The 144,179-nt window shown below is 40.3% G+C and overlaps 1 protein-coding gene across 3 annotated transcripts; it reads left to right on the plus strand.

Annotated features, from left to right (window-relative positions):
* Nucleotides 1-1,556: 1,556 nt before the first annotated feature.
* PCDH10 (protocadherin 10) lies at nt 1,557-88,227 on the plus strand. Of its 3 annotated transcripts, XM_040330932.1 has the most exons (6): nt 1,557-4,517; nt 6,568-6,626; nt 7,146-7,252; nt 16,520-16,864; nt 76,956-76,996; nt 85,041-88,227. In XM_040330932.1, exons 1-5 carry the CDS (start codon nt 2,016-2,018, stop codon nt 76,967-76,969), a joined length of 3,027 nt encoding a protein of 1,008 aa, XP_040186866.1. In that variant the 5' UTR covers nt 1,557-2,015; the 3' UTR covers nt 76,970-76,996; nt 85,041-88,227. The 3 variants fall into 3 exon arrangements, with proteins under 3 accessions (XP_040186866.1, XP_040186855.1, XP_040186846.1); XM_040330921.1 differs by lacking the exon at nt 76,956-76,996; XM_040330912.1 differs by lacking the exons at nt 76,956-76,996; nt 85,041-88,227 and adding an exon at nt 19,895-20,420.
* The last annotated feature ends 55,952 nt before the right edge of the window (nt 88,228-144,179 follow it).

Here is a 144,179-nt window from a genome sequence, read left to right on the forward strand (position 1 = left end):
CCCCATCCCGGTAATCAGAGGTCCCCATCCCGGTAATCAGAGGTCCCCATCCCGGTAATCAGAGGTCCCCATCCCATCCCGGTAATCAGAGGTCCCCATCCCATCCCGGTAATCAGAGGTCCCCATCCCATCCTGGTAATCAAAGGTCCCCATCCCATCCCGGTAATCAGAGGTCCCCATCCCATCCCGGTAATCAGAGGTCCCCATCCCGGTAATCAGAGGTCCCCATCCCAGTAATCAGAGGTCCCCATCCCATCCCGGTAATCAGAGGTCCCCATCCCATCCAGGTAATCAGAGGTCCCCATCCCGGTAATCAGAGGTCCCCATCCCATCCCGGTAATCAGTGGTCCCCATCCCGGTAATCAGAGGTCCCCATCCCGGTAATCAGAGGTCCCCATCCCAGTAATCAGAGGTCCCCATCCCATCCCGGTAATCAGAGGTCCCCATCCCATCCAGGTAATCAGAGGTCCCCATCCCGGTAATCAGAGGTCCCCATCCCATCCCGGTAATCAGTGGTCCCCATCCCGGTAATGAGAGGTCCCCATCACGGTAATCAGAGGTCCCCATCCTGGTAATCAGAGGTCCCCATCCCGGTAATCAGAGGTCCCCATCCCATTCTGGTAATCAGAGGTCCCCATCCCATCCCGGTAATCAGAGGTCCCCATCCCGGTAATCAGAGGTCCCCATCCTGGTAATCAGAGGTCCCCATCCCGGTAATCAGAGGTCCCCATCCCATCCTGGTAATCAGAGGTCCCCATCCCATCCCGGTAATCAGAGGTCCCCATCCCGGTAATCAGATGTCCCCATCCCGGTAATCAGAGGTCCCCATCCCGGTAATCAGAGGTCCCCATCCCATCCCGGTAATCAGTGGTCCCCATCCCGGTAATGAGAGGTCCCCATCACGGTAATCAGAGGTCCCCATCCTGGTAATCAGAGGTCCCCATCCCGGTAATCAGAGGTCCCCATCCCATTCTGGTAATCAGAGGTCCCCATCCCATCCCGGTAATCAGAGGTCCCCATCCCGGTAATCAGAGGTCCCCATCCTGGTAATCAGAGGTCCCCATCCCGGTAATCAGAGGTCCCCATCCCATCCTGGTAATCAGAGGTCCCCATCCCATCCCGGTAATCAGAGGTCCCCATCCCGGTAATCAGATGTCCCCATCCCGGTAATCAGAGGTCCCCATCCCGGTAATCAGAGGTCCCCATCCCGGTAATCAGAGGTCCCCATCCCATGCCGGTAATCAGAGGTCCCCATCCCGGTAATGAGAGGTCCCCATCCCGGTAATCAGAGGTCCCCATCCCGGTAATGAGAGGTCCCCATCCCATGGCGGTATTTCCAGCCCGCTGTCCCTGGAGGTGAAGGCACGGAGCGCCTGGAAGGAAAGAGTCGCCCGTCTCTCTCTCTCCTTCCCCGCACACTCTCCTTCGGATGACGCCGCTAATAGACTGACGTGCCGGGAGCAGACCACACCTCCCGGTCATCTCCGGCCTCCCATTGGTTGGCAGGAGGAGGGCGCTGCGCAAAAACAGCTAAGCTGAGAGCTGTGCGCTCAGACAGTGCCAGCAGAGATGACAGAAGCTGGAGCAAGGACAGCTCAGTACAGTCCCAACCTAGAGAAATAAGTCACAGCACTCACCAGGATCACTATGGAGTCTATGGAGTTGGGGGACTACAGCAATTAAAAGGGGAGACACCCTTTAAGTTTTTTTTTATTCAAAAAAAAAAAAAAATCTTGATTTTTCCTTTTCTTTTTTGGTCTGAGTGAATTGTTATGAGAGACACCATGTGCGGATCTGTCATGGAAAGGACTATGTGAGGACATTAAGCTCGGGACTGTTGGGATTTATGGTTGTCAGAGGAGAATAAAACAAGGGGGATTGTACTGAATCCTGATGAGGGGATGTCTCACTTCACCTGCTGCACACTGACCACAAGCTGGATGTGGGAGGAATAAAACAAGTGCACTTTTCTTTCTTCATTCATCTATTTCTTTTTCCTTTTCTTGGTCCTGGAGATGATTGTTATCTTGTTGCTGGCGTGCATGGTGGATGGGGTGCTGTGCCAGCTCGCCTACAAGGTTCAGGAGGAAAGGGACCATGGCACATTCGTGGGGAATATCGCTGAGGACCTGGGCTTGGACATTACAAAGCTGGCTACTCGGCGCTTCCAGACGGCGCCCAATTCCAGGAGTCCTTACCTGGAGCTGAACCTGGAGAACGGGGTGCTCTCTGTCAAGGAGAAGATCGATAGGGAACACATCTGTAAGCAGAACCCAAGCTGTCTGCTCCACCTGGAGGTCTTCTTAGAGAACCCTCTGGAGTTCTTCCGTGTGGAGATCGAGGTGCTGGACATCAATGACAACCCACCGGCTTTTCCCGAGCTAGACATCCAGGTGGAGATCTCAGAGAGTGCCACCCCGGGTACCCGCTTCCCCCTGGAGAGCGCCTACGACCCAGACGTGGGCAACAACTCCCTGCGAACCTACGAGCTGACTGGCAACAGCTTCTTTGCCCTGGACGTGCAGACCCAAGGAGATGGCAACAAGTTCGCCGAGCTGGTCCTGAAGAAACAGCTGGACCGGGAGCAGCAAGCCTTACACAGGTACGTCCTGACCGCCATGGATGGTGGCGTCCCGCAGAGGACCGGCACCGTCCTTCTCATTATCAAAGTCCTGGACTCCAACGACAACGTGCCGGTCTTCGAGCAGCCAGTCTACACCGTCTCCCTGCCCGAGAACTCGCCCCCGGGCACCTTGGTCATCCAGCTGAATGCCACCGACCTGGACGAAGGTCAGAACGGGGAGGTGGTGTACTCGTTCAGCAGCCACAACAGCCCCAGGGTGAGGGAGATCTTCAGCGTGGACTCCAGGACGGGTCGGATGGAGGTGACCGGAGAGCTGGACTATGAGGAGAGCAGTATGTACCAGGTGTATGTCCAAGCCAAAGACCTGGGGCCAAACGCTGTGCCAGCTCACTGCAAGGTGCTGGTCAAGGTGCTGGACCTCAATGACAACCCTCCCGAGATCACCTTCAGCACGGTGAAGGAGGCGGTGAGTGAGGGGGCCCCTCCGGGCACGGTGGTGGCGCTTTTTAGCGTCATAGACAAGGACTCTGAGGAGAACGGGCAGATCCACTGTGAGATCTTAGGGGACGTGCCGTTCCGGCTCAAGCTGTCTTATAAGAACTATTACACCGTCGTTACAGATGGCACCCTGGACCGGGAGCTGGTGTCATCTTACACGGTGACGGTGATGGCAAGGGACAAGGGCTCGCCACCGCTCAGCTCTACCAGGTCCATCCAGGTGCAGGTGGCCGATGTCAATGACAATGCCCCTCGTTTCACCCAGGCGGTGTACAACGTCTATGTGACCGAGAACAACGTCCCGGGAGCTTACATCTCAGCGGTCAGTGCCACCGACAAGGATGAAGAAGACAACGCTGACATCTCCTACTACATCCTGGAATGTGACATCCAAGGCATGTCCGTCTTCACCTATGTCTCCATCAACTCGGAGAACGGCTACCTCTATGCCCTGCGCACCTTTGACTACGAGCAGCTCAAGGAATTCAGCTTCATGGTAGAGGCAAGAGATGGGGGAAGCCCTCCACTGGGCAGCAATGCCACCGTCAATATAGTCATTGTAGACCAGAACGACAATGCCCCTTCTATAGTCTCCCCACAAGGTCGCAATGGCACTGCCAAGGAGCTCCTTCCAAGGACTGCCGAGCCTGGCTACCTGTTCACCCGTGTGGTGGCTGTAGACTCCGATGAAGGGGAGAATGCCAGGCTGACCTACAGCATCCTCAGGGGCAATGACATGAGTTTGTTCCGCATGGACTGGAGGACCGGGGAACTAAGGACAGCTAGAAAGATCACCAGTAAAAGAGATCCCCATAGACCCTTTGAGCTGGTGGTAGAGGTTCGGGACCATGGACAGCCGCCACTCTCCTCCACCGCTCTCATTCAGGTCCAGATAGTAGACAGCTCCGTAGAGAGACAAGGAGGGGAGCAGAGGCCCAGCAGCCGCTCGAATGACACAGCCTTAGACCTCACCCTCATCCTCATCATTGCCCTAGGCTCAGTCTCCTTCATCTTCCTCCTGGCCATGATAGTGCTTGCCATCAGGTGTCAGAAGGAGAAGAAACTCAACATCTACAGCTGCCTGGCCAGCGACTGCTGTATGTGCTGCTGCTCTTGTTGCAGCAGGCAAGCCAGAGCCCGCAAGAAAAAGCTCAGCAAGTCAGACATCATGCTGGTGCAGAGCTCCAACGTGCCCAGCGCTACCCAAGTGCCAGTGGAGGAGTCTGGTAGCTTCGGCTCCCACCATCATAACCAGAACTACTGCTACCAGGTCTGCCTGACCCCAGAGTCTGCCAAAACCGACCTCATGTTCCTCAAGCCCTGCAGCCCATCCAGGAGCACAGACACCGAGCACAACCCCTGCGGGGCCATAGTCACCGGCTATGCTGACCAACAGCCTGATATTATCTCCAATGGCAGCATCCTGTCCAGTGAGGTAAGTCACATTCCTATTTATGTCACGTCTATTCATTTCTTCTGCACACATTGCTTTCCCTCTCTTCTGAACAGGTACACACTATACAATTTTTATACAATTTTCTTGTACAACTTTCCTTTAGATTTACCAAAACCAGGGGCGGACTGACAACTCATGGGGCCCCCGGGCAATAGAAGATTATGGGGCCCCTGGGCTTATAGATAGCCACCACGCTAGGAGGCGGGGCAGCCAAAATCTCTGGATTTTCACATCAAAAGCATGTCGGTTTCGGACATATCAGGGACAGATGTAAAAAAACATAGATCTTTACATACTGTCCCTGGTTTTACTGAGCCTGACAACCCTGATGGGGCCCCCTAGTGGCATGGGGCCCTCGGGCAATGCCTGAGTGACTCAATGGTCAGTCCGCCCCGACCAAAACCATGAAATATCATTATTATTATTATACAGGTTTTTAGCGCTAACAGTTTGCGCAGCTCTTTACAACATGAGGGCAGTTACAATACAATTCAATACATAAGGTCACACACTTTCAAATTGTATGCAATTAGGTATTCCCAATGGTTGAAGGTAAATCTAAAGGAAATTGAACAACAAAAAATGTACAATGTGTATCCAGCCTTACAGAACTTTCCCCTCTTGTAACCAGATGCTAGTTATCCCTGGTTATGTGCAAATCCCTTTTACACAGATGAAATCCCTGACATCCCTGTCTAGAGTCCCATCATCTGCTTTCTTAGAAATCCTCTAAATCTGCTTGTTTTATGGCTTGTTCCTGACATACTTTGCCTTTTTTTTATATATGTTGTTGATTTATTCTAGAAACCCCTGCATAGTCATGAAGGCTGCTCCATTTTAAATCCCTGCAGCCTTTACTGCTCTTAAATATGCCCATTTGATGATAATAATCCTATACTAGCAGTAACCATAGCTTGGTATGGCTGGAATCTGCTTGTGGATTGTAGTATATGATTCCTTGTTCCATCAGGATCTGCCATTAGAATTCCCTTAGAAAACTGTTGCAGGCGCAGATCACACTGCTTGAATGTGAATGAGCCCGGTCTGGCATTGAGAAATTAGAGAGCTCTCTGTCTGCGCAGGGACGCCTTAAACTGATCACCATTTCTGAATTCATCTGTATATTGATTTATTGGAAATCTTTATTTTTTTTTACCTTGCTGCTTATAAGTAATGTCTGTAAAAATCCTATGCAGCAGATCACTGACATAAACTGTTATTACTCTGTGGCACGTAAATAGTGCATGAGCCAGGGCTGTCTTAATGAGAGGGCACACCTGGGCACTGCCCAGGGGCCCCATCTGCATGGGGGGCCCCTGCCTTTTCCCCAAAGCAGCTGGTCCTTGAGCCCGGGCTGCCCCTCTACATCCCAGATATCCCTCCAGCACTCTGATCCCTCTATACCCATATATCCCCTACCTCCTTGATTTATGTTTATCTGCACTGTCTCCATTGTAGGGGCCCCAGAGCATTACTTTGCCCAGGGACCCATGATGCTATTAAGACGGCCCTGGCATGAGCATCATAAAAATGTAAGAAAAAAGTTAAAACGTTTATTTAATGTCGGAGAAATGAACGCAATAGAGTTATTCTGATTGTGTAAGCCCATAGCATTGATGCTATATATGGAAAGCTTTCATCTCCTGCAATCATTGATATTGGTACATGGAGACTTGTACAGTATGTCTGCTGTAATCCCCACCCAGTTTGTGAGCACAGTAATAAGTGCATGTGTCCATCATGGGCTCAAGAAATGCCATTACTTCTGGTTATTCCAGAAGGGGAGGGAAATGAAGGTGGGGGGACGGGGGGGACGTTAGGTGATGCAGCTGCCCTTTTATGTTTGTATATATTCTGCCATTGAACCCAGCTCACTGAATAAAGAAGCACTTTCAATATTTTATATGCTGGGGGCCTAGACATCCCTGTATACTCTTTAATCAATCATCCAACCCTGTAGCTCCGAGCTGTTTCATATTCCATATTGCAGTGACATTTAGAGTCCAATTGTGTCTCATTTATTTTTTAGAATAAACATCAACGCACTGAACTCAGTTATCTAGTTGACAGACCACGACGGGTAAACAGGTATGGAATGTACTTGGGCGTGTCATTTTTTTTATTTTTATTTTTTTTATTCCATTTGTGTTATTTCTGCACAGTACCCATTAGTGTGGATAGTAACATGGTATTAATCATTTTGTCAATGAAAAAAAAAAAAAAATCCAATTTATTATATAGGTTTGTCCCCCAGAGCCACAAGGTTAATGAGTCATAGATTCAAGGAGAAATATTTCAGTGCTGCCCCCCCAAAGAACTTCTCCATATTTCTGAGTTGGTGGCATGGAGGTTTAGAAGTGACAGAGAGAATAACAGACAAGCTGTGTGAAATATTACACTTCCTCTGCTGTTTTGCCCTCACCTGCCTTGCTGTTTGTGATATATCCTGTCTGTGTCATCCTGTTGAGGGGGAAAGTAACACTTGTATTGCTAGCATACTGTAGATCTATCCAAGCTATTGAGTGCAGCTCCCTAAATGTCCATAGGATGGCAGAAGAATATCTGATTTGTTCCTTCTTCTCAATGCTGTGCTGTTTGTGTTTGCAGTTCTGCATTCCAGGAAGCAGACATAGTAAGCTCTAAGGATAGTGGGCACGGAGACAGTGAGCAAGGAGACAGCGATCATGACGCCACTAATCGAGGTCAATCCTCTGGTAAGTCTGATGAGAGTACAAATCAAAATTGGTTCTTTATCCCCTCTATTGCAACACTTACACACATCAAGTGTCATAAATACATATGTTATACCTTTCAAAGTTTTGTATACATGCGGAAAAATAAAAATAAAAAATCAACATATATCAGATTCAACACAAATCATCAAATAAAACAGAACACTGGGTATCAAAAAATGCAACCTATAGCAATCTTTTTATGTTTTGACTTTAACTTGCATTGATAAATATTAATATGTTGGTTTCCATGAGCAACAGCATGGCTTTTTTTCTAGTTATGACAAATCAGATGTAATATTGTAAGTAAGCACGCACAAATAAGTGATTTGTGAATTCGATGCATTAATGCTAATGCTAATACCGTAAGATTGATTTGGCATTATCCACATTATCCAGCTAATCTTGGATTAGCCAGTCGTTCTTTAACAGAGTCATATGCAGAGCTGTCAGAGTATACTATGAAGAATTTCACCTGCTCCATGCCCTAATTATTTTGGTGATATGTCTAGGTATCTACATATGCATATCTATCTATCAATCTGTGTGTGCCTATAGAGAGCTACAATAGATAGATAGATAGATAGATAGATAGATAGATGTCAGCTGTATGCACATTTGACACTAGATTTAGCTGGGGCAATGTCAAATAATTAGTGGCTGTCATTTCAACAATAGCGTAACAGGTTTGCTTGTCTTGTGTGCACTCTCGATATGGTGCTTTTGAGGATTATGGCTCCGAATCCTTCTCTCCCATGATCCTGAATGTGTCTGATAATTGCAGCCAGTGTCTATAGAAATGCACTCCCCAGCTGTCCCCTTTCTCGCCTCCCCTTCCACAGAGTGCAGTGTTATACACACTATTACCTCTGGCTAGTAGCAGACACCAGGCTGAGTTTATGAAGCAGACGTTGCTGGAGATATGAGAGCCTGTGTCTTGGCCTTTGCCTTGTGTGCAGTTTGCTGCATTGTATGTGAGCTCCAATGATGGGAAATCCTTTGAATAGAAAAGGCTACACTCCAGGCCCCCTTCTATTTTTACAAGTCATTAATATGCAGGCCTAATGAGAGTTCAGGAGAGCCAAGAATCCCTGGAGGTCGCTGCTCCTTGTGGGACTTCATGCTAAAGTGAACAGAGCGTCTATTTAGTGTCTGGGAAACTGCACACTAACTAAGGCTTGCCAGAAGTTTACATTCAGCACAGAGAATCCTTTATTTGGGCCCTATATGTGGGGCTCTGATTTATTGTTGTCTTGACTTAAAGAGATCTGTCTCGACCTATTTTATTATAAAGCCGGTTATTAATGTAAGCGCTTGAATAGGATTTAGCAGCAGACAGTAGTCGGACTTTGTTGCGTTTTTTTTTTTCTCTCTCAGGTTTTTCAAAGCTGGTAACCCAGCGAAGCTTAAAAGGGGTTAGTTTACCAGAATAATAGTTTGTAATTAAGGAGCGTACAATATTTAATTGGCATCTGTTATGCAGATCAACAATACACAGAGAATATATGCAGACGACTAATTAAAAAAATGTGCAATTAAACTTAAGCAGGCCTGGCTCCCAGATGCCTTAATAGGCAACAAGTCATTATAAAGGTAGTACATGGATAGAGATATTAAAATAACTTAAAATATAAGAAAATGTAATCAGCAGATTAGTGTATGCAAATAGAAACTGCAGACTCATCAGACGAGAAATGAAGTGGAAGAAGACACTAGGGAGGATGTTAACACCCCATTGAAGCTGAATATATGTGTTATTTATTCATGTTAAAACTCCCAGAAGGCAATGCTAATAAACAGCAGAATAACCATTAATAGCCTCTGAACAGATACTTTAGATGTATTCTGTGTTTTTACTCACCTGTAGACAGTGTATAATTATTTGAATCTTACCCAGACAAAAGAACGACACACGTCTTGTAAATAGAGTTGTTACGATGGAAATGAAAGCTTGTGTTTATTGGTATTAGCAGATTTTTTTTTTTTTTATAATATTGCTATTACTAGGAACTATTATGTTCATTGGGAAAGTTTTGATAAGTTGTTGTCTTTATGTTGTCTGGTGTTTTTGATATGTTGTTATGGAAAGGAAAGGAAGGAAAAATGAAGGAAAGGAAAGGACAGAAAATAAAAAAAGGAAAGAAAAATAGAAAGGAAAGGACAGAAAAAAAAAGAAGGAAAGAAAGAAAGAAAAATAGAAAGGAAAGGACAGACAAGAAAAAAAAAGGGAAAGAAAGAAAAATAGAAAGGAAAGGACAGAAAAAAAAGGAAAGAAAAAAGAAAGAAAGAAAGAAAAATAGAAAGGAAAGAACAGACAAGGAAAAAAAAGGAAAGAAAGAAAGAAAAATAGAAAGGAAAGGACAGACAAGAAAAAAAAAGGGAAAGAAAGAAAAATAGAAAGGAAAGGACAGAAAAAAAAAGGAAAGAAAAAAGAAAGAAAGAAAAATAGAAAGGAAAGAACAGACAAGGAAAAAAAAGGAAAGAAAGAAAAATAGAAAGGAAAGGACAGACAAGAAAAAAAGAAAGAAAGAAAGAAAAATAGAAAGGACAGAGAAAAAAGGAAAGAAAAAGAAAGAAAGAAAAATAGAAAGTAAAGGTGCTATAAAAATATTTAGAAAGCCAAGCTGAGATCAGTATATACATAGGGAGATAAAGAAAAACAAAAACAAAGATAAGCCATGCATGTTGCCTGCTCTTTGTTGACTTTAGTTAAAAAGAAAAAGTTAAAAGGTAAAATGAGGCCAAATGGTGAATAATCAGTGAAAGCATTGCCTGTGGTCAGTCATTTGTTGCTTTTTTTTACTGTTGTTTATATAAGCAAATAATTACCTTTAGGCAGCCACTAATGAGCTCTGCATACGTCTTCCCTTTCTGTTCTTTCCCTTTCCGGAATACAAGTGGTTAATACATAACCTATGAAGCATTTGAAGATCAGTAAATGTATAATACCTAACATATTTATAACCTTGAGTAAGCAGAGAGAGCCACAGGTGCTTTGTCTCTGCTCCCTTACAGACTGTTATAGGAAGTACCAGTAACGTGGTATACCAGTTGCGTTAAGTAGGTACAAGTGATATTAGCCTAGCTGCTCTTCTGTTTTATTGCATGCAGTCAACTATATCCATATCCCCAGCTGCGGTTGATGCTGCCCTTGTAAAATATCTGACTTATAGCTTCTACAGAAGCAGTGATGTTTGCTCTATCTTAGCATATATATCAATAGAGAAATATGGTGCATATATTGACGTTGATCTCAGATAATTTGCTCTTCTTGGCAATTTTATGGTCCGTTTAGTGAGTGGACATTAATTTATAACTTGTCTACGGTAGTCTCTCAATATCTCTGGCCACTGGTCTAGATCCCTGGTTGAATATGTTCAACATTGCAGTGGCTTATTAAGCATCATGGTGTGTGATTTTTGAATCAGACATGCTTTCAGACCCACACGGTGTGCTGGAAACTACATTTCAGGAATGTTGAGTATGACTAGAGCTATCTCCTTGTAATAAGAAGGGAATAGAGTTTCAGTTTAAATACCTTCACCGTAATGAAATGATTGAGTTAGACAACTCATTTGGAAATAATTTAGGCTGAGCTTAGCAGCTTGATCGGCCCTGCTCTGCCACGCAGGCTCACGCAAGTGATTTCCATAATGTGGTATCAGAGTTTATGAATTGCAAGGCCATAAAGCCATAATATCAATCATTTATCAATGAGGAAACCAAAACACATTTGATGGCAATCACTAACAGACATGGTTAGTTATCAGTAGGCAGTAAAGTGAATTGCACTGAGGGAAAGATAATTTGGGGGAATTAATTATAAAATAGCAGTTGCTAAGCTACTCCGCTGACTTCCTATGATTATTTAATTCCCTTCTTAACTCCGTAGTCCACATAAGTGTGTGATATAAATTAAAGACAAATAAATGACAATGAACTCATTACTGATTGGTAATTGTTAGTTCTCTTATTAATGAGCTTAGTGAAATGTCAGCACCCAATTTACTTTACACTACTGTGACTTATATCAGTATAGTAGCTGAATCTGGCACCATAAGATTGGTCGAGATTTAAACTACATAGCCTCGTTTATCTTATGCCTATGAGACCATGGTCTGACCTTTTGACTATAGGTCATGACCCCTTGGCATTGCATCAGTGTTGGCATCTGTCTCGGAGGTTGGCTGCACAGCAGTGAAACAATTTGATCAAACAGTATTAGATATTTCAGTTTTCATACAAATATACTATATTGGCATATGTGGGCTAATGGGCTTATTCATTATTACAAGGCAATAAACACTAATGTGTTACTACCCATAGCAATCAATTACAAATCACCTTTTACTAGGTTAGTGCGACTTAGGTTGTGTAGCTATGTCGTGACTAGTTGCTTGTGCATTATGTTATACACATTCTTTGGATCAAGGTAATAAATTAATTAAATGCAGCCTTTTAAGTAGCTAGATTTTAGATTAGTATCTAGACGGCAGCCACCCGATGTATAGCGGATGCATCTCTCAGTCTGTTCCCAAGCCACTTTTCCCACCCTCTCACTACCAGCAGATTCAAGCCCTTTGCCCTTCTCTCAGGGTGCAGGAACAATGCCTCATGAATAGATGTCACTGGTTGCATACAGTTCTATTCAGCAGTAGTTGATTTAAAATCTGTAATTTATTTTAAAGACCCTGTTTCCATTGCTGTTAAACTAATAGAACCTGACAGCTGGTAATCATAATCTATCTATCTATCTATCTATCTATCTATCTATCTATCTATCTATCTATCTATCTATCTATCTATCTATCTTTTCTTTCTTTCTTTTCTTTTTTTCTTTCTTTCTTTCTTTCTTTCTTTCTTTCTTTCTTTCTTTCTTTATTTCTTTCTTTCTTTTTTTCTTTCTTTCTTTCGTTCCTTCTTTCTCTCTCTCTCTCTCTCTCTTTCTCTCTCTCTCTTTCTCTCTCTCTCTCTCTCTCTCTTTCTTTCTTTCCATAATACTTATACAATATATCCTAATTATCTAGAGTACATACTATACCTCTTTGCATCTCTCAGATGTGCCCGCCTAGTTATCTTTTTATTTTAATTGTAACCCTCTGCTCCTAATAATGCATACAGATATTTCTTTCAAGCACATGTCTAAATTGTCAGAAAGCTCTTGAAGCACAGTCAATGATCATTTATAAGAAAGGATTAGATGGGAAAGAAAACCTCTCCAATTATTTTATACCTTCTCTTCTTATTATTTTTATTTGCACCACAAAGTATAAAAGATTGAACTTGTCGGTTTCTGTATAAAACGCTTTATGTTCCTTGTATGCCCCCCCCCCTTCCCACTCCTCTCCGATTCTTTAATCCCAGCTGCAGTTCACGTCTGCATTCTTCAACAGCTCACTGATCAGTAATTTATTTCCAGACTTCTGAATACTTATTATCAATGGAAGGTTAGAATTCAAGGCAGACTTACTATGTGCTACATTGCTTAATTTAAAATAAAAGTCATTACAAAGTGAGATTAATCTGTAATAAAAGCTCTTCCATTTGCTGCCCTTTACCACTTGTTGATGATTCTGCTCTTTTTATTTTTTTTTTATTTTTACATAGTGCATTTATGGCACACGGATGACACAGGACAGTTAACATTATGAATCTAATTATAAAAAGGGGCACCAGTGGAATACTAAGTAGGTATCATGAGAAAACAGCTAGAGAGGCATTGCTTAATGCACAACTAGGGGAGGATTATTTTGTTTCAAGAAGCTAAAATTGTAACTAATGGACTGCAAAAAACGAAAGTCATATGATTTGAACATGCTACAGTACTAATAACATGCACAGCATTGCATTTAAAAGTACAAAAAACTTAATTATTTTGATGCTAAAACATGATTGTGACAACAGTACTGCATGGGATTCCTGGACAGGAATGTAACTGAATTGAAATATATTATTCCTCATGCAAACCTCATAAATATGAAAACGTTGTTGACATAAAGAAGCTTGCAATCTATGTTAGAATACATCAAAATATTTGCGGCATGATAAAATAGATAAATAGAGATAAAAAGCAGCAAGTTAATGCTTAATAAATTGGAAATTTAAATGCAGATTAAAAATAATAAATAAAGGTCTTTCAATCTTTTTCCGCTTTTCCTATTTGGAGCAAACAAAACAATGTTTGTTTGTGGTTCCCCTACCTTGTACTGTGCCTTGTATAATATTTATGTAAAGCTCTGTATACACAGTTGGCATGGGAAGGCGCATTAGCATACATATGGTATTGTGTACACAAGCATTACTGCACAGTCCCGATTTATAAACAACCCCACAGTGCATGTCTCTGTGCAAATCAATCAGCAGCCATAAGCCTTAGCACTCCCAACATCTCATCACTGTTCTTTCAGCTAGCAAATGTTTGAAGCCAGTGACAAATTGAGGTTAGATATGTGAAAAACAAACTCCTGGGTGCATTGTCTGTGTTTCCCTCCAGATACATAGTATATTGCATCAGTATACGCAAACATCATTAGGAAGATAGGACAAATGAGTATGTATCTGCACCACAGTGGAATAATACACTGTCTGTAATCTTTAATAGACACATTGTTCAAATTATATAAGGCAGAATGAAATCAATCATTCATTCAGAATGCAGCTTGTCGCTTAAAATGTCTTAATAGGTTTAAAGGACATGGGGAAGAACAGCTGCCAGGAGCTGCTAAGCACAAGTGTTTGCAGGAAGAGATCTAGAGATCTGTCAATAGTATCAGCATCGACATCTCACCTTACATGAACACTGAGTTTAGCTAATCATGGTCATTTGCAACAGGAACTCACTCAATCACAATAACGGAAGAGGTGCTGCAAAGGTTAGATACATGGCACAAAAAAAAACAACGTATGAACCCTTCCCTAGGTTATTCAGATCCGTAGGATGGTGGCTCCTAGCACTTAGCACTTTGGTCAATGTCAATCTGTAGGAAAGAAACTTACAGGCTATGCATACTTCAGAAATATAAGAAATAAAAAAAGGGAATGAAAGACAGATTATATAAATACAGTACATACCTAAAATATAAGAAAGAAAGAAAGAAAAGAGAATAAGTAAGGCAGGAAGTTGACAGAAAGGAAAGAAAGAAACAAAGAAAGAAAGAAAGAAAATGTAAGGTAGTAAGGAGAAGGAACGGAAAGGAAAGAGAAAAAAAGTAAGACAGCAAAAGGAAAGAAAGAAAGAAAGATTGAGGAAAGAAAGAAAGGAAAGAAAGAAAGAAAGAAAGAAAGAAAGAAAGAAAGAAAGAAAGAAAGAAAGAAAGAAAGAAAGAAAGAAAGAAAGAAAGAAAGAAAGAAAAAAAAGAAAAAAAGGAGAAAAAATAGGTCAGTAAGGAGAAAGAAAGGAAAGGAGAGGAAAGGAAATAAAAGGAAAAAAGAAGAAAAAGAAAGAAAGAAAGGAGAAAATGTAAGGCAGGAAGGAGAAACAAGTTAAAGGGAAGAAAGAATGAAAAGAGAAAATGTAAGGCAGTAAAGAGAAACAAAAAAAAAGAAAGAAGGTAAATAGAATAAGTAAGGCAGTAAGAAGAAAGAAAAAGAAAGAGAGAAAGAAAGAAAGAAAGAAAGAAAGAAAGAAAGAAAGAAAGAAAGAAAAGAGAAAAAGTAAGTCAGTAAAGAAAAAGAATAACATACAGAAGGAAAAGAGAAAAGGTAAGGCAGTAAGGAGAAAAAAAAAGAAAAGGAAAGTCAGGAGAAAAAGAAAGAAAGAAAGAAAAAAAGAAAGAAAACAGAAAAAGTAAGGCATTAAACAGAAAGGGAAAAAAAGAAGGAAAAATAAAGGCAGTAAGGAGAAAAAATTAAAAGGAAAGTAAGGAGAAAAAAAGAAAGAAAGAAAGAAAGAAAGAAAGAAAGAAAGAAAGAAAGAAAGAAAGAAAAGAGAAAAAGTTAGGCAGTAAAGAGAAAGAAAAAAAGAAAGAAGGAAAAGAGAAAAAATAAGGCAGTAACAAGAAAGAAAAAAAATGAGAAAATACAAGAAAGAAAGAGAGTTACTTAAATATATGCTGGTTGCAGTTATAAAAAGATGCTATCAAATGAGACTAAATTGCAAATGAGCAGTTAAACAGCTGCCCGTGGTCATTCCAGTAATTTTGCTATTCTTTATATAATTTAGACAGAAAAAAAAATCAAAATGAGTCTCTTTAACATATTTGCATTTTCCTACAGACATGCTGTATAGACTATTCTGCAGACGTCCTGTCCTTGGTATTTTACACATTGTTCCCCCCATATGGACACACCAGACGTCTGCTGTAAATATGAATAAATCTGCTTTTAGCTTTGACCTCTCTGGTGCACTGAGGCACCGGCCCGGCGAGAACACTTTCAAGAGAGCGTGGCTCTGCTTATCTCTACTGAATTATGCCATCCCATGACACCTTGTTCAAGACAGCAGTGTAAAACAAGCTAATTACAATTTTCAAGCTCTACATGTTATATAACAATACTCGTCATGCAATGAGACATATACACCATGTGATGAATATAACTTGGATGCAGCAGATGCAAAAGCTAATAGCTAATTTTCTTGCTCAAGCCATAAAAAAATATCATCAAAGTAAAGATTATGGGCAATCACATAATGAGAACTCTTTATTCATGTCTATCAATACTCTAGTTGTTGAGTATATGTGTTAAACACTCAGAAACTGCCATTCATTAATTGATTTTCACTGTCACCTTTCTGGAGGCCTAAAGATTGAGTTTTCATCATGTTGTATTTATTCTAGACTTAACCAAGACCTTAAAATGAAAATGCATTTTGGCACACTGTATTCTTCCTTTTATTTACAATTAATTAAGACGCTGCTGCACTGGGCACAAATTAGCATTATCTGATTTGGTGACATACAGTGGAAAATCAGTTAATTAAAGGTTACTACACAGCAATCATGAAGCTGATGTTAAGTACAAAGCCAGTGCTCTTGGAATTCCCATGTTATCCAATTGTACATGTTCCCTACCAGCACTTTGTAATCCATTGTGAAGCCATGACATCCAAAGGGGTTTAATACAATGTAAAGCAATTATTTGTAAAAATTCCCAACGTGCAAGTCTTTTCCCCTTTCAACTTAAAAACATATTGAAAACATACTTACCAGAGGTCCACATTTTTTATTTAATTGTCTATGTAAGAACATTCTAATTGCAAACTTATTCTTGGTTGATGCCATCTAATGCCATGTTTTGTAACTGTTATAGGTGCTGACTTGTTCTCCAACTGCACAGAAGAGTGCAAAGCTTTGGGCCACTCGGATCGCTGCTGGATGCCTTCTTTTGTACCTTCCGGTGATGGCCGCCAGGCGGCAGATTACCGCAGTAACCTTCATGTGCCCGGCATGGACTCAGTTCCGGACACTGAAGTGTTTGAAGCACCCGAGGTGCCTCCAGGAGGGGAGAGATCTTTTTCCACATTCGGCAAAGAGAAGGCATTACAAGGGCTGTCGGGAGTAGGCAATGGGAATGGAGGAGGTAGTACGCAGGAGAGGAAGGAGCTGGATGGCCTACTCTCTGGCACCAGAGCGCCTTACAAGCCACCATATCTGAGTAAGTACCTTGCATGTAATCTCAAATAAAGATCTCTATGCACATTGTATGAAAAAAAACATGCTTACATACATTTTATTCATCACAAGGTACTCATAGGCAATGCCAGATAATAGTCAAACAGTCAAATAATATTTTTACCTTAGTAATTAAATGCACTTTTAGCACTGAGTGGAGAGAACAATGATCTGTTCGTCAAACATTTTCATCATGGAATGTAGGCAGTGCTAAAAAGACAGTGTAATTAAACCTTCTTCCCAAGAATTGGATTTCATGATTGTCATATCTATATATGTAATCGAATATCCAACTGATACCAGCAATGCGTACAGATACTTATGCCCTGTACACACGATCGGTTCGTCTGATGAAAACAGACCGATGGATTTTTTCATCAGATATCCGATTTAGCTGACTTTCATCAGTCTTGCCTACACACCATCGGTTAAAAATCCGATCGTGTGCAACGCGGTGACGTAAAACACAATGACGTGCTGAGAAAAATTATGTTCAATGCTTCTGAGAATGCGTCGACTTGATTCTGAGCATGCATGGATTTCCCCACAGACGATCGTTTTTTTTTATCGTTTTTTTAACCATAAGAAAAATTTAAAACAGGTTCTATTTTTTTTTACCAATGGGAAAATAAACGATGGGGCCCACACACGATTGGTTTGCCTGATGAAAACGGTCCATCGGTCCATTTTCATCAGACGAACCGATCGTCTGATGAAAAGTTAATCAGCCTAGTTGAATAAGTTTACCTAAGTTTACCTAAGTTTTCCTATTCTTTCTTCACCATTGTTAAGGGATAGACCGAACTATTGTATTTATACACACTCCTGGATAGTCTATTTTCTTTTTAATACCTTTACTCAAAGAGCACCTTTAAGTATAGTCTTACCACATAGACTTACGTGTATTGAAAATCTTAAAATGAAGTGCATTGATGTATATAAATATGAGATACATAATTTGGAGAATACAATATCCAAGGAACTGAATCACATTTCCTTAGATATAAGCTGGATTAAGCCACACAATTAGGTTAGTAAAGGTTTTCTAATTAAAGGCAGTCATGCAAACTTGCACTTTATTGACCTATAGGCACTATTGATAACAATGGGGTGGGGGGGGGGGGCATCTTTAACTACTTTCAGCTCAGGCCAATTTTTCTCCTACATGTAAAAATTATATTTTTGCTAGAAAATTACTCTGAACCCCAAACATTAGGTATGCTTTTTTTCTAGCAGGGACCCTAAAGAATAAAATGGTGGTTATTGCAATTCTTTATGTCGCACAGCAATTTAAAAAACAATTTAATACACTTAAATTAATTTTAAAGCAAAAAATTACAATATGTAACATACTTTTTTTGGTAAAATATAAAAATTAATCTTATGCTAAGTAAATTGATGCCAAACACGTCACACTTTAAAATTGCACACACTTGTGGAATGGTGCCAAACCAGATGATGAAAAGATATCAGGATGATGTCTGCAGATATCTTCACTCAAAGTCAAGGACGTTTTTAGACTACCATCTAGGGTGGAAGTAGTTAGTACTCTTAACCTAATTTCTATTTTGGAAGTGTTTTGTTGATCTAATAACACAGGAAGTAGCTTTGTGGCAATCTACAGGGAAAGTTGACCACCATGAACTGTCAAATAGGTTGATAGGGTTTTTATAGTTTATTTAGCCAATTATCAATCACAGCCTGTTCACTGCACTCCAAGAGAGCTGTACCAAGATGGGGACCCAGAAAGTGCATGGCTCCTTGGTGGCACAGTAAAAGACAACTGGGATTGTGTTTTATTGTTACATACCCGTTTCATCCATGTTTCTTAGGGAAATTATTTTAACTAGTGACTAGCTCAGCAGTGCCTTATCAGCATGGCTACTTACAAAATCACTTCCCTGTGCATTTTAAATAAAGTGGATATGTTAAAATGAAACACAACCTGGCCATTAACTGTTGTGCCTCCATCATGACTGCATTATGCATTTCACCCCCTAACTATGCTTTTAAAATGCAAAGTAGTTTAAAAAAGTGGAAACCATAGGTATATTTGGAAGTAGTCAAAGAAGGAAGGTAATAATAAAGTAAGTTGCTTTTGGAATAGAAATGCAACCATTTTGTATGCCGAAAAACGCAACCTGTTAAAAACTAAAAGCAACCTTTTTCAGTTTGTGTCAGGATTGCACTTAATTTACACTAACTGATGAAAGTGTAATGAAGTGCAAGATTGTTAAAGTTCCTACTTTGTCCTTATTTTACAAGCCCCCAGAACCCCAGAAACCAAGGATGCTTTGGTATGCAGATCTTGACTTTCTTGGCAAAAAAAAGCTAAGGGCTAGCCATCAACTCCCCATTGGGTTACAATTAATGGGCAGCCTCAGTGTTGAATAAAAACTTGTGGGGAGTCAAAGGGGCTTAGTCCAGCTTTTATTCTTTGGTAAAGTAAAGCTGGCCATAGAACATTTGAAATGTGGCTGGTTTGGAAGCAAGAAAAATCCAACAATTGAAAATCAAGTGATTTTCTTTCTTTCAACCCATGGTTGAAGAAAATAAATTCATATAATTTATGGCCAGCCTAAGTCAAGGTTTGTGAATCAAAGCGACCTGGATTTTGAATGTTGTGGCGAGTTTATAAAATTATTGAAATGTGCAAATTTGCAACTGAGGGTGCTGTCACTTTATTCACTTCACAATTTAGTGATCTTTTTAGCAAGAAAAGGGTTCCTTTTTATCCAAAACCATACTTTTGTATTAAATACACTGTAATATAAAATGTGTTATAGGCCCTTTATAACATATTGAAAAGTTCATTGTAGCACTTCAGAAAGAATTATCCCATCCTAAATTTTCAATGTTACAAATTTAGAAATTTAGAAATTTAGCACCTTGGAAATAGATAGCTCCCCACTGTTAAGCATTCTTTGTTTCCTTATGTTAATAGTAAGAAACAGCAACCTTTAACTCTGCTAATTTCTTTTCTGATGCGGTTTTCACTTGATGTTTTGTGCAGGCAGTTCTCAATGGTCCCAGAAAAGTGAGATACCTTCTACAAAATCTCAGAAATATTTCATTTTTAGTTCATCTGTGCTGTAATATTTGTGAACTAAGGAGGTCATGCATACAAATCTGTTTGTATATTTAGTATGAATCGCTTTTGTACAATTATTTTTTTATTAAGATTATTAAATTATTTATTCTGATTTTCAATAATAATAAAGCAAGAGAGAGAAAATGCATACCAGACTCTTAATATATCTACAAGATCACTAACATTTCTAATGTAATTATACAAAAATATTGCAGCTTATAACATTCATACTCAAATTTAAAGCGTTACTAAACCCAGGACCCTGCATTTACTATATCTGGTCTAACACAGTACACAAAACATGGAAACGCAATTTTTTTTGTAAATGCATACTGCTAAATACCTTTTCTCATCAGCAGTATATAAGAGTCTTGTGACTTCTTTCAGTGTCCAGCCAAACACGGGTTAAAGCTTGTAGGAGGAGTTTTCTGAATATCTTATGAGGCTGCAAGATCCCTGACCCTCTATATGGACAGTGCTGATTGGCCCTGTGCTGATCACATGCACCCTCTTAAGACAAAAAAAAAAAAAAAACCTCTCTTGCAATACACACCAAACTAAGAGTGTGCAGCCTGACTCCATAGACTCTGTGTTATCAGGAAATTATCAGGGGACAGTGGAAGTAAGGAAGGATCAGAGAAGATAAGAATAACCTTTTACACAATGCGGACAATTAACCCCTTAGGTTCTACAGCGAGTATAACAAGCACGCTTTACTGCATACACACACTGATTTTTCTGTTGTGGGTTTAGTAACACTTTAACATGCTTTTTTTTGTAATTTCTACTGTGTTATGCTATCAAAATTATTTTACCAATAATTTTGCAATCTAAAATCTTGGGTATAAAACAACCAAAAAAAGAATCACAACAACCTAAAATCTGCTTTTCAGGTAGAAATGCAAAATGTGCATTGAATTTGCGGTTACATTATTTCATATCATTATTGCTGATATGCATTATGTCATGCACCAAACCACGCATTGCAAAAACGTGCAAGACACACTGCCACAAAAAAGATGCAGGAGCTTCTTTGGCACGTATCTCGCACATAGAGCAGCCTATTCAGATAAATGTGCTGCCCTATGCTGTAGCCTGCCAAACATGCAAAATGTCTTCCAGCCTTATGTAGCTTCCTTTTGAACAATGAGGACGCTAATCATAGTTACCATCCAATATTATTACATCTGTAGTGCTTTTTTCACTTGGGTCTTTAAGCACTTCTACTGTTTGGGGTGGATGGTGAAATGGCCATCTTGGGCACACCAGGGCCTATTTATAGACAGGAGCCAGTCTACCTACAAGTATGTCTTTTTGGAGTGTGGGAGAAACCTGGGTTACTCAGAGGAAACCCACACAAGCGCAGGGAGAACATGCAAACTCCAAGCAGTTTCCTGACCAGGACTCGAACCAAGGACCCTAGTGCTACAAGTTAGAACTGCTAACAACCAAGGAATGTTTGGAAGGCGGTAGGGTGTGGGCAAATTGGACACTAATCTGGAAGGGTCAGAATTATGTTCTTCAGAACAGCCCAATAATTGGGTGTAATGGGAGAGACAGGAAGGCTACTGCAGATGATTGCAGGCACATTTGATGACACCTGTGCCAGAGTTGCTATAATATTTTCTTGTTTTTATTTTCTTTGAGCACAGGGCTTTCAAAGAATGCCTGCACCAAAACATGTTTGTATATCAGGTGCCACGTATTTTTTTATTTTTTTTAAATACTGGAACAGGCGTAAAGCGAATTCTACAGAAGTGAATAATGCGGACTATTATACAAAAATTAAGCTGTGTCAGGTTACAAGTCAGAGTGCTGTAAATGTCCTAAAATGTGCCAGCCAGCATAGGTCAGACATTATTTATTCTGTGTAGAAGAAATAATCTCAGTAAATCTCAGAAAATAGAGCACAGCGCTGTATGTACATGGGAGACGACACATCAACATTTTTCATAGTACTGCATCTCCCTACAGTCCAAAATCTCCACTGCACCTGTATGTCTCAATATCAAATAAAAAAAAATAGATTAGAATCAGTGTTTATTGAATTAGAGATAAGAACACTTTATGTATGGATTCTTAGTGGCCTTTATTTCATTTTAAAGAGCAATATGTTAAGTGCAGTATTTATAACAGCCAGATATTACGGTCAAAAACCTTTACTTAGTCTGACTACTGTATCCGCTGAAACCTGATCTTGCTATGGATTACTATACACAACTACAATGCCTGCAGCATGGTCACCTGTAGTCTTGGAAAAAAAAACGCTATGCTCCAAATGAGGATTAGGAATGTGGACATCCTACTTGCTTTTAATGTGATAAAAGTTCTGAGTTTTGGGTAGGTGCTATACAACCCTTGCTTTTTAGGCTGAGTTCTAGGCAAGAATATTAATAAGCAGTTGAAATACATATATAGGCAGGGCTGGCTTTAATATTGATTGGACCCTGGGCAAACATTTTCTTGGGCTTTCCCGAATCCCCTTATCAACTATTTGTGGGAAGTGGTGGCTTAAGGAGAAGCTGCCTTAGTCCCCACAACAATGACTGTGCCCGGGGCAGTTGTCCCCTTTGCCCTGTGTTAAAGACAGCCATATATATAGGAAGGAACTATTTTACTTGCTGATGGATCTTCAATTATGTTCAACCATTTTGGTAATCCAGGCAGCTCTGCCACAAAAGTGCAGCCAGATCCTCTTCTGTGGCACAGATCCATCAAGATCCACCCAGCCGGCTGATTAAGGTAGAAGGAAAAACAGCAGCAGTAAACTGGAAAAGCATTACTTCACCCACTCTGCTCCTGTATCTCGTAATATTAACATGTTCCCTGTTCAGCACACACCTATGCACTGCAGCATAGCCCTGATTTGTGCAGAGAATTTTCCCTATCATTTCCAGTCTGAGTGCCAATGTACAGGCAATCAGAGGTGGATCACAAATCAGGTTCCTACAATAGTAAAAATAGATGTAATTTTTTTTTATGAACATATTGATGTTTATTTACTAAAGCTGGAGAGTGCAAAATCAGGCTCACTTCTGCATAGTAACCAATCAGCTTCTAGGTTGTATTGCCAAAGCTTAACTAAACAAGCTGAGGTTAGAAGCTGATTGAGCCTGATTTTGCACTCTTCAGCTTTAGTAAATAAACCCCATAGTAACTGTAATTGGTCTTTTTATCTGAAGTGCCTAAGAAATTGTTATAGTGCCTGTCACACTAAATCTAAAAACCCACTATAGGTGTTTACCTTTGATCAGATGCCAGGGGTAGACTGACAACTCCTGGGGCCCCCTGGGCAATAGAAGATTTTGGGGCCCCCAGGCTTACAGGTGGCCACCACGCCAGGAGGCAGTGCAGAGGCAGGGCAGCTAAAATCTCAGGATTTTCACATCAAAAGCATGTCGGTTTCGGACATATCAGGGACAGATGTAAAAAAAAAAACACATATTTTTACATACATCCCTGGTTTTATTGAGCCTGGAAACCCTGATGGGGCCCCCTAGTGGCATGGGGCCCTCGGGCAGTGCCCAAGAGTCCCAATGGTCAGTCCGCCCCTGTCAGATGCCATATTTATTGTTTGGTGAAGTCAGGATTTGTGTCTTTAACCTCCAATTTTGGAAAGCCTTAAAAAAATATTAATGTAAAAAAAGGTACAGTAATCTGTTTTATGCAAAAAAAAAAAAAAAAAAAAAAAACATTGTCTACTTTTTGCAATTATAGTTTCACAAATATGCACTTTATTGTATATATATTTTTTCAAAAAGAAACCATTTCTTTTGAAATAATTTAGTTGAAATTCATTTTGTTCTCAAAATAAACTTCAGTTACATTTCCCATTTAATGTTAAAAGAAAATCACTTAAAAATCAAAAGCGCTCAAAGAAAAATGTTGATACTATGAATGTAACCATCAACATGTCTTTCAATGAGGTTGAAAAACAATCGAATTTGGAGAAACAGTTGTGTGTATGTTTTTTCAATATGCTACAGACTACCTTGCTAATGCTGCCAAAGCAAAAGCAAATGTCTTTTTGTACATATGTAGGATTTTTTGGGGGATAGATTTTTGGAAGCATTAATATTTCTGTTTCATAATGTTTATGTTGTGTATTTTTTTTTTTTTGGGGGGGGGGGGGGGGATCATGTATATAGTTATTTGTATTGCTTATTTTTTTCACTGCTACTTTGAATAGCAATAATTTGATTGGTATATATTGGTATCATGTATATAGTTATTTGTATTGCTTATTTTTTTCACTGCTACTTTGAATAGCAATAATTTGATTGGTATATATTGGTATCATGTATATAGTTATTTGTATTGCTTATTTTTTTCACTGCTACTTTGAATAGCAATAATTTGATTGGTTGAGCACTGAAGCTATTTACATCACTGTGCATATTTTTACTGTTTAAGAAAATAATAAACATAATTGTCAGATTCACACCTTTTTTGTATAGTTGTGACAGTCAAAGTGTGGCCCATTGCAATTTGCCCTTTTTTTGTCTCTGTCGTTTTTATTTTCTTTTGTGATTTCAGTGTTTTCAAGCCCGCTGACAGTCCTTTTATCTCTCTCCATCAATACACATTGCTCAGGGCTGTCTCGTAAAGCGCTGATTTGGATCTCATCATTCTCTTCCCATAGGATGCTTTTGTACTACACACCCTTTTGTTCTGCTTCTTAGAAGTAAAGCTGTACCATAACTTCTTCCCATTTTTTTTTCACTTTCTACCTCCCTCCTTGGTGCCCTTTTCATCCTTAGACCTTATTGTTCCTTCTATTTCTAAGTTTTTTTTCTTACTCTCACTTAATGTTAATTTATTAGGTTTGACTTGGCAATTTTTTTTTTTTTTTTTTAAATAAGGGATATACTGAGTTTCTCTTCACATCACATCAGTGCACTTGGTCTGAAGTTTACTGTCAACAGATCTGCTGAAGTATTTCTTTTTATGTGTGCTAGCTTACACTGTATTAAAAAAAAAACTGCATGGTGCAGTTTGACTATACCAGCATATAATAAAACACATCAAAAGCACAAAGAAAAGCATATATGCTAACATGTCTTCCTGCACTTTTCATGGGGGAGTTAAGAAGAATGTCTTGGTCGGGTGCTTTTCACCTGAGGTATCCTTGGAAACAGCAAATATAAAAACATCACATCCTAACACTTCAAAATTGCATTCAAATTAACACGATTAGATCACATGTGCACCTCTCCTAAAGTGCGTTATTGGTAACACACACACCTGTTTACATTTTAGTATTTTGTGATCACGTTTATTTGTAAGGATAAGTCTATCCAAAAGGGACATTTTATAGTGGGTACTTCAATCAAAGCGCTGGGTGTGATTTCCCTCTGCTGCCTAGTTCCTTTGTTGTCTACATGATTCACTGCTAAAACATTTTCTAGACTCCAAGAGATGGAGTCACTTGGGTAGGGGAGCTCCAGCAGGGGAGGGAAGGGTAGCTCCAGCACACATCCTGTGATTTATAACTTCAGCTATTTCCCTGTATGATGTGTGGGTGAGGGTGAGTTCCTTCCATCCAATCAGATCTCCCCTCTCTGAGCTGTGCAGTGTATGATATCAGAACTCCACCCTGCCTTCTACTGCTGAGAATGAGCCTTTGATCTGTGTGCTTTAGGAGGCAGTACAGGGAAGATGGTTGAAGATAAACAGGTACAACTTATGTAGGAGGATTTGTTTCATCTAGTCACTTCATTGAGTATGTGTAAAGGGTTTACAACCATTTTTGGTACAGGCAGTGTCTGGTGAGCTAAGTTCAGACACCAATAGGAAAAGTGGGATCTTCCTTAACCTCCCTGGCGGTCTTCCCGAGACTGACTCGGGGTTTGATTTTCCTGCTACGATCGGTAACCCCGAGTCAGTCTCGGGCTCGCCTCGCTGAATCCACAGGCACTTTTTACTTACCTTGTCCCTGGATCCAGCGATGCCACCGCGCTGTGTGAGCGAGCGGGACCTCGCTCGATTCACATAGTGCTTCCGTGTGACGCCGATCTCCGTTCCCTGCGACGTTACGACGCACGGGGACGGAGAACGGCGCCAAATTTAAAAACGTAAACAAACACTTTACATACAGTATACTGTAATCTTATAGATTACAGTACTGTATGTAAAAAAAACACACCCCCCTTGTCCCTAGTGGTCTGTCCTGTGTCATGCATGTCATTTTATATAATAAAAACGTTTCTTTCTCCCTGCAAACTGTAGATTGTCCATAGCAACCAAAAGTGTCCCTTTATGTCAAAAATAGTTTTAGATCAGCTAAGAAACAGCGATAATAAATTATAATCACTTGCAGAATTGTGCGATAGCGATTTGTGGGGAAATTCGTCATAAAAAAAAAAAAATAATGACAGCAACAATTCTGCAACTGAGCAAATTTCAGTGATTTTAATTTGATTACATTATTGAATAATTTTTATTATAATTATATTATTATTTGTTATAATTATTTATAATTATTTATTATATTATAATTTATAATTTTGTTTTTAAAAAAATGTCATACCCGGGATGCCTATTAGAATCTTGTTTGGTCAGATTTAAGTGAGTTATTTCTAAAAATTACAGACCTACAATATAAAACGCCAAATTTCCTTGCAAATAATGGTACCGCTTTCAGCACCTTTTTTCTGACAGAATCATACCGCCAGGGAGGTTAATGCCTGGCAAATGTGCAGGTCTGCAAATTCAAGCACAAAAATGTTACTACTGACATTTAGGGGCAGTTCACACCAGATGCAGTTCCGTACAATTTTGTGTGCATTTTTTCTGCACTAAAAATGTATGCACAGTGTTTTCCATGTATTCCAATGGCTCTAGTTGGCTCTAGTTCACACCATGCAGTCGGTTTCCGGTGCAGAAACTGACTGCATGGTGTCAACTATAGCCAACTAGAGCCATTGGAATACATGGAAAACACTGTGCATACATTTTGTGCAGAAAAAAAGCACACAGAACTGAACGGAACTGTGTGTGGTGTGAACTGGCCCTTAATGGATGATAATAATAAAAAAAAAAAAAACATTTCTGCTCTAATTTTATTAACAGCTCACTAGTTAAAAATGTTATTTTTGTAAAACACATAGGGGTTGATTTACTAAAACTGGTGAATGTAAAATCTGTTGCAGCAGCGCATAGTAGCCAATCAGCTTCTAGCTTCAGCTTGTTCAATTAAACTGATTATAAACGATCACCTTGTAAAACCCATTATGTTTCAAATAGGAATAAAAGGCAAACATAGTATAGATATAAAAAACATTATAAATACCTTTTTTTTATAAGTGAGTACCTTACCTCTGTTCTCAGCTGCATAAGAGCTGGTGGGAGGAGAAGCAGCAGCTTCCCAGTGAAAGGCTATGCGGGGGGGGGGTGCACTGAGTTTCCAGCATAGCTAGAGAATTGACCAAGGTGTGTTCTCTTGCTTAGTGTAGTCAGTTTTTAATAGGAAAGCAGAGAGACTGAGAGGAACACCAGGGATTTCACATAAAGGAAGCAATACAAAGAGAACATGATACTTTCTCTAAGGCCGCGTACACACGGGCAAACATGTACGATGAAACCGGTCCGTTTTCATTGTACATGTCTGCCCGGGGATTTCTGTACGATGGCTGTACTAACCATCGTACAGAAATCCGCACGTAAACAATACGCGGGGCGTGTCCGCGCCGTCGCCGCGACGATGACGCGGCGACGTGGGCGGGCCTGCCAGTTAAATGCTTCCACGCATGCGTCAAAGTCATTCGACGCATGTGAGGGATGGCGGGCGCTCGGACATGTACGGTAGGTCTGTACAGACGACCGAACATGTCCGAGCGGGCAGGATTCCAGCGGACTGTTTTAAAACAAGTCCAGAAATATTTGCCCGCTGGGAAAAGGCCGGCGGGCAAATGTTTGCTGGAATCCTGCACGCTCGGGCCTACACACGACCGAACATGTCTGCTGAAACTGGTCCGCGGACCAGTTTCAGCAGACATGTTCGGTCGTCTGTACGGCCCATTACAAGTACATAGTACAGCAGTCACATATCAGGAATGTTGAGGTAAAAAATGCTTTAGAGTGGATGTAAACCCTCTCCTATACCCAGTGAAGTGAACAGCCTCACATGATACACAGAGATGAAACAAATCCTCCTACATAAGTTTTATGCGTATATCTGCTGTCTTTCCCTTTCTATATTCTTTAGAATGTGCGCATCAGGTTACAAATCTTTCTTCCTCATTCAGCAGTGGGTGGGGAGTCTGGGCTTACTCTGTGTGTAAGGTAATTGGAGGAAAGGGACACACGCTCCCTCCACATAGGCAGAGAAACAAAGGAACACACAGAGCTGCTGTCTGAATAGACAAGCTCTCTGCTAATCTGCCTCTAAGCTCCCTCCCTGACACAAATTTCCAGCTACTTTTATCTCATATGTTGGAGAACTTGTCAGAAGTGACTCATGCTGAAAACAAAGGAAGGGAGAAGCAGAAATACACTGGACTTAGATCTTTGGAGAGAGATAAGTAAACACTGCAGATATTTGTACCCAGGTCAGATTTCATGAATGGGGTTTACAACCACTTTAAGCCTTGACAAAAAAAATCCTGGAAGCTGATTTGTTTCTTTGCAGAGCTGAACCGGATTGTTCTCTCTCCCGTTTCAGTAAATCAACCCCCATAAAGTCAAACTTTAAAACATTTAATATCAATGCTTCATGTGTGTAGCGCATGTTGTGCTGTTTAATAAAAAAGCCCAGCACTAGGTTTACATGGCATCTTTTCCGCTAAGAAAAGTGGGGCTATTTCATAGGACTGGTCAACTAGTCTTTAGGGCCCCCTGATTCCTCCTGTATTGAATTGTATTATAACTGTACTGTCTGCCCTCATGTTGTAAAGCGCTGCGCAAACTGTTGACGCTATATAAATCCTGAATAATAATATTATATTCAATATTGGACTTGTATTTCATTCCGCTCATGTTGAGCACATTGGTTGTTGTACCAAAAATGCCTCTTTTTTTATATCTTGTCAATAAAAAGAGTTTAGAAAAAAAAAGAAAAGCGTGGCTGTGCCCCTCCTTTGAGTCATTTAGCTGACTCATAAACTGAAATCCTGATGTTCAGAGTACAACAGTAATCCAGCAATCTGAATCCCTGGTGCACTGTATTTGTACTTGCCACCGGCAAAACAGAAAATATAGAATATTTATATGCAACATTTCTTATTTATCTGGCTTAAAAAATATATATATATAATCAATTTTAGATTTTACTCTTGAGGTATACAGTTTCTGCCCGTTAGAAAAAAATGAATTTTTAACTCAGGTTGAATTGTATTTGGAAGGAACATAACATTTCCCTACTGGATTTATAAATTTCTGTCTGTTTTCTTTACCTAATAGTTCGTATATAAGTATTTTGCAAGGCACTGTGTTTCTCATTTAGTCATTGCACTGGAATGTTTCACTCTGACCCATGGTGCTGTAAGCATAGAATTTAGTGACTGTTGAGAGAAAACAAGATGCTGACTGGGTCAAGCGACAGTACTAGAGAAAAATGCATATAATGCACGTCTATCCTCTCACTGATGGGCTGGTAGGCACCAAGGAATGTGATAAAACAGACTGTAAAGACCATAAGCAACAACAAATGTTCCTTGTTATGCCCTGTACACAAGATCAGAATTTCCGATGGGATAAAATCTGATGGAATTTTCCGTCGGAATTCCGTTCAAGCTGTCTTGCATACACACTGTCAGACCAAATTCCGACTGCCCAAAACGCGGTGACGTAAAAGACTACAGCGAGCCGAGAAAAATGAAGTTCAATGCTTCCGAGAATGCGTCGACTTGATTCTGAGCATGCATCGTTTTTTCTCTGTCGGAGTTCCACACAGACAATCGGAATTTCTGTCGGAAAAAAATAAAACATGTTCTATTTCTAAACTCTGACGAAAAAAGTCAGATGGGGCCCACACACGGTCGGAATATCCGATGAAAAAATTCTGTCCGTCTTCATTTTTTTATTGGAAATTTTGATTGTGTGTACAAGGCATAATAGTTGCTACTTAAACAAGAGTTGTTACTGTGTCAGGTGAGAATTTGTGAATGTGCTGATAGCTCACTACCGCGTCCTTCTTTCGACCCCCACCTCCCTTCTACCAAGATGTTGTGATGGGTACTGAAGGGTGTCCTGTCACAATATACAATTGTCAAGAGAAAATGAACTCTGACTGTTTTTAGAATGATTCTCAGAATGATTTGAGCTGGATATTTCAGATGCTTCAATGTTACCTAGGAATACTCTACAAAAAAAAAGAAAGAATAACGTTAGTTTTATTAGCCAACATACCAATAGCTGGCTTATCGTGCCACAAATAGAATGTTAATAGAGTGTACCTAGTCAATAAACACATTGAAAGGATGGCTATCATGAGCCTAGAGTCTTTCAAAGTGCACTATCATGAAAAATATTTTATTCCAATAACTATAAGTAATTATTATTGATAGTATTCAATATATAAACCCCCAGTAACAGGGCTTGGGCAAACTACACTATATTGTCACATAGTTAGTCAGGTTGAAAAAAGACACAAGTCCATCCAGTTCAATAAATAAATAAATACAAAATATCGTACAATCCAAAAAACCTATTCTATACCCACAGTTGTCAAAATTATTGTGATGCCTGCCTTTACATGCACATGAACTTTAATGGCATCCCAGTCGTAGTCTGTAAGGTTCAGAATTTTGGTCCATGTTTTGCAGCTAAAACAGCTTCAAATCTTCTGGGAAGGCTGTCCACAAGGTTTAGGAGTGTGTCTATGGGAATGTTTGATCGATTTTCCAGAAGCGCATTTGTGAGGTCAGGCACTGAGATTGGACGAGAAGGCATGGCTCGCAGTCTCCGATCTAATTCATCCCAAAGGTGTTCTATCAGGCTGAGATGAGGACTCTGTGCAGGCCAGTCAAGTTCCTCCACCCTAAACTCGCTCACCCTGTCTTTATGGACCTTGCTTTGTGCACTGGTGTACATTCATGCTGGAACAAGAAGGGGCCATCCCTAAAGGTGTTCCAAAGTTGGGACTGGGAGCATGAAATTGTTCAAAATGTCATGGTATGCTGATGCCTTACTGGAACTAAGGGGCCAAGCCCAACTCCTGAAAAACAACCCCACACTATACCCCCCCCCCCCCTCCACCAAATTAAGTAGACCAGTGCACAAAGTAAGGTCCATAAAGACATGGATGAGCGAGTTTGGGGTGGAGAACTTGACTGACCTCAACCCGATAGAACACCTTTGGAGACTGTGAGCCAGGCCTTCTGGTCTAACATCAGTGCCTGACCTCACAAATGTGCTTCTGGAAGAATGGTCAAATATTCCCATAGACACACTACTAAACCTTGTAGACAGCCTTTCCAGGAGAGTTGAAGCTGTTATAGCTACTAAACCCTACGAACTATGACTGGAATGCCATTAAAGTTCAATACTTTTGAAAATATAGTGTATTACACAGCCATGGTTGCACACAGTGGCCACGCTATATTCCTGTGATTTTAATGTTTAGAAAATATATAGTGATGCAACTACTGAAGCCCATCTGATCTACCCAAGTCCTGTCATTTCTGTCGCATAGCTAGGTCTACATGTAAACATGGTAACAAATAAGGGAATATAAAATAAAAAGGAATTTATTAAAAGACTACTGTTATTACATGTATTGCTTGCACAAAAGATAAATACATTTTTTTGCCGAATACATTTTTTGCAATAGCAGTTCTTGAACACCAGAACTTTTAACATTAGTTAATACAGACAAGAAGGTAGAAATAGAATACTATGTGGCCTGGCTGGAGTACTGTACTTGGCTTTTGCATTGGATTGGTACAATTGCCATATAAACAATGGCATTGAGGTATTGGAAACACTATGCACAGTTGCTGTGCATTTGAAAAAAAAGTGTTCCGTCAGATTAGATGACCCATCCAATCTTGTAACGGAAGTGATGTTCCGTCACAACCATCTTGGTACACCCCGCACTCAGCCGCAGTAAGCCTACAGTCTGAAGTCGCCAAGTGGACATCTTTTTACACCCACCGTAATCTTATATTTCACACTTATTTTTACCACCTTATATCATTTAATTATGTGCAGGCAAAAATGCTGTTTTTTAATTTTCCTTGTACCTGATTGGGTGTTCTTTAGAAAAGCGAAGCTCCCCACATTTTCTAAGCTCTGGGCAAAATTAGTGCAACTGCGCTTGCAAAGCACACAGTCTATTTGCCTTTAGTAAATCAACCTCTGTGTTATTAAGCTGTTTTTTCTTGCTGGAGCAGTACAAGCGGGTTTGTAATGGCTACAATATGTGTAATGCTTTGTACACACGATCGGAATTTCCGATGGAAAAAGTCAGACGGAATTTTTTCATCGGATATTCCGACCGTGTGTGTGCCCCATTGACTTTTTACTGTCGGAATTTAGAAAGAGAACACGTTCTCTTTTTTTTTGGAAATTCCGCTCGTCTGTAGGGAACTTCAACGGAGAAAAAAACACGCCTGCTCAGAATCAAGTCGACACATGCTCGGAAGCATTGAACTTAATTTTTCTCGGCTCGTCGTAGTGTTGTCACCGCGTTCTTGACGGTTAGAATTTGGTGTGACAGTGTGTATGCAAGACAGCTTGAACGGAATTCCGTCTGAAAAAAAAGTCTGAGTTTATCCCGATGGAAAATCTGATCGTGCGTACAAGGCATAAGTACTTCTTTAGTAAGAGCAGGAATGACCTCTGATCCCAAAAATGATTTAATCCGTTAAGGTTGGCGTAGTGTCTGACATTGCAACCTTTAGTTCAGACATAAGATGGAGAACTCCAATAAACCAGAAATAAGGGTATCTTAGGAATCCCAGCCAGTTACAGCCCTGATCGTGGTGGGTTGGAGAGGAGAGATGCCTCTATTGTAAAGAATTGAACCCTGTCTCATTCTGTTTTGAGTGGAGTTTCTATTTAATTGCAGTTTATTGGACTATCAATGTTCCCTTCATTTACAGGTATTGTGTTGTAAGTGTATCAATGCTTCCTATAACACAACTCAAAATTCAACTAAATAGATTGTGACTGCTTCTATCATTAAATGTGAATAATAGCGTCAGTAGGACTTTAATATCTAGGAGTATACAGGTATATTAGGAGCAGTTCATAATTCTAGAGAGACTGCTGAGTGACATTTTCAAGTTGGGAAGATATGTTTGCCCTTTAAGGCAGTTTGGTAATGGCTGCAGAAGGTGTTTCACCTTCTTCTGTACGAGCTGGAAAAAAGATCTGTGAAAGGTTGAACTTGATGGACTTCTATTATTGTCAAACTTTATGACTTAAGCAACCATATAATTTAATTTTCTTATATAATCTATTTGATCTGTATAAATAGGAAATGGCTTCTCTTTGTTGTGTGACTCATGACCCAGACTTATATGTCATCTCCTGCTGATTCGAAACATGTTCTTTCAGAATCACATGTTAGACGACTCTTATGACTACGGCAAACTTAAAAATGAGCTCTTTGTGCTATTGTACATAACAGTGAATGAACAGTCTGTGCCGCCCTTATTAACAAACTCAATAAAAACTTAAGTTTATCTCAAAGCAAAATATTGAATTATGTAAAGTTTATTTCACAGAGCTTTTTTCAGATTTAAATGTAAATGAATTTAGCAACATTATACTTTCCTTAGCCAATTGAGACTGAATTCTGATTTAATATAGCCATGGTTGTGTTAAAACAGTTGCATATATGTATAGTAATGTGAATTGCTTTAAAATAATATAAAGACTGTATCAATCAGTTTCCATGCAAACTGGATTTACTTTAATGCTATTAAAGCAAGTATCCCCTCAATTTATTGTGCCAAGAAGGTGTGCATATCTGTAAAGGTCTCATTACAGATGCTTATACACAAGTATATTGGCCAAAAAGTCTTCTTTTCAGAGATAATTTTACAACAGATTTGACCATCCACAGTCATAGGTGAGTCTTATGCCCCGTACACATGATCAGGCTTTTGCCCGGCCAAACTAACATCAGAATTTCAGATGGAATTCCATCGGAGCATCGTCTGACTTTTTCCATCGAATATGATCAAGAGCTCAATATTTGCACTGATGAAGCCCTTGAACAGTGAACAGAATATTTCATATTTGAATTGTAATTAGTGAATGGAGGGGTTAGCTTCATGGGAGGGATGACCTTAGCTGTAGGTTGTGCAGAAAACTGTTTTGTGTACAGTTGGTACCCAAGATCTAGGGTTCACTAGGTGCAGAGAGGATGATATCATTTTACTCAAGATGCCTATACCTTGTAATTATTTTTCCTATCTACATATCTATTAACTGTCTATTATAAGTTTATGTATAAGATGAATATAGAAGATACTGTAACCCTTATGTCAGTAATGGTTTACCACAAAAGAACATAAATGACAGCAGGTTTGCTATGAAACCAAATGTTTCTTATGTGGTTGCACTATGAGGTTCATTCAGCTGGAGGCCAGACATTGCCTGTACTTGCCTAGCCACAGACACTGAGCAGTAGTTGTTATATACAGCTTTAATCATCCCATAGATTAGTATTTTTTTAAATTCAACCAGTATAGCTGGCTGTGCTGATTGAGCGGGGGGAATTCAACAAAAGTTGATTGGTAGATCCACTTCTGTACAACCAACCTGCCCATAAAGATTTTGATCCATGCATGGGCTGTTTTACAGTGGCACATCAATACCCATAGCAGCCCATGTGGTTGGTATAGGGCCAAGGGGTGGAAGGGGTCCCCGTTAGGGGATGCTGTTGCGGCAATTTAAACATCTACAATCTGTGTGCAAGTGAATATAACTTATATCCTTTATTGTATTATTAAAGATTCGAGAGGTTGCTGTTGACACTGACCCTGCACCTCTGTGACATTTTAAATAATAAAAAATAAATAAACTGATGCCAGGTAAGTCTTATAGGAGGGGACATCAGAATGGTTGTCACAAGTCACAGATCCCTTTTACAGGCTGTGTAGTAACAGAAATTTGTTTAGCTGTCTTAGTGATGTAGATTTATTGCCTTCTACTCATCCTGGTCAGCACTGAAACTAACACAGGTCATACATTATGTAATTTCTTTCCTTCCACCATGGGTAGGAAGAAAGAAAGAAAATTGCTTTATTCTTACATCAATGCAGTCAGTGCTGATGGGGTAATTCCTCCATCAGAGCTATTGTGTTCTGCCGGAGGAGAGCATAGATAGCCTTTCCTGCTCTCAGAACACAATGATTAGTGTTGCCAGCTTTTAGCCAGCTGCACTAATCACTCAAGGAAAACCAGACAGGCTGGTTGTACACAAGTGGATTGATGGACCAACTAGTGTACATCCAGGGTACACATACATGGATCGAAATTCAGCCAGTCCCCACTGAACTGGCTGAATTTCAATCCATGTGTGGCTTGCAAAACCCTGCATGCCTAATACAGTCTTCCTCAGGCTATAAGTGTCCAAGAGTTCCTTATCTGCAAAAGTATAAGGGCTCATGCATTGGGGCGTAATAAAACAAAACCGTTAGTGCTGGATCTTTCTGCCATTTTCTGCTAACAGGATCCTGTGTACAATGTTGTCAGTACACTGTATGCATGTAAACATTTGGTGATGTTAAAAACAAAACAAAAACAAAACCAGAATGTAGTGTATAGCAATAAAAATTGAGTAACCTAAAGATAAAATAAAAATGAAAATAAAAATATAAATAAATTGGTTAGGTCCTATGAATGGGACCACGCCATATACTTCTATCTTTCGAGAAACAAAAAAATAAATAAAAATCTAAATTTTACAAACTGTAGGCAGAAACAGCGGCTTTCACTTGCTTCCAGAGCAGATAAGATAGAGAACCACAATATGAAACCATGCTGGATTTACGTTCCCCAGTGGCTCGCCTCCTAGTTCCTGCCTCCTAGCACCCTTTGTTTGTATTGCACTACATGCTTTACGCACAGGAAATGTTAACGCAAAAGTTAAAGTGGATGCAAACCTGAAATTTAATTTTTTTTTTTTGATGTCACAATGTACAGTATAAGATTTTCTATCATCTGTGCCCAGTCTTGCCAAACAGACTTAATCCAGTTCTGAGCAATCCTCTTTTATTGTTCAGTGAAATAAAACAGACTTACAGAAAAAAACCTTAGTCCGTTCCGCCCCCTTGCTGTGAGTGACAGTTTATTTACATATCTCATGCACTAGCCTGGGGACAGGCATTATTTTTTTAATTCCCACCCCACTCCTTTTCTGAAGTCATGTGGTTACTTTTCTGGATTTTGACTGGATGTTAGTAATCATAGCAGAATTTAGTGTAAGGAATACAAAGGAAAAAATGCATGTTGACAAGGGGAGTGTAGAGGAGGGAGGGTAGTCTACTAACATCACGACTCCACCCACAGAGCTCCAAACAACAGATCCACCCACAGAATCTTCAGTTTTTCAGTTCTTATAACAGACAGAGGGGAGACATTTGACAGGTAAGGATACATGCAGGAGGCATATATATCCTTATAGATCAGCACTATGACAGTAGTTTAGAAAGGATGAGAGTGGGTTTACATCCACTTTAACATCTGTAGAGGGTAAAAATGGCAAAATACTGTTCTTTATTGCAGGACTTCGGAATTTCAAGATCACAGCTCTTGACTTTAATAAACAGAGCTAAACACCTTCATATACAGGGACACATGTAACAGAGCTGGGTACAGAGCCAGAAAAAAAAGAAAAGCAATACAGATCTAAACACAGCATATGTGTGTGTCCGTGTGCATGAGGACTAAAAAAGTTTGTATTAGGGTTCCACAGAAATTGTGTGCAGGACTGCTAAAAATGACTCCTATTACTATACACTTATTACTTTTTTCTTGCGATGGTGTTGGAAGGTGTGGAGAGTCTAGAATTTACATTGAGATACTGACATCTGAGATACTAAAACAAAATGGTAAGCTACTGAAGACAATGTAGTTAGTTACCTTACATGGTCCTTAGTACTGTACTCACTATGTTGCCAAAAAACACAAAAAATTAGGTAACAAGCTCATCCACTATATTTTTGATTGGAGGAATGCACTATAATCGTGCATATTGTCCTAATATCCAAACAACGTTCAGCAAAAGATGGGAAATCTCTGCGGTAGCAGAATAGTTCCATAGGTTGTTCCTCTGAATTAACTAAGCATATACAAAAAAAAAGGAGACAGAGAAGGTGAAAAAAAACACACCTCCTCCCAGAAACAATTCTTCAAGAAGGAACTGCTGGGAATTATAGACTTTATTTAGTAAACCGCAAGATCTGGCTAGCTTGAACTCATATTCATATTGAATGAGAACTCTACAGCCTACATTGCCACTTGATTTGGGATCTAATCTGGATGGATAAGTCATGAAGTGATTGTGGTGTGTATGGCTGATCGGGTGGCCACCCATGTTTATAGTTTAGACTAGTGTTAGGCCCCGTACACACAACCGAGTTTCTCGGCAGAATTCAGCCAGAAACTCGATCGGAGCCATATTCTGCCATGATATCCGGTGGTGTGTACACTTTTGGCCGAGGAAGCCGACGAGGATCTCGTCGGGCCAAATAGAGAACATGTTCTCTATTTCCTCGTTAGTCAATGAGGAAACTTGGCTCTCCGAGATCCTCGGCGGCTTCACAAGGAACTCGACGAGTAAAACGATGTGTTTTGCCCGTCGAGTTCCTCGGACGTGTGTACGGGGCCTTATTTTAATAATATGGTGGAGGGAGGTGTGGTGTTTTTTCCAATTGTTTTCCAATTTTTGTATAAGTAATTTATTGTGGTTTACTAAATAATCACTATGTTGCCAGCTCCTCTGATACCTGTCCTTGATCTAGACATATTTTAAGTTATTAGTACCAAATATAGTCGTGTGATACGGCACACCAAAATGCTTCATATAACTAAATCATACAAAATTTCAAACAAAAGTAACAAAATCCCCAGCGGGCAGGTCATTTAAATACAATTGTGTTGCATCAATAATAATTCAGGGATCCCCTGAAGAACTCACGTGGGTGTGATGCAATTTGTAGGGAAGAGCCAATGACATCCTTGTGACAACCAGAAAGTACACAGGTGCCAGGGAAAGCAACGCTGTGCTCCAACTATTTTTTAAGGTGACAATATCTATGCTATTTAAAATGTGTACAGGATTGGTGCACATGAAAATGTGAGTGGTTTTATGTTTTTACAAATAAAGTAATTGTTTTAACCATAGCACTATGATTTGTGGATATAAGTAGAACACAAGGAATTGGGAGGCACTCCAAATAGAAGACAATTGGAGGGAAGCAGGAATCCTTGTGACTTAAGGCATTATGACCACTGGGGAGGAAGGCTGTTTTTGACCTATGAGTTAACATCCAAGATGAGAGCTTAGAGAGTCCACAGTGTGACTTACATAAAGGATAAACGGAAAAGGTATTTGCAATTTCATATTGGAGCACCATTTTGGGACTTGTTCTGGACTTTTTGTGATCATTACTTCATGGTGTTGGTGAATTATTAGCCATGCAACAGAATTGTATATAAAGTACCTGCATGCTGGAGATTTTTATTTTTAAATTTTTTATGAAATTTTGTATGATTTAGATAAGAAGAGTTTTGGTGTGAAGTAGTGCTGCAATTATATTTGGTACTATATACTGTATATGTTTTCATGTGGGAACATATGATAGTGCTAGCAGACTGCTATTTATTACAATATGCAGGGTGATTATTGCACGGGAGTTACTACATATTAGTTACGCCTGTCTATTTTGAGTAGTAAGTTCGTATGTTAGAGGTAAGGAGTCCTGTGGGAAGCCCTATTATGTTGGGTTTATAATGTTACTTTATAAAAAAAAAAAGTTTACTCTATCTATCTATCTATCTATCTATCTATCTATCTATCTATCTATCTATCTATCTGTCTGTCTGTCTGTCTGTCTGTCTATCTATCTATCTATCTATCTATCTATCTATCTATCTATCTATCTATTTATCTATCTCAATATGTCTCTTTGAGTGACCATAGAAGCACAGAGCTCTCCTTAGGAATGATTGAGGGGACATCTGTCTGCCGTGCATTGTGTTACTGGAACAGTGGATCCACTGTGATACTTAGATGGAAATGACAGCATTGCATGTCTGGTAATACTGACCTTCACTATATTTTATGGATTGGTGCACATTCACATAGAGATTTCCCAACAAACTGTGATGTCCAAAGGCATTTGTAATTATCCTCTAGGGATGTCCCAATCTTCATAAGCACTTCCTGAATTGTGGGGTTCACTTATAAAAATATGGTCATCCTAATCTCTCTTTCTCTCTCTCTCCAATGTTCTACAGAAATACACACGCGTACATTCATTTTAGAGCAGCCCTGCAAAACAGATTCTGAATCTGAATCTGAGAAAGTGGTCTATTCTCCGCAATGCCAAAGTTTTCCTTTAAAATTCTGTATCTTCTTTTGTCTATGGCTCCTTTAAAATCTTATACAAGCCTTATGTCCTATATTTCCTCTGAATCACATTTTGCCCTGTAGCTATTAGCAGCATGACCTCCCCTTCGGGCATGTCTCTCATATGCCTTTGTCATGCATAATATTAAAACCCATAACATATTTAAGAGATCACATTACTGCCTACAATCTGACTCTGGTGGCTTTAAGCATATTAGTAGTAGTAAGCTGTTTACCATTTGCAAAAAAATACCATTCAATTGTTGATATTTGAACCAACTAAAGTAAGAAACAATAAGACAAAAATGAGTGTCGATTTCGGCTAGCACCAGCCTTCAATACACCTATTATGCAGTCACCAAATAATTTTTTTCAAGTTCTCAGTAAAACTATACCCAACAGCCAATAAAACCGAGAAATGATTCTTATTAGCTCTCTACGGATTAATTCTCCCCGGGCACTCTTTCCTTTTATAATCCTGAATACTGTAACCAAATGAACATAAAAATGTCCAGCAGAGGGAGCTCAAGCAGATACATTCTCCCTACAAAATATTATTCATTACATAAATGTTTAAATTAAAATATTTCTGTGTGAAAATAAATAAGTCAAATATAACAGACATTCATTTTGTAACTAGCAAAAATAACACAATGCAACAATGATATGAATTTTACAGGAGGACTCGAGACAAATATAAAATCCCATAATAAATTGGAAATTAAACTGTGTCTGATTTGGAAGAGAAATTTCAATTTCTAAATACCGAGCATCAGTTGCAAGGATCTTGTTTGTAACCTTTAGTTGAGAAAAAAGTACAGTGCATGTAAGCTGAGATTTTCTAGGTTTGTGGATATATGATTTTTTTTTTTAAAGAATGCCATCAATGGCAGCAATAAGTTTAGCTTGATGGTCTTTTTATGTTCATTGTCACAATCTTGTGCGGTTCGCTTATTTTGCGAGTTGGTTCTGCTTATATAACAGTTTCTTCTTAATCCTGTTTGCTTTGCTGAATTCAACAAATACTTTGTGCGCAGCAGAGTTTAAAAGTCATATTTTATCCTCAGTGTTACAGTTTCTACAAGCTTGGACTTTTTGTCCTTAGCCCCCCCCTCTCAATCACTTTGTTTAGTCCTTATTGTGTATGTCTCATTGCCATTATTAGTCAGAGGTATAAACACTGCATTCATCTTTAGCTTTGTCCCTGGCAGAGGAATAATATACGTCCTTTATGATAATAATGATTCCCTTTGTGTGAATATGCTGTATTATGTGTTTCGGATGAACGACACTACCAAAGACAGTGCTGAAAACAAATGTCTGTGAGCCTAATGCTTTATAAAATATAGCTATAGATGTCATGGCACCTTTCACAATTCCAGTATATGTACAATTTCTAAATGAACACTGAAAATGCTATTTTGTTTAGTTGAACAGGCTAAAGTTTTCAACCATTTTATTACTGAAAGCAGAGTGAAGGACAGATGTATTGGAGGCTGGAAGCTGTTATCTGATTCTAACAATTGCTCCCCTTTCACAGGACTTCCCATTGTCCTGGGAAATATAACAGAAAATGAGCACTGGATTGGGAACATAGATTTACTATTATCGGGCTGATGCATTCAATTGGTGAAGTAATAAACCAAAGGTTATATTGTTTCTGATGGCAAGACATCAAGCTCCATTCTTAATTTTATGGAAAAAATCAACAAGATTCCTAATTGGTTGCTTATGTGTCGTTCTATTTTTATTCTAATTGTGTCCTGTTCCAAAGTAATGACCCAAATATGGTAGAGAGTAGACATTTTTGGAACCTTCTTTGTCAATTAGCCCAGTCTATTCCTGTGCTCCCATTTGCTGATTTATAATACATAGTTCTTCTGGTATTTAATGAGGTCATGCTTTTTCCTTTTTTTAAAGGGGTTGTAAAGGTACAATTTTTTCCCCCTAAATAGCTTCCTTTACCTTAGTCCAGTCCCCCTTCACTTACCTCCTACCATCCTTCGATTTTGCTTTTAAATGTCCTTATTTCTTCTGAGAAATCCTCACTTTCTGTTCTTCTGTCTGTAACTCCACACAGTAATGCAAGGCTTTCTCCCTGGTGTGGAGTGTCGTGCTCGCCCCTCCCTTGGACTACTGGAGAGTTTAGTTTACATTATGTCAAGGGCATGTGAAGTGTATTCTATGTACAAGGCATGCCTTTGGTGATAACTGTTATGCCCTGTACACACGATCGGTCCATCCGATGAAAACGGTCTGATGGACCGTTTTCATCGGTTAACTGATGAAGCTGACTGATGGTTAGTCGTGCCTACACACCATCGGTTAAAAAAACGATCGTGTCAGAACACGGTGACATAAAACACAACGACGTGCTGAAAAAAAAACGACGTTCAATGCTTCCAAGCATGCGTGGACTTGATTCTGAGCATGCGTGGATTTTTAAATTTAAAACAAGATTGCTTTTTTTTAACCTATGGATAAATAACCGATGGGGCACACACACGATCGGTTTGGTCCAATGAAAACGGTCCATCAGACCGTTCTCATCGGTTTGACCGATCGTGTGTACGCAGCATCAGAGTTGTCAGCTCACAAATGAGTTTTCAGGCCCCTAAATGGCTGGTGCCACAGTCACATGTAAAGCATTCATGATGAGAAAAATGCAATTTTTTAATTGGTTGTGAAAAACGGTCATGTGTAGGCTCCAGAGCATTATTCGCGGCAAGAAAAATGGCCATCAAAATTTAGAACCTGCTCTATTTTTTCACATCGTCATTTTTCTCGTCATGAAAAACGTGTGTAGGCTTTAACAACAGGGAAAAAACGTGCATGCTCAGAAGCAAGTTATGAGAAGGGACATTTGCATAATCAGCCCAAAGGGTGGCGCCATTCGAATGGAACTTCCCCTTTATAATGCCGTTGTACGTGTTGTAAGTCACATCTTGCTTTGCTCGAGCATTTTTTTATCACAATCGTGTGTGTATGCAAGGCAGGCTTGAGAGGAATCACGTCGAGAAAAACGTTTCGTGTGTACTCGGCATTAGATGGTCCCATCTTTGGCTACAAAAATAAAATAAAAAATAGGAGGATTTTGGTCTAGCTTAAGGCACCACCCTTATAAAGGTCACCTTGGCTGGCATTAGAATGGTGGGAGTCCACACATTCAACGTTTTCTTGTAATAGCTTATTTTTAATTAAAATCTAAACAAGAAAAAATCAGGTGCCATTCTTAAACCTTGTGGGTTTTCTCACTTCTCTATAATTTAAACTTATGTTTTTGATTTTTTTTTCTAGGGTGGGAGGTATGTTATTAAGGTGGCCTGCTTGTATTTACGTGATTGTCCAAACACACACAAAAAAATAATTAATTATAAAAAAATACATAACTTTTATTGTACAGTAATTAAAAAATCTTAAAATATACATAATTGGATTTATATATACGAAACCAAGAATTACTGTCCAGTGCAATGGTTCATTTCTGCATTTTGCGTGTATTATTATATATAGAATTTATTGTGTGTAATTGGACAATCACGTAAATACCAGCAGGCCACCCTTAGAACATCCGCTTTGTTTCTCTTCATATTACTTTTCACTATTTACTTGGCTTGGTGACCTCCTGATATATTGTCTTCATGACTCCCAGTATGTGCTAAGGCACCCCCAGGATTTACTTAAAGGGGTTGTAAAGCCTCATGGTTTTTCACCTTAATGCATTCTATAGCGAGGGGTGGAAGCATTTCGGAGCATTTTCACTTATCACACCTAGGGCAACTCATCCACCTGAATGGGCTGCCCTGCATGCAAAAAATCACCCCAAAAGATGCTTCAGATTTTTTTTTTTAGAGCGGAGCTTGGTGCGTTTTTTACTGCAATTTTTGGTGCAGCGCATTTCTGAAATGCAAGGAAACATACTGATGTGAATGGAGCCTCATTGTTCTTTTGTAGACGCACCAATTTCACTTTCAGGCCCCATTCACATCTAGTATAGTGGGAACAAGTGTTTTTTGTCTTGTTTTTCCTTTGACACGCAGAGGGCAACCTGTTGATTTCAATTGTTTTCACTACATGTGGCTCATGGGACATTTTGGCATTTTGTGGGTTGCCTATTTTTGCAGGATTTTCCACCCCTTTTTTTACATGACATAATATGTGTGTGCTTTTGTATTTGGTGTGCTGTTAACAATTAATGACGCTGAAAGCGCAACTAGTAATTTTAGGTTTATAAAGATGGCCATACACTGTACAATCTCTTTTAGATCTGCCATCAATGATGTAGTGCAAGGGCCTGCCTGATTGGATATAGAGTGATTGGTTAGATAGGTGTTTCCACCTATTATATAAATCTGGTAAATCTAAAGGCAATCTATATCAGATTGTATAGTGTATCGCCATCTTTATACACCTAAAATTACTAGTTGCGCTTTCATTGCCATAAATTGTTAACAGCACACCAAACACAGAAGCAAACACACATTTTGCCATGTGAAAAAGGTGTTTGATCCCTGTGGTCATGTCAAACTATGTATAGAAAATGATCCAGAAATATAGAAGGTAGCCTATGTCATAGAAGGGTCTACTGTTGTGTGGTCACACGATCTTTGCCCGTTCTTTGGCATCTACAGGGAAAGAACCTTGGGAGGGGCTTCTTCTGATGCTCTTCTGATGTTTGATCTCTACAGTGTGAGCCCTGATTGGTGTTGTGCCAGTCATATTACTAAAAACAACAACAGTTTTAGAAGAGCCATTTAAATTTGGTTATAAATATCAAATAACTGTTTTACAGCTCCCAATAAATCTTTATTGAGCACCAAATGTGTATTTTATGTGCAGTAATATGGTGTATGTGGAGTCAAAGATGATTGTCACTAGCTTTCATTTTGTTCTGGCATCTGCATCCAAGGTTCTTTACTTTACAGGTATAAGCAATTACATTAGATATATTTGATCATGGCTTATATTAAACTAAGCTTTTTTGTGTGTTTTTTTGTGAATTAGTGAATATAATCAATCAGCATTCTATATGCCACCCCAATAGTGTTTAGCAATAGTAGAATATGGAGGAAGAGGGAGAGAGGGGAATATCATTTACCACTGTGTATACACCCACATTTGTGACTCTATAGTGATGTGGGCTGCACATATAATACAAAGGAGGAAATGAAGAGCTTACACTCGAAGGGGACTAAAATTAAGCATGTTCCATAAGTGATACCAGCTGGTCTACACAATTTCAACCTGCAGTGGGGACACAGAGAAGGTGGGAGGGACAACTGAAGGCAGAATGAACCAGGTATATTTCACTCTACACAAAACAAATGCTTTAGTGGCTTTGTGAGTATGAACACCAAAGGTCTGGGTTTAATGAGTCTTTACATTGTTACTAATAGCTTTATAATTCATCTCCCTACCTACTGAAAAAGGGTTTCAAGTGTAAGGGACTGACTTAATTGGAAGCTTGGTCATGTGGTAGTGGACAAGGCAAAGCAATACAGGATAAATGTTCCAATAATTGACACAGACTGTTTATGAGCATCAGAGGTATAACATATCCCATTGGTGAATTAAATACACTTGAAAGGTACCCGATTTACTATGAATCTTGCTTGGTATATCTCTACACAGTATACATGGTAGCTGTATGTCAAAACACAGTTGTATCGGTGAAACGCAGACTATGCTAACCTTTTTCCATTCATTTTTCTTTCTGATAACTAATGTCTTGATTTCCATTCCATTTTTAAGCCTATTGCTTTTAAAAATACCATAGCTTTTAGCCAGGTTTTATTTCCAGTCCACCTCGAGTAGGTTTGAAAGTTAAACAGGGTCTGCAGGCTAAATAACTTGCAGTTTCTACAAGCAAAATATATTTAAGCCAATGAACCATGCTAGCATTTGGCAGGTAAAAATACATATCTCAACTGTACAGTACTTTATTTTAAAGACACTAGACAGACTTGTATATTAGTAACATTGATAGCAATTACCATTAAATGTGACAATGATAACACAGACAATAATGTCTCCATATTTGAATATATATATATATATATATATATATATATATATATATATATATATATATATATATATATATATATATATATATATATATATATATATACATATATATATATATATATATATATATATATATATATATATATATATATATATATATAGATAGATAGATAGATAGATAGATAGATAGATAGATAGATAGATAGATATCTATATATCTATATATATAGATATATATCCATATCTATCTAGATATAGATAGATATAGATATATATATATATATATATATATATATATATATATATATATATATATATATATATATATATATATTTCTATATATAGATTAGAAAACACTATTAAATGTATTTATGTCTAATGTTAATGCTAGTTTCATGATCGTGCTCATTAGTAACACCCAATCAGATTTTGAGCATATGTTTTCAATATTTGTCCCCCTTTCTATGTTTTCTTTTATGGTCTAGTTGTTGGACAGGTGTTTTACATTCCTCCAACCTACACAAAAATTAGTTTTAGATTTTTTACTCTGTGAATATTGTTTACACATTTCCATAGTGGGGGAAACAGATGGCAGCTATTCTATCAATTTGACTGTAATGATATATGCACCTTATTGCTGTTTACATGTGCAGATGGACAAATATAACACTCTTTTTTGTTTTTTAAATATAACTGTATGCTCATGGCCAAGTATTCTCAATCATTGGCAAGTCAAGAGCGCAGTCCCCCATCTGCAATAGCTGCATGATCACACGTGTGTGTAATATGATTACCTTGGAGGTAGAAGAATTACCCCATAGTTTTCTCCAAGATTGACAGACTTGTGATCTAACATATCTAGGGGTACATTTATAAAGCAGTAAATGTCACATTCATCATAAAATCACTGTGGGTGAATATTTCTAATTTATGTGTTTTAATTTAAAGTGGTTCTAAAGGTAGGGAATTTTTTAAAGTTTTTTTCCCCCTATCTATACTTACCTCAGTGGATGCAGCATCAGGCCGATAGGAAAATAAATGGCTGCACATCCAGGAATTCTGATTGCTTTTATTTTATTGTTCAACGTGATAACACCAAAGACACCAACACAAGGTCACATAGACGTGTTTCACACAAACATCTTGTGCTTAATTATTGCCTCAGGTTATCAACATACACCTGGAGCAGCAGCTCTTTTTCTTTGTATATTAGCATCAAGCTGATGCTGCAGCTGTCCCCTGGCGTCTCTGCACTGAGAACCGAGCCACAAACACTGTAGATGGCTCGGTTCTCACTCTCCCCCGAGCAGAGCGATGCTAGCATGGCTTTAGCTCTAGTTCTCAGCGCTCATTGGAGCAGTGGAGGGGTGAGGAGCGGCCATCTTAGTGGCTCGCTGAGATGCTGAGACTGCCATCAATCAGGGTAGCTGGCGGATCTTGGAAGTTGTGATGACACGCTGCCCCGACTGATGGCAGCGATGTCACCGAGAGGGGACTTCAGACCGCTTTCTGCTGAAAACGGGTCACAGGAGTGCAAAACGAATTGCACTCCTGTGACCCTTAGTAGGAGCCCAGCCTAAAAAGCTCAGGCTGGACTTCTCCTTCAATGCATTCGCTGCAATGTCCCCTATCTTGGTCCAGCAGCACTGCTCTCTCTTTCTCTCCTCACAGGTTTCAGTGAGAGCAGCTGGAGCCATTGGTTCCTGCTGCTGTCAATCAAATCATGTGAGAAGGGAATGGAGGTGAGGCTGAGTGATGATGTGTGTGTCTATAACTGCACACAGCATGGCTCGGGAGAAAGATTACAGATGTGCCCCCATAGGAAGCTGCTTCCTATGGTTGTGCGCAAAGAAGAGGAGGAGCCGAGAGCACCAGCGGGGACCTGAGAAGAGCAAGTTTAGGGCTGTTCTGTGCCATACCATTGCACAAAGCAGGTAAGTATACCATGTTTATTATTTTAACTAAAACAGAAATGAAGCTTTGTAATCATTTTATTTAGAATGATTAACTACCTGCTGTTGTTGAAAGAATGTCAAGTTCACTGCTTTACCGAATATGCCCTTATGCTCCATTCACACTTTTGCAGTTCAGTAACCAGTAACCAAGAGCTGTGGTAATATATATTAAGTGTCTAGGTGCAGTGCGGGGAAATACATTTTAAATGGCACTTCAGCATTTGTAATACAGTTACATGTATTGTGATATTCTGTATTGCAAAAAGTGGGCGCGTTTAATTTTAGGTGCAATCAAGTCAAATAAATGGTCTGCCAGCAATGCATGATAATGCAACGCACCAGACAGCAACAGTATGAATGGGCATGTATAGTGTTAATGAGGGCCATTGACTAACTGTTGACAGATTATGTCCTATCTATTCATTTGTAAGGGGGATTTATTGATATATCATGTAACATATTTCTTTGTCTTTAATTGTACACAAGTGTATTACTTTTATATACAGAAATTCTGACTCCCCATCTGACAATTTGCTGCCATATTAGTAAAACGATTGGACTGGTTTAATAAAGGGGTAGCATATGCTTATTTTGCTTAGTTAATAGGGTAAAGCTGTGTTTACTTAAATAACATTTAAGGAAAACAATATATATAGCAATGCTTACATTTGAATGGATAATTAAAGTGAATATGGCTTTATCTTATTCCCTAAGCTAGGTAAACATTCACTTTTCAAAGTGAACAGGATACAGTATTTTAATAAATGAATCCCCATATAGACAAAGGTAAATCGGCTTAAACGTTTAAATTCCAGTTTGTCTGATTCATGGATAATCATGAATTTTGGGTTCTAGCCAAACTGGCAGAAGTATATTTAAGAGGATCAATGAATTGCAGCTCATGTGTACATTATAAAATTAGCAGATTGCGAATGAATGTGGTCATTCTATTAATCATTAATAAACATTTCTAGATATATTTAATTTGCTTTAGTGTTGAGCAGAATGTATACATGTATGCATTATTTAACCACTTCAGCCCCAGGAAGGATTTCCCCCCTTCCTAACCAGCGCATTTTTTGTGATACGGCACAGTGTCGCTTTAACTGACAATTGCGCAAATCGTGTGATGTTGCATCCAAACAAAATTAACGTCCTTTTTTCCCCATAGATAGAGATTTCTTTTGATGGTATTTTATCACGCTATAATGCACTATAAACCAAAAAACAGCAAAAATGTTGAGAAAACAGCAATATTTTTTACTTTTTGCTATAATAAACATCCCCCAAAAATATATAAAAAAAACAAATTTCTTCCTCAGTTTAGGCCGATATGTATTCTTCTACATATTTTTGGTAAAAAAAAAATCACAATAAGCATATATATTGATTGTTTTTTGCGCAAAAGTTATAGCGTCTACAAAATTAGGGATAGATTTATGGCATTTTTATTATTGATTTTTTTTTATTGGTAATGGTGGTGATCTGCGATTTTTATCGTGACATTGCGGCGGACAGATCGGACACGTTTGACACTATTTTGGGACCATTGACATTTATACAGCGATCAGTGCTATAAAAATGCACTTATTACTGTGTAAATGTCATTGGCAGGGAAGGAATTAAACACTAGGGGGTGATCAAGGGGTTAAATGTGTTCCCTCAGTGTGTTCTAACTGTAGGGGGGTGGGCTCACTAGAACATGACAGAGATCACTGGGAGCAGTAGATCCCTGTCAAGTTGCTAGGCAGAACAGGGAAATCTCCCTATTCTGCCTCTCCGTGTCACGATCGCGGACCACCGGCAGACATCAAGTCCACGGGACCCACGGGCAAGCTCCTGCGTTGCGCTGAGTGCACCGTCGGCAAAACACATGTGCGCCTGCAAACCTTGCAATTTAAAGGGGGCGTATAGGTATGCCCATTTGCGCAGCCGTGCAATTCTACCAACGTATATTGATGTGTGCTGGACGGCAATTGGTTAAATACTTGTTTATTACATAAATATGAATAGATTATATTTTGTCTGTATTAATTATACTCATGATCAGAACAGACAGAAGTTACTTTATCACATTACTGTGATTCCTTACAAATGCCTTTATTCATTGTAAGCAATAGGTCCGGAAAGCCTTACGTTCGCCCTGCAGTATAAACATGCTAACAGAATAGGAAATTTCAGCTCACATTGAATACAATCCATTAAACTCTAAATAAACTATTTCTGACAGGACTTGTCAAAATACAGTTCACAGAAAGCAATCCCATCAATTAGCAGCTGAGCCAGCCCAGCTTTAAGAGTGAACTTAATGAAATATAACTAGCCTTTCTATAGAAGTACATGTGTATTGTTGGTTATAACAAGTGCACCCAAGGCAATGTTGTTCAATATAGTGGAAGAAAATTTGTAGAGAAGCATCACTGTCTACAACTCTTCATTGCATTATTCCACAGTTTTTAAGTCTTTTGTTGCTGCTACAGTATGTGTAAAGTAGTAGTAATATTGTTGAAATTAGACAAGATAATGCCATGGGCAAGTATAGACTGCAGAGGAAGACTCTGTGTAGGAATTTAATTTAATTTAGGAAGCAGCTTCCTATGGGGGCACATCTGTAAGCTTGCTCCCGGGCCGTGCTGTGTGCAGTTATAGACACACACATCATTGCTCAGCCTCACCTTCATTCCCTTCTCACATGATTTGATTGATAGCAGCAGGAACCAATGGCTCCAGCTGCTCTCACTGAAACCTGTGAGGAGAGAAAGAGAGAGCAGTGCTGCTGGACTCAGCCATGTGCTGAATCAAGATAGGGGACATTGCAGTGAATGCATTGAAGCAAAAGTCCAGCCTGAGCTATTTAGGCTGGGCTCCTCCTATGGGTCACAGGAGTGCAATTCGTTTTGCACTCCTGTGACCCGTTTTCAGTGGAGAGCAGTCTGAAGTGCACTCTCCACTGACGTCACTGCCATCAGTCGAGGCAGCATGTCATCCTGACTTCCAAGTTTGGATCAACCAGCTGCCTTGATTGATGGCAGTCTCAGCATCTCTGCGAGCCGCTGAGACAGCCGCTCCCCGCCCCTCCACGGCTCAGCACTCCAATGAGCGCAGAGAAGTAAAGCAGAAGTGTTTCTGACTGATAGTCAGCATTACTTTGCTCGGGGAGGAGGTGTTTGGTGGCTCGGTTCTCAGCGGAGAGACACCGGGGGACAGATGCAGCATCAGTCTGATGCTACATCCACAGAGGTAAGTATGACTAGCACAAAAACAAACTTCTCGTTTAATGCATCTTGTACAGCTATTTGTTTTGTGTCTAGTGTATGCCATCTTGCCAGAATGCAATATATTGCTGGTGTACAACACCATGTGGGCAAAAGCCTGTGAATCTGACAATCACACCTACAATACACAAGTATGAATAGCCTGGCAAATATTGCATTCAAGTACAGTATCTCCAGTAATAATGTACACATACAATTGAGTCTATCAAACCTTGTGGCAAGTTTTGAGAAGGCCTTGTTTTATATTTTAGCATGACTTTTTTCCATGCACAAACTCGGGTCAAAGAATATATGGTTTGATGTGAAGAATCTCAAGTAGTATGCACAGAACTATGGCATAAACTTTTGGATGAATAGGCACATTTTTTTACAAACACATGCTGAAAGCTTGTGGAAAGCCTTCCCAGAAGAATCAAGGCTGCTATAAGCAAATGGAAGGAATAGAGGAAAATCTATTCCACCTTGATAGCACAACTGTAGCTTCCATTCCAGTCTGTCCTGTGTTTGGCAGCTAATGCCCTTCTACCCTCACCACTGTTTGACTATCTTGATTACAAGGAGACAAATACATAATTACTGGTAGGTCTGATTGGCAATGCTGTTTCTTGGCAATGAGCGCTGCCATTCAGTACAGCAGGGGGAGGGGTCGTCTACAATTACACACACAAATGTACTCAAAATAGAAAACAATAATTCAGAACTAGAGGGGCTGTGTGAGCTTTCTGCCAGCTGTAAATTAATCACACTACCCCTTCAGCGCTCAATGAACATTTACTATTATTCAATACTAGATCTGGACTTTGTTTTGTTTTTTTCCTTATATTATATATTTGCTTATATATAAATATGTTTTTATTTTCTAACCACAGCACAGATCTGGATGGTACAAAGGGTTGTGTGCCCCTGGTTCCCTGGGAGATGTAGAATTTTTTTAAGTTGCTGTGTTATTTTTTTAATAATGCTCACAGTTTTGGAATGGGAAATTCAACAAACTAATATAGATGTGATGGTCAGGAATCTATACCCTTTTGGCCATACAGCTCTCCAAAGGTTACAGTATTGTTTTTACATCATCTAGATACCTACATATTCCGATCAGCGCATGGTCTCTTTGTCCCCTCTCTTCTGCTGCTTAAAGCTTGAGACTCCTATGCAGACGTAAGGGCTATTCAAGCAATGTTTACACTTCTGTTGAAATCACAGATTTAGGTTAAATAATAATAAATCTACATTTCTGCACATATGCTCATTCCAGTGGCGGCTGGTGCTCAAAATTTTTGGGGGGGCGCAAAGGAAAAACAAATTGCAGTCTCACTGTGCCCAAACGCAGCCACTGTTACATGCCATCAAATGCAGCCACTGTGCCATCAATTCGCACCACTGTGCCATGCCATTAAACGCAGTCACTGTGCCATGCCATCAAATGCAGTCACTGTGCCATCAATTCGCACCACTGTGCCATGCCATTAAACGCAGTCACTGTGCCATCCATTGTCACTACTGTGCCATGCCATTAAACGCAGTCACTGTGCCATACATTGTCACCACTGTGCCATGCCATTAAACGCAGCCACTGTGCCATCCATTGTCACCACTGTGCCATCCATTGTCACCACTGTGCCATACATTGTCACCACTGTGCCATGCCATTAAAAGCAGCCACTGTGCCATACATTGTCACCACTGTGCCATCCATTGTCACCACTGTGCCATTCATTGTCACCACTGTGCCATGCCATTAAACGCAGCCACTGTGCCATACATTGTCACCACTGTGCCATGCCATTAAACGCAGCCACTGTGCCATCCATTGTCACCACTGTGCCATCCATTGTCACCACTGTGCCATCCATTGTCACCACTGTGCCATACATTGTCACCACTGTGCCATGCCATTAAACGCAGCCACTGTGCCATCCATTGTCACCACTGTGCCATCCATTGTCACCACTGTGCCATACATTGTCACCACTGTGCCATGCCATTAAAAGCAGCCACTGTGCCATCCATTGTCACCACTGTGCCATGCCATTAAACGCAGCCACTGTGCCATACATTGTCACCACTGTGCCATGCCATTAAACGCAGCCCCTGTGCCATACATTGTCACCACTGTGCCATGCCATTAAACGCAGTCACTGTGCCATCCATTGTCACCACTGTGCCATGCCATTAAACGCAGCCACTGTGCCATACATTGTCACCACTGTGCCATGCCATTAAACGCAGCCCCTGTGCCATACATTGTCACCACTGTGCCATCCATTGTCACCACTGTGCCATGCCATTAAACGCAGCCACTGTGCCCTTTAATGGTCGCCGCTGTGCCAATTGTCCCCACTGTGCCGTGTGCCCTGTAAATTGCGTTCTTCCCCCCCCCCCGCCCGGCACTTACCTTTACTGGAGTCAGGCATCCACGTCCCACGATGTCTTCTCCCGCCCTCGATGACTGACAGGCGTCTCAGCCAATCAGGTTACAGGTAGCCAGAACCGGCCAACCTGATTGGCTGAGGCGCCTGTCATCTTATTCAAGGGGCGTACAGTCTGTGCGCTCCGAGAATAAGATTCCGGGACCCGGGGGCTGTATTGGGAAAGCCTATCAGAGCCGTTGGCTTTGATAGACATTTCCCTACAGCCAACCAGCTGGCGTTATTCAGATGGCCGGACATTGAGCGCCGACCATCTGAATAACAGCGGCAGCGGCGAAAATAACATAGATTCCTGCAATGCATGAATCTATGTTATTTGACTCAGTGGCGGTGAGAGCCAGAGGGGGCGGCGCTCCAGCGCCCTCTATGGACGAACCGCCACTGGCTCATTCTCCATTTGCAGAAATGTAACAGATTTTACAGTAACTATATACAGTAGGCTTAAAATATGAAATTAAATCATAATGCAATTATAGGTTTTAATGAATGCAATTAAATCACCATTAAAAGATAATGGTATTTATTATTAAATTATTATAAAATGTATAACTTTCTTAGCTTGGCCTACCTTGCTTGCCTTAGCTGTTTAACTATAAAATGTTGCATATAAAGCTTGTAAAACAGGCGAAAGGAAAACGTGTGACAATAAGTTATGTACTGACAATTTAAATAATACCTTGGGTGCATTCATGGAAAGTGTTGTCCTAAAAAGGTGTACGATAATCACAGTATATAAAATGATGCATACACAGTATAGTAATTTAACCTTCATTTGTCATAATTGTTAGAATGTTTTGTTCTTTTTTTTTTTTTTTTGTAGAAAACCATATATTGAAAAAGCAAGGGGCACAGAGTTAATTGTTGCTGATCTGCCTAGGCGGAGGAGGATGGCTCCCCTTACATTTTTTAGCAGACTGGATCAGATCAGAGGTAGGCAGGTGTAAGCGGACACATATCTTTTTACACCCGCCGGTCCATAGGGGTGAATTGACAGATCGGACAGATCAGGTCTGCTTGAAAAACGTACAGGCGGACCTTATTGGACCCTTCGTGTGAAAGTAGCCTTAATCTGTAGATACATTTAAGTTTTTAAGCCTAAATATTATCTACAACCTTACCATGTGTTTTTAATACCTAGTATGTATTGTTAAATTTCTCCTAAATTTTGAGTGTACATTGTACATTTCATTATTGCTTGCACATTACTTTACAACCTGTAATTATACATTGCATTCTATAATTTAAATCTCTTCAGTTAGGAATAAGTCTAGATGTTAATTTTTTTTTCTGCTTTGCTGATCCCTTTAGCAGAATCAACCACTTCAAAATTATGTCATCGGCTGTATAGTTGGTTCTCAAACTTAAGCATTAAAATCTATAATGCATATTAAATTATACATTAACATTAAGGTCAACTTTCACAACTCTCACAGAAGGTTCAAAAGCTTTTTTGGTTGTAGCACATATTCATCAGCATTTTTTGTCTGTGATGAGATCCAGAAATTTATAGAAGTAACCTCCAACTTGCTGTTCAAGTTCACTAAAAGGAGCACACACACTGTAGCCAGTTACACATTAGGAAATACAAATGGTGGAATGCAGTTTTTTGAGGCTATGGTAAAATGATTTAGTATTTATTAAATAAAAGCACCTGGCAAGTGCATATTTAATCTTTGGTGTCTACTTTGCTAATTGGTCTTCAGATAATAAGTGCACTATAGAAAAATGTAACATGGGATGAAAAAGTTGTAAATCAATACATGTCTAGAAGTCCACAGTTTTGATAAGTTTAATGTCTTTGTAAAATTCCCTTGAACTCTTGGCAGAAATTTTTATTACACGTGTGTAAAGTTGCTTCCTTAAAGGGTTTGTAAAGGTCTGTTTTTTATTTTCTAAATAGGTTCCTTTAAGATAGTGCATTGTTGGTTCACTTACCTTTTTCTTCCATTTCCCTTCTAAATGTTTTTTTTCTTTGTTTCCTTTGTCTGAATTTCTCACTTCCTGTTCCTTCTCAGTAAGGTGTTCAGTAAGCTGTTCTAAATGACTTTCCACCGCTCCGATGATGGTGGAAAGCTTACTGAGGAGAAACAGGAAGTGAGAAATTCAAACAAAGAAAAAAAAACATTTAGAATGGAAATCGAAGGAAAAGGTAAGTAAACCAACAATGCACTAGCTTAAAGGAACCAATTTAAAAAATAAAAGATGGACCTTTACAACCCCTTTAACTTTAAAGATTGTTTCCATGTACACTTAAGTTAGCACTGGGGAATGAAGATTTCAATCTTTTATAAAAAAGATTTGCTGATTGTATACAGAAATTAGCAGTGCATGATGGGCATTTTAGTCTCAAAGAAGGGTGACGAATACTAGCAGGAATTGACATCACTACTTCTGATATTTCCTGCTCACTGTGCATGAGCATAGCAGATTCATCCTGTTTACAGTAAACACTTTACTGGGTTTCAAAAGGGGAGTTTAGTCAAAATTAAGCAAGTATAAAAATAAAATAAATACTTGTTTTTACTGTACTGTAGTTCAGCTTTAACGTATACAGTATATAAAGCCCAAACTATTTTTTTTCTAATTTGCATAGAGTAGGGTTAAAGCTGCTGTAGACTCAGCAGGAAGTGAGAGCATATAGTTCAAATGTGAGGGGAAAACCCCTTTTAGACTGTTGTCATGGGAAGATTACATGGTGATAAATTCAAATTTTAGATTCACCATCATTTGTATTTCTGGTGAGAAAGGACACAGACAGAAAATAAACATCTGAAGCCTCGTACACACGACCGAGGAACTCGATAGGCAAAACACATCATTTTCCTCATCGAGTTCCTTGTTAGGCTTGTCGAGGAACTCGACAAGCTTGCTTTGCGTACACACTGTCAAGACAAAATCTCCTCGTTCTCAAATGCGGTGACATACAACACATACAACGGCAGGGGAAGTTCGATTCCACTGGCTAAACTCTTGGGGCTGGTTTTGCTAATCTCATGTGTTTGCGTGTTAAGTAAAAGTTTGTTAAGAGACGATTTGCACTTTTCAGTCTGTTACAGCTTGAAAAATGTGTTATCTCCATTACAAATGCTACTTTATTCTGAGCAAGCGAAGTGCCATACTTTATTCTGAGCAAGCGCGGGTTTCTTAGCATACACACGCTCGAGTTTCTCGTCGGAAACCAGCCCGACCAGGAACTCGACAGGCCAATTTGAGCCTACCGTCGAGGAAATAGAGAACTTGCTCTCTTTTTGGCTCGTCGAGTTTCTCGACAGTTTCCTCGACGAAAATGTACACACGACCGGTTTCCTCGGCAAAAAAATATCGCCCAGCAAGTTTCTTGCTGGTTTTTGCCGAGAAACATGGTCGTGTGTACGAGGCCTGATAGTGGTTCTACATAATAATAATAAAAAAAGACAAGGAACAGCAAATAAACATCTGATAGTGGCCCCTCACTGTTCTATCCAAAGCTAAACATTAAGTGCCTTTAGTTATATGTTAAGCTGCTAGATCTTTATGAACATTTAATGATATATTAATTCAGTTTGGCTCTGTTGCATGACTAATGATATTTTGGAGAAAAAAAAAGGTTTTGATTCGGCTTTGTTTGTGTATATGGCCATGCAGACTTATAAGGCATTTGTAGAAAGGATACATCGAGTTCCAGTAAAATTGAAATAATTTCACCATGAAATTACATTAATCATGATATAACTTGCTTTCTGGAATTCTTGTTCAGAATTCTTATGCATGGAGGCTTTCACTGAGCTTGGATTATTTTTATGTTATTTGGTGATGCCAGTAGAGATTGTAGCTCTGTTCTCCAAGACTTGTCCAGGGCCTAAAGCTGGCTGTACACTAATAGATTTATGAACAAACGTGCGTACAAACATTCATATAAATATTCTCATTAGTGCATTCAGTGACTTAGAGAATGTCATTCAAATGTGCTTGACATTTTCATTTGTTTTTAACATTTGATTTTAGAATGAATGTAATTTCCTAAATTAAAACCACGTTCAACAAGAAAAAAAATGTTCCATCCTGCACATTTAGATTTTCTTATCACTGCAGTCAAAAGTGTACGACAACTTGACCTCACTAATGATTCAAATATCAAAGGAACCTTCCTAATTTTGAAATTTTTTAAACAAAATTCTCCTGGTGAATGGCCAGCTTACAGCATATTTTAGTCTTGTTTATAGGGATAAGAAGTAAGATCAGTAAAATGTGTATATTTATTTCAATGCAGAATGAACCTCCTGTGTGGTGGAGTTGGCATCATTGTTGAAGTAGGAAACAAGCCATTGTCAATTTCTTTTCATTTCTTGTTGAAGTGTGGAGTTTTGCAGATGGTGGAAACAATGTAAAATTCTAACCTAACATCCCCACAGTGTTTGTTTGGACTGAGAAAGGCAAGTCACGATATATTTTTTTTTTTTTTTAACTAAAAGAGTAGTAAAAGCAATTCATTTTGTTTTTAGACATATGCATTTATTTTTAACTGGCAAAGGAGTGCCCATTAGCTATCTGTATCATATATCCTATCTAAGGCAAAGAAATATTTTTCACCTAGTGTAACATTAAAGTAAAAAAGGGGCAGGGATAAATAGACCTAAAAGTTTCCCCATTGTAATGTTACCATGAAGTGATGTGTAAATACTCTATGACAGTGGTTCTCAACCTGGGGGTCGGGACCCCCTCGGGGGTCAAATGACAATTTGCCAGGGGTCACCGGATCTTAGGCAGTCTCTGGAGCCTGTGGCCGCCCATTCAGTTCACGGCATGTCTGGGGGGCAGAGACTTGAGGTCAGCTGACTGGTGAGAAATGTGAAGTGGAAGGGGCTGGAGGAGACCCTATATTCTGATTTCGGCATAGGTGTCACTGCTGCGAGACACCACAGAGCTGGAGACACATTAGGTAACACCAGGGCTGGACTGGGACAGAAATTTGGCCCTGGACTTCATCCAGACTGGCCCACTTTGACAGGTCTCTCCCATGGCGACCGGACAACTCCTGCACCCCCCCCCCCCGGCCACCCAAGCCCCCTCTCCCCCTTCACTAGCCATTCTACTTTATTAGAGTAGAATGGCTGGTACTGGTACTCTTATAGGCAGTACCAGTGGGGAAGCTAGACATTATTTCACCCGGGGCAAAGAATCAGTTTGGTGCCCCCCTTATGGGACAAGATTAGGCAGAAGTGAGAAACTCCCAGGCCATAGCTGTTGAGTCAGCTGTCTGTCCCCTCCCCCACTGCTCCTCTGTCGTCATCCCTGCTTCTCTGGTTCTCCCCTTGCTTCTTTGTTTCCCCCAGGTGAGCGCTGCGGGGAGGGAGAGACAGAGGAGCGGAGGGATGCGGCATTCCGCTGTCACTGAAGCCGGCCCACTGAGCTATCGGCCCACCGGGAAACTCCCTGTAGTCCCAATGGCCAGTCCATCCCTGGGTAACACTACCTGGGATTAGAGTTGCCATTTAGAGTCTCCACTACAGTTCTCAGATGATTAGCAGGTGATCTTGATCAAGAGCATCCAAGTTGGCTGATCAGAACTCCCCCAGCACTGCCACTCACCCCCCGCCCCAAAAGGAGTAAGAGAATGAATAAAAATAGAGAATACATGGAAGGGAGAGGAAAAGAGGGAGAAAAAGAACAGGAAATATGTCTAGAGAGAGGGATGGGGAACAAAAAAACAAGAAATTAAGATAGAGAGATAAAAGGGAAAGAAAGGAGAACATAGATGGAGTGGTACATCCTAAAGGGTACCAGAAGGTGTTTTAATACTGTACAAGTGGAAGGGACGCAGGGAGCCCTAAATGTCCATGGGTTAGGGGCAAATTACTTGTCTTGCCTTGGTTGCTGACAACCTGGGCTGCAAAAATTCTACTGTTAGGGGTCCCCACAACCTGGGAAATTTTATCAAGGGGTCACAACACTATTAAGGTTGAGAACCACTGCTCTATGACATATGAGTCAATACTTCATCAGGAGTGGAACATCAGTTTAAAATGTCCTTTTTAATTGCTATTATTACTATTTAAAAAAACATGCACATTAGTATTTTACAGTATTAAACACAGCGGAGTAGTAATATTTTCACTAAAGTGTAAAAAAAAAAAAAAGCTATAATCTTTGCAATGCATGCACATTTCTCTGTATTTATCCCTCCCATTCCCATTATTAGTTGGCTAAATAATACGCAGGAAATGGAGGTTTACAGCATTGCCACTGACCAGCAATGCAAGGTGAAGATGCTTGGTTAACAGCATTGCCATTGACCATTAATGCAAGGGGGATTAACAGCACTGCTACTGACTACTTGTAAAGGGGATGGAGGGGTAGGGGTGTTAAACGGAACTGCCATTGACTGCCAGTGAAAGGATAAAAGTAGAACTATAGGCAAATCTTTTTTTTTTTATTCTGGATAGAGCAAAAGAGGTTTATAGCCCCAATCAGATTTTTTTTTGCGATCTATGTTCCATTTCAGTGATTTCCCTTCACTTCCAGCCAAACAGGTTGTGAGAGTAAATCCCTGCAAATTAAGGGAATTCCTTGGGGATCCCCAGGTCACCAGAACTAGTATCCCCATTGGAAGATGTCCGCAACCCAAATTTGGGGATTTTATTTTACTTTTAATTTCAATGATAATGGTAAACAGGACAAATAGAGGAGGGGGGATCTCCCTAATGGGGGCACAGACAGGAATAACAACTGACAGGTGTTCTAATCTTTCTCCACTGTATCCAAAACTAAAAAAAATAAGTTTTGCCTTTAGTTATACTTTAATAGTTCTGCCTCTAACAGAAATACTCAGAGTTATTATTGCCCCAATGACACCAGTGCTGAGGATTATTATTGCATACACTGACACCATTGCTGGGGGGCTATTATCATTTCCACTGACACTAAAGCTACAGATTAATATTCACTTTGACGAAACAAAATAACTGCTCCAGGTGAAATCTGCTAGGCTGCATGTAAAAAAGTGTCAGGTGGGGTGCACACCCTGTCACTGCTGCAGAGAACATAGATGAAAAAAAAATGAGATGGCCGCACTCCCAATATGACCCACGCACAGAGGCTCAGAGGAACATACAGGGATTACGTAAGAATAACAAAAGGTAGAAATCTGCAACAAAGGTTGTTATAATCCTTGCAATATACAGAGATCTCCCTAAGGGGAATGTTTTTTTCTCTGCAAGAGTGAAGTTACTCTTTAAGTTTTCTCACCCTCAACTCCCTTTTATTTCTCTGTTGCATTGTTGTCTCTCGGTTACTTGGTAATAGCTTTGTTTTTTTTCTTTGTAGATATTTTATTTGCACCATTTTACCCTTTTCATTAATAAACTATTTTTTGAAAAAAACAAATCCTTGTGCTACTGTAGTATAATCCTCTGATCATATCTGTCTGTGGTGACACTGTGTGTACAGATGTTAATTCTAAAATCATAATTGTCATTGCTGTTGTTGTGAAGAGTTCTAAATCTGGTGGCAGTTTAAAAGGGTTAATTGCTTAGTTAACCCAGTGACAATCACTCTCAGTCTGTTGGCACTTACAGTAGATTGTGGTCCCGTAAGTTGGAATATCTGTGTGCAGGGTGTGGCTGATAGGGTCATTGTTGCTTAAGTGACAGCGCGGTGTGGTTGACCAGTCTTTTGTCATGAGTTGGTGAAAAGGGCAGTGGTTGGATACCACGTTTCGTCACAAAGTATCTCTAAGTCTGGCTGGTCACCCATGTGACACAGGTCTCCGTTAGTAAAGTGACTTCTATTTTCTGACTTACTCTATCATAGATAGATGATTTAAATAGATAGCTGAGCCAGATTATTGCATTTAATTTCAATGTATGTGTGTTTTGATGTTTTTTATGTAACAATATCTTTTTAACCACTTGCTGCCTGCCCACCGTCAAATGACGGGTAGGCGGTGTGGCTCTCATTCTGGGTGGACTTCATATGATGGCCTCACAGAATGACCACCCTCGCATGCTCTCGCAGATCTTTAACCATGTAATTGTCTGTGTCCAATCACAGCCGGTCACATGTAAACACGAAGATGCCTTTACTAATTTACAATTTTACTGACAGAAAAACTTTTTTTTTTTCAAAATTTTCGATATTTTTAGAAAAAAATAAAAACCCAGAAGTGATCAAATACCACCAAATGAAAAAACTTTTTGTGTGCAGAAAATTATTAAAATTTCACATAATTACAGTGTAGCATGACCGCGCAATTGTCATTCAAAGTGTGACAGCCCTGAAAGCTGAAAAATGGCCTGCACAGTAAATGCCCTGTATTGAGGTGGTTAAAATGAGTAATTATTCTCAGACCTTTCAGTACCACCCATTGGTTGGTTACATTACAAAAAATTAAGTAACAGCCTTAGAGTAGGGAACTATGACTGTTGGGCTGGGGCATGTAGTCCAGTGGCCATGGGTAACATCACATGCAAACAAAAGTGTATCATTCCCCTACACGTGCCCCAAAATGCCATTCCAGAATGCCAAAAAATACAGACTGATATTTCCAGGGCTGAAGGCCCATGAGCATATAGGAACTCCACCATGGTAAAACAAGTTCTTATGCCATACAGTATCATGTGGGTACCATTTGGGTGCTATAAGAGGGGCCTATGCCATTGCTAAATTACACATGCAGTAGTAAACACCAAAGTTACAATGAAAAAAGATCATTATTAACAACTGACAAAATAGGAATAGGGCTATTGGTAATTACTATAGGAACTGTACTGCATCAATATGGAAAATGACTATAGTTTGGAAGCCAAGCCGTAAAGAACTTTGAATTGTTTTGATATTTTTTATTTATAAAGTGGTGTGGAAAGGGAAGAGATCCTGTTAATTGAAAGGCTAAGCTCACTTTCAGGAGCATGTTACATGTTATACCCATAATTAGGATGTAACATGCTCCTAGTGACCCACCTTCCGCCACCAGCGTTCTCCGCTTTGTGACAGCAAGAGGGGGATCTTCTCTTAGTTCTTTTATAGTCCATTATTTCTTCCTGCCATTGAGGAACTACCTGCTCATATCAGAGGTACTGAGTGTCTGCAGGATCCACACATTGCACCTGCGATCTGCATATGTAAAAAAATAAAACATGTTAATTTTTTACCAGCAAAAACATGTGCATTTGTTATTTGTTTTTTTACAAAAGGTGAACTTTTCCTCTAAATTACAATTTCTAAACAATTTTATATTTTTTAATGATTTATATGCTTTGATTAACATGTAAAGGTCTCAGGCCTGATAAAGGTGTACCTGTTAGTATTCTTATAGGCCTCTAGCTTTGGAGATACCATATATTATACAGATTACTGCGTGCTAGATTGGGTGTTCAAATTTCTTCATAAAATAAAATAAATTAGTTCATATTCTGCAATTCCATATTTAAATTTCCTTAATTTATGCTTGTACGTCTTTGCTCGCTTTGGCTCCGAGGAAGAGGGTTCTCCCTCAAGACGCGTAGGCTGCTCTGCGATGCTGTCTGGTACTCCATAAATTCTGGTCTAGGTTGCAGACTCTAGAGATACAGTTCACTTTGCTGTTGCATTGACAAACATTTTTTATCACGTCTTTATGTGAGTATGATCATTGCTGTTACACCTTTTAATACATTTTATTTTTGGTAATGCACAAGGTTGGTGTGCCCTCTTTTCTTTTCTATATGTTCCTGTTAAAGGTGTATTATTATATTCCTCTAGCTTTGTAGATACCATATATCATACAGATTATCTTGTGCTAGATTGGGTGTTAAAATTTCTTCATAGAATAAAATAAATGAGTTCATACTCTGCAATTCCATATTTAAACTTCCTTAGTTTATGTTTGTATGTCTCTGCCATAAGTGATCACACATTTTGGACTACAGATCCCACTTTGTGCTTTAGGATTAAAGAATTAGCACCTCATCTCATTTCCCCATAATAATATTCAGTCAGCTGATGTGAAACAATCAAGTCTTATTAAGTTCGGTCTCACAGGACTACTAAGTACAACTTGAAAATATAATATTTATTTAACCTAAGGTCCGCTTTTGTGAAGCCCTGCACACTAGAGCAGGCCATAGACTTTATAGAATGAGTGAATGTGTGAGCACAAATAAATGTTATTATTACGCACAGCTAAAACTACATATGAAAGTTCCTGTTCAGGCCATGGGAGGAGAGAAAAGAAAACATTTCACACATTTTCCACACCATTTCTATTTCTGTCATAGGAAAATGCCTGAATCTTTCATAGAAGTGTCACCTCACACATTACATAGTTGGTAACTAGTTGGTAACTAGAGTTGACCATAAGTGGCCAGGTACGTGCATAGCCGTGGTTACTAGTACAGGTAGGGTTTGAAAAATATGATGAGCACTAGCGTCACTAGCAAATACAACAAGAATGTTATCATATAATTGTGGCAAGATATGGCTTTGCATGGCCAGCTTTAAAGGAAACCTATGCCCAGGCTATGGACATTCAAATAGTTACATATTCTCAACAAATAGTAAATTAGTTTTGAAACAAGTCCTATTTTCACTGTAATGCTGACCTTCAATCTGGCCCTGTTCTGCACCAAACTATGCCCAATTGTACTCCCTTTTCTGCTGACTAAATCATTCAACCCACTTCTTGTGAGTCTAGGCTGTCATGAACCAAGGTACTGCCTCACCAATTGGCACTTGTCACACATCATTATGTCTGTGTTGTTTGGTGTAGGAGCAAACACTGTCACTGCTGGACCTTTGATGTGTCCATACCAGCTATGAATACCCTTATAAAAAGCATGTATACTATTTACCTACTTAAGGAACGAATCACGAACATTTACGTTGGTAGAATGGCTCAGAGAGGCAAATTGACCTAAATATACATCACTATAAATTTGCCGCTGTTTGGGCTTGCTCGTGCCACCAGTGGCACACGCGTGACCCTGCTGCGAGCTCCGTGGACCCTCGGGCTCGAAGTCCGCCGGTGTCCCGCTATCGTTTGTCACGGAGCTGCAGAACGGGGGATGCCTGTGTAAACAAGCATCTCTCTGTTCTGCCTAGAGATAGGACACTGATCGTCTGCTCCCTCTCATCGGGAGCAGCAATCAATGTCTTGTCACAGTAAGCCACGCCCCATAACAGTTAGAATCACTCCCTGGCATACACTTAACCCCTTCCTAGCCCTCTAGTGGTTAACCCTTCACTGTCAGTCATATTTACAAAGTAATCAGTGCATTTTTATAGCACTGATCACTGTATAAATGTAAATGGTACCAAAATAGCGCCAAAAGTGTCCGATGTGTCTGCCATAATGTCGCAGTCACGATAAAAATCGCTGATCGCCACCATTTCTAGTAAAAAAAAAAATATATAAAAAATGCTATAATTCTTTCCCATATTTTGTAGATGCTATAACTTTTGCGCAAACCAATCAATAAACGCTTTTTTCCAGAAAAAAATTAGAAGCATACGTATCTGCCTAAACCGAGGAAAAAATCGTTTTTTTATATATTTTTGGGGGATATTTATTGTAGCAAAAAGTAAAAAATATTGCTTTTTTTTTAAATTGTCGCCGTGATCAAATACCACCAAAAGCTCTATTTGTGTGAAAACATAATGTACATTTTGTTTGGGAGCCACGTCGCACGACCACGCAATTTTCAGTTAAAATGACACAGTCCCGAATTGCAAAAAGTGCTCTGGTCCTTGGGCAGCCAAATGGTCCAGGCTGAAGTGTGCAAGGGGCCTCAACGAGGACGAGAAAGGGGTCTATTAAACCTAGATTTCAATTTTATGCTCATTTATTCATTGTGAAGAATATGTAAATGCCTGAATGTTCATAACCTGGCTACAGGTTCACCAAAAGTTTTACGTTAAGATAGACTTCTAAGCCAATAAAAAGGAAGCTGAGCAGTTGTTGCGATATCTAAGATGTACCTTCTCCTTTCAAATGAACAGGTAGCCATTTATTTTCACAGATGAAACAAATGTCATCATTCTAGTAGTTAAATATTTAATGGTATAAATTGATAAATATTGTTGTGTGTTGCTAGATTTATATCATAGATAAAACAATTTGGAAAAATTGAATGAACAAAATTGTACTGCTATAGTTTTCAGGAATCTGCAACAAATAACCTTTACTTGGCTATATAAGAGCAGAAGAATTGCTATAATACTGTCAAACAATAAAATAGCTGAAAACCATATATAAGAGGTTACATGTGAAGCATTAAATTGGAACATAAAATCTTTAATTTCTAGTATATTTCTCTAAGTTAATGTAATATTCCTACATATTATTTCACCTTTGTCTGTAAAAAGTTATGACTATCTATAAAAATGTAAATGCTCAAGTCCAATAAGACAATAGATTTCACAAATAGTAGTCACAAAATCCAGCTAAATCTGTAGGAGGCAATAAAGATAGCCAATTAAAAGCAGGTATACAAAGACATACTCTATGCAGAAAACAGATGTAGCTGGTAAGAAACCCCTTGATTTACTCAAATCGGACCACATGGAAATATTTTATGCCATTCCCATAGCAGAACAATCCATACCCTTGCCAACACTGGGCATTTCCCTCAACCAAAATATTTAGCTAACTTCCAATACTGGAACCTCGAAGCACACAAATGTTGGTGCCTACAGTAATACCCTTCTCCTTAGCTTGCTTTTTTTACACATCTTACTTCAAGCTTCAAGCTGTCAGATCTGAGAATAAGCCTTCCTGCAAGCATTTTAGAGAGCAGTATGCATATGAAAATATATATATGCAAACCAACCACACCTATTAAGATTTAACCAGCCTTAGGCTAATGTATGGATCGCACATCAAACCATTTGCTGGGTGATTCTTCAGACAGGACCACTAATTTTTTTCAGTTACTTGTTCAAAAATTTCTAATGTGTTCAATGATATAAAGTGCAACTTTACATGTGCATATTAGAAGTTTAACTTTTAATGATATGCTGGGAAATGTTTTATATGTTACTGTTATGCACTTCATTGTGATATCCATGTGCTGATTGGGGTTCAATAATTGATTAATTTCCATATACAGAGTTCTTTTTTGCCATGTTAAGTAGTGTGCCTAAGGGCCTGTGTCAATGAACTCTTGGCTTGGTCTGATGGCATCAGTTTGATTGCATTTTGAGAGTTTTCTAAGATAATTCAGAATTTATTGGCAAGTGCATAAGACCTGAAATTTACCTAGCTTTTTATGACCTTCACTTGACCTGCTTCAAGTAAGTTTCCAGTCCCATAGACTTTCATGAGAATGCAGAACCCATTTGACACAAGCAAAATGTCAACTACACAGGTTCTAACTGTATTAAACTGCATTGTTGCCATATAAATATTAATCTAATCCTTGAAACTTTATAAAATAAAAGTTGGGGAATGAAGACATGGATGTTGTTGTTTGTGGGGTAGTACAGACGGTTCATATAAAAAAAAAAACTCTCACAAAAGAGACTGTGTACTCTTTCTCAAAATTCCTAGGGAGGTAATATTTATACATGTTTTCATACAAGACGACTTCTGAGCATTGCCTTAATAAGGATCACTTGTTATTAATATGGGCTATGCTTTTTGTGAGACTCCTTACTGAGTAGCAGGTTTTGCAGTTTATTTTTTTCAGAAAACCATATTCCTATGGATTTTCCAATACATCTTATTCATGTCCTGATAGTTAGTTATAACTAATAATCATTTTTTTATTCATGCATGGTTAGATTGTCACACATTGCTTTGGAAAAGAAACATTGTATAATGCAACAGTTATGCTCTTTAAGGGTTGATTTGTCTGGAGGAAAGAAGGCAAAAGGGAGACGCAGTTGAAGCCAGGGATGCCCTGATACCAGTTTTTTGAGACCGAGTGCAAGTACCTATAATTTTCCTCAAGTACTTGCTGATACCAATTACCGATACCTATTTTTTTTTTTTAACACTGTACTTTTTTTAAATCACCTTCATTGCTTTTACAAGGGATGAACAACATCCTGCATAATAGCATGGGCCATTAAAGGTCATCTTCAGGGAGTTAGCCTATAGTTATAGGCTAAAGGCTTGGTCACTATACCTAATCTGCTATGAACAATGTTTATTGCAAGTATAATATGTGAGTTCGTAATAAGTCCAGAAGCTGCTGGTGCCGCCGGGTGTCAGATGAAAGATATCCCGGGACACATATCCCTACGCGCAGCGATGGGGGTCTCCTCTCCAGCTCCTCCGCTTCATGGTCAGAACACCTAATCTCTGCCCCATGGCCCTAAAGACCATGCAGTGAATTGAATGGGTGGCCGGCTGGATGCAAGGAGGAGCAGCCCAGTCACCTCAGCTGTCTGGGACATACAGGTGACGGGTCGGCCTGCACCTACCTAGCAATACCACTGTCCGCCCCCAACGTGATACCATTTCCAGTATAAATCTCAGGTATTGGAGCATTTTCGTGAGTACTGATACTTGCCAAAATGCTTAGGCCCTGTACACACGACCGAGTTTCTCGGCAGAATTCAGCCAGAAACTCGATCGGACCTGAATTCTGCCGAGAAACCCGGGCGGGTGTACACTTTTGGCCGAGGAAGCCGACGAGGATCTCGGCGAGGAAATAGAGAATATGTTCTCTATTTCCTCGTTGTTCAATGGGAAATTTTGGCTCGCCGAGATCCTCAGCAGCTTCACAAGGAACTCGACGAGCACGATGTGTTTTGCCCGTCGAGTTCCTCGGACGTGTGTACGAGGCCAAAGTATCGGCCCCGATACCATATCGGTATCAGTGCAACCCTAGTTGAAACCTTTAAATACATCAGGGGGTGAATAGGCTTCAGGAGGGCAGTTTTTTCAATATGAAACCAAAATCAAGAACTTTCAGCAGAGGTAGTGAGCCAGTCAACAGTTAATGGCATCAAACATGCTTGGGACAAACATAGATCTATACTCAGACAAAACAAGCTTTCAATTATTTTTTATTAAAGTTTCATAATAACAAGTTACAAAAGGATTTTATTCCAACATCAAATTAGAGTCAGTAGAAGAGTAAAGCCGCATACACACGATCGGTTCATCAGACGAACCGATCGTGTGTGGGACCCATCGGTTTGTTATACTTCGGTGAAAAAACTAGGAACTTGTTTTAAAATGATCTGATGGTTAAAAAACCAAAAGAAAAAAACGATCGTCTGTGGGAACGTTCTTAGGTTTGGTTGGGTTTATACTGGAATGCTACTAAAAAATTAGCTGTCGATGACATATTTTTAAAGGGAAATTTGTTTCATTTTTTATCAGCACAGGAAGGGGCTACTATTTCATAACACTATTGAACCATTTATTATTGGACCATTTGGTGCAGTGCCCTTTATATAAACATTTTGTTAAATTTGGATGAATTATTAGTCAGGATTATTCTGGAACTTCACTACAATTGGGTTGATTTACTAAAACTGGAGAGTGCAAAATCTGATGCAGCTCTGTTTATCAAAGCTTAAATGAACAAGCTGAAGTTAGAAGCTGATTGGCTGCCATGTACAGCTGCACCAGATTTTGCACTCTCCAGTTTTAGTAAATCAACCCCAATGTGTTAAAATCACTCAGTGTGGTTTCTGATCATGTGATAACCAAAACAGCCAATTATGGTGATCAAATGAAGACTGAAGGTGTGTAGGTAAACAAAAGTATCCAGTCATAAGATGTCAGTGGACCTCTGTTTAAAAGTTTAATTTTCAGATGTATTAACAAAATTAAAAAAAAAATTGTACATTTGTCAGCTGATAATAAAATAATCTGAGCAATGTGTGCAATAAAACAATATACCAAATAACGCCTTATATGTCCTTAAAATTAATAGAGGTAGACAAATTAGTCATAGAGTGATTGTCAAGGTCCGGTCATCCAAGGCTGAATGATCTTGAAAGATTTAAATAAAGATCTCTCATCCCATTTACCAATTTTGTTTGAAAATTAAATCCTAAACGCCTCCTGTCATCTTTTATCTTCTCCATCCCACAAAACATTTTCCTTTCTACAATTGGATTGTACAATTTCCAGAAATGTACTATAGTTACAGCAGTGTAGTAGTGTGGGATTCTACAAACATGTCACAATTTTACAGAAGTCAGGGTATTACAGTATTACACTCAAAACAAACATTTATTATATTACCAATTCTAAGATGTGATGGCTGTATTAGTTTTATGTTTTTTGCTTACTTTCCTTTATTTAAATCTGATGATCCAGCCAGTATGTCTGTTACTATTCAACAGAGCAAGCACTCCTCCAAATGTAGTAGTTAGAGTTTTAAGGCAAACCATTTACCACTTACATGGGTGCTTACAATGATCAGATTTTATTTATTCATGTAAAACTTTTATCCCAAAAGGAACAAAGCTCTTGCTGTAGCTGCCATGTAACTGCAGTGTGAGCTGGAGTTTGGCTTCAATTTGTTAGTGTATCTTAATCTGCTAGTTAATCTAACACTCTCTTCTCCAGAGACTGACAATGCTGCTGTCCAAATGTGTCCCTGTGCTCCTTCATTCAGGGTGGAGGAAAATGAATACTAGTTATAATTAAAAGAGGTGTGTACTGGCCAGATCACCAGATCACCAGAAGAAAACAGAGGAGAAAAAGTCAACGCATATAACGATTGTTAAGCTGCAATGTATTACATGTTTGGTTTTGGGTTTAATAACTTACTGCCAAGTCACATACCTGCATAGGTGTGCACAGCCTATTGCATTAGGGTGTGTACCCAAAGCTCAAACACACACTAACGATCGCTCACTATGTTTATTCAGAAAGGGAAGGGGTCAGTAAATTACATATTTACCAGCCCCTTCCCCCATTCATCCTAAAACATCCCGCAGCATCAGCCACTGGGAGAGGAGAGGAGGGATGCCAGCAGCGGCATGGCTGGGACAGTAGGGGGAATCTATGCCTCACAGGGTGATTAGGGTGTGCCTGGGCACACCTGGCACACCTATGCATACCTGGTACATCATTTGACTTCAAGTGGTTGTGCCGAGTGATGCCTGCAGCTGCAGGCATCACCCCAATACCATTTTCACCCCTATCCAGCCACTCTGTTGTTATTACAAGCAGTAAGAGGGGCCCCCTCCTCTCCTGTCGCCTTCAGCGGTCCCACGGTGAGACCCGAGCTACTAGCTGACATGTCCGCTGGCTAGTCAGAGACCAAAAGACAAACAGTCTTAATGTTTTGAATCCTTTCAAGTGCAAATGAGGGGTTTGGGGGTCTTATAGACCCATATCCCTGCATAAAGTGTACCTGTCAAATGTCTATTTCTGTTACAAGGATGTTTAAATTCCTTGTGACAGCAATAACAGTGATCGAAAAAAAAAGAAAAATTAAAGCAACAGAGTAAAAATAAAAAAATAAAAAAAAATTAACAATTAAAAAAAAAAGGCAAATGCCTGCGATGGTCCCGAACACACACATACCGTAATCGTCTCACACACATGAGTTATCCTTGTGAACGTCAGATCATGGCCAGTAATTCCAGAACTAGACCTCCTCTGTACATCTAAAGTGGTAACCTGTAAAGGCTTTTAAAACGTCAACCATGGATAGTAAAATGTACGCTGTTTGTCGCTGTTGTGCGGGTGTGCGCAATTTTAAAGCGTGACATCATACATCATACATCATACCTACTTACTCAGCATGACATAATCTTTTATATTTTACCAAAATACATTTTGGGTTTACCAAAAAATTGGGTTATGTATTGTTTTCTTTTTTTTTTGCATTCAAATTTTAAAAAGTATGGGCCAGATTCAGGTACCTGCGCTGCGGCGTAACGTATCTCGTTTATGTTACACCGCCGCAAGTTTTCAGCGCAAGGGCTTGATTCACAAAGCACTTGCCTGTAAACTTGCGGCGGTATAACGTAAATGCGTTCGGCGCAAGCCCGCCTAATTCAAATGGGGCGTGTACCATTTAAATTAGGCGCCTTCCCGCGCCGAACATTCTGCGCATGCTCTGTTAGGAAATTTCCCGCCGTGCTTTGCGCGAAATTACGGCGCCCCGACATGTTTTTTGAACGGCGACGTGCATTACGTCCTTTCGTATTCCCGGACAACTTACGCAAAAAAAAAAAAAAATTTATTTGACGCGGGAACGACGGCCATACTTTAACATGGCTGGTCTAAATCTAAGCCATGAAATAGCAGGCGTAAGTTTGCGATGGGAAAAAAAGACTAGCAACGACGTAAGAGAATGCGACGAACGCGTGTACCTTCGTGGATCGCCGTAAACAGCTAATTTGCATACCCGATGCGGAAAACGACGCAAACTCCACCCAGCGGTCGCCGAAGTATTGCATCCTAAGATCCGAAGGCGTACGAAGCCGTGCGCCTGTCGGATCTTAGCCAAACACTGTCGTAACTTTGTTTGTGAATTACAAATAAAGATACGACGCAGCAAATTTGAAACTTTTTCTGTGAATCTGGCCCTATATTTTTTCTCAAAAATTTCATTTGAAAAACTGCTGCGCAAATGCCATGTGACATTAAACAATTGCAAAACCCACCAATTTATTTTCTAGGGCTTCTGCTTTAGAAAAATATATAATATTTGGGGGTTCAGCAAAAAAAACAAAAAAAAAACAAAACGATTTTTCACATGTAAACAAAATATGCCATATAATGCCTGGTCTTCAAATTGTTATTTCCACATTAAATGCTAAATATAAAAAAATAGAATGGAAGTTTTTTGTGTTTTTTTGTTTTTTTATGCACAAGATGGTAGATTAATATGTAAAATCTGTCCATGCACTCCTTAGGCATTTATGATTGCAGCTTTAGTACCCAGAGTGTTCCTAAAGTTTTCATTGACAACAGTCCCAAGGCTTCTAAGAGGTGACAACATGCACAAGTCTTTAAATCTTTGTTTATTGCTAAAAGACTGCACCAAGCAATACATTGTCAACTGAATCATTCGCCCTGTTTAAAATATAACTGAAGGCAAAACTTTTTTTTTCTGCCCTAGGGAGATTCACCTGTTCTGTTTGTCCTGGTTACTGCTATCACTGAAAGTAAGAGAAAGTCCAACATTTTGAGTGGTCACCAGAACAAAGGAAGTTTTCCAATGGGGGTGGGGTGACCCTGGTAGCTACCAGGGATTGTTTTCACTTTAGAGGGATTTTTTTCTAACTTAGGCCCCTTTCACAACGGGGCAGGAGGTGTGGTGGTGGTATAGCGCCGATATTTTTAACGGCGCTATACCGTCTGAATTGCGGTGGTATCCGGCCGCTAGCGGTGCGGTTTTAACCCACGCTAGCGGTCGAAAAAGGGTTAATACCGCAGGCGCATTGCCGCCTGAAAAACTCATCAGTGTGAAAGGGGTCTAGCTATTGTGGCTATGGGACAGGAAGTTAAATCTCCACAATGTGACCCAGATGGCAAAACACCTGACGGGCTATAACCATCCCTAAATAATAAATCCTTCAGTTCATCTATCTATCTATCTATCTATCTATCTATCTATCTATCTATCTATCTATCTATCTATCTATCTATCGTTGTATCTATCTACTTATCTATAGTTTGCAACCTAGAGCAAAAACCTAGAGCAAAAACAATGGATGTACTGCCCAGTAACATGTACATTTTTGTTATTAATTTCCCCAAAGTTGGTTAAAAAATAAAAGTGGAAACCTGATTGGTTGCTCCGAGCACCATATCAATGTTTCTTCTGCTTTAGATTGTAGAAATCATGCCTACAGTATTTTAGTAACACCACACAGAAAGGTCTTACATTTGATTTCCATGTAAGGAAATCCTCACTAATGAACCATGCCAGGATTAAATTTGTGTTGTGGTTAGAAGGGTACAGAGGATTTTCTGCTCTCTTTGAAGCTTGGCTATCTAAGGGAATTTGTTTCGATGCAGCTTCTATGCAGTGGTCGTAGACATTATTGCACATTAAAGTCTGGATTTTTAAACGGATTATTGCTATGAAAGTTCCCTGGTTCTGTCACAACATGAATTTGATGGCTTAGGCAGCATGGAGTCTTCATCTATTTCACACATTTTAAAGCAAAATGGATTTTCTGACACGTGCATAAAACTATTTAGAGGAAAATAAATGTCGAAAACAAAAATCTGAGCAGTGGTGATTTCTCACTTTCCACATAATACAATAGGCTTTATTGCTGAAATGCGACAGAAGCAATGCAGAAAAATGAATGATATGTTAACTGTTTCTGTTTCAACAAGAGAGTCAATCATTTTATTTGATGAGTTAGCAACATAAAACATTTTTTTTTTTGCATGAATTGAGAGAGAAAGAGCGAGAGAGAGCGAGAGAGAGAGAGAGAGAGAGAGAGAGAGAGAGAGAGAGAGAGAGAGTAGGTACATAATGTTTTGGAAATTTTCCAAAATAAGTAAATAAGCTTGAAAATACAAGCATAAAATGATATAAGGAAAACAAATATTTTATAATTAAAGGTTTTTCAGTGAACCGTGGAAAGTGATCATCTACAAAAGCTGTAGCTGTTGACCTTGGAGAAACAGACACTCACTGGCTCCGATTTGTTGCACTATACTATTTTGTGATATGATATTTATTGAGTAAAAACCATTTGGACGAAATTGATGATCCTTGGTGTGCTGCCGAATATCTACTTATCACACAGGTTCCAGTATCCAGCTGGCGGCCGCTACAACACCCAGTACCTTAAAGAGCTCATTCCAGGAACGTATGCAATGGGAATATGGACTGTGTCTACAGACACTCACCTTTCCCAGCAACCAGCACTGTCCTCACCCAGCCATTTTTTTCCCAGGGATTTGGTTCCCGGCATCAGCATATTAACTGTCGGCAGCCAGCTGTGACTGCATACAGCTTTGCAGATGGCTGTTTACTGTGCATGCATGAGCTGTACTGAATGGTCCCACAGCTTCCTGGGACTTTGATGTGTCCCAGAAGGCTGCAGGGGTAGGAATGGGGCCAAAATGATACTAGGATTGCTGACCGGAAGTGGGTGCGGTACCTGTCAAAACCAGGTACCTGCCCCTCAAAAAATAATGATGTGCTAAAAGTAAGGGAAAGGGGTGGGGGAGCCATTCTTCTCCTTTTGGTTGAAGTTCAGCTTTAAGCGTAATATTATTTAAAGCATGTATTATTTGTGATAAATATGCTTGTTCCAATTATTATTTTTGTTCAGCACATATTTGTCAGCTCTGGTTTGGATAAAGTAGTGAGGATTTACAACCCCTGCTCGGCTTTATTGCAGTCTCAGTCCCCATTAGGTAGGTTCACTTCAATAGTAAGATAGTTCTTGAAAATACTGTCACAGGGACTGTAAGTCATGATTTTTCAAATTTTTGAGTTGTCACCAGATTAAAAATAGTAGAGAAAGCAATCTTGTTCCGATGATAACTGTGTAAGAGGGGATTTACACTTAAAGAGTGTCATATCTACAGGATATGTGTTTTAACCATTCTCTATGATCAAAAAAATTTTGACTTTACAGTTTTGAATGCATGGTTAGATTTCATAGGTGAGGAAACACAGCGGCTAACTTTTAGGCATTAGATTTAGTGTTACTGATAGGGTAGGGTTCAATGTCAAAGATTAGGAGTTCAAGGAAATGTGTTGAAGTTCTATAAATAATTATTTGTTTAGAGGAATCAGGACTTTTTTTCTTTAAATGAATTTGAAATATTACAAATTAGCATAACACAGAAGGTAGAACTTTAGGTTTCTTTCTACATATCTGGAACTAAAATATAATTGAATAAATCATTATATCTTCACCTAAAATGTTATGGGATAGGGTAAATTTGCTCTTGGTGATGCCTCCCCTTTTTGGTTGTGTTTATTGAAAGACGCCCCCCACAAAGTAATAACACAGTGCTTAAGACCACTGGTCTCTTCCACACTTCTAATGCTCTATTGTTCACAATACAGTTAGACAACTTAAGAAGAACATTCATGCTGCATGAACAAAAATGCAAAGAGTAAAACATATTACTGAACAGGTGATAATAACCTAAGTGAAATAAAGCTGCTTAAAATATCACAAAAAAAATTGTGCAAAAACATACATAATAAAAATTGTAGCGCTAAATAAATGAAGTTCAAAGTAAATCATTAAAAAATAGTCCATATAGAGCTTGAGCACTAAAGTGCATAGTGACAGATGAGAAAAAAAAAGTTAATTGAAATAATATCCAAAAATGTTTTATTGTTTGGATGAATATTCACCTGGTGCACCTCCATCGTGATAATACACAGGATGTGAGCTTACCAGATCTCTAGACTCCACGTTACAGGAGTCTAGACAATCGTTTTTCAATAATGATCCTACACTCAAAGCAAATCCCTGAGTAGTTAGACCGGAGAGGAAGATAACATGGCTGGCCAACTAAACCCCTCATGTTCCTCAGAGGTGACCAATAAGGAAGAAAAAGGGGGTTCACATACTGTAAAACTGTAAAACACTTTTATTTTGAGAAAATGTTACTAAACACTTACAGCAATCCAGTGAATAGTCAGCGATTAAAATGGTAGTTCCCAGGATAAAAACGACCTGTATACAATTGGTGTGGTTAGTTCATACATAGACTATGTCCTACAAGTTTCGTCATATGTGACATCATCAGGGACATGAAAAAAATGTATCCTTATACGAAACAAAACATATCCCTCAGGTTAACAATTTTATTCCGCAGAATAAAAACTTTTTTTTTGCAAATCACTGTTGCACCCCAATTATTGTGACAGGAAAATCACCTCAAATTTTCTTTATGTCTGTTGCATATCTTTTGAGCTCTTACTTTTTTTGGCAACAGTCATACATGATGATGGTACTTGGCAAAACTCAGCCATGTGATCCAACATCACAGAACACTCCACTGGGTCCAGAAAGATGAAAGATAATAGACAGATCATCACAAAACAGCTCTAATCTAAGAGGATTCCTTTGGCATAGCTAAACCCCTGTTACTATTGATTATATATCCTTTTGCAAGGTTGCATGTCACTGCGACTTGAGTTCATGCATTTAAAAAATATATATATATTTAGATGCTTCAAGCTGATTTTTTAAACACATGCAACCCTGTCAGCTCTTCAGAAGTGCTTTAAACCACATAACCTTTAAAGAAAAGATTAATTCAAACACATGTATTACAGATCAACAGAGGGTAGAACTTGGTATACATGTGTTTAACAGGCACTTTATTTGTAATTAGTGAAATACAAAAAGATTTCAATTTATTGTATTATGAAAGTAACAGATAATAAAACTAAAGATCCTGGCACATGCATACACATGCTCACATATGTTTATGTTAGAGGTCAGATAAGACAAAAGTTTCAGGGATATTAGCATTAGTTCTATTATTGCCACAGCACTGCATTTACCTAAATGTATTTGTTATAGTTTTGTTATTGGTTGAGTAAAAGAAAAGTGGTCTCAGTTATATCAGTGATCTACTGTAAAATGGGTAATGTTGTCAATGTTTAAAATCTAGATAAACACATTGTGGTTCATTAACCAAATAAGCAGAAAAATCACTAATACCCAGTTATGCACAAGACTTGCACACAACTGGATGACTGAAGTAAGCACATCTGCTTTGGGCAAAGTGAACAATCTACTTCTTTAGTAAATGAACCTCGATGTGTACAATAGAAGGTACAACATGTGATCTTAGTTTATAATAACCACTTTAGGACTGATTTATTAAACTGCTTGAAATAAATGTTTTTGATGACTATACTAGCCAGCTTTATTCATTTGTTTCCTAGGTGCCAAAACATAATAAAATGATGGAATGTGACTGTCATAGGTAATACAAACAATTTTCATATCTTTTCTTATCTCATTGAATGAATAAAGCAAAACAAGAGGAACTTAACCCTTTTCCTAAAAATTATAACAGAGGCGTTTTATTCTTTGCAAACCTTATTAGTGGCTGTAATTTAAAAAAAGCAGATGAATCTCCCTTTACTGAAGAGGGAGGCACTGGTGATGTAGCCTTCCCAGAATGCATATTTGAGTCTCATCAACATCACCAGTGCCTTACCTAACCAGAAAGTGAAAAAACAATAATTATAAGTTAAAGCAAAAAAGGTTTGCTTGACTAATAAACATAAGATAACTCCATATCAGCATGCAGCTATGATTTTAAGGGAAAGGGGTCAAAGTTCCACTTTAACTACAACAGCTAGAAACAGCTACTGATGATCACTCAGAATAGCTGGTCATGATAGTCTAGGTTTGATTCTCATCCATGTTGGAAGCTTCATAGTGTAGCCTTCGGGGGAAATGAAAGCTTCATAGTATTGATGTAGAGGTTAATAGGGGAAACCCCAGCATCTAGCAGGGGGCATGCTACCTGACACTCTCTATTGAGTAGCTGAGGCATATGTTAGTCTTTGACAGAGTAAAGTTTCGACATACCTTCTGCTGGATTGGTGAGTATTCATTGTCTTATTTTACAGACTAACGTCAGTCAGTATTATTTTATTGTGTTAGTTATAGGGTCTCCTTAAATTGAGCATGCTGGTGTACCAATTGGATGTAAGTTGGCTAAAGTAAGAATGAGTGTTGTTATAATTTCTTTTTTTTTTTACTCATCTAACATCACATATCATGTGACCACGAAGCCAATGAATCTGCTTGACATTTTCACCTTTCCAATGCCACATCATGGCTTTGTACCAAAATGTATTTTCATTTATTTCACTTAGTTTCAAAGACAAGTAGAAAATATATATTATTTTATTTGAATGTAAGTATATTTGTTGAAATATGTCATGTTCATTTGAAATTCCAATAATTGTCTAGTAAAACTATAATACTTGCATCATTATATATAATTTCAAAAGTAAATGTGCTTTTTTCTATATGTCTTGAACAGATAGGAACATTATCATATGTTCCACAATTACAGTGAAGCTATTTTATTCTGGACAATAGGGAACTGGCATATGACAAACAAACTATTCAACCCTAGCTAAAAATGTGTAATTGAATTCTGTCTTGTAGATTTGCAACCTAGTTACATACATCACAATTTGTACTATACTTTTTCACTGAGCATTTAATTATTGAAAACATTTTGCTTTAAGACATCGAAATCTACTGTTATATATTTCTTGTACTGATAACTGTATATGTTTTTTATGTAAATTATGAATTGACAGAGACCTTGATGATTTATCCATTATGATTTATGAGCAATAATATAGAGTACTGTTTTGTCTATGTTAAATTGATAAAAATGCCATCACCACTCTCTTAAAATAGGCATTAAATTATGATAAAAAAAAACAGTTATACTTACGTACGTGGATGCAGCATTGATTTAATGCTACATCTGTCCCTGCCACTTCTAAGACTGAAAACCGAGCAATCAAAGACCACTGATGACTTGGTTCTCAGTTTTTAATGAGCAGAGAGCTAATGACTATTAATAACCAGATCTCTGACCTGCCCAATCCAGCGCTCACTGGAGTGCCAGGCTGTGAAGAGGGCAGGAGTGCTTGGCTCAGGTTCTCAACAACTTGCTTAGAGCCTGAGCCAGCAGCCAGTCCAGGCATGTGAGTAGATCCCAACTGTAAAATCCAGATCGATTCAAAGAGCCCGGAATGGCTAAGTGACATCAGCTGACAGCTGAAAATGGGTCATGGGGGTGCAGAACCAACTGCACTCCTGTGATTTATAGGAGAAGTAGGGCCAAAAGAGCTTTGGCCCTACTTCTCCTTTAATACGCAATGTACAGATTAGTACCTTATTTACTCTATTGTATTATAGTATCTGTGTGTGGCCCTCTTTTGTTTTAATACATTTGCTCTACACACCTAGTACATAAAGATCTGGATGACAGTGATACACCATTTAATGTTATTTTATTAGTAAGTACAAATCTGGAATCTCAGTATTCATCCCACACAACCATATCTTAATTTTGGCTGATATTTCCTGGAACATCTGTGACCTTAACAAAAATCGTACATAGAGTGAATTGATTTTCTTATCTGATCCCATTTATTCCCCAATTATTGTTCTGTAGAGAAAGGTTGTCTATCGAAAACCTAGCAATGATGCTTATCTTACACAATTTTGTATATTTTTGTGCTCATTTAGTAAAATATAGCTCATTTGCTGATCAAGTCATAAATGTATGAGTTAACCACCCTGTAAGATTTCTAAACCTATACTGATGCTTTATCCCAAGAAATTATTTCACAGTAAAAATGTAACCTTGCTTTTTTTTCATACATTTTTATTGAGTGAACATAAGAATATCATATAACATTCCATTGTAACATTTAAATGCATTACTGTACCTTACTGTAACCTTGGCTTTAGCTAAACGGCTGCCTTCATACCACAATCCAAAAAAAGCAATGGTCTATGTGTGGCCCATTTAAAAATTAGCTCTAAATTATCTTCCAACTTTGATTTTCTGAGAGAAGAAAACAGTTTTCAATGAGTTGTCACATTCTGCTGCTCTTTGTACAATGTTATGAGAGCCCACCAGTATACAGACAGATTTTCCCAAATAATGCACTTTCCAGATTTTGTCTCTTTTATGTGTTTAGTCAGCGTTAATGAACAGGATGGATTTTTGTATAATTGTTTATAGCCATATCTAATTCCTATGCATTTCCACAAGCCTAGTATTTTGGTAGAATTTTTATTTATTTTCTTATGAAACTTACTTGGTAATCAGTTTGCATAAACACAATCTTAATTAGCGTAACATAACCTTGGAAAATAGTGCATGAGGAACACAAATTCAATTTTTGAAAATGTATCTGCAGCACTCAGTATCCTAATGCTGGCCATTATAAAATGCTAAATTTGTATACGAACGACTAATTTATCCTGGTAACTTCATGCTGATAAGTTGAATAAAATGAATGTATAGTATTTCACTTCTGCTTCAGCCCTTAGCCCTTGATACAAACATTTATTTGATTAAGTACTTACACAGATTTGTCTCTTAATTCCTTAATGTCACCATTAACTGAACACAATTATTTTAGGTTGTTACACTTACAACTAACCCCAGTTAGCTTTTTTTAGAGTCATAATAGTTTTTAGTAACCCTTATAGATATTAGTAAGATAATTTGCTGAGCATAAAATACATATCAAAACTTCAGATTGCCTTAATTTATACAATATATAAGAGATATACAACATAGGGTTCAAATTATCTATCTATCTATCTATCTATCTATCTATCTATCTATCTATCTATCTATCTATCTATCTATCTATCTATCTCTCAACATGCATTTAGCTTGTAGTATGTAATATCCAAATGGTGCTATTTTATTATCACGTAAATAGCAGCATACCTAATTTAATAATCCTTATGCCGCTTACACACGATCGGTCAAACCGATGAGAACGGTCTGATGGACCATTTTCATCGGACCAAACCGATCGTGTGGGGGCCCCATCGGTTATTTATCCATAGGTTAAAAAAAGCAATCTTGTTTTAAATTTAACCCATGGATACCTAACCGATAGAATAAAAACGATCATTTGTAGGCACGTCCATCGGTTAAAAATCCATGCATGCTCAGAATCAAGTCGACACATGCTTGGAAGCATTTAACTTTGTTTTTTTCAGCACGTCGTTGTGTTTTATGTCACTGCGTTCTGACACGATCGTTTTTTTAACCGATGGTGTGTAGGCACGACTGACCATCAGTCAGCTTCATCGGTTAACCGATGAAAACGGTCCATCAGACCGTTTTCATCGGATGGACCGATCGTGTGTACAGGGCATACTTATTAAAGTATGTAAAGTAAAATGCTATTTTATATAGGATGGGGAATGATTAAAACCCATCTTCTACCATCTGTGTCGCGTTGGGAATATTTCCCTGCACTTATGGTCCTGTAGACACAATAAGAGAAAATCTCTCCAAAGTAAGGCCTCCTAAACAGTTTAGATTGTATCTTGCTTTCAGTTACAGTTACAGTGGCCACCAAGACAAATAGAGGATCAAGCTTCCTAGCAAGGACCCAGACAGCAATAAAAAATTTACAAGGGTTCTAACTATTTACTTTTAAAAATTAAAACCTATTTAGAAACGTAAAAAAAATGGCTTTGATGCATATTAAGTACATTTAAATTTTAGCTAAACCATGTGCACATTTTTGGGGCACAGTAGCTCTTGTCATTATGTCTTAATATGTTCAGCATAATGCACATTACCTTGCAAACTGCCTCCTTCCAGAGATATTATGTCACTCCAAGCTTCCACTTCTCCCAGTCTTCTTTGGGGTTTAGAGTCTTTGTTCTTCCTGATTTGTTGGGCAAGGGTGACCTAATTTCTTGACATGTGGGAGTTACCTCAGCATCCAAGGCATGTTTAGACTGTACTCAAAAATGGCAGGCTGACAGTCAAAGTAAAAGCATTTATGTCAGAAGAAACACACAGAGGCTGAGTTACTAAAATAGTTGAGAATCGTCATTCAAGAAAAATAATGAATATTCATTTCTGTTATCCAGTGATTTCAAAAACAAATTCCTGATTACTTATTTCACGCACAAATGATTGGGTAACTGAAGTAAATATTTTTTTTTCACAAAATCACAAAAAGAAGGACTTATTTGTCCTCAAAGAATATATTAATTACTTTGTTATCTTAAGTATTGACAACATTATGACTAAATACTGTAAGGAGATTCATAGCAGAAAGGTAAAAATTGCTGTAGTCCATAGGAGAGGTGTGAGAGGGGAAGTGGTTAATTTAACTAAAGCGGACCTTCAGTTATTTTTTTTTATCTTTGCATCTTTTAAATCTTCTGCCCTTGTTGTTTTAACTTTGGATAGTAAAACATTTTTTTCTCCCAGTAAATACCTTATACAGCCCACTTCCTGTTTCTTGTCTGATCATTAGCCCAGGCTTATGACATCATGCATAGCTCTCTCTCTCACTCTCATGAGAATTTTCTAGGAAGGGAGGGTGGACGAGTCATAAGAGGGCCAATGACAGTTGCAGGGCTGTAGAACTGGAGGTGTGCCTATGTGTGTCTGTGTAAATCCAGGAAGTGAACAGGCAGCAGCTTTACCTGCCCACAGTTAAAATGGTTGCAACCAGACTCAGTGGAGGGAAATTCCTGCAGCATATTTGGCAAGTACAGAATCACAGTATATATAAAATAATATGCAAAGTGGTTAGAGGGAAGCTTCAGAAGGGCAAAGATGTTTTTATTACAAATTATGTGAACAGACTGAAGTTCCTCTTTAGTTTCACTTTAACCATAAATACCACAGACTAGACTTTTTTTTTTTTTGGAACATATGTAATGATCATATTTAAATATGACTGGCTACTGTCAAGTAAAACAGACATTTCCCTTTTCAGACAATCAAAAAGTGATGAGCAAACTATGATTTTTTTTTTTTAGCAAGATTTTTACTTTAAGTTATTTTCAAAACAAACGTCATATTTAGCTTTATGTGTCCAAGATACTGTTATATTTCTGCTGAATATGAATAGCAATTTGTATAATAAACCATAACATGATATACTAATAAGACTGACCCACATATAAAAAATATATATATGTCTAGAAGCCATAAAGACCCTTTAGCATTTTATTTTAAAATATTTAGAATAATGCTGGCTCTCTCCCTCCTGGGTGCCTTATTAGTGAATATAAGTCTATCAAGATGAAAAAACAAAATCAAGATAATTACTGAAAATGTTTGCAATTTTGACTGGAGGAAAACTACACAATACAACTCATTATTCCTCTGTCCTTGTGACTCTGGACTTTACCAAATTCTATTACCTACACATATTCCTAAAATGTATGTAATTCTAATTTACAATAGTAAAAGTACTCCCTCTGGTGTGTATATAAAGTAGTTAATATGATATTCACACCTTCCACAGTGAGTATAACAAGCATGCTTTACTGCATTATGTATTACTGTTAAATCCGCACTTAGGAAATATTCCTGGGCTGCTGCCTCCCCTAGAGGTCCCTGACAAGAGGGATCTGAATTGTGTAAAGGATGTGTGGTAATGGGGTAAGTGGCACTGCCCTCCAATTAGATAGTAATATGGTTAGAGATATGGTTAAATCCTTCCGTAGGTTAACTTGTAATAATAATGTTGTTAAATAAGATCCACTTCCAAGTGACTATATCCAAGTTCACTATCAGTTTGGATATAGTCACTTAAGAGGAAGTTAATCTTATTTAATGACATTATTACAAGTTAACCTACGGAAGGATTTAACCATATCTCTACCCATATTACTATCTAATTGGAAGGTATTGGGGTAAGCGCCACTTACCCCAATACCACACATCCTTTACATGCTTTACTGCATATTCACACTGATTTTATGGTTGTGGGTTTAATAACACTTTAAGCCTAGTTTACACTTGCAATTGGGAGGGCTTAAAAAGTAGACAATTGAATCACAGTTTTAACCCCCCCCCCAATTGGTTCTAAAGGCTGAAGGTTTTTTTCCCTTGATGCATTCTCTTCATTATGGTAAGAAAAAAATCCTTCAGAGTGCAGCTCCCCCTCCAGCCCCCACTTATACTTACCTGAGTGCGATCCCGATCCGGAGGTGTGCCTGAGAACAGCAGCTCTCTCTGCTCTCTCCCTGACTCCCACTGTTGTCAATCACAGCCACTGAGGATGGAGCAGTTCAGGGATGAGCTGCGCTCTGTGTTTCAATGGACACACAGAGCTGGCTCGGGAGAGCACAAGTGCCCCCATAGCAGGCGGCTTGCTATGGGGGGGAGCCACAATGCTTTCCCTCATGACCATGGAAAAACATGATACCACCAGTTAGGTTTGGTGGGTGGTACCCTTTGCTAAAAGTGAACCATTCAAATAAATGTGGCCACCCTGCAACCATCCTGAAATGAACAAGGTGGTGTGGGCTTACATGGTTAAAACAGGTGCTGAGGAGGCAACGCGTCACCTCCCAAACACCCTCTGAAAGGAAATCCACTGTGCCTCATTTTTTAGAGGGGCGGTAAGGGATGTTGCAAGCATAATTAAGCCCTTTGGAAAATACTTGAAATACCCTTATTCCCCCAAAAATCGAATTTTTAAATCCAAGTATTAGTTTGTATGACAAACAAACTCAGCATGCCTAGCTAAAAGATTGTCCTTTCTTCTTCTAGATTCACACACATCACAATTTGTACTATACCTTTTCACTGTTCGTTTAATTATTTAAAAACATTTGCATTAATAAATCTAAATCTGCTGGTGGTCAATGCTGATAAATATACCCGGTGCATGTTTTAAATGACAAGGAATGATTAACCACCTATAATTGTGTGGTGAATGTCACATTATTTCCTTTATAAATATACTTCTTTGTGTCTGGATTATTGTATCCAATAAAAAGTCTACTGCAAAACTTTTGATATTTTTGTGTATTAGCAAAAAAATTCACTTGGGGCTGAATAACTACAGTAAAGCCCAATAAACAATATTCCCCATGTTACTTTTGAAAAAATATAGGAATTTCTTCTTTAATAAATTTACTCATAAGTGCCAAACACCTCATCATGTACATGTAACATATTGGGATTGATTTACTAAAGATGTTGAAAATATTCACATAGCTTAAAGAATAAAGCAAAATTGATTTCACTTCAGTCATCTAAAAACGAACGAGGTAAAATCTATTTTTTATTTTTCTATTTACAATGTTGGATATCCACAGTAAACACAGCCTCTGTGTATGCACTAAACTCTAGTGAATAATCACTTTGCTATGACAAGTCAGCATTATCTATTCCTTTAGTAAATCAAATTTAACTTGTGTGCACATTAGAATACTGCATTCTAACCTTTATCTTGTTTGTTGTTTTCCCACAGCACGAAAAAGGATATGCTAGTCAATTCTACTGGACTGAAGCAGCATGATTTGCACAAGTTGACCAACAAAAACATCAACTTAATAGAATCATTATCTTGGCCATCTAGTGTGGAATCCCAGAAGGATTATAAGTCTGCTGCTGAATACATGTCCAATATAAGGACCTTTCTGCTCTCAGCAGGCCTGAGAAATGAGTTGAAATGTGAAGGAGAACTGTTGAAACTGTGGAGGCGACGGACTTTGCCTCACTTATCAGTGTGTGCCTGTTTACAGCACTATATATCTTTCTTTCTCCAAAACATCACTGAGCCCTTTAGATGTTTATAGTCACCACAAGAAGCCAATCGTACAGATAGAACCTGCATTACAAATGCAATATCACTGTTTTAAACTTGACTGTTTTATATTATTTTTGTGTGATCAAGTGTTTCCCAGATTATCCAAACTTTACAAGAAAGATTGTGATCATGTTTTTTTTCACCCATGGGTCATTAAAAAAGAAAAAAAATATTGTTTATCCACTGACCCATGGAATCTCAGAAGACATTATGTAGTTTATACACCGTGTTGCAAAGTGTTTACTGTACTATTTCAAAGCTTCTAAATAAATATAAAATATATATATTATATAATTTTCTGAAAAAGTGGTACAATTTAGTTGATTTATAAATGATTTACAACGCCCATGTAATGAAAACATAAGAAAATTATTCAGGTCCTAAATTATTTATTGTTAATATAATTATTAAATAGTGTTTCATAATTATAGATCTGGACCAATTCCTGTTCTCCATGTCAAAAGAAGCTGTAGGCTACATCAATTTGTATGGAACTCTAAATACCAAAGATGCAGCTTTCAAGATTGAGCACTATGACCTACTAAGGCATATTTTGATCTTCCTTATTTTATCCTGTGGATTTTAATTTTACAAGTATGTTTTATAAAAAAAAACTTAAAATAGGATTTGATCTGTAAATGTTGTTAAAAACAACACTGGTTAATGTGTACAGTTTGAACTTGTAAAATATGTATCTGAAGATTACTATTTTGAAAAACTAGCCCCAAATCATATAACTTACACGTATCTTTCTCTAGCATAGTTTTGTGGAAACTTGAAATATATACATATATATATATCTTCTAATCTTGCCTAGAAATGTTTTTTAATAGACAAATCATGAAACATAGTGTTTTCAAACTCATTTTTTACACAGCAAGATTTAAAGCTAGGACCATTTCACATATTAAACACTTCAATATTATCGGTGTGTATGATAATATTTTTTCATGGCAAAATTGTAATATATCTATATATATAGATATATATATATATGAAGAGTAATATGTTTTATTAAAGACAAGTGGCTCATAAGGACAATCATTTTAAATTTAATTTTTACTTCCATGTCAAAAGGTTCAGATATCATCAAAATATTAAAATGTTATTATTTTTATTTTATTTTTTCACATTCTAGTGTGTTTGTTGTAATTTTTGCCAGCGTTTACTTTTTATTTGTGTCAGAACAGTTGTCATTTGCTAGATGTCAAACCAAACGCAATGTATTTTAAAAGGCAATAGCTTCAATTTAGTTATTTGTTTGGATTTTTTTTGTGTGAATTCAATAAGTGAGCAAGCGGCTCAGGCTTTTAAAACCAGCATCTTTCTTTTGTTTATTCAGCTTTAGAACATTAGGCATAATTTAATTTGGCTATACTTATATACAAACATTATTTTGTGGTTATTCCTTAGAAATGGGATAGGTGGTGTGCAATGTATAGCGAGTGAATGACCATTTCATCCACCAACGTTGATACTGCAATCCAATGAGTAAAATAATAAACAACCAACATAATCACTAAGTAAATGATTACTTATACAGGTTTAATGTAGAAAGTGTTAACTGATAATGTGCAGGGTATGTTTATAGGTGACATAAAGAGAATTATGAAATATCCTTTGATCCATAGACTTGTATTAACTTATTTTTGCAGTAGAGTATGGTGAATTAATTTGCTGATTGTATTAAGTAATCCATATTAGTTATTTTCAACTCTGCTGTACCATGCTTGGCCACTTTAAATTTAGCCAGTGCATCAACTAAAAAAAGCAGCAATTGTTGGACTACTCATTGAAGAAACATGTTGTAGTTGATATGTGTTGGTTTTCATTAAACTAAATTATTTTGTTAAATAGACAGTAATATTTTACTAATATGTATCTTACAATACCCTCTGTGCTTATGGACATCCTTTCATTCTGTACCTCTAAGATGATCTAGATAATGTATTTTTAAACAAATATGTGACCAAAAAACTGTAAGATAGTAGGGGCCAGCTTTATGTGATTCTTCATGTTATACATAATGATGGAATCTCTACTTAATTAACTACCTTAAATTGTATTACTGCTGTAGACAGCTCTAGAACATAATCATCTACCTTAATGAAGTGTGGCACACTCTGGTACCCCTGCCTCCATGTAAGCCATTCCAAAAAATATATATTTCATAAGAACATTGTGGACAATAAGTTATCAAACATAGTAAGCTGGTTATAAAGATGTCTATGTCAGTTTTGGGCAAACCATCTAAACACATTTATTTTAAAGATCTTGCTTAGAATAGGTTTGTTTTCCATGAATTTGGGTTAAGTGGCTAAACTGAAATGATTTGAAATGGCGTATTTTGGATGAATATGTAGCTGCGCATGACCATTTATATATCATTTACATATCACAGCACATAGAACCAACTTTTAAATGGTCTGCAGTCAGCCTGTCTCTCATTCTAATCAATTTTCTAAAAATTATTTATAGTCACTCAAAAAACACCAGCTGTAATGTGGTAGACATGATTGTCTGGTTATAATTTCTAGTGTAGCACATTGTCTCACTTGTTATCATACAACAGAGGCATAAAAACTCATTCCTATTCTAGAAATGTTACCACTAGAATAATAGTATCCAGCTGCAAAAAAGGTATCACCAGTATGACTGTATAGGTTCTATGTAAATAATTAGAAGTACATTTTTGTGGTTGGTCAGGTGGGTTGCATTTGTTTTCTTCATGTCATCACTTCAAACAATATATTTTCATTTTAATAGTTGGACCAAAGGCATCTGTCAAGCAAGGTTCCTTATCAACATGTTGTGTTAATCAGAATTACTTATTAAAGGGAAATCATAATTTTTTGGTCAAATTTTTTTTTTTTTACTTTTTTAGGGTTTTTTAACATAATATTATAATTTTCTTTACTATATACCATATATAAAGTCATTATTTAAAAAAAAAATACACGATGAACCCAAGACACATGATTCGCAGAGCTTTAGGGGTTTTCTAAAGAGAGCACAGCAGAAGCTGTTGGCATTCAGACTCCCTCTTTGTAATTGAAAATCTATATATTTTTTTGTTTTTTAATGTATAGCTGCTAAGGTTGTTACTAGGAGCCTAGAGCTATACCTGGTATGTTATATTTCATATTAATTGGACTAAAAATAGATAACAAATATATCTTTAAAAATGCAATTTTAGTTCTGAACATAATTAAAAAAAGAAAATATATAAAAATATTATATGTTTCCTTTAAAAAACAACAAGAACTCTGTAATTCTACCCAAAGTACATGGTAACACCAGTGACATAATTGCATAGCGGTATAGAGGAATTTCTGCAAAGAGAGGATTGCATTTTCTTGTTTGGTCTACAGGGAACAACAATGCACTTTATTAGAATATATATATATATATATATAGTACGTTGATTTGTCAGAATAGGTGCTGAAAGTCCACTTCTGGAAGTTCTATATAATAACAGTATTTTGCCTTTCCATCTAGTCTTTTTTTTTCTGTGTAACTTTTTTTACATTCTGTTATTTAAAAAAAAAATAGAGTTCCAATGTAAGCAGAAGCTTGAAGAAAATGAAAGAGTATTTAAACCTCAAAACAATGATTTATTGTGTTGCAGCTTACCAGTTCTCAGATGTATTGGCTGCATTTGTTTTCTATTTTCAGACTTTTTACCTCTATTCTCACCTGTCAATCCTGTGAATAACACAGTTCCTGTACCTTCATGACTACACTCATTTCTCCACTGTATCTTTGGAAGCATCCATTGTTGTCACACAGGATGGACTTCAAACATGTCTGCCTTTGTTCCTCTTTAGGAATGAGGTTCAGGTTTGAACCAAATCCTGTGGGTTTTACATTGCCTGGGTTCCTCTGGGAGAATTTGTTTTTAAAACCATAGTGCAGTAGCCAACAAACTTAAGCTGACCATACATGGATTGAAAATGTAGCTAGTTCAGCAGGGACCAGCTGAATTTGGATCATTTTATGGCCACTGTGGTTGAACAGAAAAAGATCTACTGATTTATATTCAACTGCCCTGTTGTAAAAAAAAATATTGGAGACTGTATTTTATTTCTGTTTGGTGGTTCTTTGAAAATCAGTAATTTGCTGCATTTTTGTTCTTATTACCAGGGTATTTTTTGTCATAATTTTATTTTGTGATAACTGTAAGGTCAGCTGTCAGTTTTAGCTGCTGTCTCATCTGTAACATTTTTTTTCTTTGCAATAGGGCTTTTGTTTTAGGAAGGTGGTATGCTGGGATTTTCAATCATTTTAGGAGTATGTAATTTTTTTATGTTAATATGGCCTTTATTTTAGGTTACATTTCTTTTATTTCAGCAAGGCATTTTAGGATTTTGTTTCAGGAGGTACTATTTAGGGGATATCATTGATGTTAGCAGCATAAGGGTTGATTTACTAAAGTAAGTGTTTACTTTGAGAGGGGATTGTCCCCAGATCCTAATGCCTGAATGGGGCGAAGCTCTGCTGACTTCCATCATCCAATCATGTGCAAGCAAAATGCTATTTATTTTTTCCTTGTATGTGATTAGGTATTCTTGTGAAAATGTGCATTCACCACAACTACTAAGCTCTGGGGATAATTATTTTGCAACCGAAACAACTCATTTACTTTTAGTAAACCAACTCCCCCAAAAATAGTTTTTAAATGTATGTTAAGAGGGTTTTTTTTTAGGTTAAAAAAAATTTCTGCAAGGCTTCCCTTTTACAAATGTGGGCTTTTATTTTAGGCAAAATATTTCGTTTTTTTTATTACTTTTGGGGTTTTTGTTCTTTAGTTTTTGTAAATATGGCTTTTTCATTTTCAAAACACTGCATTAACTTACTACTGCCCATGTGCTCTTGGAGCTAGCATTTATTCACAGCATACCACTGCATCATTTTAGTTCCCATAGTAAAAGTAAAAGTTTGGCATTTTCAGGTTAGGCCTATTATCCCTGACTAAAATTGTCCTGTTGTTGGCCAAATTTATAGTGCCAAATCATCTGTATTCTCTTAACTCCTATTGTAAAACACATGCCTGCGGTCTTCTTTCTAGTGCATTTCAGCTAATCCTACTTCAATAACAATGTCCTTTTTTTTAGAAAATGTCACACTGTTGAATCATCTGTGCTCGCCTAATTATTAATGAGAGGTTGATAGATATTGGCCTGCAACAGGAAAATGTTGCATCAGCAATAACAGAGACAGCTTCAGATAATTACTAGCCAATGTTCTGTCTGTCAATCAAAGCAAGCTTATTGCAGCTTGCTAAAAAATAAAATGTGTTGCTGCCAAATCTACCTGAATTTTTTTTTTTTTTCAAACTGAAAGGAAAAAAGATTGGGCTGCTGTATGTAAGCCAAGCTAATTGTAGCTACAAGTCTATTCCAGAGTCCAATATGTGCTGCCTGTCTACTTTCTACGGTCTACTAAATTCTGCTTTGTCCCAAAACACTGCATACAGCATCAAGGCATCCCCATGTCCATGCATGTTATTTAAAGGATTTGTGAATTTTCAGGGTTTCCCCTGAGCCACATCAAATTAGGCCCTCTCTGCAGTATGTTTTTTTGTTTTTGTTTTTTAAATTTTTTTGTGCATTAGTACATACTGTTATTAGCAGTGCCCAGGTTCTCAGGCTTTTTCCCAGTAGTTTGCTATTGTCCCTAAAAACTGACAGAATTTGCTAACAGAATTCACCTTCTAAAATCTGACACTAGGATTCACCACTAAGTTCGTTTTCATTAAATTGTTAAAAGTCTTCAACAAATCCTTTGCAAATTGAACCAGGGCAGATTTGCTTATCCCTATTCATTTAAAGCTTATAGGAATTGACAAGGACAGCACATTTCTGCCTGTATCAAAAGGTATTTTCTGTGCTTTACCCTACAAAGTGAAAATAATTTAACATCTAAGGACTGGTGAGCTACAATAATTTTCTTTTTCAGTTTATGTATACCATAAGCTTTGGTTACGCCCCTTTTTAGGAATATATCTACATGTGCATATGATGCAAGCACATAAGTAGTATTTTCAATATTTAAATTCAGGCATATAGAAATTGGGGGTCATTTTTCTTAAAGTATATTTCTGGATTATTATTACAGTGTAGGTTTGTATGTGCATAAACCCAATCATATGGCCTTTCCTCTTTTTTAATCTACACAGCTGTGTTACAGATCTTTAGCACTTTTTTTCATGCTACTTTTTGCTACATGCTAATTTATGTTTTTGAGTTTTGTATTTTTATTTTCTTTTGTTTTTTAATTGTTTTATTTGAACTATTTATGACTTTATTGCTTTTGGGTACAGTGTTCAATTTCTTTTTCTGTATCTGTAATGGAAGAAAAACTTAAATCTATACCAGCAGCAGCAGCAGAAAAAAAATAAGAATTTTAGAATGAACAATATAATCATTACAGAAATACAGGTATTATCAATAATTAATTTCCTTTATTCAAAAAGCTTTAAAGAGATACTCCACTTTTGTGAAAAAATAAAGCAAATAAAAAAAAAAGGATATAGTGTATGCAATTGTTACATCATGTAATTTAATGTTAGTAAACATTACCTTTTCAATACACAGCAGCTTAAATTTTTTGTAAAATTCAATACAATATGGCAATTTGGAGGTGTATCCTCTGTTGGTGTACATAAAAGCCCAGTAAATGTCATTTTCTGCTTGTGTGATTGCCTGATTTTCCAAGATGTCTGCACTAAAATGCAAGTCAAAAATGTAGGCACCCTTTGCAATAGAAATTTTAGTTTTGGTGAGATACTTCCTAAGGGTTAACCACTTCCAAAGAGATGCAGACACTTCAACTTTTCCCCTCAGAGCACAGAGAGTGCACCAGCTGAATATAACAAATCAGACCCTCCCAATCAGAGTCCGTATTCAATGGACATATTGGAACAAACAGCTTTTCCCTCAGAACGGAAAAAGGTAGGATTCTTAAGCAACATTTGTTAAAATACTGTATGTAAATTGATCACCCAGGAGTGATTGCTTTTTTTTCTCAACAAAGGTGGAGTTACTCTTTAAAATCATTTTTTTTACAGAACGAAAAGTAAAAAAAGGCTTTGAAACCACAGTTCTGCTTTCTTACTAATCACACATTTCTCTTGTGGTTATAATCATAAATATTACAGGGCCAGACAATGTGAGAATAGTATGTCCTGAACTCCTGGTGTTCATTTTATAAAACAAAGTTTTACATTTAAAAGAATACTTTTCATTGCATTGCAAGATTTCTTGCCTAAATCTACTGTATATATAAACTTCCTGCAGATACATTTTTCCGAGGGTTACTATCAGTTTTTTTTTTTAACAACCAAAAATTGCTTTTTTCTTGCCTTTTTTTCTACACATTAACTAATCATAGTATTTAGGCTTGTCAACTGATTACTATATCCAGCTCTGTTGTCTTGTATTTATGTGTCCTGTGCAATTACTTGTTAAACAATGTCTTAGTTATTTGCAAATTATACCTAAAACTAGTGAAATCATTCAAACATTAATTAGCCATTTTGCAATAAAGAAAAAAAAAACAATATAATTTAGATCTATTGACTTAAGTTATCTTTCCTTATAATTTTCCTCATTTTTAATTGATGACAAATTTCAGAATTATAGGATATATATACACATTTTACAGTTTGTTTTGTAAATGTTTTAAACTTCATAAAAATTATCCTGTGGTCAGTGGGTTCTGTGTTATCTTTATGTGACAAACAACCTGTAGTAAATTGGTTTGCATAGTATTTTTGCTACGGAAAATAATTAAACTTGTGTTTAGTTTTTCACTTTGATCTTGCAAGTGATTTTAGATAAAAAAAAATGAATATAAAACTTAGCAGAATTTTCAAACAATATTTACAGAAGATGTTTTTGCTAATCATTCTAGCCTGAGTCATTTCCATGATATACAGCTAGTGCCCAAAGCCGGAAATACACAGTTAGAAATATATTTCATCAGAACATTCCTTCTTTCCATTACTGTATCAACTAATTTCATTTGAAAATCCCTAAAATGTCATCCAGACCGGCTATTTAAATGGAATCCCAGATGTATTAAACAGGTTTCATTACAATATATAGGATTTTTCCCAAATGAAAACTGCATTCTTGATAATAATTTTGTTGATTCTAAAAGTTTTTCATCCTGCTTTTACAAGTTTGTTTTATCACTGTAGTCGAAAACAAACACAAACATTCCAAAAATGAAATTTCACTGGTATATGGTCAGCTTTAGTCCCCACTCCTTGAGTATTAGATATATCCTCATATGGGGCCAGATTCACGTAGGGGAGCGGTGGCGTAACGTATCGTAGATACGTTACACCGCCGCAAGTTTTCATCGCAAGTGCCTGATTCACAAAGCACTTGCGATGAAAACTACGCTGGCAGCCTCCGGCGCAAGGCGGGCCAATTCAAATGGGCGTGTGCCATTTAAATTAGGCACGCTCCCATGCCGGACCTACTGCGCATGCTCCGTTTCGCAATTCCCGTTGTGCTTTGCGCGCCGTGACGTAATTTTTTCGAACGGCGACGTGCGTAGCGTACTTCCGTATTCCCGGACGTGTTACGCAAACAACGTTAAATTTTAAATTTCGACGCGGGAACGATGGCCATACTTTAGACAGCAATACGTTTGCTGACTAAAGTTAGAGCACCCAAAACGACGACTAAATTTGCGACGGGAAACTAGACTAGCGGCGACGTAGCGAACGTGAAAATGGTCGTGGATCGCCGTAACTCCTAATTTGCATACCCGACGCTGGTTTTACGATGCAAACTCCCCCCAGCGGCGGCCGCGGTACTGCATCCTAAGATCCGACAGTGTAAAACAATTACACCTGTCGGATCTTATGGATATCTATGCGTAACTGATTCTATGAATCAGTCGCATAGATAGAAACAGAGATACGACGGCGTATCAGGAGATACGCCGTCGTATCCCTTTTGTGAATCTGGCCCTAGGTTCTTTGCAGCTGACATCTAACTGAGGTGGGGGTCAGGTCTCAAAATATTGATTAGATTGAAGATATTTAGAAGCATAGGGGGCACGCATCAGATGAGCTCTGTGACTGTGGTGTCCTTTTGACACAGCTGATCACAGATCACGGAAAGGGCCAATCACAGCTGCCCTTTACATGTGATCTGCATTTCTTTCCTCACATGCCGTGTAAGGAAAGGAAAGTGGATAACCAGCAAGTCTGACAGTGCACAGTGAGTACCTTGTTCACACTGATAATCAGGGTACTGATCATCAGTGTCCTGATTGTCAGTGCAGCCCCATCTGAGCCAATCAGTGCTGCTTATCAGTGCCCATCAGTGCTGCCTTTCAGTGCCCATCAGTGCTGCCTATCAGTGCCCATCAGTGCTGCCTCATCAGCTCAGTCTCATCAGTGCCTCCTCATCAGTGCCCATCAGTGCCACCTCACCAGTGCCCATCAGTGCCACCTCACGAGTGCCCATCAGTGAAGCGTCATCAGTGCACATCAGTGCAGTCTTATCAGTGGAGCCTCATAACTAAGAAAACATTTTTTTGTTTCAAAATGTTCGTTTTTTTATTCATCAAAAATAAAAAAAAACAGTGGTGAAAAATAAAGCTCTATCTGTCTCAAAACAATTACACAAATGTCACATGGGTACAGCGTTGCATGACAGCGTAATTGTCATTCAAAGTGTGAAATCTCTTAAAGCTGAAAATTGGCCTGGACAGGAAGGGGGTGAAAGTGCCTTGTTTTGAAGTAGTTAAAGTGTGTCTAAACCCAATAACAAAAGCAGAATATATTGCAGCTAACCAGTTCTTGGACATGGTGGCTGCTCCCCCCCCTATATTGACCTGGAGATCCTATCCCATTTCTTGTGCTAGGGTCAAATGCTCACTCACTGTACTGTATTTATGGAGGGGGGGCATTGTCACCCTATGGTCCTTGCTGCTGATTTTGACTACCTTCCTTTCTTCCTATCTCCATAACATAGGGAGAAGTGATCTATAATTCACAAAAGCAAATTGGTCAGTGATATCAACACTGCTTGAGATTTTGGTGCAGCAGAAGCGAACAGCATAGGAAGATACAATTTCACTGGAATTATGGCATGATCAACCCGTATTGTTTTGCATTTATTGTTTTGTATAGCAGATACTGTATACCACAATGCTTTCAATTGTTTAATGAACAGACCAGAAGAGGGATAACATTAATTCCCTTGCTAGAGTTTACATACATTTTAATTTATTTCCTCTTCCAATCAATATTTGCTTGATCAAAGAACATATATATGTACAGTCAAATCTAATATGATCAGCTTTGTTGCCATGCTAAGTGATTTACATAAAAGTGAAAATGGTATTCCATATTTTGGCTATGCTACCTCTCTAATATAAATGTAGTTTGCTAGAATTGAGAAACTAAATAAATTAAGTGGTCTGCTGTTTCTCGAAACTGGGCATGTTTAAGCTTCAGCTCTCCCCGTTGATGTGTTTAACTTCACTATATGCTATGTTTATTGGTCTGTTTCCTGACAGCGGTGCTTGCAATGATTTTAAAACAGGACCATCAGATGCTGCATATTAACTATATCCTTGTTCAAAACACATTACAAGTAATGAGTTACATTGATTTTCATCTGCAGTCAAGCAAAATGGTCTTCTTAACTGAAACAAATGCTAGAAATTGCAACTGTGCTCATAAAAAATAATGGTAGCTAGTGAGGCCACATAATATGTAAAGATAATTAAGGCTGTTTTATGCAGCTACATCAGTTTAAATGTGGATAGACAGCTACATCATTATAAATGTGGTCATATTACACATCATCCCCAATAGACAGGACAACTAAAAGAATGTACTGTATGTGTGATGAGAAAATGGATATAAAAACTAAAAAAATCCCAACTGACTGTTTCAAATTCAACATGGAAATGAGTTGTATTGAAAATGAAATAGAATTTCAGGTGCAATGTAAATACATTTTAGGTAGGTTGACTTCTCACCATTTGGAACACCACTATGATCTATTTTAAAAGCTCTTAAAACATATCCTTAAAGTGGTTCTAAAGGCTCAAGGGGCCAAATCCTCAAAAGGGATACGCAGGCGGAACTGCTGTTCCGCCTGCGTATCCCTGTGCCTATCTTTGGAACTGATCCTCAGAAGCAGTTTTCGAAAGATAGGCAGAAGATCCGACATCTGTAAGAGACTTACATTGTCGGATCTTAGGATGCAGTACCGCATCCGCCGCTGGGGGCATTTTGTGTCGAAATGCCGCTTTGCGTATGCAAATGAGGACTTACGGAGATCCACAAAGCTTTTCAGCTTTGTGTTTTCTGCGTAAGTTTACGTTTGCATACGTAAAATTAGTTCTGCTTTTACAAAGTGTAAACTAGTAACACCTTGTAAAAACAGACCTTTTTTTCGATCGCCGCGATTTTTTTAAAATTTTGATTTTTTTTTCCCGGCGCGTAACTTTTTTTTTACCCGACGCAACTTTATTGTCCCTTTGCAATCCACAAAGCCCGGCGTAACGTAATTGTGCGCGCTGCCCGTCGGGAAAATGACGTCACAAGCATGCGCAGTACGGCCGGCGCGGGAGCGCGCCTCATTTAAATTGTCATCGCCCCCTGCAGAAGAGGACCGCCTTGCGCCGGAGACATTTAAGTTACACGGCCTGAAATTTCTAGGTAAGTGCTTTGTGGATCGGGCACTTAGGTAGAAATTTTAAGTCAGTGTAACTTAAATGGGAAAAGTTAAGTTAGGCAGGATTTTTGAGGATTTGGCCCTTGGTTTTTTACCTTCATGTAAATAAACACATGGAGCCTCGGGTGGGGTGCCCCCATAGCAAGCTGCTAGCTCTGGGGGCACTTGGCACTTTTCCTGCTGTGCTAGATCTACATTTTCTGTCAATCTCTGTTAGCTTAGATTTGTCATATGATACGGTATGGAACCAACCATGGCTTGGCAAATACTGAGTAGATATTAGGATAATAGAGAGGTGGTTACAATGGTGGTGCAGCTCCTTCCAGGCCGAAAATATTAAATGAGTTTAACCTACTGATGCAATATCTAGTCAAAATATATTTGACTATATTTAGTCAAAATGTATTTTTAATCATGATGTAAAACACGACGTGAAAAAAAAATCTGATGTGTACGTTGTGCTGCTGGATCTCACTTTTCTTGAAATCTTAACCCTCTGATATCTCCCTACCTCTGACACTGTAGTCTTCAGTTGTGGCAGGGAGTATTAAATCAGAGGGAACTTTGACAGGCACTAATCAAGACTATGCCCTCTCTTTCCATCATTCATAGAAGCCACATTACAGCTTCTATGAATAAAACTGGGTCTATAAATGGAGGATGGACAGATGATTGAAAGGTTTACCGCCTATATTTATAGATCGTGTTTCATTTATAGAAGCTGTAGTACAATTTCTATTATTGTAATAGCAGAGTGGAAAGGACAGGCATAGTTGGGCCCCCACTGCACTGAAGGATTATGGTGGCAGGTGTAGTGTGGGGGAAATTCAGAAGATGAAAATTTCAAGGAAAGCAGGAGAAGGCAGCACAAGGGGTACATTGGATCAATAGTAAGTAATGTCCCTTGTGCTGATATTTCATTTTTTTTTTTGACTAAACTCCTTTTTATTCTGAAGGCCAACCAGTGCAACAATTGTTGCACTGGTTGGCCTTCAGCTGCAAGCATAATAAAATTAGGTTGGTGCATTTATTATTTAAACACCTTGTAAGATATATACTCAGGTTATTACAAACCCAGATGAAAAGAATTTAAAATGCTTTCACACTTCAGTACTTAATTTTTATTGGCAGTAAGATATAACAGCTTCCTATAGCATTTAGTCACTGCGGTGTAATATACAGTATGCTACATCCGCTATATTGCCAAACCTTCAAGTGACTGAATAGCCGATATATGAATTAAAAAGAAAGGTGGACAAGTGTCCTTTACCAATGAGAATACAGGATAATTGTGTAATAGTTATATAACATGTTTGTCTAAAAATTAGGTCATCATACTGGCAAGAATACATGTTTTTAACAAAATTTTGGCCTCACTGACCACTAAGATATTATATATCTTTCTTTTTAAATTTCTTTATTTTTCAACATTTTTTCCAACATTTACACAAAACATGTGGAATGACAATAATCTTAACATAAGAGATCGATATAAAGGCAATTACTTAAACATAACTTCTTTTCCATTCTTCTCAACACACAGAATAATAGGAAAAGAAGACACTAAACTTCAAAAATAAGGTAAAAGTTCCAACTACTGAGGCCCCTTATCTCCCATCTTCCCCTCCTTCCCTTCAAAGCAGAAAATTAAGCAGTGGGACAGTACATCCCAGTACAGTACAGTACAGTACATCCCAACCTCCAGTCATAGAAAGAGAAAGAAGAGGGAGGAGGACAGATGAGAATGACCTTCATAAGACACCATCACCCTTCTCAGTGTCCTGCCGTGGCGTGACGCTTACCCACGGCAAAACATTTTATCATTGGTCCTCTCCAACTTCTATACCTCTAATACCTTCCCCCCTATCTTCCATTGTTCAACCCCCCTCCCCTCCCCCCCAAACAAACCAACATACAAACAAACAAAAAAAAATCCAAATAGCTCCTCCCCCCCTCCCTCTCCCCCCTAGTCCCCCTTTGTTAGTCCCTCACCCTCCTCAGACTAAATTAGGTCATTCCACGGTGACCATATTTTAAGATATCTTTCTCTTTTTTTCCTACTTGTCCATATCAGATCTTCCATTCTATTCACTTATTCCACCTTCCTAATCCACATATTCAGAGTGGGAGGTTGTACTTGTTTCCACTTAAGCGGTATACGCGCTTTAGCATCATTTAATAGATGATGTATTAATGGGTTCCCATTTATTCCCCCCGGGATATTTGACAGATGCAGGAGAAAGAAGGCTGGATCATCTGGTATAACCGTCTCACTAAATTTTTGAACAATCTTCCGAACTTCACCCCAGTACCCTTTAATTCTTAAGCAAGTCCAGAAAATATGCACCATCGTTCCTTGTTCTACCTGACATCTCCAGCACTCACTCTTTATATTTGGGAAGTACCTATGCAGCCTCTCTGGAGTCCTATACCATTGTGAAATTATTTTATAGTTATTTTCTTGCATCTTAGTGCAAGTTGCTGTCGTAAATATAGCTTATATCATCTTATTTTTTTGAGTTTCTGCAAAGGTCCTACCCAAATCCATTTCCCATTTCTGAATAAAGGGCAACTGAAAATTTTCAGGAGGGTTATTCAGTATCGCTTACATTTTAGATATTGTATGCATACTTGGCTCATTTCTCGTACACTGTTCCTCAAATATTGTTAATTTACGTTACAAGTAATACGGTACTACTTTAGTCTTTAAAAAATATATTAATTGTGCTGCTTGCCAAAATTCTAACTTATAAAGACCATTTTTATCCACCAAATCCTGTAGTGTTATCCAGTTGCCCCCACTTCTGAAATGTGAAGTTTGATATATTCCTTTCTCAATTAGTGCCATAAAAAGTCCTTTCTGTATGCCTGGTATAAATCTTGGGTTGCCCAATATAGGTGTCAGAGGTGAGTTATACATGGATATTTGTTCCTTTAGAAGAAGCTCATAACAGATCCGTAGTGTGGTACCTATTGTTGGGTGTTTTTTTATGTCAACTGTAACTTCTCTATAACACCAGGGAGCTCTACTTAGTAGTTCTCTACACTGTACTTGCTCTAGATTTGGCCAAATCTTTGTTTTCTTATGTCGGCACCAATCTAACACTCGGCCTAAATGGACTGCCTGATAGTATTTAAAAATGTCTGGAATGGCCAGACCCCCATATTGCTTTGGCAGAGGTGGCAATGTCCTCTTTATTCTCGGTTGCTTACCTGCCCATATGAACTTTATAAATATTATTTGTAGATTCCGAAAGAAGATTTTTGGTAATGTAATCGGAATAGCCTAAAGAAGATATAAAATCTTCAGTAATATGTTCATTTTAATTATATTACTTCTTCCGAACCAAGAAAACATACCCTTATTCCATCTCTCTAATAATCCACATATTTTATTTAATAATGGTACAAATTTCAGTTTGTACATTTTCGTTGGGCTTGTTGCTATATTTGTCCCTAGGTATTTCAAACTTTGGTCTGTCCATTTAAACTTATAAGTTAAAGTTATTGCTTTTGACATTTATTTTAGAATTGCTACCATCAAGGCCTCTGATTTGCTACAGTTTATTTTAAAATATGAAAGTCTGCCGTATATTCCCATTTCTTTGATCAAATTCAGTAATGACACTACAGGGTTTGTTATTGAAAAAAAGCATATCATCCGCATATGCTGATATTTTATGTTGTGTACCCCCTATTTCAATTTCTTTAATATCTTTGTTGAGAAGTATCCTACATAGAAAGGGTTCAATGCAAATATCAGGGGAGAGAGTGGACAACCTTGTCTTGTCCCATTTGTTATCTTAAAGGGAGGCAAAACTACCCCGTTTGCTTTAACCTGTGCCGTAGGATTTTTATACATACTTGCAATCCACCCCGTCATCTTATCTCCTAGTTTTATATGTCGCAAGACTGAGACTCCCACCCTACCCGATCGAAAGCCTTTTCTGCATCAGTCCCAAGGAAAACGCATATAAAACCTGCTTGGTCTTGATGGATCAGAGAGGGGAGATACTTTTGTAGTCTAAGAGCCAATATTTTGCTAAATATTTTAATTTCAATTTTCTTTATTAAGAGTTTAAGATGGCAAATTACATCAAATCAACAATGCAATAGGCTGACTCATCGTCAATTATAGGTATCACAAAAAAGAAGTATACAACCTCTATGTATTGGAAAGCTTTAAAAACAGTTAAACAGTGGGATCCACTAATAGTTGTAATGCTGACAGTTCACATTGATGGGAGGTTTTCGCATACCATTTTTAAGTAACGTGGTAAGGTCCACAGTCAGAGAAATTCTCAGTGGGCAAAAGGAGTCAGAAAGAAAGAAAACAAGACCAAACAAAACAGAACAAAGCAGAACAGAACAAGTAACAAACAAAGAATAACCATCCTCGCCAGAGCGTATCCCGGACCCAGTTCCTTTGTCAACCCCACCACTACGGGTTGAAGATCAACATATTCCTTTAGTTCTAGCAAACCATTCTAACCACGGCTTCCACAATGTATTCACTCTGTGAAGATATCCCTGTGCAGAGGCGTACATCAGCTCATATGTGGCATGAGTGTGTGTAGAGGATATGACCTCCTGAATTGTTGGAGGCAGTTGTTGCTTCCAATGGCGAGCTAGCACTAACTTAGCGCTCAGTAGGATATGGGTAACCACTGTCCTGAAGGCAACCGGGAGGTTGTCAATAGTTAAGGATAGAAGGGCAAGTCCCGGCTCCATTGGGATGTCCAGTTTTAACACACGATAGAATAAATGAAACACTCCGGTCCAGTACCTGGACAAGGCGGGACAGGACCATAATGTGTGAAAGAGAGTACCCACCTCTCCGCAGTTTCTCCAGCATAAGGCCAAAGAGCCGGGAGCGAATTTAGCAATTCTAAACGGGGTCAGATACCATCTAAGCGATATCTTATGGGTCAATTCCCACAGGTTGACACACTTGGTGGCCGCATATGAAATTTTGTAAGCTCTGCACCATTGTTCGGAGGTAAACTCAGCCCCCAGCTCCCTCTCCCATGCAACCATTGATGAGGACTTGGAAAACACATCTTTGTTGTTTAGCAGTAGATAAAACATGGAGATGCCCTTGGTTTTAACAGTGGTAGTATAATAAAATCTTTTAACGAACCAGGGTAAAGAAATGACTGCCACCTTGTTTGATCTAAAGATGTGGGAGAGTTGCAAGTAAGTGTATATGTCTGTAGGGGTCAGGTTAAACTCCACCTGAAGGGACCAAAAGGTTTTCAGGGCGGGGCCCACCAATAAGTCAGTAATATCTTTGATACCCTTGTCCACCCATCCCCCAATCCTTAAGTCCGGTATAAGACAGGTCAAGCATTGCACTGGGAGGGGAAGGGAGACGTTGGCTGCAGAGCCAAAGGGGGAGTTAACCAGTAAATCCCAAGCACTAAGAGATGCTAACACAGTAGGGGATAGATCCTTTTGTGATGGAATGTTAAAGCAATGTGCTAGAAGATGATAGTATAAGTCATGGCCAGGTATCTGGGACCTCTCTAGTTCCACCCACCGTTTTTGCCCTGATGTGGGAAACCAGTCTTTAATTTGAGCTAAGAGATTGGCTGTGTAATAATCTCTCAAGAGCACCATCCCCACCCCCCTGGACTTAACCAGTTTAGAGAACGCGCACCTTGCCCTCTTGCCCTTCCAGAGGTACCTGTTTACAATAGATTGAGCTGTTTTGAAAAAGAAGTTGGGTACTGGTATTGGTAGCGTCCTAAAGAGGTAAATTAATTGGGGGAGAACAATCATTTTGAACGCTGCTAGTCTACCTGACCATGAGAGTTCCACCTTCGATAATTCTTGGAGTTTAGATCGTAGTTTGTCAAGGAAAGGGGCATAGTTAGCTCCATATAGTTTAGCCGAGGAGGGTGTGAGGGTGATGCCTAGATAATTAATCCCATTGTGGTCCCAAATATATGGATAAGTGGCAGCCAGCTTCCTTTCTACGTCCCGCTTGACATTCAGACCTAGGATATATGATTTGGTGTCATTTACTTTATAGTACGAAAGGCGACTAAACATCTGCAGCACCTGGTGCACCGAAGCCAGGGAATTCTCCACATCTGTGAGCATTAATATAACATCATCGGCAAATAGACTTATAACATGAGAAGATCTAAGGGACTTAAACCCAGTTATTTGGGGGTGGTTGCGGATTTGACACGCCAAGGGCTCCATTACCAAATTAAAAATCAACGGGGAAAGCGGGCATCCCTGGCGCGTCCCGTTCGCAATGTCAAAGGGGTTTGATAGGGCACCGGAGGTATAGACCTGCGCCGTAGGGCAAGTGTACAAGGCCATGACAGCTGAGAGTATGGGACCCGAGAATCCAAAAGCTGTCAGTACCCTGGCCAGGTATCCCCAATGCATGCGGTCGAACGCCTTCTCCGCATCCAATGCTAGGAGCAGAGAAGGCGTCCCCGATCCATTAGCACCGTGTATGATGTTGACTAGTCGTCTCGTGGCGTCAGAAGTCTGGCGTCCCTTTGTAAAGCCCGACTGATCGGGGTGGATCAGGTTCGGGAGAACCTCTGTTAGCCTTCGAGCAATAAGCTTTGCGTACAGCTTCAGATCCATGTTGAGGAGGGAGATTGGCCTGAAATTTTGAGGGGCAGATGGGTCTTTCCCTGGCTTGGGTATAGTGATTATTAGAGCCTGTAGCATTTCTCGGGAGAATGAGGAAGAGGCAACCGCACCGTTGAACAGACTGACCAGATGGGGCGACAGAATTGATTTAAACTCTTTATAATACTCGCCCACAAACCCGTCAGGGCCAGGGGACTTATTGGAAGGGATCGAGTCTATAGCTAAGTGGACTTCTGACAGGCTAAAAGGTGCATTAAGGTCCTGAAGCTGGAGTGGATTTAGTTGGGGCAATTGTAGATTAGATAGGAACTCGTTAATCTTCTCAGGGTCAGGTTGTGGAGTGAGAGGATCTCTGTTTAAATTATAAAGGGTCTCATAGTAGGCACTAAAAGAGTCCGCAATATCTTTCGGGTGATAGCATTTGGACTTGGTTACCGGGTGAATAAGAAAAGGAATCCTAGTTTTATACCTGTGTCCTCGCAGGCGATGAGCAAGGAGTTTCCCCGCTCTATCACCACTGGCATAGAACGCTGATTTAAGTCTCCTGGTGGATTTCTCAAAATCCCCCATGAGGCTCAGTCTGAGATCAAATCTAAGGTTCGACAGCTGTTGAGATATCGAAGGCGAGGGATCCTTTTTATTTTGGGATTCTAAATCTCTGATTTTGTCAGTAAGTTCTTTCATGTGCCGCTGCCTCTGCCTCTTCACCCCAGCACCTACTTTTATCAGAATGCCTCGCATAAAGGCTTTGTGCGCATTCCACAAGATAGAGCAATCGCTAACCGAGTCCACATTAGTAGCAAAGTATTCTTTCAAGTGTGATTCTATGATATCTCTAGTGTCCTTCCTTTGTATAAGAGATGGGTTGGCTCTCCAAACCGGCCTAGCGCCAGCCGTGAGTGCGTCAGACAGGGTAAGGGACACTGACGCATGGTCCGACCATGTGATCGTATTGATGTTAGTCCCGGTGACCTTAACAAGAGTGCCATAGTCTATCAAAAAGAGGTCGATCCTAGAGTAGGATCCATGGGGCATCGAAAAGAAACTAAAGTCCTTCTCTTCAGCGTGAAAGCATCGCCAGGCGTCGAAGAGGCCGAATTGGTGCAGAGTACCCTGAAGCGATGGGCTCACTCTAGAAGATGAGGCAGTAGAGTCCACTGATTTGTCAGGGACCAGATTAAAGTCTCCGCATAGGACCAGAGCTCCCTTCCTGATACCCTCTAGCTTCTTCAGTAATCTGTTAAGAAATCTTATCTGGTGGGAGTTGGGGGTGTAGACATTAACAATTGTGTATGTGGAAGAATTGATATCACAGATTAGAATGTGATATCTGCCCTCAATATCTTTTATTTCTTCATGAAGCGTGAATGAAACTGTGTCCCTGATGGCAGTAAGGACCCCCTTCCTTTTCACTCCCGCACTCGCAGTAAAGACATAGGGAAATTGTCTGTTAGAACATTTAGGCTGTGCATCCGCACAGAAGTGAGTCTCCTGTGCACACAGGATATCACACTTGTATTGCAAGGCTTCAGACCATAGCGATTTTCTTTTGGCCGGGTGATTGAGGCCGTTGGCATTTATAGATAAAAACTTCACACCCATTGGACTAATGCAGTGATGATGTGGAATGTGCTCGATAAAGGGTTACTCACAAACATCCTTGGTCTCATCGACACGTAAGGTCTCATGTTGTCAAGGCCTTGAGGCCACTCACTCGTTGACACATTGCAGCGGGTATGGTGGATCATGCTTCTCCATTGGATCAGTATTGCGACGTCTTCCACTATGCAGGGAAGAAATCCGGGGCTCGGTCCGGCGAGGGAGAAAAGGTCAAATCTAAAAGAAACTAATAAAAAGAGAAAAAAAAACAGCCGCAAAAGGAGAGGGCAAAACCTTAAAGTCATGCGGTATAAAAGCAACAAAATAGGCAACGTCAGGTCAGAACCGCTCAGAACTGAGCAGTAAACACAGAGAAAGTTTTCTCGGGTGCAGCTCTCTGCTGCTCAAATTTCAGTGAGGGATAAGTCCGTGGACAGGAGAGACAGGCTCCCTCATAGGGACCCAGATTAGCTCCTTCGGGTCAGAATTAAGCATGTGTCTTGGCGTTCTTTGCTGTGACTTTCTGCCACCCCGATTCCACCTGTCGAGGCCCACGGGGGAGATTGGTGTCGGCTTCTACATCCGGAATGATATGCCACTCTTTAAGCAAGGCCAGGCCTTTTTCCAACGAAGACACCACATGGGTTTTCCCTTCTCTGGTAATGGAGATGTTGGTAGGGAACCCCCATCTGTATGTAATCTGGTGATTCCTCAGAGCTTTAGTGATGGTGGCTAAGCTCCTCCTCTTTTTTAACGTATATTGCGACAAGTCCGCATAGAATTGCAGATGTTGATACTGGGGAGGGATGCGGTCCTTGGTGCGCATAGCCGACATGAGCTGCTCCTTTACATGAAAGAAATGCATCCTCAAGATCACATCTCTCTGCGTTTGGTCCGGGAGATAAGACGGTTTGGGAAGGCGGTGGATCCTGTCAATGGTTACCTCTATGGCTGTGAGGTCAGGGAGAATAGCGGTGAACATTGTGGCAGCATAAGCCCTTAGATCCCCCTGCAGGACTGATTCGGGGACCCCCCTTATTTTCATATTATTCCTCCTGCTTCTATCCTCCATGTCCGCCATCTTTGCTTTCATGGTTTCCATATCATCCTCATCCCTTTCTTGGGCATCTACTAAGTCATTAATTGTGGATGCAAATTCTCCCATTTTTGATTCAATGTGATCCACCCTGGATCCCACCTCCTGAATATCAGTGTGGAACTGTTTCATACAGGACGCCATGTCAGCTTGCAGAGTGCTGCGCAACGATAATAGCATGTCCTTCAGGACAGTGTCCATAATAGGTTGATTGGTGGTAGGGAACTTCTCTATCCTCTCCGGGAGTTCCCTTGTATCATCTCCCGAATCCACCTCAGGCCCTGCCCCCGGACTACAGCCCGGACCATCCATCCTGAACCTGGCTTTAGCAGGACTAGCTGATTGAGGAGTGTTAGGGTATGAGAGAGGACTCACCGGGCATCCGCTGTGCTCTCTGAGTGATGTGGAGGCAGGGAGAGGGGAAGCATGTGCGCTGTGTGCTGGGGAGGAGAACGAGCCGGCGCCATCTTGCCTGCCTCCATGCTGGCTCGGCGGGAAGAACTCCGTAAGCTTTTGCGGCCGCCGTTCTTCCTTTCTCTTCCTCGTCATTGTTCCCCTAGTCTCTCGGGTGTCGGGCGCCAGGTGTGAAGTAGAAAAAGCCCGATATTAGAGCCGTTCTGTGCCGCTGAGGGTCCCGTTCGTGCGGAGCTCCTGTCTCAGGCTGCCATCAGCTTCCGCGGCTGTTTGCTAAATATTTTAAGGTCCATATTCAGCAATAAGATCGGCCTATAGCTACCACATTGCTTCGGGTCTTTACCCTCCTTTGAAATTACTGCTATTATAGCCTTCAGTGTTTCAGAATGAAAAAGTGAGTTTTCCCCCATTTCGTTAAACATTTTTACCAAAAAAGGCACTAAATCAGGACAGAGTGACTTATAATACTGAGCTGTGAAACCGTCTGGGCCTGGTGCTTTCCCATTTTGCAATAAATTTATTGCATTTCTTACTTCTTCCGATGTAATTGGTGATTCTAGATCCTCACTGATTGTTATTGGGAGGCACGGCATACCACTTGATACTAAATATTCCTCCATCTCTACTTGATCTGGTGCCCCCAGATCCAAATTATAAAATAAGGAGTAGAAATCACCAAAAGTTTATGCGATTTGACCTGGTAATTGGACCTCTATTCCATCCTTTTTCCTAACTGAAGGTATGTATGTCCTCGTTTGTATTTCCCTCAGTGCTCTGGCCAACTGTCATTTATTCCCTGACTCGTAACTACATTTACGGCCTATCTGCAGTGCCATTTTTGCTCTATATTGTAGTAATTTTGTTACTTGAGTTCTTATTTTAAATAATTCTTGTTCTTGTTCTTGTTCTTGTTCAGTTGTCTGGGCATGTTTGTGTCTTGCCTCTAAGATGTGGATCTTTGCTAACAATTCTGGTAATTTGGCCTCTCTCGCCTTCTTGATTCTTGAACCATGCTTAATCAATATATCGCGAATAACAGCTTTATGTTTTTCCCAAATTATCCCCTTTGTGCTTTCTAAATTATAATTTGTTTGGAAAAAAAAGTTAGTTCTTTCTGAATGTCCTCCAGCACCTCAGGATCTTGGAGGAGACTCTCATTAAGTTTCCAGGTCATTGGTGTTGGGCTTTTCCTCTCTACTAATTTGTATTTAAAAAAAATTGGTGCATGGTCATACCAAGTAATTGTACCGATTGAGGTTTCTTTAACCGAATGTAGTTGTTTATGTGGAACTAAAAAGATATCAATTTGTGAGCATAACCTATGAGGGTTGGAGAAATAAGAGTCTTTTTCCTTCGGGTGTTGTAACCTCCATATATCTACTACCTTTGCTTCCAACAGAGACTTTGAAATTCCTTTTCTTACTTTAGGTAATATTGATGATGTCCCCCCAGAGGTGTCCTCACTAGGTATCAGTGGCACATTCGCATCTCCCCCCAAAATTAGGTGCCCCTCTGAAAACTCCATGAGTTTACCCAACATTTAAAAAATATCTTGTTGAACATTCGGGGCATAATAAGTTGCCAATGTTGTTATGACCCCTCCGATTGTCCCTTTGATAAACAGGTATCTTCCTCCTGCATCTGCCAAAGTCTCCCTGTAATCCCACACTATCTTATTGAAGATCATAAAAGGCACCGGACAGCTGGAGAAGAACCGGGGTTCGCCGAGTCAACAGCGGAAGAGGGGAGAAGATGGAAGAAGCCCACCGGAGAGCGGAGAAGCCCCCCCCCGGAGAGCGGAAGAAGAAACCCCCCCCGGAGAGTGGAAGAAGACCCCCGGAGAGTGGAAGAAGACCCCCGGAGAGCGGAAGAAGAAGCCCCCCCTGGAAATAGAGCTAATAAAGAAGACAGGGGGGGCATCCGGAGCAGAATAATAAATTATTTTAAAAAGCCTTGTGTTGTGTGTTTACTAACTTTTACTTTTTGCCTCCAGGTGAATGGATAGGGGTACGATGTACCCCATATCCATTCACTTAGGGTGGGGGGCCGGTATCTGGGGGCCCCCTTATTTGAGGGGACTCCCAGATTCCGATAAGCACCCCGCCCGCAGACCCCGACAACCAACGGCAAGGGTTGTCGGGAAGAGGTCCTGTCCTCATCAACATGGGGACAGGGTGCTCTGGGGTGGGGGGGCCCGCAGTGCGCCCCCCTGCCCCAGAGCACCCAACCCCCCATGTTGAGGGCATGCGGCCTGGCACGGCTCAGGAGGGGGGGGGGGCGCTCGCTCGTCCCCACTCCCTTCCTGACTGGCTTGGTAGCGTGCTTTGGATACGGGTCTGGTATGGATTGTAGGGGGACCCCCTACGTCAATTTTTCGGCGTGGGGGGGTCTCCTTACAACCCATACCAGACCTAAGGGCCTGGTATGCTCCTGGGGGGGGAACCCATGCCGGTTTTTTCTTTGAAAATTGGCATGGAGTTCTCCCTCTCAGGAATGCATGCTGAGCGACGCTGTCATTTTTTTTAATAATTATTTGTTTTCCCGGCGCGTCTTTTTTTTTTCACCCGTCGCAACTTTAGTGTCCCGTCGAAATTCTCAAAGCCGCCCGGCGTTAATTACGTTTGCGCGCTGCACGTCGGGAAAATGACGTCACACGCATGCGCAGTACGGCCGGCGCGGGAGCGCGCCTCATTTAAATTTTAAACGCCCCCAGGAGAGGAGGACCGCCTTACGACGGCGGCACTTAAGTTACACGGCCTGAAATTTCTAGGTAAGTGCTTTGACGATCGGGCACTTAGGTAGAAATTTTAAGTCAGTGTAACTTAACTGCTGAAATTTAAGTTACGCAGGATTTTTGAGAATTTGGCCCATAGTTCTTAGCTAAGGCATAACTCCATCCTTCATAGAACCTGCATGCAAACTTCTTCCTTTCAACACCAACAGACAGAGATATTGCTTACCTAGCCACATTTAAAGAAGGTGGGTATTCCTGAGTTTTGAGTGGATGCTTTATAAAAAGAGGACCACGTGTGGGTCAGTGGAGAAAAAAAAAAAAAAAAGATAAATGATCATTATATATAGTGGGGAGGCTAGATTTTATATCTCTATTTTTTTTGTTTGTTAAATATGATTTCTATGTAGTGACTGGTAAGTGGACATTCCTTTCCATGTTTACCTTTTTGAAGAGGTAACCAGACTCATGGGGAAACGTTGCACACAGAGGCAGAGGAGCAGCTGATGAAATTCATAAAGATCTTATTATTTTTTTTACAACAGTGGAAAAGCAGGAACCAAAACATGGAGTAGTAAATACCGTTGGCTGTGCATTATTCTAATCTGGGTTTAATCTTAAACTTAGTAGTTCATTGCTGTCATCTCTCTGTGGTACTTGTAATTTTTTGTGAGTAAGGCCTCGTACAGACGACCGAACATGTCTGCTGAAACTGGTCCGCTGACCAGTTTCAGCAGACATGTTCGGTCGTGTGTACGGCCGACCGGACAGGTTTCCAGCGGACATTTGTCCACCCGACCGTTTTCAATCGGACACATGTTTCTTAGCATGCTAAGAAACATGTCCGCTGGAATCCTGTGCGTCGAACATGTTCGGTCGTCTGTACAGACTCACCGTACATGTCCGAGCGGCCGACATCCCTCGCATGCGTCGAATCACTTTGACGCATGCGTGGAAGCATTGACCTTCCAGCGTCGCGCACGTCGCTGCGTCATCGTCGCGGCGATGGCGCGGACATGTCACCGCGCTGTCTGTCCGTGCGGATTTCTGTCTGATGGTGTGTACAACCATCAGACAGAAATCTCCGAGGGGACATGTCCGCTGAAAACGGTCCGGCAGACCGTTTTCAGCGGACTGTACCCTCGTCTGTACGAGGCCTAAGATGTCATGGTATGCTCTTGATGTACAGAACATCCCAGGAAATTATATTTTCTACTTAAGTGATTGGCTGACTTTTTTCTACCAGACACCTGCACTAGGATAAAGGTCAAATTTTACATATCCTCTGCAATACAATAATACATTTCACTGAGATACTCTAAAGGGGTTAAATACTGTACATCAAAAGGGATGCAGACCCTGCACCTTTTCTCATTTGAACACAAAATTGTAAACCAGCTAACTATATGAAGCAGTCCTTCCCATTCAGAATCAATATCCAAAGGACATACTGGAACATTTTTTGAAAAAAGGTAGGAATCTGCAACAAAATTTGTTAAAATTCCTGTATTGCACATTGATCACTCAGGGGGGAATGTTTTTTTTTCTCAACAAAAGTGGAGTTACTCTTTACATATCACCTACAGTGCCTTGAAAATGTATTCATACCACTTGAAATTTTCAAAAATTTGTCATGTTACAACCAAAAACTCAAATGTATTTTATTGAGATTTTATGTGATAGACCACAATAATTGTGAAGTGGAAGGAAAATGATAAATGGTTTTCATTTTTTTGTTTTACAAATAAATATGTGAAAAGTGTGGCGTGCATTTGTATTCAGCCCCTTTACTCTGATACCCCTAACCAAGATCTAGTGGAACCCATTGCCTTCAGAAGTGACCTAATCAGTAAATAAGAGTCCACCTGTGTGTAATTTAATCTCAGTAAAAATACATCTGTTTTCTGAAGCCCTTAGAGGTTTGTTAGAGAACCTTAGTGAACAAACAGCATCATGAAGGCCAAGGAACACACCAGACAAGTCAGGGATACAGTTGTAGAGAAGTTTAAAGAAGAGTTAAGTTATAAAAAAATATCCCAAGCTTTGAACATCTCATGGAGCACTGTTCAATACATCATCTGAAAATAGAAAGAGTATGGCACAACTGCAAATCTAGCAAGACATGGCCGTCCACCTAAACTGACAGACCAGGCCAAGAGAGCATTAATCAAAGAAACAGCCAAGAAGCCTGTGGTAACTCAGGAGGAGCTGCAGAGATCCACAGCTCAGGAGGGAAAATCTGTCCACAGTACAACTATTAGTCGGGCAAGCCACAAATCTGGCCTTTATGGAAGAATGGCAAGAAGAAAGCCATTGTTGAATGAAAGCCATAAGAAGTCCCATTTTCAGTTTGTGAGAAGCCATGTGGGGGACACAGAAAACATGTGGAAGAAGGTGCTCTGGTCAGATGAGACCAAAATGTAACTTTTTGGCCAAAAAGCAAAATACTATGTGTGTCAGACAACTAACACTGCACATCACCCTGAACACACCATTCCCGCCTTAAAACATGGTGGTGGCATCATGTTGTGTGGATGCTTTTCTTCAGCAGAGACAGGGAAGCTGATCAGAGTTACTGGAAAGATGGATGGAGCCAAATACAGGGCAATCTTAGAAGAAAACCTGTTAGAGTCTGCAAAAGACTTGAGACGGGGGGAGGTTCACTTTCCGGCAGGGCAACAACCCTAAACATACAGCCTGAGCTACAATGAAATGGTTTTAAACAAAGCATATGTATGTGGTAGAATGGTCCAGTCAAAGTCCAGACCTAAATCCATCTGAGAATCTGTGTCAAGACTTGAAAATTGCTGTTCACAAATGCTCTCTGTCCAATCTGACAGAGCTTGAGCTATTTTGCAGAGAAGAGGAATGGGGAAAAATTTCACTCTCTAGATATGCAAAGCTGGTAGAGACATACCCAAAAAGACTTGCAGCTGTAATTGCAGTGAAAGGTGGTTCTACAAAGTATTGACTCAGGGGGACTGAACACAAATGCATGCAAAACGTTTTACACATTTTTTTTGTAAAACATTTTGAAAACCATTTATCGTTTTCCTTCCATTTCACAATTATGTGCCACTTTGTGTTGGTCTATCACATAAATCCCAATAAAATACTTTAATTTTTATTGGTTGTAACATGACAAAATGTTGAAAATTTTAAGTGGTATGAATAATGTTTCAAGTCATTGTATACCCTGAAAGCTGTGCCTAAAAATTTCAAAGGATAGTCAGCAGTGTTCTGTAGTTTTTCTGCAGTTGATCTTTCACCCAGGGCCAATTTACCATGCCTTGTCCCATGCTGTTTTTTGTTTTCAGGTTGCAGTCATGGCAGAACAGCAGGACTACTCTTCCTGTTATCAGACCCACTATCCTGCTGACTGATAGCATAATCATCAAGAAACAATGGGAGATGTCTTCAGATTTTCAGTATAATTCAATAAAAAGTAGGAAGAATCTTTCACTGTAGGTCCTCTTGTACAGCATCCTTTGCAGCAAGCTCTAAAAAGAATAGCGACCAGTAAAGGGGACAGTGATCAAATCCCACACATTTTGCCTTTACACACATATAAATGAAATGGTATCCCAGTCTCAGTCCGTAGAGTTCAATACTGAGTTAGCCCACCTTTGCAGCTATAACAGCTTCAACTCTTTTGGGAAGACTGTCCACAAGGTTTAGGAGTGTGTCTATGGGAATGTTTGACCAGTCGTCCAGAAGCACATTTGTGAGGTCAGGCACTGATGTGGATGAGAAGGCCTGGCCCGTAGTTCCTGCACCGATCTGCAGTCCATGTCTTTATGGACTTTGCTTTGTGCACTGGTCCAAATAATTCGGTGGAGGAAGGTTTATAGTGTTGTTTTTGCCATTAAAGTTCATGTGCCTGTAAAGGCAGGCATCCCAATGCTTTTGACAATATAGTGTATGAGTAAAACAAAGACATCAAATAAGAAAACCAAAAAATATCCAGCACTTTCAACACACATAGCCGGATTCAGAGAGATTTCGGCGGGCGTAGCGTATCTAAGATACACTACGCCGCCGTAAGTTAGAGCAGCAGGTCCTGTATTCACGAAGAAGTTGCGCTCTAACTTACGGCGGCGTAGTGTAACTGGGCTGGCGTAAGCCCGCCTAATTCAAATGTATAAGATGTGGGCGTGCTGTATGTAAATTCATTGTGACCCCACGTAAATTACATTAAATTTTACTAACGGCGCATGCGCCGTCCGTGGATGTATCCCAGTGCGCATGCTCCAAATTACGCCGCGAAGACTCATTGGTTTCGACGTGAACGTAACTTACGCCCAGCCCCATTCACAGATGACTTACGCAAACTACGTAAAACGTGAAAAATTTGACGCGGTCCCGACGTCCATACTTAACATTGGCTGCGCCATCTTTTTGGTGGTATATCTTTACGCCTGAAAACGCCTTACGTAAACGGCGTATCTTTACTGCGATGGACGGGCGTACGTTCGTGAATAGGCGTATCTAGCTGATTTACATATTCTAGGCGTAAATCAGCGTACACGCCCCTAGCGGCCAGCGTAAATAGGCAGCTAAGATACGACGGCGTAGGAGACTTACACCGGGCGTATCTTAGCAATATTTAAGTGTATCTCAGTTTGAGAATACGCTTAAATATACGCCGGCGGGGATTCGGACATACGACGGCGTATCTACTGATACGCCCGTCGTAAGTCTTCATGAATCTGGCCCACAGTATTCAATGTTATAAATCACCTAGTGATAAGGTGACATTAGAAATCCACCCTCGCAATAAATAAATACGCAAAGTTCAAACAAAAAAAGTTCAAACTAAATGTCTCTTTTAACTAATGCCACGAACACACGATCATTTTTCGGCATGAAAAAAAACATTGTTTTTCAGCATGTCCAAAAAACAGTGGGGGTAATCCACAAAGATCCGGCGTAACTTAATTTTTTCCATTTAAGTTACACTGCCTTAAAATTTCTACCTAAGTCCCCGATCCACAAAGCACTTACCTAGAAATTTTTGGCTGTGTAACTTAAATTCCGCTGGCGCAAGGCGTTCCTCTTTTCATGGGGGCGATTCCCATTTAAATTAGGCGCGCTCCTGCGCCGGCCGTACTGCGCATGCTCATGATGTCATTTTCCCGATGTGCATAGCGCAAAATTACATTACGCCGAGCTTTGTGGATCGCGACGGGTCAATAAAGTGGTGTTAAAAAAAAAAAAAGATACGGCGAAAAAAAAAAAATTCAAAACAAAAAAAAAATTGCGTCGCTGGACAGAAGGGTCTGCTTTTACATGGTGTAAACAGTTTACACTTTGTAAAAGCAGCCCTAATTTTGCGTTTGCAAACTAAAACTTACGGAGGAAAAAACGAAGCTGAAAAGCTTTGTGGATCTCCGTAAGTGCTAATTTGCATACCCGAGGCGGCATTTCGACACAAAATGCTCCCAGCGGCGGATGCGGTACTGCATCCTAAGATCCGGCAGTGTAAGTCCCTTACACATGCCGGATCTTCTGCCTAACTATGGAAAACTGATTCTGTGGATCAGTTCCATAGTTAGAAACAGGGATACGACGGCGTAACCCTTTTGAGGATCTGGCCCAATGGTTTTCCAACTTCATCATTAAAAACGACGTTGCCCACACACCATTGTTTTTAAAAAAATGATGAAAAAAGCGCAGGGACGTACAACAAGTACAACGGCACTCTAAAGGGGAAGTTCTATTCGCCTTTGGGCTTCTTTAGTTGATTCCGTGTTAGTAAAAGACAATTCACGCTTTTCTGTCTGTTACAGCATGATGAATGTGCTTACTCCATTATGAACAGTAGTTTTACCTGAACGAGCGCTCCCATCTCATAACTTGCTTCTGAGCATGCGCGGGTTTAAAACGTTGTTTTAGCCCACACACGATAATTTTTTACTACCCGAAAAACAAAGGGCCAAATCCTCAAAAAGCTGTGCAAATTTAGTTTTACATAACTTATGTCATTTAAGTTACGGCGCCCTAAGTTGGTGTCGTAAGTGCCGTATCCACAGCGCATTTGCGCACAAAATTGCGCTTACGTAACTTAAATTCCGAGGCGTAAGGCAGGGTTTTTGCAAGTGGGAAGGAAGTGGGCGTGCTTCATTGTAATGAGCCGTGACCCCATGCAAATGAAGGGTCGGCTGTACTGCGCATGCGCGCACGAATCTGCTTCTCACTGGGCATGTGCAGAACTGAGCTCAGCGCAATCAGTGAGATAGGTAAAAGGCCAAGCGTACTTAGTTTGAGGATCGCCCTGTGTGTAAATAGCCCCAGTCAAACACACTTCCCTTGCAAAAGTATTTCCCTGTGTTCCCTTCCTTGAGCAAGTTGCTTCTGCTCAGAACGTTTGTCAGTGTTTGTTGGTGAGTTGTGTTTGTGAGAAAAGTTGTTGAGGAGTTGTAGAGTATATTTGGTGTTTGTTTTTGATAAGTGTTTTTGTTTTTTGTCTTTTTTTTTTTCCCTTTTTTGCCTGTTTGTTTTTTAATTTATAGTAGCTGTCTGCTTGTGTTTTTATTTTATTTTTGCAGTGAGTTTGTTTGTTTGTTTGTTTGTTTGTTGTGTGTGTATTGTTGCTTTTTTTTGGGGTGAGTTTCTTGTTGCTGGGTGGTGTCTGTGATGGCCCCCAAGCGCAGGAAGCTTAATTTTTCCCTGGCAGAGAAGCAAATTCTTGCTCAGGGCATCATCAAATATTGGCGTTTTCTCCATGGCCCTGAGAGCCAGAACACCACCCCGGCCAGGAGGAAGGAGATCCTTAAAAAGATCACCAATCGGATCAATGCGGCGGGGGGGGGGGGAGACCAGGACCATCGCTGGCATACAAAAAACATTCTTCATACACATGCATAACATGAACATGCCCTGACATTGTACTCTTTAATGGTAGAGTGGGGATAAGTACAAGGGGGCAGGGTTTAGACATGGCTTGACCAAAAGTTGAAACCGTAAGTATAGTCTAGGATCAAAATGAAACAGCTTTATTAAGATATTTATAGTACATACTGTATATTTAATTGTTGAAGCATGTCCTCACAAGCACTACAAGGTGTATGTCTGCAATTCAACATTATTTTTATTGTAGATATGTTTTGGGACATACCAGGTTTTATTTAATGGAAATGAAAGGGGTTTAGTTTATAGTAGTTTATAAATAAAGGAAAATTATTTGAATATTTAAGAGGTATCCCATACCTTGGGCAGGTGCCCTCCCTTTACACACATAACACAAATAAAGAATGGAAATTATAATTAATAGATGGGTGCTTCAGAGACTTATGCCGCGTACACATGACCATTTTTCGGGTTGTGAATTTTTTTTTTAATGTCATTAAACACGATCGTGTGTGGGCTCCAGAGCATTTTTCACGATGTAAAAAATGTACATAAAAAATTTAGAACATGCTCTAATTTTTCACAACGTTTTTAACGTTGTAAAAATGGTCGGGTGTTGGCTTTAACAACGTGAAAAAATGCGCATGCTTAGAAGCAAGTTATGAGATGGGAGCGCTCATTCTGGTAAAACTAGTGTTCGTAATGGAGTAAACACATTCATCACGCTGTAACAGACTGAAAAGCGTGAATCGTCTTTTACTACGAAATCAGCAAAATGCAGCCCAAAGGGTGGCGCCATTCGAATAGAACTTCCCCTTTATAGTGCCGTCGTACGTGTTGTACGTCACCGCGCTTTGCTAGAGCATTTTTTTTTCATGATCGTGTGTAGGCAAGGCCGTTTTAACAATCGGGTTGAAAAAAACGTTGTTTTTTCTAGACCATTAAAAATTTTATTTTTTACAACCCGAAAAACGGTCGTGTGTACGTGGCATAATACCCTTGAAAGTGCTAAACAGTTTATTGCATTTATATAAGACATATCAAAAAAGAGGAGTCATACTCAACACACATACCATTAAAACATGACAATTTTTGTCACGTATCCCACCAACACTTCCCCTCCTACTAATAACTATGCGACGTAGTAAAAACAGGGCCATATACAGTATCAATATAATACTTAGAATACAAATAATAAACCCCCAAATCAAAGGCCCCAAGTGCCAATATTACTCACCAATATGTGCACTTCTTAAGGCTGGCCAAACATTAATCATTTTGGTTTTCAACCAAATGATCCCATTTTCCCATCCACACATTTGAGATAGATGGGGGAATTACTCCTACTGTGCTATTGAGTTTTGATGGTGGGGAAACTTCTGTCACAATACAATGCTCAGTGCTGCTGGCTATACTGTAACCAGGGGCATTGATTGTTTGGGAATAATCCGACTGACTGGTTGGAGACAAGTTGATCACAGTGGCGGCCCAACTATTAGGAGCACCCCAGTGCTGCCCTCTCTACCACGCCACATCCTATATGATTAATTGATAGATTCATGCAGATCGGTGGATTCATTTTCTTACCAACCTGGTTGCCCCCCCAGCCTGGGTCCTGTGTCTTTGCCTGGCGGCCATCTTGGTGCACCCCAGCAACAGTGACACCCAGCATCCCCCCCCCCTTTTTTCCCCTCATTAAGTTCAGCAGTCTTTGATCCAGGGCTTGAGCCGATCGCCTTTAGGGATCAGGAAGGAATTTTTTTTCCCTGCCGCAGCACATTGGCCAGCTTGCCCAGGGCTTTTTTTGCCTTCCTCTGGACCAAGGATTGCTGAGAGCGAGGATTCTGCGAATCCTCTCTCACCGAACACCCGCACCCCCGCCCACGGTGACTGGCAACAATGGTTAAATTGCGATACTCTGCGGAAACCATTTGGGGTCTGAGACAATTCGCAACAATATTACCTGCCGTCACCAAAAAAGCCTTAAAATCAGATCAACTTTTGAGAATCGATCGACGATCGATCATCAAAAATTTCAACCATTCAACACAGCTCAAGCACATATCATGTGCGTTGCTTAACACTAGATCAGCAGTTAAACACCGATCAGAAATCCATGATTTCTTACTACAAAACGATCTAGACTGCCTCTTCATTACAGAAAGTTGGCTGTCAGACGATTGCAACACCATTCTCGGAGAACTGGTACCAGCAAATTATCGTATCCTAACGGAAAATAGAATAGGGCAAAGAGGAGGAGGCCTGGCGGTGATTCATAAGGCCGGGTACACACGGACAAACATGTATGGTGAAAGCGGTCCGTCGGACCGTTTTCACCATACATGTCTGCCAGAGGGCTTCTGTACGATGGTTGTACACACCATCGTACAGAAGTCCGCGCGTAAACAATACGCGGGGCGTGTCCGCGGTGTCGCCGCGTCGATGACGCGGTGTCGCCGCGACAATGACGCGGCGACGTGGGCGGCCCGCCTTTAAAATGCTTCCACGCATGCGTCGAAGTCATTCGACGCATGCGAGGCACGGCGGGCGGCTGGACATGTACGGTAGGTCTGTACTGACGACCGTACATGTCCGAGCGGGCTGAATTCCAGCGGGCTGTTTTAAAACAAGTCCAGGAATATTTGCCCGCTGGAAAAAGGCCCGGCGGGCAAATGTTTGCTGGAATTCGGCCCGCTCGCGCCCACACACGACCAAACATGTCTGCTGAAACTGGCCTGCGGGCCAGTTTCAGCAGACATGTTTGCTCGTGAGTATGGGGCCTTAGTCTCATATTGCAATCGCTAAACCGGTCCTTCAAAATCCTCTACCTTTTATGGAAACCCTTACGCTTCAACTTCAAGCTCACTCTCAGGAGACCGTTCACATTCTCCTCTGCTATAGGCCCCCTGGGCCCAAATCGCATTTGATTTCAGCATTAACGGAGTTCATATCCACTTACTCCCTTAACAGCAATCATCTTTTGCTGCTCGGGGATTTCAATTTGTGGGCCAACTCCTCACAGGATCCCATCGCGGAGGCCTGCATCAACCACCTGGAAGGGTTAGGACTTCAGCAACTTATATGCGGACCCACGCATGCTTCAGGTCACACTCTCGACCTAATTTTCAGACAAAATCTGAAAATAAACATTCTGGGTATTGAACCTTTGCCATGGACAGACCACCATGCAATTAGCTTCATAATTCCCAGAATTCCACTAGTCATGAAAGTACCCAAGCCGGTGACAATACACTGGGCTAGATCTCAGAGGAAGCTCCACTCGGAACTCTTCAGATCTACCCTGGGAAACCGAATTGGGGCTATTCCTCCTCAGCTAGCAGCCTCAGATACATTGGATGCCATAAATGCAGCTCTGTTACAGTCAGCCGACTTAGCAGCACCAAAGCGCAAAGTCCGCAGCCGGGCAAAAAAGTCCAGCTGGTTCAATAACCAGCTGTCGCTATTGAAGCAAGAGCGCAGAAGGGCGGAAGCCGCCTGGATTAGAAGTCCTTCAGAAGACCGCCTCAACTTCTACAAAGCAGTAACTACACGATATCACAAGGAAATTTTCAAAGCCAAAAAACGTCACTTTTCCACGGTGATTAACAGCGCAATGAATCGCCCACGTGAACTCTTCAGGATGGTCACCCAGACCATGAATCCGGGATGTCTTGAAGTCCCCACTTCAGACACCCAAGAGTTCTGCAATGAACTATCGGATTTCTTCATCAACAAAATTGAAAAAATTCGGGTAAGTATTCGGCAAAACAATACTCCACTCAGTCCCCTCTTCAATCAAAACACCGACGGAACGTCTCTACAATCAACTAAGTTCACTTTGGAACCCATCTCCATTGATACCACAAAAAAATTCATTGGTGCGCTGCGCAACAGCACAGCACCCAATGACATCATTCCCACCAAGCTACTGAAGGAATGTGCCGACATCCTGGCGCCTCCGATCACACAGCTTATAAATCAGTCATTTAAGGAAGGCATAGTGCCTTCCCTGCTGAAAGAGGGCACAATCCTGCCGATCTTGAAAAAACCTAATTTGGATCCTATGGACCCAACTCACCGCCGTCCCATAACAGGTCTAAATGCTCTGTCCAAGATAATGGAGAAAGTGGTGGTAAATCAGCTGCAACAGCATCTGGATACCCACAACCTACTCGATCCATTTCAATCCGGGTTCCGTCCCGGACACGGGACAGAAACGGCCTTACTGAAAATATGGGATGATGCGCTCGAGGCCGCAGACGAAGGAGAATCGTGTCTCCTGGTTCTGCTGGACCTAAGCGCAGCCTTTGACACAGTAGACCATAAATTGCTACTGAGACGACTAACAGAAGTCGCCGGAGTCTCAGAAGATGCCTTACCATGGTTCTCCTCTTTTCTCGGAAACCGTTCACAAACAGTGAAACTGGGATCTTTCACGTCAGAAAAACGCACGGTGCCATGTGGGGTCCCCCAAGGATCCCCCCTATCACCGGTGCTGTTTAATATCTATCTTCGTCCTCTCTTTGATATTATCAGTAGCCAAGAACTACTCTATCACTCTTATGCAGACGACACGCAGTTGTATTTTCGCATCTGCCAAAAAAAGGATCATCATCTCAGATTAGAGAAATGTCTCTCTTCAATAGAAAACTGGATGACTAAGAGTTATCTCAAACTCAATAGCGCTAAAACAGAACTCTTTATGTTCAATGCCAGTCGGAAGAGACAACCGACAACAAACTGGACACCTTCGCCCATCCTGGGTCAGACCATCTCCCCTAGCTCCAAAGTCAAAAGTCTAGGAGTCACGTTTGACACCTTCATGACAATGGACGCACAAATAGGGTCAGTAGTCAGCGGGACGCACCATTTGATGCGCCTACTACGCAGACTTATTCCATTTATTCCCAAAGAAGACATAGCAGTCGTGGTGGGAACAATCGTGAATTCCAGACTGGACTATGCAAATGCCCTTTACCTCGGGCTCCCCAAGTACCAAATCGCTCGTCTTCAAGTCGTACAGAATACGGCCGCTAGACTTGTGACTGGGAAAAAATCTTGGGAATCAATCTCACCTTCGCTGAGATCCCTTCACTGGTTGCCAGTGAAAGACAGAATTGCATTCAAAGCACTCTGCCTGACACATAAGTGCATCCATGGGAAGGCTCCTAGATATCTATGCGACAAGATCAAAACGCACAATTGCAACCGCATTCTGTGATCCACCGACCAAAATCTGGTCAAGGTTCCTAAAACCAAATACAAGTCCAAAGGAGAAAGAAGGTTTGCTTTCCAGGGCCCCAGGCTTTGGAATGCTTTACCAACCAGCATTCGGTTGGAGCAAAACCACCTGTCTTTCAGAAGGCAGATCAAAACCCTGCTTTTCTGAAGGCATGAGACACAAACAACTAGCGCCCAGAAGCGATTCAGTTCGCATGTGCCGCGCTATATAAATTTTTCATTCATTCATTCATTCATAGATTCATGCATAGCATCATAAATGGAACAATACAGAAATTCATAGAAAGAAGATGCTATACAATAATTTTTCTACTGATACGCCGGCGTACTTTCAAATTTCCCGCATCGTATCTTTGTTTTGAATCCTCAAAACAACATACGACGGCATCTGGGTTAGATCCGACAGGCGTACGGCTTCGTACGCCTTCAAATCTAAGATGCAATTCTTCGGCGTCATTTGGGTGGTCGTTTTCCGCGTCGAGTATGCAAATTAGCTATTTCCGACGATCCACGAACGTACGAGCGGCCGTCGCATTCTTTTACGTCGTCTTTAGTCGGCTTTTTCCGGCGTATAGTTAAAGCTGCTGTTTCGTGGCGTATAGTTAGACTTGCTGGGCCAGATTCACAAAGGTTAGCGGATCTTTAGATCCGTGTAACCTATGTGAATTAAGATCCGCCCTCGCAAGTTTGTGAGGAAAGTGTCAAATTCACAACACACTTACCTCCAAACTTGCGACGGCGGATCCTAACTCCCCCGGCGGAATTCTAATTCCGCGGCTGGGGGAGTGTACTATTTAAATCAGGCGCGCTCCCGCGCCGATTTAAATACGCATGCGCCGTCCGGGGAATTTCCCGGCGTGCATTGCTCCCACTGACGTCGCTAGGACGTCAGTGGTTTCGATGCGTACGCAAACTACGTAGTTCCGTATTCGAGAACGACTTACGGAAACTACGTAAAAAAATACAAATCGACGCGGGAACGACGGCCATACTTAACAATACTTACCCCTGCTTTTAGCATGGGTAAGTATACGACGGGTACCGCGCTACGGAAACGACGTAAGAACACAGCGTCGGGTCCGCGTACGTTCGTGAATTTCGCGTATCTCGCTGATTTACATATTATTCAGTGTAAATCAGCGGGAACGCCCCCGGCGCCATTTTTAAATCAAAAAAAAGATCCGACAGTGTAACACAGTGTGACACTGTCGGATCTTAGCCCTATCTATGCGTATCTGATTCTATGAATCAGGTGCATAGATAGGACTAGTAAAAATCCGAGATACGATGGTGTATCTGAGATACACCGTCGTATCTCTTTTGTGAATCTGGCCCGCTATGTTAAGTATGGCCGTCGTTCCCGCGTTTAATTTGAATTTTTTTTTGTTTGCGTAAGTCGTCTGTGAATCACGGGATGGACGAAATTTACGTCCAAGTCTAAACAATGACGTCCTTGCGACGTCATTTCACGCAATGCACGACGGGAAATTTAGGGACGGCGCATGCGCAGTTCATTTGGCGCGGGGACACGCTTCATTTAAATGAAACACGCCCCCTACCCGCCCAACTTGAATTCCGCGCCATTACGCCACTTGAGATACACTACGCCGCCGTAACTTACAACGCAAAATCTTTATGGATTCGAACCAAAGCCAGGTAAGGTACGGTGGCGTAGCGTATCTCAGATACGATGCGCCGGGGCAGATCTTTGTGGATCTGCCCCTATCAGTACAGTTTGTGAACTTTATTATATTTATTAGTGCTCCATAAGGGTAGCATTGGTTCTGAGGGCCTTTGAATTGGAGGATTATTATTTGTATTCTAATTGTATTTTTTATTCAGTATATGATCACTGTTTCTTACCCAAATATGTACTGTATTTGCTGGCGTATAAGACTACCTTTTACACTTAAAACAACTGGCCAAAAAGCAGGGGTCGTCTTATACGCCGGGTCAGCTGCTCAGATGCCTGCTGGATGTGTGGTAATACTGTATGTAGCTTCGGCTACATACAGTATATACTGTTTAGCCAATCCTGGTGAGCAATTAATTCAAATTAATACAGAGCCTGCTAGTATTGGAGTAACAACCTCTGCCATAACAGTAGCCTGCTCATATTGGCTTTGAGAGTCAGAGAGCTGTGGGCTGATGATGTTACAGCCTCTGCCAATCCAAACAGGCTTTGTATTCATTAATAGAATACATCGCTTGCCGTGATTGGTTCCAGCTCCAGCAATAAGGAAGAAGAATATGGCTCCAGCTCTAGCTCCAGCAAGAATGAAGAAGAATATGGCTCCAGAAGGAAAAAATATGAAGCGTCGGCAGCCTTGGAAGGGGGGTCGTCTTATACGGTGAGTTCAGGCAAAAGTTCTTAAAAAACTATAAGATTAGGGGGTTGTCTTATACGCCCGGTTGCCTTATACACCGGCAAATACGGGTAGATCTTTATAGTAGAGGGAGGGTGAGTGTTGGTGAGGTACATGATGTTACATTTTTAACAGTGTGGGTGTTGAATGTGATTCCTCTTTTTCTTTTTGTCTTATACATTCAATAAACTATTTGGTACTTTTTTTATATAATCTTTATTTATTTATAAATAATTTTTTCTTACATAACAACAAATAGGACAGGAAACATACAATGCTGTCCAATCGTGTATCCAGGCAATATACAATACAACAGGCCCGATTGGCCATCCAACAGATAGGATAAAAGGGACAGAGGCGTCAATTGTTAGGTTCGAGGTACATATGAATCTAAACATACTTAAGGTGTCCCCAATCACTTTGTTAGGTGCAAAGGACTAAGAATGAGTGGATGACACCAAGTCAGACAGGTAAATAAAAACAACAAGAATAAGAAAAGGAAAAGTACAAAACAAAAAAGGTGTACTCATGTTCATTGCGAAAACATATCTGCAAAATATTGGTCAAATGTACTCATAGGATCAAAGAAAAAGGCTAATAAGAACACAATTACTTAATTCCTCCTGTCGGGGACTGGGAAGAAGGGAGTGAATTTTGCGGCTGTCCCATCAACATAATGAATCCAAGTGGCCCAAACACCATACCATTTGTCATACTCGTCCTTAAATTTTGCCATCCATTCCTCTGCGGCCTTAATATTATTCACCAACCGAACCCAGTCCGAACGGGACGGAACTCAGCTAGTCTTCCAAAAAACAGGAATTAACCTCCTAGCTGCATTTAAGAGGTGAGGAAACACAGATTTTCGATAGAGTCCGAGGGGAATGGTGGGAACGTGCAGGAGAAAGCCCATTGGGGAGTCCATATCTAGGATAGTTTTAATTTGGGATCTAATATCCTGCCAAAAAGGGCGCAATTTAGGACACTCACACCATATATGGAGGAAAGAAATTCTATGGCCACAGCCCTGCCAACAGGCATCTGAGGACATCAGGTAGATTTGTTTAAGTCTAGTAGGGACCCCTAACCACCTAATTAATACTTTAAACCCATTTTCCTGCATTTTCGTATCAACAGAGCTGGAATGAGTAAGGTGGAATAATTGGTCAAGCTGGGTGTCAGTGAATTTATACTGCAGGTCTCTCTCCCACTCCCGTATATAGGTGGGCCTCCCAGGGGGACCTTGTCCCTGAAGTAATCCATAAAGAATAGATATAGAATGGGTGATGGGGCTGGAGGACATGAACAGCTTCTCAAAAGGGGTGGCAGATGTAGGAGACCGTATGGCACGTGGTAAACTCCGCGCAAAGTGTTGAAGCTGCCCATACCTCCAACCATCCATCAGGAATCCTCCATACTGGGCCTTAAGCTCTTCTAAGGGGAGTAGTCCCTGATCCTGAAAGAATCTGCCACATCGCAGCTAACCATCCGCCATTCAGGAATGGAGGAAAGACGGGTGTTCCCCTGGCAAAAACCAGGGGAAGCCCCCTAGGGGTGCCAGAGGGGAGAAAGGGGGGGCAAGATTTCCCGACTTATTCATAGTATCCCACAATTTTAAGGCATGAATGGTCGTCTGGGAGACATGAATCGACAGACCCCTCTGTGTCTGGGGAAGCCAAGGAGCATGGAACAGATTACGGCCAGCCATAGACTTTTCTAAAGTGACCCAGGCCTTAGTAGTTACCCCATGGTGCCAATCTAAAATCCGCTGAAGGGCGATAGCCTCATAATACTTGTGTATATCAGGGACACCCAGACCCCCTAACCGTTTGTGTCTCTGTAGAGTATGGAGGGCCAGACGAGGGCTTCGGCCCTGCCAGATATATCTAAGAAACGCACTGTTGAGGCTCAAGAAAAAAGACCCAGGCAGGGAAATAGGTACCATTTGGAGAAAAAACAAAATGCGAGGTAGCACGTTCATCTTTAACACACTGACTCGGCCCATCCACGAAAATGCCTCTCTATCCCACAGGCGCAGATCTGACTTAATAGCTGAGAGCAATTGGATATAATTACTGGTATACAGTTGGGAATAGAGGGGGGTAAGATAGACCCCCAGGTATTTCATGTGAGTAGTACACCACGTGAAGGGGAAGGAGGATTGCAACCGTGTACGCAGGTTCGGGGGAACATTTAATGATAAAATCTCAGACTTAGTGAAATTTATTTTGAAATTAGAGAGGGAACCGAAAGTTTGCAATTCGGTCATAATACTGGGGAGGGAGATCAGATGGTCTGATTCAAAACAGAGGACATCATCCGCATATGCGGAGAGTTTATGTTCATGGGAGCCGACACAGAAACCCTTAATGTTAGGGTTAGAGCGAATCCTATTAAGCAGGGGTTCCAGGGTGAGGGCAAAAATAAGAGGGGACAAGGGTCCTGGTCCCATTCCCAATAGGGAAAGCGTCAGAAAGAACTCCATTGACCTTAACTCGGGCCTCGGGACTGCTGTACAAAGAGGAAACCCATGAGAGCATTTTAGGGCCAAGCCGCAGTCTAGACAACACCGCACGAAGGTATGTCAAATTCACCCTGTCAAACGCGTTTTCAGCATCAGTGGAGAGTAGAAGACAGGGTGGATGGTCAGTCCGCGTCTGTACCCATTGAATCAACTGAATGGCCCAGTTTGAGTTATCCCTCGCTTCCCATCCGGCAATAAACCCTGTTTGGTCAGGATGGGTGAAGAAAGGAAGAATGGGCTGCAGATGATTCACTAGGATTTTTGCTAAAATTTTGATGTCGGTGTTCAAGAGCGATATTGGCCTATAACTACTAGGAACGGCGTGATCCTTCCCCTCCTTGGGCAGCACCGATATATAGGCCAACAGGCCCTCCTTGGACATAGGAGCGCCTGAAGCTAGTGCGTTAAAATAGGTGCACATACAGTACGTCCCGAGAGCAGGGGGAGGATAGCATGGTAATAGGCATTTGTGTAGCCATCAGGGCCTGGGCTCTTCCCTGTCAGCAGGTCTTTTACCACTGTTTCTAACTCCTCCGTAGTGATCAGGGTTTTAAGGGATTTACTGGTTTGGAGGGAAAGTTGGGGGGCTTGGGCTTCAGTCAGATACTCTAGAATGCGGTCCTGTTTCTACACCGCTGTCAGGCCAGGGAGTGTGGTAGGCAAGTGATATAATTGGGCGTAATAGTCTCTAAAAGTGGCTGCAATTTTAGAGGAGTAAACCACCGGGGGACCAGTCCCAGCCTGAAGTTTATGCACATGATCCGAGTCGAGCTGCCTCCTCAGAGCCCTAGCAAGTAAACGCCCACATTTGTTACCGTACTCGTAAAATTTGTGCGATACGCGGCACAAACAGTTACGTATACGGGTATCCAGCAAGGTAGCAAGCTCCAGGCAAAGGGCCTCAAGGTCTGTCGCTAGCTCCGGCATTAAACGCTGCTTGTGTTCGAGTTCCGCCAGTTGTATTTTCCGCAAAAGGGATTGAAGGTCCCCCTCCCGCACCTTTTTCAACCGCGCTCCTTGGGATATGAGCTCCCCCCGAATTACCGCCTTGTGGCCCTCCCAAATTGACGCCTCCCCCACCTCCGCCGATGAATTTTCGGAAAAATAATGAGTGATGGTTTCCGAGAAGCTCTTAAAAGCTATATCATCATCCAGGATATTCTCGTTTAGATGCCAGGTCCAAGACTTGGCATCAGAGGCAAGTGGATGTATAGAAAGGGACACTGGGGCATGATCTGACATGGTAATGGAACCGATCGACGCACTGGACAAGGAATCCAGGGCAAATTGGTCCATCAGCAGCAGATCTATCTGGGTGTAGAGGGCATGGGTCGCGGAATAGTAGCTAAAGTCTTTCTCCCTCGGGTGGAGCACTCTCCAGCAGTCCACAAGATGATGGGCTTGTAAAATCTTCCTAAAGTGCTTGAGGAAAGCAAATGAGTGGGCAGAGCGTCCTGCAGATGTATCCATCGCAGGGTCTGGGCTAACATTGAAACCCCCCCCCCCAAAAAAATCAGTTGACCCTCCCTAAAATGGGAAAGGGAGTCCAGAAGGGAATCTAAGAAGGTGATCTGGCCAGAATTTGATGCATACATGGTTGCAAAAGTACATTTACGGCCCATGATGCTCCTCTTAATGTAAATAAATCTGCCATTCGGGTCAGTTAACTGGTCGGACATGACAAAGGGGTAGTTTTTATGCACGGCTATAGCAACCCCACTCGACTTAGATTGGGGTGAGTTGCTAAAGAACCACTGGGAGTAGAGGTGTGTGGGTAGGCGGGGGACCGAGTCAGTGCGAAAGTGTGTCTCATGAAAAAAAAAGACATGTGCTCCCAGGCGTTTAGTCTCGAGCCACAACTTACTGCGTTTGTTAGGCGATCCCAGCCAGGGGTGTATTTAGGTTTTGTGCTGCCCTAGGCCTGACTAAACTTGTACACCCCTAATTTTAGATATGACCCACCCCTTCCTGTCAAGGCCACACCCCTTGCTGTTTAAGACCCATCCTAAAATTTTCGAGTTGAGACACTAGTTCTAGAGAGCCTGGGGGGGGGGCATTGGATTCCTTTAATTTGCATAGATTTCCTCTCAATTCCTGTTTGGCTATGGGGCAGGAAGTGAAGGGAAATCTCTGCAATGGGACAGGGATGGTAAAAAATAAACTGACAGGGTCTATAACCCTCCCTTACTCTATCCAAAATGAAAAAAAAAAAGTGTTGCCTATAGTTCACATTTAGATAGAAGATATAACCATGCCAATGGTGCAGCAGAAATCATAGAGCACAGTGAGGAAGGTTTGTAATCCCGGATGATAGGACAGTCAAAATTAGAAGTGCCCCCCCTAAAGTTGTGGAATTCCAGCCACCCGCAATACCGGAAGCAATGCGGCCGCTTTATGGGGGCACTAGACTAATTTTGCCTTTCAGCCCTATCTGCCCCATAAGACTGGCGCTACACTAACAGTTTAGCGCAAGTCAGCGGGGACTCTTACTGTGCTGCCCCCCTGCAAAGTGATGCCCTAGGCCTGGGCCTTGTTGGCCTAGGCCAGGATACATCGCTGATCCCAGGAAACCACCTTCAGAGAAGCCATTGGGTAGATGATCGAGGAGAAATCCCCAGCCAGGAGGGGAGAGAGACCTGCAGGAGTTAGAACCGAGAGGTAATGAGTACTGAAAAAAACGTGACAAGAAAAAAAAACATAAGAACAAGGTAAACAAAAACATAACATATAGCAACGTCCACAAGGGAGTCACTTTGAAAGCCTCCCAACGCATCCAGATCCGGTTAATCGGGGACCCCCACCCAGCCGGCCGGCCAACAGGGGGGAGGGTCAGCGAGTAACACGGAGTCCCAAACTCAGGACATGACTCCGAAGAGTCGACCTATCTGGGGGAAGAAGTACAGCATGAAGTGCGAGTCCGTCTAGAAAGAGTGAACCCACCCCATAGCATCAGATGAGCACAGCAACCATTGAGATGCATCAGCCCAATACAAAAAATACCACAGCAGTAAAAAATAGCTTAATCAGAACAGAATATAACAGCGCCTCCAGAAGGAGCGTAATGAACCCAGCAAACAGTACCAGTCCAACCATGACCCAAGGGGCCCTTCAGGTTACCCTCTGAGAAGGGGAGCGCAGAGGGGGAATCGGGGCATCCTGGGGAGAGTCCACTCGAGACCGACGCCTGTTCCGGCCTCTACAACGGGCAGTACGCCAAGGTTGTGACTGCAAAGGCAGGGGAATCTCCGGAGCGGTCTTCCAATCTGGAACATTGATGGCTGGGAGGCCCAGTTGTTGCAAAAACTGTGGCAGGTCATCCATGGTGCGCAGGACAACTTGACGGCCATCTTTGGTGACTGATAGTTGGAAAGGGAAACCCCACCTGTAAGGCAGCTGAGCATCTTGAAGGGCTGCAAGTAGCGGCTTCAGGGCCCGGCGTTGCATCAGGGTACGCCTGGAGAGATCAGGGAAAAAGGACAGTAGCGCCCCATCAAAGTCCACATGGCACACACCTCTGACATGAGCCATTATACTCTCCTTCAGGGAATACTTGTGTAACTTACAGATAATGTCCCGTGGCTTGCCTGGGTCATCTGAAGGTGGGCGAAGTGCCCTATGGGCCCGACCTATCTCGATATAGTCAGGTGCGTCTCAGCCGAGAACCTGTTTAAAGAGACCTTGCAAGGAGGGCACTATATCTCTGGGGCCAATAGCCTCAGGCATGCTACGTATGTTAACCCTGCGGCTCCTATTCTCAAAATCATCCATTTGATCGATCAGTGCATCAATCCGGCGGTCCTGTCTCTTACAGTGTTCATGGAAAGATTGCAGGGCCAGTGAAACCACATCCCATTGCGCCTCCAAATCTTCCACTCTACCCCCAATGTGAGCTGTGTCTGCTTGTAGCGCCTCAATATCTTGTCTGAGGGCATTCTCTACCCTGCCAGCAAACAGTTCTAGATCTGCTTTCGTGGGGAGAGCCAGGATGTGGGCTCTAAGGTCTGCATCACCCACCATCTCACCCAGTGGCACTACAGGAGGCATGGAGCTGACCAAGCTGGCAGGGGAGGTGGGGGGAGGAAGCGAGGGAGAAGGAGAAGGTGGCTGCAGTGAAGGGATAGGGGAAACCGTGTGCGCGGCCTTGTACTTGCCAGCCGGCGCCATCTTGGGAGTCCCGAGAGCGGCGTGTCCCCGCTCCATAAAATAGAGGTCCAGCAATTCGGATCAGTGCCGGGAAGATGCGTGTGGTATTTATTAACTCTACACAGTTTATTCTTATTGAATGTTGAATTCCTGTACATTATATGCACTTATTTGGCTCCATGCACACTGAAGCTGATAAACTGCAGTTTATTGGCGTTTTGGCTTTTTTTTTTTTAAAGCCCATTAACTGAACTTAATGTTAGCCTATGTGCCCATGCACACCTGGGCGTTTTTTTAGTGATAATGAGCTTTGGAGTCTATTGGTTTTTTTCTGAATGCCCGAAATTTGCGTTCAAAGTGCCGTTTTTCGGGGGGGGGGTTGCAAAAACGCTAAAAAAAGGTTGAAAGGCTTCCTGCAAAGCTACTGGCGTTTTTTATAGCTTTTTTTAGCTTCAGTGTGCATGGAGCCTTTTAGTTAATCTAAGGTTCCATGGCTTCTGGATTGAAGCTGAATATAGAAGCAAACACTGTTTTTTTTTAAGGAGTTATTAGTTTTTATCTATTTATTTATTTATTGTTGGAGTTCTGCTTCAATGTTCTAACCACTAAAGTTCTTCTCCTCCAGATTTCCAGGACCACAACTACTGTATAATTATATCAAGATACTAAAACAGGTCAATATTATTGGGCTAAACTACTATATAAGTTACAGTGAGCAATAGACAATAAAGCTTTAGCTCTACAAATAGTTACAGCTAGGTTCTTTTGCATCATTTCACAAATACACAGAGACATATTTCATCGCTAGCAAAGATACCAAGTAAACTTGAGTGACCCATAAAATCCTTTAATGTATCTTTGCTTTATCTTAGTCTGAATTTAAAATGTTATTTTCACTTAGGTTTTTCATTGGCCCTTTCAAGGTTATGCAATACATTGTTGAAGTTTAATTATTAAAGTCAACACACTTGAACTGGGATTTTGAACAGAAAACATTCAGTGAAGTCTAAATTATCACTGGAAGAATTTCAGATTTTAGATGAAAGAAGAACTAGGTATGGCATCTGAATATTCTAGGCTGCATACTTTATTATATACACTCCAGTTGTTGCAGGTTCTGTCTCCTATTTTACCATCAAAAAACAGGGCATTTTACCTATCATACTTTTGTTTACATGCTTTAAATGCGATTAGTATATGGTGCTGTCAAACAAGTGCAACGTTTGTTCATCCATTTCTACTGTAGTTAACAAAGTTATATTTACATCATTTATGCACTTCAGTAAAACCCTGTAAGGTTCCACAAAATATACAGTAGACATTCATCCTACCGAAACCTTTAATTTTTCCTGTTGTTCATCCTGTGCATCAAGATTCCTTGCTCTGTGAATCCTTATGGTCCAGTCACCTCTAGGCAGGGGCTTAGATAAGGGTGGGTCAGGGGTGTTTAAACCGCCCCAGAGCATCCTGGCAAAATACCCAGACAGTGTCCCTGCTGTTTAGCCTCAGCATCAGCACAGTAAAAGCAATCAGAGTTTCAGAGTGCAGAAGCCAGCCCGCCTTCTATTGTGCCCCATCCCCTCAGTTTAATAAGGGGTCCCCCTGAAAAGCATGAAACTACTGCCAGGTCACAGATGCTGGCAATTGACAGTGCACGGTTGAGGGAACACCTAGACGCCTCCTCGAGGTATCATATGACACAGCTGAAGGGAGACTGGGGATGCAGAAGTTTTCCTACTTCTGTGTAGTGCTGAATCTGAGGTCTAGGAAGTAGGGAGGCATCAACTTTCTGTTTTGAGAAGGAGGAAGTGAGAATGCCATCCTGGGGGAGTTTCTTTTGGTGGGGGTTAAGGAAAGGGGGTGGGTTTGCTTTTGGAGAAGGGAGGAGTTTCTTGTAGAGAAGTTTACAGGGGGTGGTTAATGGCAGGGATTTGCTTCTGGGATGGAGTTTGATTGGATGAAGGAAGATTTTCTTCATAATTAGGAATCTTTGCTGGGGGGAGAGGGTGTTGACTGATGGCAATATTTTTGTTTTGGGGGGTATTTGGGTAAATCCTGACTTTAAAGTTAGGATCATTCCACAGCCTGGACCTGCTGAGCGATGTCAGCTGACAGCAGGCTAAAGCTGGCTGTCGGCTGAAAATGGGTCACAAAAGTGCAGAATGAACTGCACTGCTCCCCAGTAGAAGTACAACCAAGCGGTAGGCCATCCCTACAGAATGCATGTACAGATGACATCACCGGCTGCTTTCCATGCGAATATCTCCTAAACACCACGGCCCGGATTCACGTAGAATGGCGTATCTTTGTGCGGGCATAACGTATCCTATTTACGTTACGCCTCCACAACTTTTACAGGCAAGTTCCGTATTCTTAAACGAAAGTTGCGGTGGCGTAGCGTAAATAGGCCGGCGTAAGCCCGCCTAATTCAAATGTGGTTGATGTGGGCATGTGTTATGTTAATTTTATGTGACCCCACGTAAATGATGCTTTTTACGAACGGCGCATGCGCCGTTTGTGAAAGTATCCCAGTGTGCATGCTCCAAATTAACCCGCAAGAAGCCAATGCTTTTGACGTGAACGTAAATGACGCCCAGCCCTATTCGCGAACGACTTACGCAAAGTACAACCAAGCGGTAGGCCATCCCTACAGAATGCATGTACAGATGACATCACCGGCTGCTTTCCATGCGAATATCTCCTAAACACCACGGCCCGGATTCACGTAGAATGGCGTATCTTTGTGCGGGCGTAACGTATCCTATTTACGTTACGCCTCCACAACTTTTACAGGCAAGTTCCGTATTCTTAAACGAAAGTTGCGGTGGCGTAGCGTAAATAGGCCGGCGTAAGCCCGCCTAATTCAAATGTGGTTGATGTGGGCATGTGTTATGTTAATTTTATGTGACCCCACGTAAATGATGCTTTTTACGAACGGCGCATGCGCCGTTCGTGAAAGTATCCCAGTGTGCATGCTCCAAATTAACCCGCAAGAACCAATGCTTTTGACGTGAACGTAAATGACACCCAGCCCTATTCGCGAACGACTTACGCAAACAAAGTAACATTTTCAAAATTCGACGCGGGAACGACGTCCATACTTAACATTGGTACGCCACATCTACGCCTCATATAGCAGGGGTAACTTTACACTGGGAAAAGCCTAACGTAAACAGCGTATCTGTACTGCGTCGGTCGGGCGTACGTTTGTGAATTTGCATATCTAGCTGATTTACATATTTCTAGGCGTAAATCAGCATACACGCCCCTAGCGACCTGCGTAAATATGCAGTTAACCTGCCTGGCGGTATCCCCGAGCGTGACTCGGGGTGGTTTTTTCATGCTGCGATCGATATCCCCGAGTCACGCTCGGGGTAACTGTGCAGAGTGTGCAGCGGCGCGGCTTACCTGCTCGCAGCATCCACAGACAAGTTACTCACCTTGTCTCTGGATCCTGCAATGTCTCCCCGCTGTGTGAGTGAGCGGGTCCTCCTCGCTCGATTCACTGTGTACCCGTGTGCCGCCGATCTCCGTTCCCTGCGACGTTACAACGCATGGGGGCGGAGAACGGCGCCAAATACAAAAAAGTAAATAAACACAATACACACAGTATACTGTAATCTTATAGATTACAGTACTGTATGTAAAAAACACACACCCCCCTTGTCCCTAGTGGTCTGCCCAGTGCCCTACATGTACTTTTATATAATAAAAACTGTTCTTTCTGCCTGAAAAATGTAGATTGTCCAAAAGTGTCCCTTTATTTAAAAAATGGTTTTAGAGCAGCTAGACAACAGCGATAATAAATTATAATCACTTGCAGAATTGTGCGATAGCGATTTGTGGGGAAATACGTCATAAATAAATAAAAGTAATGACAGCGACAATTCTGCAACTGAACAAATTTCAGCGATTTTGAGTTGATTAAATTATTGAATAATTTTTATTATAATTATATTATTATTTGTTATAATTATTTATAATTATTTATTATATTATAATTTATAATTTTGTTTTTAAAAAAAAATCATACCCGGGATGCCTACAAGACTCTTGTTTGGTCAGATTTAAGTGAGTTATTCCTAAAAATTACAGACCTACAGTATAAAACGCCAATTTTCCTTGCAAAATAATTGTACCGCTTTTGGTAAGTAATTCCAGACAGAATCATACCGCCAGGGAGGTTAAGATCCGACGGCGTAAGAGACTTATGCCGGTCGGATCTAATACAAATCTATGCGTAACTGATTCTAAGAATCAGGCGCATAGATACAACTACTCAGACTCGGAGATACGACGGCGTATCTGGAGATACGCCGTCGTATCTCCTTTGAGAATCTGGGCCCACAATTTTAGGAGATATTCACTGTACCTACAGTTAAGCGTTATTATAGGCTTACTTGTAGGTACAAGTTAAAAAGCTGGGTTTACTACAGTTTAAGACTAAATAAAAGAACCACACTGACCAGGTGCAAAGGGCACCATCCTGTGGTAGGCAGTGCACAATATATTTTGTTGTCATCTGTTAAAACATTTCATAAAATTTCTTAGGACCCAGTTTTTTAAGGTTTAAATAAATCACTGAATTTACTGCCTAACACTTTTTTTTTCCATTTTAGAGTAATGGATGGTTATAGCCCCTGTTAATTTTTTGTTGCCATCTGTTCATTTCCCTTAATTTCCTGCCCCATAGCCAAACAGGAAGTGAGAGGAAATCTCTGCAGATTAAGGGAATCCCTCCCCCCAAGGCCCTCAGAACTAGTGTCCCCACCGGTCATGTGGTGCGCACAAAGTGGATATGTGTGTTATGTGTTGTTGCTAAGAAATACATTCAAATAAAAGTAGCTGCAATTTAGCTTCAAAATGCTAGTTCACCTTTCACAAACTATGAAAAAGTTTTAACTAGGTCACTAGACCCACCCCATACCTCCAGTCCCCACTGTACTTATCCCCTTAGATGATTATCATTTGCTGGCAATGCCAGCTGGTGTAGAGGTACAAGCATTTGAAAAAAGCAATACACAGACAAGAGGGTATCTCTCTGCTCCAAGATGGTATCCAAGGGAAAAAAAGTGCAGAAGAGCATGGTTTTCAAATACGAGGACCTCTACTTTAGCTAACATAGGCAGTGAAAAATAATCATCCAAGGAGGTAAGTGCAGCAGGGACAGAGGGTGTGGGGAGGGTGTTGTAAATTGGTTTGTTTTTTCATGTTCTTGAACATGACAAACTAAAGCAAGGTATCTGAAAAAAACTCACAGATCTTCAGTTCAGTGCAAGCCATGTTGTTGCAGGGATCTTTCCAACTGTGTTTTTGTATTCTGACAGCGGGGGGTGATGTACCTGATACCTATTCACATAGGGGGGGTCGGGATCTGGGGGTTAAAGAGGGCTTTTAGATTCTGATAACCCCCACCTGCAGACCCTGATAACCACCGGCCAGGGTTGTCGGGAAAAGGACCTTGTCCCCATCAATATGGGGACTAGGTGCTTTGGGGTGGGGGGGCACAGAGGCCCCCTGCCCAAAAGCACCCACCCCCCATTTTTAGGGCATGTGGCCTGCTATGGTTCAGGAAGGGGGCTCACTTGCCTCCCCCTTTTGCTTTCCAGCCAGGCCGCATGCTCTGGTAAGGGTCTGGTATGGATTTTGGGGGGGCCCCACATTGTTTTTTCTTTACATTTTGGCGTGGGGTTCCCCTTAAAATCTATACCAGACTCGAAGGGCCTGGTATGGACTGGGGGGACCCTATGTAACTTGTTTTAACATTTTTCTATTGCCGTGCAATTTCCAGCATTATTTTCTTTAACATTCATCTGTCAGTGGGGAAGCCAGCTAACAATTGATGACTAATGGTTGTTAAGGATGTGGGCGGCCAGTTTCCCGAAGCGCTGCTTAATTAGAATTTCAAATTGGTTCATCGTTTTTCAACCAATTCGAATTCTAATCGTTCTGAAAAGTTGGAATTCGTTAGAAAATGTATAAATAAAACTATTTTAATGAAAACAAAATTAAATTTAACGAAAATTAAACAAAATGAATTCCGAAACCAAACTAAACAAAATTCCATAACAAAACGAAATTAGTAACATAACAAATCTATTCGAAAGGAAACAAAACTAATTTTCCTATTTTGCTCATGTCTACTGACAAGGCACAGGGAACAATAAATGTCTCTGGCCTTTGAAAATCTACCTCTGTCATTTTCTCTTTGTAGTAATCTGCCATGCACTCCTGATAATGAACAAACTAAACAATACTATCTTGGATCTTTCCACACTGAAAACAGAGATAACAAATTAAAATTACCACACACTGCACTTTGCAAAGTGACTGCCTAGGGTCTGATCCAGATAGTACATCCTCTATGCAGTGGGCAGGAGTTGCATGCAGAGCTCAAGAGGTTGCTCTTCACCTTACTGTACAGTAGCCCTGGTCTGTAGTGTTGCTAAACTCAGGACAGGTACAACTGCTACCTATTGTCTTCTGCATGCAGCTCACAGTATAGAGGAGGGAACAATAGCAGTGCTGCCATACAGTGTTTTTACATGTCCTCTCTGCCCCTTGTGCTCCATATATCGCTCTAGCAGGTGGCACAGAGGAAAGAGTAATAGCAATGCTGCTAAGTAGTCAGTCAAGGTGTACATTCTGCTTTTTGCCCTCCACATGCCACAACTAGAGGTCCAGCAGCCCTGTACGAGCAAGTAATGTAGAAAATGCAAGCACTATTCTGAATGTGACGATTATAGGCATAAGTCTTACCTTTTCAGTGTAATGTATTAGTCAATAAATGGTGTCATGTTGAAGAGGAAATAAACTCTAGAAAAAGGGCAGACAGAGGGCAAAGACTAGTCAATAGTATTGCCTGTGATCTCGCTGCAGTTTATCTTCCTCCATTACTGACTTACCATGTCTTTTTTTTACAGTGTGGAGGTGGCCATCTCAGTAAACCTCAGTATAGCTCTGAATTTTGCTTCCTTGTAAGCCATTTGCTTATGCAGCTTGAACTGCCAGGTTGCTTTATGCAGGAAGCCTATATTAGTGTATGTGGATACTGCACAACCGTTAGTCCTAATTTTACAGGTGTGTGGGCCGGCGAATGGTTGAGATTGGCTTCCCCTGTGTGTCCCTATACACTTATTCGATCTGTCTGCCCTGTTAGTCTGGTTGAAAAAAGACAAGTCCATCCAGTTCAACCAATAGCAATAGAAATTATAATACCAAAAACTGCTCTGGTCATGAAGGGAGTAAAACCTTCTGCAGGTCTAAAGTGATCCATACACTGCAAACACTTGGCTGACCCTCTCATTTAGAATTATAGTTTGCGGAAAAGTCAGAAAAACATCATGAAACAAACAGAGAGGAGGAATTTCAGGCAGGGCTTTTTTCTTAGACAATAGGTGCAGGAACCCAACTATGCCCTCCCACACCCCCCCCCTCCCCCAGGGGAAGAGCACATTGCATTAAATAGTGAGTGTGTCCAAATTGTACTAACAATGGGAGGGCTTTACAAAGGCATTGTTATATAGTACTATGAGCACATTATGCTCAGGGTTTAGAAGTACACTATATATAGGGGTAGATTCACATAGAATGGCACAACTTTGTGCGGGCATAATGTATCCTATTACGTATAATCCTATAATGTATCCTATTACGCCTCCGCAACTTTTACAGGCAAGTACCATATTCCCAAAAAAAAGTTGCGGTGGCGTAGCTCAAATAGGCCAGCGTAAGCCCGCCTAATTCAAATTGTGAAGAGGTGGGCATGTGTTATGTAAATCAGGCTTGACCCGACATGATTGACGTTTTTCCCGAATGGCGCATGTGCCGTCCGTGGAATTTCCCAGTGTGCATTGCTCCAAAGTACGCCGCAAGGACGTCATTGGTTTCGACATGAACGTAAATGACGTCCAGCCCCATTCACGAACGACTTACGCAAACGACGTAACTATTTCAAATTTCGACGCGAGAACGACGGCCATACTTAACATTGGTACCCCGCACTTACGCCACCATATAGCAGGGGTAACTATACGCCGGGAAAAGCCTAACATAAACGGCGTAACTGTAATCCGTCGGCCGGGTGTACGTTCGTGAATCCGGGTATCTAGCTGATTTACATATTTCGACGCATAAATCGGCATACACGCCCCTAGGGGCCAGCGTAAATATGCATTTACAATCCGACGGCGTAAGAGACTTACGCCTGTTGGATCTAATAGATATCTATGCGTAACTGATTCTAATAATCAGGCGCATAGATACGACCAGGCCGGACTCAGAGATACAACGGCATATCTGGAGATACGCCGTCGTATCTGGAGATACGCCGTCGTATCTCCACTGAGAATCTGGCCCATGGAGTGCAGGGTTCAGGAGTATGATACATACAGGGTGCAGTGCTCGGCAGTATGCTATATACAAGGTGCAGGACTAAGGAGTGTGCTACGTGCAGGACTCAGGAGTGCGCTATGTACAGGGTGCAGGACTCAGAAATGTGCTATGTACAGGGTGCAGTGCTCAAGAGTTCTTTAAGTACAGGCTGCAAGCGTTAAGAGTTTGCTATGTACAGGGTGCAGAATTAACTACTGCATGCGTCAGAAGAGAGGAAAGGAGAAAGGGGCTACCGTAGGACAGCTACAAATTACAAAATGTGAGCAGTCTAAAAGAAGCTGCTGCCAGGAGAGTAGAGCCGCTATGCACATCCCCCGCCCCTCCCTCCTCTGCTCTTATATGGAAAATTCAGGGCAGGGAAGGCTGTGTGCACTACGGGGAGTGTAGCGATGTTACTTGTACACACAGAAGCTTGGCTTCTGTGTGTGGAAGTGACAGTAGTGAGTGGCAGTTAGGGGGTAATTGCTGGAGGTGGCGGAACTTCATTTCCGGCATGTTCTGGCTTAAAAAAAAAACCTTTTTCTATGTATGGATTTAATACACCGTGTGGGAGGTTTGCTTGTGGGGATCACCTTTTCTGAATGATAGTCCGCAAGCAGGCACTTTCTTTTTAAGTCTGGCGGATGCCAGGTTTTATTTAAAAGGTTTGCAGGTTAAAAATAAAGAAAACAATAAATTAAATCCTTGCCGTCCGGCACTAACTAAACAAATAGTCTCCTCTCTATACAGTGCGGGGCTGGTCCCCGTCACCCACAAAACATGCAGTAAAGCAAACCTTTCTTTAGTCCAACATTCAGCGCTCCTTTCACTCAGGTCCCTTCCTGAGTCTCAAAGCCAGAGCCCTGTTGTGCTCTCTTCCTGGTCTTTTAAAGTCCAGCTGATTGTGGACTCCAGTGGACCCAAACATCCGGACCGGAACCCTAGCCAGGCCCAGAGGCTGTAAAATCCGGGCCGGATTCCGGTTCAGTCTCTCATAATAGACCGTATGCGAGGTGAAATGTACCTATGATCATGTATCGCACCTCGCATTACAGTTACATTAATTAGATCACTCAAATTATCTCCACTTACAAAGCATTCTCTAAACTGCACTGGTGCTGAGCAGCCAACCTCCTGTGTTCAGAATGCAGCAGACCCATGTGGGTACATCACTCCGACTAGGGGTGTCTACATCAGTGATTTCCAATCTCCAGGAGACATCATCCAGTTATGGTAAATTCATTGTTACATTGACCCAAGATGGACTGATGTACAGTAAAATGTAAAAATATACAATAAAGGTATACCCCACTTTTAAGTACACAATGGGGTTTATTTACTAAAGCTGGAAAGCGCAAAATCAGACTCACTTCTGCATAGAAACCAATGAGCTTCTAACCTCAGCTTGTTCAATTAAGCCTGGTAATAAAACCTGGAAGCTCATTGTTCTTTATGCAGAAGTGAGTCTGATTTGGCGCTTAGCAGCTTTAGTAAATAAACCCCCCATTGTGTACTTAAATTGGGGTATGCCTGTACCTGGAATTCATCTTTAAAGTTGCTTTCAAGGTTGAAGGGAGCAAGCACATACCCGTGCCCCCAGAGCAAGAAGCTTGCTATAGGGGCACTCATCAAGGGGGAGGTTGCAAGAGCACCAGAGGTGAACCCATGAAGAGGAGGATCAGTGCTGCCATGTGCAAAACCATTGCACAGAGCAGGTATGTTTGATACTTAAAAAAAAAATGCACTTTAAGTTATCAAATCTGTATAATAGGAGTTTTATTCAATCAAATTTAGAGTTTAAAGATACGATATCACACAAAAAAACCTTATAAACAAAAGCAACTTAATTTCTCACCTTGAAGCTCAGCCTAACGATTTCATGGGCAGATGTGCTTGAGGTTTCTTGTTTTTTTTCCCACAACCTAGATCAATGAATGTGGATCAATGTGTCTGTCCAGCTCTGTCAGTGGCTCCTTGAATCTCATAGATTGTGAAAATAACATAACAAGGTCAATGGTAAAAGCATCATTTGAATAAAGATGAACCATAAAGGGAAATGCTGTGCATTGTGATATGTAAATCAAAAGTGATCCAATTCGGTGGCAAATTGAGAAAACTTGTACTGGTAGTTCATTTGATGTAGTTTTCTAACATATTCACTGAATTGCAAATGATAGACAGAAGCTAGATTAAATTCAAATTCTAGCAAATTACAGTTCCTAAACATAATTTGAGGTAAACTGTGAACCCCAGTCAGAGGTTATGTAATCAATTTAGATGGAAATGACTTTGCTAGAACAATAACATTTTAGAATGAAGAAAATATTATTTTCTAAAAAAAAAAAATGAAAACACTTTTAGGATGTTGTGGATTATTAGGATGTTGGAAAAAAAAGAGGAACAACAGTTAAATGATGCTATGTTTACAAATGGAAATATTATATCAAGATAGACTGACCTTTCACAACCTCAGAGAAACCCTTGAAATAACCCTCAGGTCTCAAGTAACTCCTATAAAAAATTATACCTACAACTCCTGTAACATTGGCATAAACAAAATGTTGTAGAAAGAAAAAATATTATTAATAATAATAATAATAATAATAATAATAATAATAATTAAATGTGCATACCTAGTGTATTTGACACCCAGGGCAGATGATTTAATACCCCCTCCCTCTATACAACAAATGCATAATTTTCAGTACCAATCTTAAAATGAATAATAAAAACACAAACACAATTTTGGTGTCCTCTTACATTTACTGGTCGGGTAAGAAGTGACCCGCTACATTGGTGGTTAGTGATAAATTGTTCCATTGGTGGTCAGTGTAGGGAGATCAATCCATTCACTGCTTAGGGAACCCCTAGCAACCAGAGGAGGAAGCCTAAGGTTCCACAGAACCCTGTTTGAGAATGGTTGGGGTAAACTAAATAATATTCCCAACAGGAAAAATACATCACCTAATCAGTTAGGTAGTAGGACTATGACATGTATTCCTGGGATGTGTAGACACTTGCCTAAAAGGGTGTATTGGGTCAACTTGACAACATAATAAACATGAATGCTTTTGTAAAGTGTTCACTTTCCTTTGTGATGAAGAACAATCCCAGCAACGCTGTGTATTGTCTAGGCTTCACCTTTGTTCTCCAGTCAGTTAGCATTAGCACATTCAAGTAAATTGCCTATTTATTTAAATTGGCTGCCAATGCACCACAATAAATATAAAGACACAAAGACCACACATACCACATGGCAACACGTGATAGTGCATTACTGTTGAGATATGCTGTAACACATGGGCATCAGAGGTGCATTGCTTTAGTGTGTTTGGGTGCCTTTCAAAATAATGATGGTTTGCCTAACCATTGTGGAAATTATGTTAATGCAATGCATTGGTGTGAATGGGTCCCAAAGTATCCTTTAGAAGGAAGACATTGAAGTGATCTTTGCTAAGTCTCATTCTGCAAATGCCACTTTTCTGACTGTCATGTTGACCATCTTCCTTCAATACTTTGTGTCACTGATCCAAACTAAATATGAAGATAATGACTTCTGACTACCCTGGCTTTCTAGATTCATTTTTTTTTCCGGGTCATTAACTCAAAAAAGTAGTGATGACATCAGGTCAGCAATGGCTCAGGAAAGGTTCACTTTAACATTGTTACCCATGTAGTCTCACCCACTATGAAACATGATCAAGCCTAGTGAACTGCATTCAGCGCCTATGTGACTGAACACTTTGGTCTCACTTAAAGTGGTTTTAAATTAAAAATAAGAAATTACATATATTATGGAGTTTGTCACAAGTATAACCAAGGCTGTCTTTGTTTTTCTGGGTCCTCCCTATAACTTAGTTTTTATACCTGTTGATCCTGCTGTTATTTTTGAGTTTCCAAGCTTCTAGGTCAATCCGTGCAGCAAAAGCGGCAGTTATATGGTTAACACAAACTGTTAGGGTGCTTACATGGTCAGCTTTTATTCATTTATATAAAACCTTTATCCCCAAAAGAAGAAGAAAAAAAACATTTTTTATTACATCCTAAAAAGTGTTAGCAGGTGTTATGCCGCGTACACACGACCGTTATTCATGTCATTGAAAAAAACTATGTTCTTCTCGACGTGATTCCTCTCAAGCCTGCCTTGCATACACACGATCGTGAAAAAAAAAGCTTGAGCAAAGCGGAGGGACGTACAACCCGCATGACGGCAGTATAAAGGGGAAGTTCCATTCCAATGGCACCATACTTTGGGCTGCTTATGCTAATTTCCCCGTTTCATAACTTGCTTCTGAGCATGCACGTTTTTTCCCCCCTCGTTAAAGCGTACACACGACCGTTTTTCATGACGTGAAAAACGATGAGAAAAAATAGAGCAGGTTCTAAATTTTAAACACCCATTTTTCTTGATGAGAAAAATGGTCTGGAGCCTACACACGACCGTTTATCACGACCAATTTAAAAAATTGCATTTTCTCGTCATGAAAAACGGTTGTGGGTACGCGGAATTAGGCTTTCATTTGTTAGCAGTGGCGGCCGGTGCTCTAATTTTTTAGGGGGGGGGCAAACAAACTGAAAAAAAACATCAATTGCCGCCACTGTGCCCATCAAACGCAGCTACTGTACCCATCAATTGCTGACACTGTGCCATCAAACACAGCCACTGTGCCCATCAATTCCCACCAGTTTGCCCCATCAAATGCTGCCAGTTTGCCCCATTAAATGCCGCCAGTTTGCCCCATCAAATGCTGCCAGTTTGCCCCATAAAATGCTGCCAGTTTGCCCCATCAAAGGCCGCCAGTTTGCCCCATCAAAGGCCACTAGTTTGCCTCATCAAATGCTGCCAGTTTGCCCCAAAAACTTTGCCAGTTTGCCGCATCTTCTCCCGTCTTCTTCATGTCATCTCTGCTATGATTGGATGCCTGAAAAATTACTTATTTACACAATTTACTGACAGAAACTAAAATTAAAATTAAAAACCCATCACTGACTAAAGAGTAGAAAATAATAAAAATGTAATTTGGGTATAGCGTTGAATGACCACGCAATTGCCATTCAAAGTGTGACAGCGCTGAAAGCTGAAAATTGGCCTGGGCAGGAAGGGGGTGAAAGTGCCCTATATTGAAGCAGTT

This window comes from Rana temporaria, chromosome 1, assembly GCF_905171775.1.
Source record: "Rana temporaria chromosome 1, aRanTem1.1, whole genome shotgun sequence".
Taxonomy (NCBI): Eukaryota; Metazoa; Chordata; class Amphibia; order Anura; family Ranidae; genus Rana; species Rana temporaria.

Bases quoted from the DNA above. Each gene is read 5' to 3' on its own strand.
- PCDH10 (XM_040330912.1), top strand. From the start codon at position 2,016: ATGATTGTTATCTTGTTGCTGGCGTGCATGGTGGATGGGGTGCTGTGC. The intron at 6,627-7,145 runs GTATGGAATGTA...TTGTGTTTGCAG, and splicing joins AGACCACGACGGGTAAACAG to TTCTGCATTCCAGGAAGCAG. The intron at 16,865-19,894 runs GTAAGTACCTTG...TGTTTTGTGCAG, and splicing joins TTACAAGCCACCATATCTGA to GCAGTTCTCAATGGTCCCAG.